At 38.0% G+C, this 144,179-nt stretch overlaps 6 protein-coding genes across 9 annotated transcripts; 4 read left to right on the plus strand and 2 right to left on the minus strand.

The window, feature by feature from the left end:
• Nucleotides 1–841: 841 nt before the first annotated feature.
• On the plus strand, nucleotides 842–34,593 carry gas2l3 (growth arrest-specific 2 like 3). Of its 2 annotated transcripts, none has more exons than XM_028451332.1 (9): nucleotides 842–988; nucleotides 17,653–17,708; nucleotides 23,643–23,829; nucleotides 25,935–26,053; nucleotides 26,715–26,856; nucleotides 28,778–28,841; nucleotides 29,012–29,153; nucleotides 31,667–31,771; nucleotides 32,531–34,593. In XM_028451332.1, exons 2-9 carry the CDS (start codon nucleotides 17,685–17,687, stop codon nucleotides 33,842–33,844), a joined length of 2,097 nt encoding a protein of 698 aa, XP_028307133.1. In that variant the 5' UTR covers nucleotides 842–988; nucleotides 17,653–17,684; the 3' UTR covers nucleotides 33,845–34,593. The 2 variants fall into 2 exon arrangements, with proteins under 2 accessions (XP_028307133.1, XP_028307132.1); XM_028451331.1 differs by lacking the exon at nucleotides 842–988 and adding an exon at nucleotides 14,269–14,471.
• A 1,002-nt stretch (nucleotides 34,594–35,595) lies between these two features.
• tm7sf3 (transmembrane 7 superfamily member 3) lies at nucleotides 35,596–58,732 on the minus strand. The gene is made up of 12 exons (XM_028451361.1): nucleotides 58,515–58,732; nucleotides 52,527–52,681; nucleotides 45,311–45,461; nucleotides 45,054–45,174; nucleotides 41,860–42,031; nucleotides 41,606–41,783; nucleotides 41,433–41,519; nucleotides 39,683–39,763; nucleotides 39,463–39,612; nucleotides 39,244–39,344; nucleotides 36,399–36,561; nucleotides 35,596–36,311 (listed from the first exon to the last, which is right to left on the minus strand). The coding sequence occupies exons 1-12, from the start codon at nucleotides 58,576–58,578 to the stop codon at nucleotides 36,058–36,060; spliced, it is 1,677 nt and encodes a 558-aa protein (XP_028307162.1). The 5' UTR covers nucleotides 58,579–58,732; the 3' UTR covers nucleotides 35,596–36,057.
• Nucleotides 58,733–59,645: 913 nt separating this feature from the next.
• fgfr1op2 (FGFR1 oncogene partner 2) lies at nucleotides 59,646–64,912 on the minus strand. The gene is made up of 6 exons (XM_028451358.1): nucleotides 64,621–64,912; nucleotides 63,056–63,192; nucleotides 62,483–62,600; nucleotides 62,170–62,312; nucleotides 61,863–61,976; nucleotides 59,646–60,134 (listed from the first exon to the last, which is right to left on the minus strand). Exons 1-6 carry the CDS (start codon nucleotides 64,631–64,633, stop codon nucleotides 59,997–59,999), a joined length of 663 nt encoding a protein of 220 aa, XP_028307159.1. The 5' UTR covers nucleotides 64,634–64,912; the 3' UTR covers nucleotides 59,646–59,996.
• A 35-nt stretch (nucleotides 64,913–64,947) lies between these two features.
• Nucleotides 64,948–73,190, plus strand: med21 (mediator complex subunit 21). Its single transcript, XM_028451359.1, has 4 exons — nucleotides 64,948–65,014; nucleotides 66,352–66,466; nucleotides 67,852–67,952; nucleotides 72,544–73,190. Exons 1-4 carry the CDS (start codon nucleotides 64,973–64,975, stop codon nucleotides 72,721–72,723), a joined length of 438 nt encoding a protein of 145 aa, XP_028307160.1. The 5' UTR covers nucleotides 64,948–64,972; the 3' UTR covers nucleotides 72,724–73,190.
• A 5,716-nt stretch (nucleotides 73,191–78,906) lies between these two features.
• Nucleotides 78,907–100,289, plus strand: LOC114465948 (serine/threonine-protein kinase 38-like). 3 transcript variants are annotated; one of them, XM_028451339.1, is made up of 15 exons: nucleotides 78,907–78,995; nucleotides 79,094–79,252; nucleotides 87,902–88,041; nucleotides 89,374–89,425; nucleotides 89,508–89,630; nucleotides 89,744–89,827; nucleotides 89,913–90,036; nucleotides 91,152–91,306; nucleotides 91,413–91,515; nucleotides 91,616–91,677; nucleotides 91,810–91,927; nucleotides 92,062–92,185; nucleotides 96,344–96,439; nucleotides 96,531–96,622; nucleotides 96,768–100,289. In XM_028451339.1, exons 3-15 carry the CDS (start codon nucleotides 87,914–87,916, stop codon nucleotides 96,890–96,892), a joined length of 1,386 nt encoding a protein of 461 aa, XP_028307140.1. In that variant the 5' UTR covers nucleotides 78,907–78,995; nucleotides 79,094–79,252; nucleotides 87,902–87,913; the 3' UTR covers nucleotides 96,893–100,289. The 3 variants fall into 3 exon arrangements, with proteins under 3 accessions (XP_028307140.1, XP_028307141.1, XP_028307139.1); XM_028451340.1 differs by having other exon boundaries at nucleotides 78,911–78,995; nucleotides 79,122–79,252; XM_028451338.1 differs by having other exon boundaries at nucleotides 78,931–79,252.
• Nucleotides 100,290–117,763: 17,474 nt separating this feature from the next.
• On the plus strand, nucleotides 117,764–143,860 carry LOC114465804 (protein cycle-like; the record flags this gene model as incomplete). Its single annotated transcript, XM_028451061.1, has 17 exons — nucleotides 117,764–117,923; nucleotides 125,831–125,924; nucleotides 127,912–127,950; nucleotides 128,041–128,082; nucleotides 129,251–129,436; nucleotides 129,505–129,577; nucleotides 130,868–130,960; nucleotides 133,766–133,883; nucleotides 133,989–134,138; nucleotides 136,016–136,250; nucleotides 136,622–136,728; nucleotides 138,056–138,206; nucleotides 138,302–138,357; nucleotides 138,435–138,531; nucleotides 139,441–139,531; nucleotides 140,428–140,530; nucleotides 140,684–143,860. Coding segments are annotated over 17 exons (1,959 nt in total), but the record flags the coding sequence as incomplete, so codon positions are not given.
• Between the last annotated feature and the right edge of the window lie 319 nt (nucleotides 143,861–144,179).

Consider the following 144,179-nt stretch of genomic DNA (forward strand, 5'->3'; position numbering starts at 1 on the left):
CTGTTTATGGTGAATGAGACGTAAAGAGTTTTTTTTTTGTTTATAAGGATTTCATGTCTTTATTTGGTGAAGGGCCCAACACTTAGCACCAAAATATACGCCATAGCTCTAACAAATTCTGTTTTATAGCAATAAGATTGCACTTTTTTTGTTTGGTTTCCTTTAAATGGCTTTGGTCAGACATATGTAAAAGTGTGTATTGTGTATTTTCTTGTTTTGTGCATGTTTGTTTATCCAGGTCCTGGCTGTATGTTTTTTTTCTGTCTTATACACATGTAAAATGTTAAAACTCATATAAAAGAAAGAAGATATTGTGGATAGTGGATAATTGTGTTGGTAATGGTGTCATGATCGATGTTTTTATTTTAAATGGAAAAAATAAATGGATAATCCCTAAAACTAACTGGCTTAAAATTAGTTGTTTAATGGAGGCAGATTTGTGTCTTCATTATTTAATTAAAAAAAAAAAAAAAAAAACCCTTTTCTGTCAAAAGAAAAATCGCTTTAATAAAAAAAGTGTACCTCAATAAAAAACGAAATATGTATTTTCAATTTAAAACAAAAAATATATATATTTGAGACCCAAATATTTGCATTTGAACAATTTTTTCTTTGATTGAAAACGTTTTTTTTTTTTAAATTTTTGATGAAATGATTTGTTTCAATTGAAAAGTTTTTATTTTTATTTTTTATTTTATTGAATAATAAAGACTATCTACCTTCATATTGGCTGAAAACTAACTTTACACTCAGGTGAGCCTGAGAAGACCCCGCCCCCTTTTTTTCCCCCCTACTCGGCGCTGTGATTGGCTGGTTTGAACAGCGCGTGCCCAGCCGACAGACACAGACACAGACACAGACAGAGCAGAGCAGCATTTACACAGTAAACATGAATGAAGTGACAGTTAACAACATTCTACACACGGACGGAAACTATTACTGACCATTTACCGTGAACTGGAAACGCGTTTCTGTCTCACACTGAACGGTAAGCTCTGTTTTGTGTCGTAGTTTGAGCGTAAAGTAGAAGTTTTACTGGTACACCTCAAAACTGCACGAGGGAGCCTCGTGTAAGATGCTAACGCTGTTTTTAAAGCTAAAATATCATTAAGTATATTGTCACAGTGTTAAAGAGTAACCTCTGTGATTTAATTTAAAGAACAATGATTGCAGATGAATTTTGGTTTGCATCCCTGAAATGTGTAAGTTAGTGTATCACAATCCCTGACTAGTTATATAACATTGGCACTGTAGAGTGAAGCAACAGTCAGGTCCTATAGTAGTCCAGGTTTAGCAGGTGGGAATAAATAGGTAAGAGGATGATCAGTTTAACAGTGTGAATCTAAACTGGGAGACAGTGGTGACTAACAGGATCAAGTGAGTGTTGCACTGGTTTGTGAGGTCATTGAAAAGGGAACAGGGTAGACTGGAGGAGAGTGCAGGTCTGTCTCTCACATCATGTTGCTGTTTTTGGCTCAAAGCTCTCAGCTTTCCTGAACATACAAAGCCATCATTCAGAGAGGTTGTTTTTTTTTTTCACACTAAGTATCAAAAGTATCTGACCAGTTTGTTTTCTCCATCCATAGAGGAAACGTTTGTTCAACAGGTGCCTCCTGTAAAACTACAGGGATTCAAACTACTTAGATGTTTGCCCATGGGTTTATATTTGTCCTTGACCTTGTAAAAACAAGATTTAGTCCTTATGAGTCATTGCATGTCATTTCACAAATGGACCACACAATCGAAAAAAATTTTTCTGAATTTTCTCAAAAAGTAATTATCTGATTAAATACAAATATACAGTGTGCCATTTTAATTAATATGGAACAATTGGTAAACAATATATATAATAGGTGTAATGATTCACTCAACTCCCGATACGATTCGATTCACGATACTGGGTTCACAATACAATTCTCTCACGATTTGTTTGACAAAATGGGACTGTAGACAAATGATGACTGAAAAATATTTCTTTATTTTTTTTTTTAGAAAATACTGTACTCTTTTCCTTTTTTTTTTCATTGTCAAAAGAATCCCTTGATAAACTATTCAAAACAATGCAAATTTAACTAAAAATAAATCTTGAATGAAATGAATAAAGGAATAATACAAATGAAGAAGTTTATTCATTTAAATTCTGGTTCTATAATAAACAATGCAAAACTACATAATAGTTCTTTTTCTTTTTAAAAGTGCAACTGAAAATGTATTTTGTGCCTTAACAATTGGACTTAAAAAAAAAAAAACAAACAAACAAAAAAACAGTCTGCACTGTATTTACATCAGATATTTGTTTGGACCAGCAGAGGGCGCTGGTAACCCAGTGGTCGGTTGGCATGCAGATATTGCAGTGAAGAAGAGAAGCTATGCGCTAGCAGACAGAGCTAATAGAAAAACGTGACCTTTACAGATATTCACATAATATTACAGATATTCTTTCGGTGCTAAAGGGGTAAGGAATCATTTATGAACATGTTGAAGAGTAGAAGGCGGCCAGAAAGAAAGTAGTAGCAGATTCCGTCCGCCGCCTATACTTTTGGACAAGAAGGATAAATATATAGCGCCATCTGCTGTTTAAAAAAAGTACTGCGATTCAATTTTCAGAGCATCGTTGTGAACCGGGATACCTATGAATCGATTTTTAGCTGCCTTACGATTAATCGTTACATCCCTAGTACCGATACAACTTTTTCATTTCCGCTATGATACCGATATTGCGGCGTTGCGTATCGGCCGATAACGATATTGATCCCATATCAGCATGAATCATAAATACTTTTATTACTTTTTAAAACTAAAAAAATTACAATCACTTATTTTGTAGTGTGGAATATTAGAAAAGGCTTGATCAATTGATGTTACTCAAACGGGCAACAATAGCCAGCAACAGTAGGTATGAGAAAAACTGACCCATTTATTATTAACCAATTGAGTTAAAACTATTTTCTTCAAAATATCCTATTTATTATTAGTGTTTTTGCACATTTTCACTGAAAAAAAGGAACACTGCCATCATAATATAAAGTGCAACAAGTTTCTTTTCGCTGAAACTACTGTGTAGAAGTCTCAAATTAATTATTAATTAAATAACAGATTTTTTTTTTTAAATACATTTTTAAAAAAATAGATTTTTAAATGTTTTTTTTTAAAATCGGCACCCCAAAAATCGCGATATATCATGAATTTTTTTTTTTTTCATACCCTTACTGCCAAAACAAATTGGTCCACAACTGGTAGGGAGACAAAGTTATTAAAACGCTTTAACAGTAGGAGTGATTATATCTGTAAAAAGTCCCAATGCTGTTGTTACTCTATATCAGCACTCATGGAATGACTCTTGTCCAATAAAATGACTTGGTCTGAACTAACTGTTGTGTAATATTCCTTATTATGAAATGTATGTAACAACCTAAAGTAAGTCTGTCAGTCTGTGGACCACTAGCAGCTGAGGTCACTGACCACAAGGTCAAAACTACATGAGAGAGAAGGTTCAAGGTCCGAGCAAATTACCAAACATTTGTTATTAACCCCTGCTACAAGTTAGTCAGTTAAAACATATTTGTGAAATAATAATAGGATTATTTAAATGAGTGAAAAAAGAGTCTCTACTTCTATTTTTTTTTTCTTCTTTTAGCCGAAATCTTCTTTAAAATACCTTTTGTAATCACTTACATTTTTTAATGGAGTATTAAATTAGGGAGTATCTAATTATACAAAAAATCAATTAATCATTAGAAATAACTGTTAGATGGGCTGGAAAACTGGAGCAGGAGGGCCAGAAGTGTCCTATGTTAAACAGTTTAAAACTGGAGAAGTGTTGTTTTTATGCTCAGCCAACAGTTTGCAGTGTTCTTAATGCTGTTTAAGAAAATACCTGTGCTTTTGTATTTTCCCTGTACACACAAAGAATGAGATTTGATTGTTTCAAAAAGTTCTAAATCAGCAGTGCATTTCCCCAGAACTAGGGCTGCACGATATTGGAAAAAAATGACTTTGTGATTATTTTTTTTTAACCCTGCAAAATATGTCAATATAAAAAAATACAGGAATTTCCACCAAATCATTTAAATTGTACTTTACGTTGTGCTGCACTGCTGTCATATTATGGGACAAATAACCTGCACGGATGATGGTCTGTACACAGTTCCTGACTACGGGTGCAACGATTAGTTCATTAATCGCTTCAATAATCGATGATGAATTGACTATTAAAATAGTTGTTAGTTGCAGCCCTACTCTCGGGCCCTGTAAAATCCACGTTAACGGAATCGCGGACGGAATCACGGAATCTACCAATGACAACAGTTAAACACAGAAATGGACAAAATCAACATGAAGCACCGCGAGGCAAGGATAGTTTTTTTTATGGGAAAATGTTCCGGGGAGCGCTTATTAGGTGCACTGCTCTCCACCCTCCTGTCCTGGCTGCATTAAGCACTGCCTAAAACATTTCAAACAAACACTGTCTAAAATTGCCAAAAAAAAACTGCGCAAATATTCACTGACGCCTAAATACAGAGCCACCAGTGCCCTTTTAACTTTGCTGTGCTTGTGAAACTCTCTCTTCTCATGTAGCGCAGAAGTGCTTTGTGAAAACATAATCAGCTTTAATCATCTTCACCTGCTGAGAGCATTTGAACAACATCTCATCAGAGCTACAGAAGATCTGTGGATAAAGTTGTTCCCGATACCAGGGATTGTAGAGTCTGAAACATCATCGTTAAATGATAATTTCTGATACTGTAAAATGTGGTGAAGTAACTGATGTATCCTTGTATCCATTTATTTTTGTGTAATCATTAGGGTCTGGAATGATGTCATCAGGATTATTTAAATTAGGTTTATCAAAACTTAAACAATAAACCTGCTCAGATTCAGCAAACCATTGATCCCTGAGGGGAAACTGGGTGACTGACCTTAATGCTGTTCTTATACATTTTTACATGACATAAATAATTAAAAGTCAGAATAATCCACGTCGCTTCAACTTCAATTTACCTTTTAATTGTATCTTTATTTTGTTTCCTCACTGGAGTTAAAAAACTAATTTATTCTGAAACGATGATGAATATTTCTAGGAAAAAAAAAAAAAAGGAATTTAAAAAAATTAAAGTGAAAAACTAAAATAAAATTTCCAAATAAAACGGAATTTGGAAAAAAAATTAAATGGATTTTATAGGGCACTACTACTCCTGACAGCTGTTTTCACTGGACAGATGTGTGCAGTGTTTGTGCAAAAATTTTACAGGATCCTGCAATGTCACTATTGTGTACATATAAATTGCAATGGTGATAGAACTTTTTCACTTCCGATATGATACCGATATTGCAGCCTTGCGTTTCGGTCGATACCGATATTGATCCGATACGATATCAGCACAAATCGCGCATACTTTTATTACTTATTTTGTAGTGTGGAACGTTAGAAAAGGCTTGATCAAGTGATGTTACTCAGAGAACAATAGTCATCAACAGTAGGTTACTTTGTTGGAGTGTGGATAGAAGTGCTGGAGCGGAACATTTTATCGGAACACTTCTATCGGGGATTTTAGATGCAGTACGATAAAATGCGAGATTTGTTTTCTGGCTGATATCGGTCCGATATCAATATCGGATCGGGACACCTCTAATATGTTGTTCAGCCTTACCCAGAACAATTTTTTATTTAAAACAAAAAACTGCTCCTGACTTGGATTCAGCTTGAGCTTTGAAGGTGTGCTGGCGTATCTGGCACAGACTTTAAAAGCAGCACTGGTTCTCCCAATAATACGACACATCATGAGCTGGCGTTAGGAGAGCAGAGGTGAGGAATTACAATGCTCAGTGCAGTGGTCTATATCATGCTTTCTCTGTTTTTAGAGTGTAGATTTATAGGTTTTCTACTGAACTACTTACTGTATGTGTACTGTAGAAAATAAAAGTTAAATTTGTTCCAAACATGACTATTATTTTGCCGTTGGGATTTTCTGTGGTCTTCTTTCAGGACAGCAGTCTGACTATAGATCAAACTCCACACACTTTGTCACTGTGCATCAGACAAATCTGTCACTTATTATAGATGAGCGCACACATGAGCACCAACCTTATTTTCAGATATCTTCATAATCACCATCTGCCTGATCTTTGGCATCAGCCCTCACATTATGGGTCTGCCAGAAGAAGTTAAAACACACACACACACACACACACACCATGCGTTCCCCCCAAAGTAAGCTTTATCCTGAATAAATGAGGGGTAATCCAAGATTTCAATATCGACCCCATTGTGTCCACACACGGGACATCCCGGCCCATATGTGTGTATGAACTCATTAAGCCTGCTTTGTCTTGTGTGTGTTGGGTTTTGTTGTGCTGAAGGGTGGATGTGTGCAGTGCACCTTACTAATACATTAGCCCCAGCGTCATGCATTATTTATATGAGGGGTCTCATTTCCTGCTTTGTTCTCCGATGCACTTTTGGGGTGGGCGGAGTCAGCTGCAGCTTTTAAACATTGCAGTGACTTGAGTTAAGCTTCAGTTGTCTACACCTGAGTCATTAAAAATGATCAGAACATTAACAAAAAGAGGCTGTTTGTATTGATTAGTCCATGTCATCACATCTCTGAGTAAAGGTCAGAGCTCGTCTGTGGACTCAGCTGTAGGGCTTCAAAGATGTGTCTGTTTCGCTTACTTTTGTTCTTTACCTCCAGCTATTTCAAAAACATTATTTTCTAAATGGTCACCTTGTCTGACACTTTTGCCTTAAATGTAATAAATACAGGGAGGGAATAACTAAAAAGTCAGGGTTGTCTATTGTGATCGCTGAGCATGTGTTTTTAAATCCTCTCCTGCTCACTAACCTGGATTATTATGCTCCAAATGTGGCTAATGAGGTCGAGCTGGACCACTTCTGTGTCACCTTGTCCTGTAAGCAGCCAGGAAGGTCGACATTGCTGTTGGGTCTACAGAGGCTTATTTGAAGTGACTGTGACAGAGGGTGTATGCAGACATTTGATTATTGGCAGAGATTGGACACACCTTATTTTGCAATTAAAATGATGATTGCATGTTGTGCATTTCCTGTGAAACCAGTTTGGTTTGCATTAGGATCATCGTGTTGATAATGAAAGTGCAAATGGTCAGATTGGCTTTTTACCGCCTCAAAATAAAGACACTCAAACCCCTTATTTCTGCTAAATGCCAATGGCTTGCTAGAAATTAATCAAATGGGTACGCAACCTACCCCAACCTTATGAGAACCATTGTTTATTAAAAAAATGCTAAGGGGAATAAAAGCTTAGAATTGATATATATTTTAAATTGTTTAAAATATTTAAATATTTAAATTATTGTACATACTTTGAAATCTTAGTGCAACCGTCATGCTCACTCAGTGGTGCGTGCATGTATTGCAATGATGTCATTTTTTTTTAGTGTGAGCATTTCAGCAGAAACAGTGGGCATGTTGCCATGCCCACTGTAGCTGAAAGGATGCTGCGCCCTGTACAGTATGTACAGTATACTGCCGCTGATTAACTGGGGCGTCTCAATGCTGATATCACACTTGGATGGGCAGTAATTACAAAAGATATCTGTGAAAATATTGGTTAAACACTGAACTTTGTAGCTGGCTAAGTCTGGTTTTCATTGTTGGGAAGTTTGGTTGTTGTTGAAGACTCAAAGCAGAACAACACGCATGTTTTTCAACTCGTCATTGGTTGGACTAAATTGTAAGTTTTTTTTAAAAATTTTTTTAAGTGGCAAGAATTCCAATTTTTCTGACTGATAGTTTGTAGGGGTGGGAAACTCTGGGTACCTCACGATACGTGATACAAAGCTCACGATAACAATTATCTCACGATATGATGATACTGCGGTTATCAATATATTGGGCAGAAATCAATCTACGATAATCTATGACGTAACAAGAAAAAAAGATGTGAAATCTAGATAGAATAAATCCAATCAGATTTAATTTCATCAAATCAGTGGGTATTATTGTGGTGGGGGCAAATTACTGTGAAATGGCAGCAATCACAAGTAATCTAATCTCTGTGTGGGAATTTAAGACTTCAATACCAAAAAAAAAGAAAGAAAAAAAGACTACAATACCAGTTGAATTAGCCATTCTTCAGTCGACAAAAACAAGATTTTTTTTTGTCTGCGATGACAAAGTTCCGATTGTCACTTTCAAAATTTCCCCATTTTCAGCAACACTTTTTGCTTGGTTGCTGTTTCATCACCTTTCCCTAATCAGGTGTCATTACTGGCTTTTAAACTTCTAGAAATCGTGCCAAAAACTCTTAATGCTTACCTAAGTTAACTATTGTCATTAAAAATATCTATTTCTCTGATGGATTTGCACTAAAATCATGTTATAGTTTGCGTGAGATTTGTTGTTTAGCCTTTTGCTAAAGATGCTACTCATTAGGGCACCAGTTTTATGCTGGAAAATGTGACATTGTCCATAAATATGTTGGTGAGGGTTTAGTCCGTGTCATATATATATATATTACATCATATTTTGCGTGGGATTTGACATTTCTGTACGTCTCTGCACTTTTTTTACGGTGAACAATTGCATGTAAATGCATGTGAGAGTATTTTCCCTGTCAAATTGCTATTTATGCTTAATTTCATTTTTTTTAAAAGCACTATTTTAAAAGACTAAAAGTGATTGCATTATCTGTGAAAATGCTGCTATCTTTAAAGCTTTAGCAAAGTTTCATTGTCTTTTTTTGTTTTTCTTTTGCAAACATGAAAGTCTTTTGATGAATACGTTTTCAATCATTAAGGTTAATGTTATAGAGATAATAAATGGTTTAAATTACAAATTTAAGTAGGATCTGGACTTCACGTGTTAGTGGATAGAAAGAAGCCAGATTGAATCATTATCTCAGAGGTGTCATTGCAAGGACAATATTGTGAGCAGGGGATGGGGTTTATAGCACGCCAATGATCCTGTTTTACTGACCTGAGGTCAGTCTACATGTCCTGCATTGGTCAAGAGGCTAACAAGAGATATTGAAAGACTGACCCTGATTCAGTAATGAGGGGCTTTGTGGACCCTGTGCTGATCCAGTCCTGTGTCGTGAGCTGTGGATTAGCATCAACAAATCAGAAAGGGATTGGCAGGTGGCTGTTACTCATTGAAGCCTTTAAGATGGACTTTACACACTGTCTCACCTGTTTAAGGACAAAGGACTGCTCCAAGGACAAGAAGGATGAAATGATTTTAATCCTTAATGAATTAAGACCAGTCTCTTGCCATAGTAACCACTGGGTCGTGCAGGTGTGTACAGGCCTGTAGTGGAATGAAGGGTTTTGAAGACAAGGGCTTCAGTTTGACATATATTTACTTTTTTATTCTCTTCAACTGAATGAATTTCCTTGTGGACACTGTGCAGATGGGCCCCATTGGTAATGAAAAGGGGAGTCTAAATGAAATGCTCCTCGACAGGGTAATCAAGTCCAGACACAAAGGGCTCAGCAGGAAGCACTTTAATAGAGGAGCAGTTGGTATTCTCTGGGGGTTAGCTGGGCCCAGCAGAACCTCTTTGGACTGCATGAAGGGGAAAGCTGCTGGATCAGCCCATTTCATACTCTGAGCCAAAAACACACATACCACTTCTAAATGTAATAATCAAGCTTGTGGTTTGCCTGATTTAGTATCTTTGTAGGTTTTTTACTGAATTAATCCAGTAGTCAAAAGCTTTAAGGTTTCCAATTTATTATGCTTAAAAAGCCCAGTTTGCAACACAATAACATGGTTTTAATCTAGCCACAAGGTAAAATGGTTAAACAGATAAACCATCAATCTCGAGGGAAAATTGCTCCATTTCTGCAGCTCCACCTGACCATAAACAAGAAAGAAAGAGGACAGAAGAAAAATATTGTATGTAAATACAAATGGTATTGATGCACCCAAAAAATTTCAACCAAAAATGGCCCAAAAGTGCAATTTTGTTTTTTCTCACCGAAACAACCGGCTGAAACGGGATGTTGTTGGAAACGAGCCAACGTATTTTTAATTGATTTATTCTTTGAAGTCATACAATTGCAATGCTTTAGTTTAATGAGGTTCTAAACATTCATTGCCATCCATTCAGTAGTATTAATAATTGGCATTATCATTTCTTTCTGTTTTCGGCCTTGCTTTTCTCATTTTTGGTTTCCAGCAAGAATTTTAATTTTGGTGCATTTTTAATTTACATGCAACAAAAAATACAGAAATACAGCAGAGAAATATGAAATTAGTAACAATAGTTAACTCAATTAACCACATTAAGCATGTTTCGCACAATATGAGAAAGTTTAAAAGCCAAGAAACAGAGAAAACTCTGAAAATCAGAGCGTCTACATTTCTTATCTTTTAGCGTATTTCTGTCTCTGGAATGTTTGTGTTTGCTTTTAAGCAAACCCCATTTCAGCATGCGTGCGTGCGTGCGTGTGTGTGTGGAGACTCTCGGGGAAACAAACTTTGGAACATTTGATGTGAAAAGACCCCAAGTCTAATAAAGGACTATTTGTTTGAACTTCCCCAAATGTAAGTATATCCTGGTAGCTGGTGACCCCTGAACCCACTCGCCCCTTTCTCTCTACTTGTATGTCTTCTCTTTAAGTAGTCTGAACAATGCATCGGTCTCTAAGGCACAGCGTTTGGTATTCTTTGCGTTTTCTGACTTTGGTCCCCCCCCCCCCCCAAAAAAATTGATTCCGTTTGAACAGAAGACGTTGGCTATTTACAGAAAGGAGTTTAATACATTATTATAAAACTTTTCCATGTTATCTCACACACATTATATTTTACGCCAATAATTGCATTTTTGTCTCCCGTCAATTTAATTAGGTGTCTGAAAAAAGTTGTTCACTCTTCTGTGCTCATAACTTGTTTTTTGCTTAACACCTTTAAGTATAAACTTAAGGGCCCTCAGGAACTCCTAAACCTTGCATGGCTGACTTTGCTTTTATTTTCTGACTCATGTTTACTGTTTCTATCCCCAAGACAAACACAATGCCACACAGTGGAAAATCAAAAGGACATCGCCGCCTGAAACGTCTACTTTTAACTCATTACATAATGCGTTTTCATTTTCTATTTTGCACTTCTGCACGGGTGCTCACATGCACGGCCAGAGTGATGCAGTCTGCATGTGTGTGCCACGTGCTCTGTGTGTTGTGGTGACGGAGCATCGTGGAGGTGGACGTGCTCTGCTGTCTGGAATAGGACTGATCCTCTTAAATGATTACTGGCTGGCACTAGAGAGGCGGCCTGTGATGGGAGAATGGAGATAGATGTCTCTACGCCGCAATCAAACAAAACGGACTGTTTAGAGGAGAGCTCAAGGCGGATCATTTTTGTCTGATTGACTCAACAGTCAATTATACACATAATCAGAGTTTCCCTACCATTATATTGGGCGGCTTCCTGTGTGTTTGTCCACACAGAGATTTTGTTCACAATAAATTGGATTATTAAATCTAGGTACAGCTTGGTTTTTCAAGAATTTTAAAGCCACACCAAAGGTTTTCTGCAGACTATAAACACTGGTTTAACCCATACCTGGTCAGGTGGTGTTTTTCACACCCTATCTTTTGGGGATGTAATAAACTGCTCACTGAAGCCACTGTCTGAGCACGGATGATACCTAATTTATTCATCAGAGAGGTTTGTCTGCAACACTATAAGCCATTTTTTAGTTCTAACTACCGGTGTGTTTCTTATTAGTAACCCCATTTACTTATCTAAGATTACGTAACCTGATCCTAACCTCAGCCTGTTATCTGCTTTTTCTGCCCATAAACTAACCCAAACATTAGCCTAATCTATAGAGGTCCTATACAGGAAGCATACTTCTAATCACTGTGACCACTAGTTGTATAGAAGCAGCTTTGTTAGATATTTTTCCTGTCGATGACCGCTGGGGAATGTGCGTGGTTTCGCACATTGCCACAGTGTCAAGCCCCGCTCTTTCCAGAGACCCACTCCCAAGTTCAGCTCCATAATAAAAGATGTTTTGTCTCTGTCCGACTTCTCTACACTCGCCCTTCTCTATGCTTGACATTTTGACTGTGTGTGAGTGCCTTTGGTACCCAGAGGGGGTCACGCGCCCATGCTCTGCTGGGGCCTCGCATGCACACAACTGGAGTGCAGAGCCAAAGATTTGTTCTTTGTCTCCCAAGTTGTCAGGCAAAAAGTTTAACAACAGCATCTGTATCCTAAAAGGAAACCAAGCCCTTTGGAAACTTGAGATTTTTGGAAATCTGTTGTCGATTTCTGATCGTCTTTGGTTGACTTGTGTTTTGCAATCCTTGAACATTCACAGAAAAATTTGTTCTGGACTTTTTCTTTAGTCTTTGCATCTTCAGCCCAACTACTGCAAAGCAACACTCCTATATGCATTCAAAAACAAAAATAAGCGCAAGTAATGAAAAAGAAAACACCATAAAAAGCTAGAAACTACTTGCATTCAGGTGTGAAACAGCAAAGAGGGCAGGTAGGTGTGAATGTTCACTCACTGGAAAAATGTGGGATTAACTCAGAATACGCAGCAGTTCTCTCTAAGCTTTACGAGCTGAAGAACGGACACACTGCTACCATGTGAGCTACGGCGGAAAGCAAGTGAGGAAGTCACTGATAGGGATGTAACGATTAATCGTAAGGCAGTTAAAAATCGATTCATAGGTATCACGGTTCACATCGATGCTCTGAAAATTGAATTGCAGTACTTTTTTTTAAAAGCAGAGGGCGCTATATATTACTCCTTCTCGTCTAAAAGCGTAGGCGGTGGGTGGAATCTGCTACTATTTTCTTTCTAGCTGCCATCTACTCTTAAACATGTTCATAAATGATTCTTTACCCCTTTAGCACCGAAAGAATATCTGTAATATTATGTGAATATCTGTAAAAGTCAGGTTTTTCTATTAGCTCTGTCTGCTAGCATAGCTTCTCTTCTTCACTGCAAGGATATCTGCATGCTAACCGACCACTGGGTTACCAGCACCCTCTGCTGGTCTAAACAAATATCTGACGTAAATACACTGCAGACTGTTTTTTTTTTTTTTTTTTTTTTTCAAAGTCCAATTGTTAAGGCACAAAATACATTTTCAGTTGCACTTTTAAAAAGAAAAGGAACTATTATGTAGTTTTGCATTGTTTACTATAGAACCAGAATTTAAATTAAATGGCTTCTTCATTTGTATTATTCCTTTATTTATTTCATTCAAGTTTTATTTTTAGTTAAATTGCATTGTTTTGAATAGTTTATCAAGGGATTCTTTTGACAATTAAATATAAAAGGAAAATAGTACAGTATTTTCTATTTTTTTTCCCCCTAAAAAATAAAGGAATATTTGTCTACATTCCCATTTTGTAAAATAAATCGTGAGAAAATCGTACCGTGAATCGTATCGTGAATCGAATCGTATCGAGAACCCAGTATTGTGAATCGAATTGTATCGGGAGTTGAGTGAATCGTTACATCCCTAGTCACTGATGTGCTTTACCTTCAACCTCTTTCTTTCTGCTTTTATCTATGAAAAGTTATTGTGCTTCAAAAACAAGCTCTGTACCTGACAGGGTTTTCCTGCCAGTTTAGAGCGGATCAAAAAGTGTGTTATGAACACAAACCAAATCTAGGTGATAGAATTGTCAGCAGTTCTCCGCCTTTGTAAAAGTAGCCTGATAATTACATGCGTGACTAGCAGCTTTTGCTCTGATCCTGGTGATATCGTATGCAGAGGTGTCAGAGTCAGCACGTGTGTTCTGTTTTAATTCAGTCAAAAAAAAAAAACTACACGTTTAATAGCAGCTGTGGAAAACCAACATCTGGACCTCCGATAGTCACATGACTTCTGCTCAGTCCTGTGAGCTGTCCTCCCTGAGGGGGTTTTATTGGATGCACATTTCAGTGGATGGTTTGTGTGATCTTTCTGAACATCTAAACTAGGTGGAAGTTTTCTTTTGACTTTGACTTTTATTGAGGGAAGACTCCTGGTTGGTTGGTGGGGGGAGGGGGCTAGGTCGGACAGAAACATCACTTTCTCCAGATTTTGACCACTTCTTTGATTGTGTCCTGTTTTGGGACCTCCTGAGTTGGGGGCTAGTGTGTGTTTGTGTTTACAGTATGTGTAGAAGAGAGGAGAGTGGCAGGCTAAAAAAAACAATGGAGGCTTTGTGCGAGGATCCCATTGTGACAGGATTGTTGTGTTGGAAGGAGGGGGAGTCGGGGGTGGTCAGAGCTTAGCAAAGCGTAGCCACCTCATTAATCAGGGCTTCTCCTTTTGCACCTCCTCCTCCTCTCACGTCCAGTCACGGTGGCTCCCTCCCTCCCTCCCTCTATGCCTTCCCGTCCCTCTCCCTCGTGGAGTCACAGAAGCAGCGATCGCTCTGGCTGAGCAGCGTGGAGCACTTTTAGTTGCGCGTTGGTGAGGATGTGTTGTGGGATCGACGCCGTTCTTCCTCTGTATCAGTGTTATGTTATTCTCAGGTAAGTCCTGTTGGGTTGTCATCCTCTTTGTCCCATCCTTTGCTTGCTGACGTGCATCTTTTTCGTACTGAGTTATTTTATCATCAGATGAGTCCTCACGGCTGACATGCTATTAATAAAACCCCCAGTGAATCACTTTGTAGAGGATGTTCATGGAGGAAATTTCAGAAGTTTCCTTTTTCTTGCTGTGAGGAAGTTTCTCAGAGTCTACCGTACTGATGAGTACATTTCCAGCTTGTGTCAGGCTCAGGGATGGGATGGGGGGTCGTCTGCTAGTGTAGAGCTATTGCCTCAGCTGGCTTTAGCTAATCACCACCAGTGTGTTTAGGGTGTTCCTCCCTGTGATTGCTTTCCCTTCCCACCCCTTTGCTTCTCTTTGTCAAACACACACCCTCGGGGACAGTTGAGTGTCAGGGTTATCCTTCACATCCTGTGTGGCCGGGGGTGGGAAAGTGGACTAACCGCATCACTTCCTCTTGAGAAAGTTGGAATTGGACGGTTTGATAAAGATCCTGGTTAATTTTTTACCCAGAGGACATCTCACAGTATCTTGAGTGCCTGTTTGCCTTTACTCTTATCTGTTTTTTCAGTCTTTTATTTATGATATTCACGCTCATCATAAGACAGTAAATTAAGAGACTCTTTATTGTCGGCACTGACAGCTGAGGCCTTTGGAAGTGAAAGAAGTCTCCCTATCGGTCACACAGGCTGAATAGGCTTGATGGGATCATCAGAGCCTCAAAGTCACAGAGTGGAACTAGTTAAGCTGGCAGGTCATCCACAGGCTTTTCCCATGTCCCCTCTTTTACCCAGTACAGCACACACACAGCTGTGGTTTAACATAATGAATAAGGGTTGTATATTTTTCCATTATTGATTAACCAGCCCCAAACTAGTCGATTTGTTTCTGAGAAGCCCAATTTATCACCTGAAAAACTTTTTTAAATTAAAAAAAAAAAAAAAACTAAAAGTCACTCTGCGGTGTTTTTAAATGAGGGTTTGGGGTTGGAAACTGACATTTTTCCTTGTCAACTACGCTGATATTTCTTTCCACATTTAGCACCATCCAGGTGAGTAGATAGGAAGTCAGAGAAAAACATAGAAGTGGAAGATATACTCCTATTAATAACTACTAATTAATAGTTTTGACTCCTTAATTATAGAAACAGAGCAGCCATTTAATAATTAGATTTTAAAATGGATCAAATACACTCACATTGTCACTCACTCGCTCTCATACTTTGCAGCAAGCATGCACACACCGACTGTCATTATCTTCTCCATAGATACATATTCTCTGCCCTGCTGAGATCATCCCAAATGATGACACGCTAACATTTGCTAACGTCAGGTGACGCTCACATAGGCTAACGTCCAGGTGCTTTTCAATGAGGTTCTGCTTTGACCTGGTTGAAAGTTTTGTGCTGCACAGTTGGCATTAAACTTTATCTTTTCAAAGCTGAGAATATTTCCAGACGGCACTAGTTTTCTCTCATCCACACAGCTGCTGGCAGGACGGGTTGCGTTAAAATGAGCTGCAGTTTTTGAATTTCCTGAACATTGATCATTGATTGTGGGTGTGGTTTACATATATACTAACTGTATATATACAATATATATATATATATATATATATATGTATTTTATATATTGCACATACAGTACATTTATTTAGAATAAATTTGTTTTATTACAAGGAGCAAGTGGGTCAGAAAATCAAAATCAGAAACAGAAAAGTTTTATTATCAAGTAGATTTTTCACAAAAATGAATATGAACAACATGAATAGTTTTATTACTTGTAACTGAAAAAAAAAAAAAAAAAACGACCAGTGTTATGGCAGACAATGTTGTTACAATTTACACAACAATTTTGTTTTGTTTTTTGTTTTTTTTTTTTGCAGGAATTTTTTATTGTTGGTGATGGTTTAACAGGGGTAGAATAAAGAATGGTTTGTGAGACAGTTTAACATGAATTGTAAGAATTTATCCTTATCAAAGTTTTCATTTTTTTTTAATATAACCATGAGCTCAATGCTCAAGGAAATTAGTCTACGAAAAAATATCCAGAAAATTTCAGATAAAAAAGGAGCAAAACGTTGGCAAAATAAATAACAAATCTGAAATGTATTAATGCTGTACAGCAGTTTAAAGATTTTCTTTATAAATGCATTTGAGATTTGTGTTAATCTTAATATTTCTGAATGTTGAGTGGAAAGTGAAGTGTACAACATGTTACTTTAAAGTTGAAGTTAAATGTCATACTATCTAATTGATAATCAACACCCAGAGCTGTTGCATGTATTTTCCAGTTATAGATAAATAGATGATGCATAAAGATAAAATAGGACTCTAATTATTATTGCTTTTAGTTTTCACTACTAAATGATATTTCAGTGTACATGCTTTTAGTTATGCAGTTACATCTATTAGACATAATATGTAACATAAAGTAGAGCAGGGTGAGACTACTGGAGCTAAATAGCCAAAACAGATCAATGGATAAATTAACTTTTGATGTGACACTAAATTGCTTTTGACTGCCTTGTGCTGGTAAATCATTTGTCCCCTTTTTTTTTTATACAGTTTGTTGGCCTGAGTGATTTCACACATGGTTTTTCCATGATTTTACTGAATGGAAGTAAACTAATCATTAAGTCTATAAAAGGACTTTTGTGCTAAACTGTATTATGTAATGGTCCCTGGTTGATGTGAGAGGCATGTACCGAACATGATCAATATCTAGCTTCTTATTTATGATCAAGAACAAGGAACATTTTGTTTAGATTTGTGCAGCTGTTTAAAACCAGTGTTAATTTTCTCTACTAAAAATTCCAACACCTTTTTTCTTTGTTGAGTGAGCCAATGAAAGGTAATACCTTTGTTAAATCCTAAAGCACCAATACTAGTGAAATGCATTCAAGTAATTTTAGTCAATCCAGTCCGGATTTTTTCAAGTAAGATTATTTCACTTTCACTCACTGAAACTAGACTAAAACTAAGGTTGTTAATTCTAACTAAAACTTCAATAACTTTTCAGGGTAAACACTGTTATACTCTTGCCCAAAGTCATGCCATGGTTCTGTTCAGTACAAGCATATTATCAACTGTAGCCAGAGGGTCTTTTTAATTTAACGAAATTCCTAATGATGCTTTGTCTCATTTGTCCTGTCTTTGTTCAGAATGAAGAAGTGACTCATCAGTGACTTCAGTCATGGCTGTCCAAACAGGCATTCAGGTAAGATAATTGTCTCAATCACATAGATGGACTCCTGTACCTGTTCTAAGTGATATGTACCAAAAACTCAGGCATATCTCTATATTTTTTCTCGATATGCGATATAAATCTTGATATTTGTAACTCAATAAAGTGCTATCAGAAAGACAATCTGGGTTACATTTATTAACAAAAGGCTACTCAATATGGGCCACTTTTGTCTTTTGCTCTTATAGTTGACAGGATGTGTAAGTGAGTTCTGTAGTGTGGCTTGTTTAGGGTTTGGACCAACTGAGTAATCCATCTAACTGTGCTTTTCATCCTATTCTGTTAAGTAACCAAAGCAGCAACTCTTAAAACAAGTATTTTAACACAAAATAAGCTATAAATTTAAATGATATTGATATAAATGATTTAGTATTTTCCTTTATCACCAAAATAGAAATCTCAATATATCTTGAATGTCGATATATCGCCCAGGCCTAATGTATTCCAATCCCCAGTTGTCTGAGTTGCTTTTGGGTTTTACATTATACTGTCCTCTTTAGGCTTGTTAATCAAGGTCCAAACAAGAAGCTCCTCCACATACTGTAGCTAGTTATTGAGATTAGAAGATGACTCCTAGACATCTGTCTCCCAGTTAATAACTGCATCTAGCCCACCTGTGTCCCAGCACACCGTCTTATTTTTGTAGCACGTCTGACGTTCCTGGGAGTTTCTCTACACGTTTTTTTTTTATCAGTGAGAGTGAGTGGAATGTACCACACTTTTTTCCAAAATGTCCCCCTCCTAGCAACCATGTGTCAGACATCCCAAAATCCCAAAACAACAAAAGTATCAAGTTACTGATTCTTCACGCTGCAGCCTTTTCTCTGAGCAGCCGCCTGGGAAAGTCCTGGCTCCTCTTCTCCCATCTTGGTATGTGGATATGTATAATATGTGTCCCTCTGCTAAGGACATAACATGTGGCAGAAAACCTTACAGACACACAATATTTCTAATTGGGATACTTAATATTAATATGAGCTCCATATCATCATCGCATGGCTGCTGGTGATATGGACGTTTAATCCATATCAAAGCTTTGAGATCAACAATCCTAATGATTTGGTTGGTGATCAGATTTCCCATTGATCAGACAGTGCAGCCAAAGCTCAGCTCGGTGCCCCACTGGCCAAGTAGAGCACAGTCATATTCAATAAGTGGCCAGAGTCTGACTGTGCTGTGCACCCATGCTGAAGATACATTGTCCTCATGGACATATAAGCAGCATATGTGTTCATCTGTTAAAGCGCCGCTGCTGCACCGCCATTGTAATATTATATTCTGCAGGTTGTGTTTCATGCCTCAGAATTCATGGGGCGGATCTGCTCCAGGGTTCAAACTAACACACAGCCAGGCTTAAAATAGCCTGGTTTTATACTTGATTGCATGATTCTGACATTTCAAGCTTTATATTAAATATTAATACATACGGATTTCTACTGTAAATATATTAATATCATCTTTTAAAGGAATGATGATTATAACCTTCCATATTTAAATGGATACACATTAACCAATTATATGAATGTGCTTTAGATGATTGGTCTAAATGTAAATATTAACACTGTTACTATTTATGTGATGAATATAAAAACTCCAAAAATATTTCTATCAATAAATCTGTGCTGGTTCAGTTGTGATTTGAAAGGGTTAAAGGCCAACAGGCACAAAACAACAAAACGTGTGAGGTCAGAGTCTAGTGGAAGATAGAAGACAAACTGTTATATCTGATGTTAGGCCTGCACGATTTGGCTTAAAATCACTATCTCAATATTTTTAGACTAAATCACAATATATCTCAATATTTTAATTTCTCATCTCGATCACTGTACGAATGTTAAATTCAACCTTTTGGTGCACAAAATGACACCAATAAGGTGATTATTCAAGGGCTATCTAGATTTTTCATCAATCTCCCACCATTCAGTGTTTTTTTTCCCTCACTTTTTGGCTTTTTCATACTATTAAACAAGGTTTATGTGTTGGTATCCATTAACTAAAGTAACCAAACAAATGTATCACCATTCTCTTTATATCAAATCACCAAATCCAACAGTAATCATGTATAAAAATAAAATAAATACAATATAAAAATGGCTAAAATATTAGCTTATTCAGCTAATTCAATCTGATCTAACACAAAAACTAGCTTCCAAACAAAAAACTCAATGAGCAGCATAAATCCCAGGAGAAACTAAACATTTTGCTATCCACAATCAATAGCGATCTAGTCATTTTATACATCTCACGTGGAACAAGCCACAATATATGGAGTATATTTGATATATTATACCATTGGATGGGACTATGAACCAGTCCTTCTTTTATTGTTGGTATTCACTATTGTTCCAGTGACTCAGTGAGTGTGGCCTCAGACTAAGTTGCTCAGGTTAAGAGCATCAGAACCTGCTCAGCATTATTGGCAACAAACAAGTTTGAGCCAGTTCAAAATCTCAGTATAATTGTTCACTGGATTAAACCTTTGCATTCCTGTTTTTAATGGGAACACAAAGTGATGTAAGGTGAACAAATCAGATTAGCTAAGAATGCTCGTACAGTGAGTGGTTTCCTGCATTATTGAGCTGTAAAAGCCTGAATGAGTATAGTCTAGTGTGGAGTTAGACTGTTCTCTCTGTTCAGTCATGTTTTTCTAATCACTACGATATGTTTTTGCTGAGAACCATATGTTGTTGAGACTGATGATCACCATGGACTCTGTTGCGTAACGATCTCGAGGTTTCAACAATGCGGATCACTGCAGGTTTATGCTCACCAATCACAGGACTTTTGTTGGGGTTCACGTCCCAGCCTCAGCATTAACTTTGATGCTTGCTTTAGGTAATGTCAACATCCCTAATCCTGAGTGATATTATAGAACTTTTATGAAGCTGTGATGTCGTATTGGGTCAGTAGTTGTGCTTACAGCTACTGACATGATACAAACCTCTGGTGAAATATCTAGGCTTGATCATTTTTTCTTTTTCAGTTGTGTAGCTGCAGTGTTCATTTTTATAGCTATTACCATTTATTATGTTAAACAAATAATCAAAGCCCTATTGTCATTTGTCTCATATCATTTTCTTCATCACCACAGCTGTAGAGAGATTCATGTGGTTGATTTTTGTAAGTTCTCTGAAGTTCACTGAACTGTTTAATCTCTGCTGATAATACTGTGGAAACCTCACGTTGTAGTTTCTAACCTATGGTGAGGGTTTAATATAAGACTTTATTAGTATTTCATTTGAAGGCCATGGATTGTTGCCAAATTTAGATGCACCAAATCAGTCAAACCCATTTTTTGTTCGATGTCTGTTTATTGCGTTAAGTCATCAACAGCCTCTGGATATTTCCTGAGTTTTGTCATGACGTTGCACCATCAGTATCTGCTCTGAAACTTCACCCATCTGGCCAAATCCCTGCAGTGTGTATCAGTAGAACAGTCTGTGTGTGCTGCTGCCCAGAAGGTTTCCTGCCTGTAGGCCCAGCGAAAGTAAGGAATCCACGAGCCCAACAATACTCTGCCTTGTTTTCAGCACAATAAGCCTTTCACCGCAGCAACTACAGTGGCCTATTAACGCTCAACAACATGTGATGAACCCAAAGATGAAAGGCTGTTTTTTAAACAGATGTCAGGGGGCTAGACGGGACACTGACAGGAAGAAGTCAGCGGATGGGGTTCATCCAGAAATTGGTTATGTAATCACTGGATGAGCCTCCATGGTGCACATCTGCTGCTAGTTTCTAGATTACCATCCAGCTGCCGGAGAGCAATAAAACACTCAAAGAAAACACCAGAGCCTGTTTGGGGATTAGGTGTGTATTAGGGCTGGGCGATATGGACCAAAATTAATATCTCTAAATTTCTTCTCAAAATAGTGATATACAATATGAATCTCGACATTTTTAACTCAATAAAGAGAATTCTGGGTTAGATTTGCTGACGCAAAATGCCACACAGGCACATTAAAATAAGGGTGATTGTAGAGCATGTAACATCCACCATGAAGAAGTCAATGTGCTTACATTCTAGTTGTAGATATTCTGACGATGCATGGCACAGGCGTTTCCATATTTGGGCTTTAAAATACAATTTAAAATGTAATATAACTACACAAGTTTCAAATGTGTGTTCTGAGGTGAGGAACGGCTGATCAGCTGTTATATTTCAGCCTCGTGTTGGAGAAAGTGAAATATAGAAAAGAAAGGGAAATAGTAGTTTTATTCGGCTTTACACCGATCTGATCAGCTATATCGGATCAGCTGATATTTAGCTTTATTTCACTCACATTTGTGCACAAAGGTGAAAACTTATGAGTCAACGGCAAAAATGTCTCTGGTTGGAGCGAAGGGATGAGCGCCAGACTTCTTCCCCAGTCTACCGGCTTTGTAAGCGGGTACAGCGTCTGCTGTTGGTGTGTGTGTGTGTGTTTGTATGTGTGCACGCTTGTTTTGTTTGTTCTCCCGTTTACTTTCGCTTTCAAACCAGAGACTTCTGTCCGTTTCAGCTGGTGGACACAGGTGCTTCACAGCAGTCATTGAGTATGACACTCCGGTTGAATTTCAACAGCTGCAACGTTTGTTTTTGCCAATCACTAAAAACGGCATACAGCTTATAATCGATCACATGCTCCCTCACTCCACACCATGGTCGAGCGACTAGGGCATTCATTCACAGTTAAAGGGCCACACACCCACACAGGTCCTGCTTGAAAATTCTTCAACTCTTCCACTCCCTCACAGCCACAAGGCTGCTTTTAGGTCCAGAGACATGGTACCGTTTGATTTTCCGTGAATCTGTATAAGGTAGTACCAAAGGAATTTGGTCGGTACCTTAAAAAATCAACGTGAATTCATATGATTGGATCGGTAATCGTTTTTTTAAACTCACTGATCGGTGATCGACCTCAAAATCACCCAAAACATTGCAAAAAATTAGGAATTTTGATCACCCTCTGCATCCAGTGCAGAAAAAACAACAACAAAAAAAAAACATCTAGATTCAGTCTGCATTCTCTGCAGTAACATTAGCTGCAATATAAGAGGTTTTCCTTTTTATTTAAAAATCTAAATTGTCATCAGTCAAAAAGCAGAATAAAGGATTGAGGTGAAATGGGAAAGGGAAGACGTGTGAGACAGTGGAGATGGATAAGAAGAGACATCGGCATTAAAGGCTGAGATCAGCAACTTGCTTTAGGCAGTCAAGCCAAGTCTGAGAATCGTGCATTAGTTACAGCCAACTGGAGCTGCATTCACATTTTTAATTCTTCATCATTCTGCAGCAGAGCAAAACATCTTTTTTTTTTTTCCAGTTTAATGTTTTTTAAATGAAAAGCTTTTGCGGCATTAAGGTAAAGGTAGAGTAAACCTCATCAGTTGCAAGGTCAGTTGCCACAATCTCCATCTATGACGGCGTCCTGCTCTGCATGGACGAGCTGCACAGATTCCTCCTACATTCTCAGTGCAAGGCTAAAGCGCTATCTAGAGTATGATCACGCTTTGGAGCTTTCTGTAGAGGTCAATGCTTTGGAAAAAACCTCCAAACCTATATTCAGCCATCAAGGATAGTGAAAGCACTGCATGAAAACGGCGGTGACCTCCTGTAGTGGATTAAAAACACGCTGAGTCACTAAAGGCAGATTATAAATGAACATTTACAGTTTTGCACTGTTTGATGTAGTGATAGATAAAGAAGATATTCACTAAATTCCTGCTACCAGACAATGAGATGCCAAGATGTCAGTGTTCAGATTAGATGGAAGTGAGCGCTCTCATTATTCCCCTATTTGCTCGGTTATTGTTTCTAATTTGGAGATTACGTGTTTTGCTTTATGTGCCTTTCTACATGTATCTTTCTTTGGTTTAATGTGTCTAGACATACGTTATGTCATCGTCTCCTCCTCCTGCTTCCAGGTGTGGTTTGGTGAGAAGTTTGACGCTCCCTTGCTGAGCCCCCGGAGCCCCCGCAGCCCCCGAACCCAGAGGCACGGCCCTGGACTGGCGGATGTTTTCCAGTATGACCAGTGGCTAGCTGTGCGACACGAGGCCACACTGGTGCCCATGCAGGAAGATCTGGCCATCTGGCTCAGCGGCATGCTGGGTAATTACGGCACTTTATTCATCAACCAAATACCAATGCAAGGTTTCTCAACTGCTGGGTGGGGGACCATAAATGAGTGTGTTTTTGGTGGTTCAGACATTTGCATGGGCTTTATGATGATTCCTATCCCTAATTATTACTATTAAGGTCCTGTTAGATTACAGTTAGTTTCAGGGTTAGGGTCAATTGCATTTTTCAGTTACAATTATGTTTTCAATTACCCATGTTCAATTACAATTCCAGTGATCAGCAATTTTTTTTAATTACAATTAAATTACAATTATTTTTTATTTTTTGAAAGTCAATTACAATTACATTCTCAATTACTAAAGTTCTATTACAATGAATCACAATTACTGAGCCTGAAATAAATACCCTATTAAAAGGTTAACCTTCCTCTTGTGTTAGCTTTCTGTTAGCAACTCTTATCCTAACGGATCCTAAATCATCTGAAAAATACACTAAAAACATATGTATTATCTAATTTTTTTCCTATCTATTGGTTACCTTGTTAGGCTTCCTAATCAATGAAAATATAGGAATTCATATTTTTGGTGTGGGCGTCTGAGCCTTTTTTGTGTAAGTATACCAACAGATTTAAATTTTTTAAATGATCAAATGTAGGAAAGCTTGATATGAAACACTTTTTAATAATTAACTACATATGTTTAGAACTGTACATAGAACTGTGACACGGTTCCCCATTTTTGCGTAAATTATAATTGACAATTTTTATAGAATTATCACAGAAATTACAATTACGAAGTCAATTATCTGAACTCAGTTACAATTTAACTACAATCACTACTGCAAATTATTTTAAATTACAGTTACAATAATTAATGATCAATTACACTATTACAATTATAATTGAGCCCAAACTTGGTTATTTTTATTTAGTTGACATGAATATAAAACATTTTCCTGCATTAAACCAGGTACACACACATAAAGGTAATCAGGCTGTTTTTGTCCCGATCGATTTTCCTGCTTCCGTCCAAGGATGGCAAATGCAGATGAATCTGTCTCCAACTGCTCAGCCTGTTGCATGTCACTGGTTCTCCTTGAGGCGCCATCACACAAATGACCTGGATGTCCCATGTGATTGGATTTAGATGGAGATATTCCCCCACTGCTCATAGCCAATCCACAGAAACGGCAGTGGAACAAAATCCCTTATTTCCTCCGTCCCCTCCATTGTACTGCCACCTATTGTGTCTCAGGTACAATGGAGCCATGAGGAAAGCTAAGCTGACTGGAAACCACATCTGTTGTGAACTGCTGGATCCTTTATTTAAAGCAGACATTGAGTTTTGCTGATGAGGAATGTGTGCAGGTAGTGAGCACTCAGTGTGAGTTATTGGAGCAGTGATTGAGAGTTTTCCACATAAAGAGAGATGGACTGCTCTAAAGCTGCACAAACATGTGGCGTGCACACGATCAGGTGTCCAGCCTCAGGGGCTGCAATTGTTGGGGAGAAAATAAACTTTTGAGATGTAAGCTTTGTCACTTAATGTCATGGACTCCATGAGTTATGACTCAATGGCTTTAAAAAAAAATTAAATTGAAGTAACATAAAAACCCAATATTTTATACAGCAAAAATGATTAAGATTTCATAATTTGGTAGAATACAACATTTTAAAAACCATGTACAAAGCTCATAAAATAAAAAAAAAGAGAGAAAGTAACTTGCGAGGAATAGAAATAGTAAAAAAAACCCAACTTGAGAACATTGACAACAGAAAGCTGCATTTCAGTTCAGGGGGTCAGACAAGGAACAATCTAAATGATGACATCAAATGATCATGATCACTTAATATGTTGAAAAATATGGTGAAATGTGTTAAGTTAAAGAAATGAGACAGAAGTGTAACTGTATTGTGGTTTCAAAGTTGTGACAATGACTGTGTTGCAGTTTGCTTTTGTTTAATGTAATTAATTTTAATGAAAGGGGCAGATGTTATATATTTTATTTTTTCTGCTCCTTTTCATTTATCTTTTCTTCTTTTTTTCAATGTGGAGGAGAAATAAATTAGCTTTAATGTCTTGAAACAAAGAAACAAGTAATAAATATTTGTGTTTTCTTTCTATCTATGATTCCAGGAGTGGAGGTGAGGGCGGAGTTCTTCATGGAGGAGCTGAACAACGGCGTAAAGCTGTGCCAGCTGATCGGCGTGCTGCAGACCAAGATCACAGAGAGCTGCCCCGTAGCACTCAGTAAGGTGAGTCCAACAGCAGCCAGGCAAGGAAGACAAGGTCACAGGTCACATTTAGAGGTCAGAAGAAAGGAACATTGACGTGTCAAACTCAAAGTACACAATGACATCGGAAAGGAAATAGGAGCACATGTTTGTTGAGATTGCAGTGATTACCTTAAAGGATTTGTAAACACAGTGATTAAGTACATAGGGAACATGTACTTTGCACTCATGGATCATTTGCACTCATGGATCATCAAAAAAAGAAAACACTGACTACACATGAGAATAAATCCTACACAAAAAAGGACTGTTCAGAACAACCTAAGAATATTTGACCAGAGAGACATGTAAACCCATGTAAATTTTCGATGTACAAAACGGGACGGGACCTAGATAAGCAAACTGCTTCTCTCGTCTCCTTTTTCGGCATGTACAAAAAAAAAAATGTAAAAAAAAAGTGAATGTAACCATGTCGGAAATAAACTGAATAAATAAATAAATAAAAATAAAATTTCTTCAGCGTCTTGTGATGTTTGTAGACTGTGTAGATGTGGTGTCCTCCTGGCCATGGATCTGATATGAGAGTGTCTGAGCTTTGACCACATGATGTTGCACATTTCCCCCGATGTTTTATTATTGCAGCTGTGCCCTCTGACGTCCTAAACTCTCTCTTTTTCTGCAGCTGTTTCCCACACGGAGAGTTGCTTGCAAGCACAACGCTTCTCCAGGTTCCTTCTTCGCTCGGGACAACACCGCCAACTTCTTAGCTTGGTGCCGCCATATTGGCGTGGAGGAAACCTATCTGTTTGAGTCTGAAGGCCTCGGTGAGTAGCTGAGAGCACCGATCAGAATGAGCTTCAATCACGTGATCAAACTGTACATCATATGTGTCAAACTGAAGGCCCGGGGGCCAAATCTGGCCTTTTAGACTAAACCTTGCATTATTGTGTAAAATACCAACTAATTGTGTTGTACATTTTTCAGCCCCTCCGAACAAACAAATTCAAGCAAATTTCACAATATTTGCAGGATTTACAGTTTTCCCGTGGTTATGTCACATGATGGCAGCAATTTTTAATCTCAAACTGTTGAAAGAAATCTCATGTTTTCTAAAATCATGCAAAATATTTACAAAATATCCCCAAATTTAAAAAAAAAAAATGAGGATTTTTAGATAGAATTTGAGATTATTAAGGATATTGTTGTTGCCTAACATATTTTACATATCATTTATACTAGTGCAAACTAGGGCACAGTAATGTTGACATTGCTCATTTTTTCACCTGTAATCTGTGGCCCACTTTAGATGCAACTGGTCTGTATTTGACCCCTGAACTATGAGTTTGACACCCCTGCTCCACATTTACTACAACGTAGGAGTAAAAATAACAATAGCTCTAAACAAGGCTAGTCAAACTTCTCTTCTGTCCTGTTGTTTGTGGATGTTTTCAATTGCTGTGGATTGTGTGCACGTGCACACACAACTTTTAACACAACCATATTAACTGTTAAAACCAGCCCTACTATCTACCTCATCCAGCCTCATCGTTAGGTGAAGATGAACTGAGTGTATTTGGGTTGTAAGCTGCAGTTAAAACAGCATCTGTGGACTGACTGTGTTGTTTAAGCCTCATCTTAACGCTGTAATAGGATCTGTGGTGGAGGACAATCACAATAAGTACCGTGCTCTCTATGGGGGTACAACTCATTACACGTAATGGATAAAGGAGCAGGTTGGGGTTCAGCTGGAGAAACAAAGCACTAGAGATTATAGGAAGTGTTTATATTTCTGCCGATCGTCCTCCAGCTGTGTTCTCCTCTTCTTCTGCATGAATGAACCATCAACACCTCAGGGCGTCATCAACTTTCAGCTAATGTGCTCTGTCATGTTTTGGGTTTTCTACACGTCTGATAACTAACCGCTCACTATGTTTAGGAAGCAGCAGCTGCTTCTTGTGATTATTGGATGTAACCTGTCATTGTTTTCACCAGATTTGGGGTCAATTCTAATTGTAATCACATAATTGATCATTAATTACGATTATGGCATAATTATAACTGTAATTGTAATTGAAAAAATCTGTTGCTGTTGTCATCATAATTGAATTGTAATTGAGTTCATATAATGCAGTTTGTAATTGGTATGGAATTTCTATAAAACAAACGTCATTTTCATATAAACTTTTCCCACTATCTGTCACTTCTCTTGAGTATAATTTTATCATATATATATATATATATATATATATATATGTATATATATACACATATATATATATACACATATATAAAAATCTAGGGGTATACTGACACAAAAAAGGCTCAGACACCCACATCAAAAATATTAATATCAATATTATCATGGACAAGGAAGCCAAACAAGGTCACCAAGGGATGAAAAACAAATTAATTGATAAATAATATTTTTACTGTATTTTACAGCTGATTTAAGACATGGGCCACACTGATCCGTTATCATTAGAGATGCTAACAGAAAGCTAACACAAGAGGAAGGTCACATTTTATGGGCTTATTTATTAAAGGCTCAGTAATTGATTACTAAAGTAATTAATTACTAAACTTTAGTAATTGAGAACACAATTGTTAATGATTTCAGGGGAAAAATAAGATTTTGTATTTGGAAAAAAATGCTTGTCAATGTAATTGTAATTGAGCATGGATAATTGAATACGTAATTGTAATTGAAAAATGTAATTGATCCAAACCCTGGTTTTTACCCCTCAGTGCTGCACAAGGAGCCTCGGCAGGTGTGTCTCTGTCTGCTGGAGATCGGACGCATCGTCTCCAAGTGAGTTCCTTAGCAACTGTCTGTCTGTCTGTCTGTCTGTCTGTCTGTCTGTCTGTCTGTCTGTCTGTCTGTCTGTCTGTCTGTCTGTCTGTCTGTCTGTCTGTCTGTCTGTCTGTCTGTCTGTCTGTCTGTCAGGTTGGCCCATGTGAACAGAACCTCTCCTCACACAGGTACGGCGTGGAGCCTCCGGTGCTGGTGAAGCTGGAGAAGGAGATCGAGCTGGAGGAGACTCTGCTGCTGACGGAGGAGCCTCCGCCCGCCGTCAAAACCTTCAGCGTGTGCTGCCAGCACGGCGGCCTCTACCAGCCCGGGGTGAGTGTGTGTGTGCAAAATAAGGATGCACCGATCTCCCTGATTTTGGAAGATCGGCGATCGGCCGATCCTTGCATAGTAAACCAATCTTTTCCACCACTGCAAAGGTCCCAAAGTCTGTTTTAAAGTCAGCCACTGTCCCATTCTGCTGTGAGAGGACAGGCCCGCCTACCAGGTCATGGACCTGCGCATGCGTCTGCTACATGGCTTAACAACAACAGTCACCCGCTGCACGGTTAGCCTAGCAAGTCCATGGTTCAGTAATATTACACACAAAAAGAGAGCAAACGATGGCAATTTGTCATTTGTGTAACGCGGAAATAAGTCTTGATAGAGTTGCAAACAAAACGCTACCTCATTCACCATTTAAGAAAACACCACACCACTGAGTATGCAGCATTTGAAGCTAGTTATCAAGCTAATGCTAAAGCTAGCGGAGCAAGGAGCCCATGGCCCGCTGCCACTAATGTAACAGTGATAGCAGTAAGTCTGAGAACTACTAACCTGTGCCTGTACCCGCTGAAACACAACTAGGAGGAAAATGATGGAGTTTCATGGCGTTGGATGTCGAGAAAAAACTGCTGCTAATGTAGCTACCAGTGACTGCAATAAGTCTGAGAACAGCTAACCTGTGCCATGTTCATTCTGTCATTACTCGTTGACTTTTGAAAATGCTTTATTTTTTATCTAGAATGTTTGACTTTTAGGAGCTTTTATCCTGTACGCTGTTGTAATTTTTTTCAGATTGAATTTGGCATTTGTTTCTTTTTGCACTACAAGGAACCCTAAAACTCAGGACATTTATTTATATTTGAGTTAACTGCCTCGTGTGCAGTGAAAACAACAAATTTGTATTGTTTCATGGATATTGTTCAACATTTTATAATAAAATATGATTGGAATATTTAAGGTGTATGCTGTCACTTATTAGAAAAATTGGGATCGGCAGGTCAGGCTTTTAAAAATTCAGTGCTCGGCCAGAAAATTGCAATCGGTAAGACGAACCCCTAGTGCAAACACAAACCGCACCCCAGGTGTCCGGTCGCTGAAACACATGTCGTCCACTCTTCACTTCCATCATCAAGTGAATGTTTGAGTCTCTGCCTCCCCTCCGGCGCCGAACCACTACAGATCACGTTAGCGGCAAATAAGGTGAAACATGTGCGACCCAGTTGAAGCCAAACCAAGATGGCGGCAGGCGGTGGCTTCTGCCGCTTCAGTGGCGCCCCACAGGGAACATGACACATCACAGCTAACCATGTGATGCTCCGCTAACATCTCCCATCACACGTGAGGCCTGCTGCAGATTGTGCTATCATACTTGCTCCGTGCACACATAAAGGGCGTTTGTGCGCGCGTGTGTGTGTGTGTGTGTGTGTGCGCCTCAGGTCCCTGTTAGTTGGGTTTATTACTGCGGTGTGTTGGGAAAAATAAATCCCTGCTGCTCTTGATCGTTTTATTACCAGAGGAGTCAGCTGGGCTAAAAATAACTGAAGTCATCGGAGCAGAAGGAAGTTCCAACGACTGCGTAGCAGTGGATTTATCCCCAAATCTGTTTGCTGCTCCTCTTCATAAAGGCCAACCCTGTCAGTGTGCACTGGTTTGGACCTTCATCGTTTTGTCACCGTGTGTGTAAACGAGCCTCGCTCTCTGCCAGGAGCATCACTGAGCTTTGATTGATGAACCAAACTGACTATGGACAAAATGAACATCCAATATGAAGTGATAAGACGTTAGAATGAAGGAAATCAACTGAAAAAGTGAAACTTTACGTAACTTTCCCACCTCATGACTTATTTATTCATAGTTACTGTTGTAAAACTGTTTGCTTATGAATGTTTTACTTCAAACAAAACAATAAGACTCCTAATAATCAACACCTCTTTTTGCTGTTAGTACAGGGTTCCTGCAGATCCTTAAAAAGTCTTAAAGAGCAATAAATTCATGAATCTAAAAATAAGGCCTTAATTGTTATTAAAATGTCTTAAATCAATGTTTCAAAAGCCTTACATTTTAACACATAATAGGTAAGATTTGTGCAATCACGACAGTGGAACCAACGACAAAACAGTGATGTTGTTGCAGCGGGACTACAAAAGTGCCTGTCTAATGAAGATTTTTCTTAATAGTTTTTATTTTTAATATTTTTGTTGTTTTATAGATTTCTGGCTATTTTTGTCGTCATCTTGTGTGTTTTTGGAGTGATTTTGATCATTTTATTCTGTTTTTTTGTGTGTTAACTTTGGAGGCCACCAGTTGCACGTCTACGCTAGAAAGTGGGGAAAAACATGCCCTAACCCTATGTCATTGATGTGGCATTTCCCCCAATTATGTTTACTGTGAAGTCGGTCTTCATTTTAATTTCAAATGGCAATAAGAAAAAGTCTTGAGTTTAGTTTGACTGAAGCTGTTGGAACCCTGTAGTATTTTATATTGTAAGTTATGTATATTATTGAGATGATAAATAGTGATATTAAAACATCACAAAATGTGTTTCTTCTCCTGTTCTGTAGGAGCACGGTGTGGACGACCCCCCCTGTAACTGCTCCAACAGAGTCTCCATTGAGTACCTTTCTGAGGGTCGCTACAGGCTGGGAGATAAGACCATCTTCATCCGGGTGAGTGACGCACGCGTACACACACACACACACACACACACACGCTGCTCGCCATGTGTGAAAACGCTCTCCCTGCAGCTCGTGATGAAGCGTTCTAAGATCATTAGCTGTAGAGTAACGGCTTACATCAGACCATTACATCATAATCACGCCCTCAGTGGTCAGTGCCAAGTCTGAGGCCACGCCCACTCATCTGCATCCCTGCTGCTATGTCTAACCTCACGATGAACAATTACATCCTGTTGTTAATGGGCCACTGTTGGCTTTAACGGGATAATTACATTAGGGTCAGCCATGTGAGCAGTTTACCTTTAAACACATAATAGGACCACACAGGTGAAAGTGATTACACTAAGTTTGATGTGTAAACTAAAGCAACACTAATGTTTTATTAAATATGATTTTACATTTTTTTTAAACGCTTATGAAACACTGGTTAAACTTCACTGACTAGATATAAAGATATAGTTTATTGTCATTCATACATACACACCATAGGGGCATACAGAACAGTTTCCACTCAATGCTCAACGTAAGGCTTTATTAATAAAAGCATAAAAACACACAATAACACATTATAAAAACACACATTTAAACAGTGATAAAGTGCTGACACAAGATTAGTATGAGTTATTGTACTGGGTTTGTAATAAAGAGAGCTGTTCCACCATCTAGTGGTGTGAACTGGTATTACAGACCTTTCTAACAGTTCCCTGTGTGTGTACTGACAGTAACTGTGTGACTGTGTGTTTCTATCAGATGCTCCATGGTAAACATGTGATGGTGCGTGTGGGCGGGGGCTGGGACACTCTACGAGGCTTTCTGATGAAGTACGACCCTCTGCGTGTGCTGCAGTTCACCACCTTAGAGCAGAAGATCCTGGCCTTCCAGAAAGGCCCCCCTGCCCTCGGGGGTCACCACGGCAGCTGCTCCGCACCCCCGCCCCCTGAAATGGACCCCCTCGCCGCTGTCGACGACCTGGTTTCCTCTTCCTCCTCTGCCTCGTCGTCCTCCTCTTCCTCGTGCGCTCCAGCGTGTAAACCTACGTCTCTGTTTACTATGGGTCAGACGTGTCGCTCCTACAACCCCTCCCCCACCTCCACCCCCACGCTGTCCAGGAAGGGTTCGGTGTCTGTGCCCAGGAAGAACCTTGTGAGGACGCCCTCCTCCTTGAAGAAGCCCACCCAGTTGCCGCTGCCCGTGGCCCCCAAAGGCAGCTCCTCCCTGCCCTGCTCTCCTATGGGGGGCCTGTCCAACCCGTCTCCTGGCTCAGCCTATCAGCACAGAGCTTTGACACCATCATCTATTCCTCTACATCAAAGCTCCACCTCCAAACTCAAGATTAAACCATCACCACGTGGCCCCGCCTCCCAACCCAGAAGTCCCGTATGTCCAGAGCCTTCCTCCAAATGCCACAAACCCTCCAGTCCCCTAACGTCACCCCCCCCTGCCTCGGCGCTGCCTCGCCCAGTCACCGCTCCACCTCGGGGTCCGGGCCCTAAAGACGGCCGGCCCCCGACGGGCCCCAGCCAGCGCTCACGCCTCGCACAGCGTCGACCAGGCTCTCCTGCCTCACGCCTGCGTGTGGAGGCATCCAGGAGAGCCAGGGCGAGCCCCCGAGGAGCTGTGACTCCTCCTCCTCCTCGAGCAGTTGCTCCTCCCCCCACGCCTCCACCACCCAGCTCACATACCGCCTCCCCAGCCCTCACCAAACCAGCCACACTCCTTCCAAAGAGCAAAGAGCCTTCATCCAAACCAAAGGTAGCGGTTGCTAACAAGGCCGCTTCCACTGCAGCCCCCGGGCGGGTCCTCGGGGGCCACACGGCAACAGCACCTCTGTCTACCAGCAGAGCCAATCAGAAAGCACCGATCACATCGCACAGAGCTGTACAGAAACTGACAGTTCCTACTGTTAAAGCTGAGACGACCACAGCTCAGGCCTCTTTGAGGAGCCGAACAAACACCAAAACTATTAAAACAGAAGCTGCTGCTGCCACCAGGAAGCTCCCAGCATGCAACACTGCACAGGACCCTTATTTTGAAATGACCAACAAAAGGAAACAGAAGACATAAAGCTCAAACCAAACGCTGGTCTTTGCTAACAGCACTTCAAACATCTCATCACTGATCTCATAAAACTCTACTTGGTTCTCCTCAATGTTAAATCTGGTTATTTAATAGCTTCTTTTTTTCCTTTTAATCCCAAAGGGTCTCAGATGTGTGTGTGTGTGTGTGCGTGCGTGTCTGATTAACACTACACAACTTGCACAATGTTTACATTTACACTTTGTCTCAATACAAACTGATGATTTTTAACGAGTGTGAAATATAATTGATTTTTTTTTAACCAGATCAGATTTGAACTCTTCAAGAACAGGAAATACTAAAGCTCTGACCTGTGATCTCTAGTGAGAACAGACTTTCCACTAGAGGGAGACGCTGAGGTGAAACTGCTTATGGTTATAAGTTGAGTGGTGAAGGTTCATGTGCCTTTAGTCAGAGCTTTCAGAATGTATTTGGTGGCAGAAGGTTTTATGTGTTATTTGTAGCTGATGTGTGTAAAGCTGAGTAACTCAAACTACTGATCAATAACACTCATTTTAGAGCTAAATGTTTAGAAAGGGTTTTAATATGGTTTTGTGCGTGGTAACATCTAGTTTTCTATGTGATTGTGTGTGTGTATAGAGTATATTATTAATGTTTATTTTCTTGTTGGGCACTTTACAGAGATCTGTGTATTAATATTTGAATGTTGATGGTGTCTCGTTTCTGCTATCTTTTGTCTTTTGGATCAATAAATGGATTAATAGTTTTAACAATGATTTGGTATTTGTGGTTTTTTTGTGTTCAACATTAAAATAATAAATGTGAAATCTTTAAGTCTGGAGCAGCAAAAATATGAAGCTTTTTTTACAGGTTTATTTTTTAGTTTCTGAATATTTTAAATTGAAAAATCTTTAAGAATAAAAGTGAATCCAGAAATTAAAAAGGACAAATGCGATTACTATGAATGAAGCAGTTTTTTCCTAAAAACAGTGTTTTGAATGTGGATGAAGTTTTAAAAAACAAACTATTTCCTTTAGTTGTATGAGGAAGAACACTGACTTTTGTCCCACTGCAGACACACATTGCACTAAAGGCTCCTTCTTTCCAAATACAATGTGTTAAAAGTCCAACAAAGATGTAATTATCAATGCTGCTGCTGAAACACTGTTCATTAACGATGATTTAAAGCAAAATGTGTAATAATTCAAAAGTACAATAAGTCAAATATTTAATATCAGCATTTAAACATGTAAACCTATGAAATAATGTATCAAACAGTCATGGAGTTTTTCCAGAAATAAAACCATTTCTCCCAGAAATAGTTTCAATTACAAATGCTTTTGGTATACACATTGATTTCCTTTATATACATTGAAAAAAAACACTAAAAAGCCCACATTTATATCATTTTACACAAGATTTAAAATAAAATTGACCAGACAAAAGTGTTGGCATGCTTTTAAAACTGTGTAAATCATTTTATTTCAAGCATGTGACACTCATTTAAACTCACCTGTGGCAAGTAACAGGTGCTGGTAATGTAGAAATCACACCTGAAACCAGTTACAATGAATGTATACAATTTTAACTCAACCTTTGTGTTGTGTCCATGTGCTTTCTGTTGCTTCAATGCATATCAAGGAAATACACACGTGTATATCAAAAACATTTCTAACTGTTTCTGGGAGAAATGGTGATTTCTGCGGAGCAAATACTTACATCCATGACTGTATATATTTACACGTTAACTTATGTGAACAAAAGCAACAGACAAGCAGCACAGGTAGAAAACTTTATTAAATACCAAAATATTTCCTTTACAAATTAAACTGACTCTTTTTAATCCCGCCCACACATTATGTAAAGCAGATTATTTAAGGGCGACAGTAGCAGATACAAACAACAGTGATCCAAGGTGGACCATCAGTCTGTGAAACACTTGGTGGCATCAATAAAAGCTGGAGGAGACAGTGTTGTGATGACGATCCATGAATCCAAGGAATGCTTTCCTGTTCCTGAAACATTGAGGACGATGTTTGATGCTGGTTTAAAATATGCTGCCAGGATAGTGCAGGTCCTCACTTTGTACACAGTGGTTTTTAAACTTCACAATAAGCAGAAGTGACACTGGAGACTGTGAGGTGAACTGGTTTCTAACCAGTTGAAGTGGCGTAATCCTTAAAAAGGTGTCAGAATTCCAGTGTGTACTGGGACCAGAGTCTCCCCCTCCCAGCACAGTGTCACAGGAGCAGAGGCGTGTGCTCTCCGGCCGGCTCCATGCGTCGGGTCAGCTGCTGCACCCGGGCCAATAGGCGACTGGGGAGCGAGGGGAAGTGGTGACTCGGGTCCAGGATGTTGGTCTTGCGGCGCTCGCGCTCCTGCAGCCACATGAGGTACGGACTGGGAGGGAAGAAGGGACGCGAGCGCTCCCGGTACAGCTGCAGGATGACGCCGCACACTGCCAGTACCAGCCACACCGTTAGCAGCGCGTAGTCTGGAACAGAAGAAGAAAAAGAAAGAGGAGGTGATGGGTGATGTGTGGCCTGGGAGGGTGCTGATGTTGAGACTTAGTTGTTCTCACCGATGCTTTGGAAAGGAACCTGAGTGAAGGCGGTGCTGAAGCGGCTGTTGAGCAAGCGTTTGAGGATGTTGAGGGTGATGTAGGACAGGCTGGTGTAGACGTAAGCATTCACACACAGAACAACAGCGTAGGCTCCCACTATCCCACAGGTGGTGATGTTTCCCTGAGGACGCACAGTTGGAAAAAAAGGAGTTTTAGTGCAATGTGCGTCTGCACCATAAAACTAAAAATATATATTAAAGGGTACCTGCAGTGAAAATGTATATAGCAAAAAATGTGTTTAATGTGTTACAAGTAACCCAAATAGTGCACCTTTTTATGAAAAAAACACATTAAAAGGACTTTTTAGAACATTTTTATGCCGTTGGCATTAACGCTGGAGAGGATTTTTTCAATTGTTGTTATAGCAACCATTGGCTTTACACTCAATCATTGTCCAGAAACTGTGGACCAACGGAACACTGTTGCCTAGCAACAGCTAACAGGAATCAACGACCGCGCTTCATATCCTGTGCAATCAATCAAACGTATTTATACAGCACTTTTCATATATACTATATAACATCAAGTGCACGAGACAGACAGCACCACTGTAGCCACGACCCATCACAGCCCCTAGTGCAGAGGGCTCCCTCCAATAAAACACTGGGATAGTAATCCTAAAATATAAACCTAGAACCATAAAAACAACATAAAAGATAACGATCCTAAAACTATAAAAGCAGAAAAGATAACAACCTAAAATGAATGAATAATTAGTTAAAAGCTCATTTGAAAAGGTACATTATGAGCCTGTTCTTGAAAACATGAACGTTCTCCATGGCCCTGAGGTTCTCCGGCAGACTGTTCCACAGACGGGGGTCGTAAAACTGGAGTGACGCCTCACCGTGTGTGCGTGTCCTGACTTGGGAGATTATTAAAAGAACAGCACCTCAGGGCCCGGGAAAGGCTCATACGGTAAAAGCAGTTCTGAACGATAAGAAGGCCCAAGACCATTAAGACGTTTAAAAACCAATAAGAGAACCTTCAAATAGATCCTGAAACAAACGAGGAGCCAATGGAGTGATTTTAAAATGGGTGTAATATGCTCCCACCTCCTGGTCTTTGTCAGGACACGTGCTGCTGAATTCTGTAATAATTGTTTTTGGGAAGACCAGAAAGCAGGGCATTACAGTAGTCAATTCAACTAGTGATAAAAGCATGCATTAGCGTATCCGTGTTGTCCTGAGAGAGAATGGGGCGGACTCTGGCTATCTTCAAATGATAAAAACCTAATTTTGTTACATTTTTAATGTGAGGGATAAAAGTGAGCTCAGTCTAAAATAAAGCCCAGGTTTTGAACGTGTATAGAGGGAATCAAAGGAGCTGTTTGAAGTTTAGGTAAAAGTTTCTCTCTCTGGGCCTTGATTGAGTTCGAGAAAGATTTCTGTCATCCAGGATTTGATATTTAAAGTCCAGTTAAAAAGAGCCTTCATTAGACTGGTGTCATCAGGTGACACAGAGGTATACAGCTGTGTATCGTCAGCATAAGTGGAGACGTTCACTCCGTCACCATGAGGGAGCAGATACAAATGAAATAAAACAGGGCCTAAAATTGATCCCTGAGGCACACCACATGTTATTTTATGGACCTTAGAGGAGAACATATCCAAACTTACCATGAAAGTTATGTCTGTGAGAAAAACCATGCAAAATGGCGACTCTCCATAGTTGATGCCCTAAGGTATGAAATTGTTTTAAAAAGTCTGTTTAATGTGTTTTTTTTTTAATAAAAAGGTGCACATATGTGGTTCATTGGTAATATATTAAACTAATATTTTGTTATATACAATTTCACTACAGGTACCCTTAAAAAGAAATGTGTCCACACCTGAATGAAGGAAATATTATAAAAAAACAGTTTTATTTATAAAAATCACATTTGTCCATTTTAACCTCTTTGGAGTACTTTTGGGTTCATGAAGGTTAAGAAACTTGGCAAATATGTCGTCAAAATGACCACTTGGGGGGCACCAGACCAATGTGAAAACTAGGGTTAATGCTGCAGTTTACATTTATTGGTTTAGTTTTATTCTTAAAGATTTTTTTAATTTAAAATGTTCAGAAAATAGAAAATAAACCCATTAAAAGAACTTCATCTTTCTACTGTGACGACTCCAGGCTTAGTGATTTTATGTTTATTCTTTTAGTAACACACAGATACACACACACACGCACTTTACACTAGTTCTTCATTTTAATTATGAAACAAGCCTTCACTGACTTCCAATATTTATCCTTCATTGGCATCATTCATTAAAACATGGAGGTCCAAATACTCTGTGTCACTGATTCTCAACATGTGGGTCGGGCCTGAAAAGTGAATCCCTCTTTCAGTTGTTCCATTTTGGAGTAAGTTTACTAACACAGGACAGTCTATTCACGCTTAGAACAGCAGGTGGAAAAGATTCAGGCCTAGTTTAATAAATTATCCAATAACAATAATAATAAGATAAATTAATTTTATTGTTCACATTTTCCTCTGCATCTCTTTGGTTTCATCTCTGATATTAGTTTAGTTTAGTAAATATTTGATATAAACCACTGCTTGTGTATTCATCTAAATGCACATTTAAATTTAAACATTCAACTCTTGGAATTATCACCATTTTGTTTAAAAACATAATAATTTGCTTGATTTTAACATATTTTAAATTTAGATTTCCTGACAGGTAGCAGTGGGTCACAAAGCATTGATCAGCCATGGGTGGGATTGATTAGTGTCCCGTTTCCAAAAATCGATCAATGCTGATGAAATCCATGTTAAAGAAACACAACAACAAAGCTCCAGCACACATTGTGTTACCTCCTTGGGCCAGCGCACAAAGAAGAGAGGAACCACGATCATCACACAGCAGAACGTTACCCAGAAGACCACGTCTGAGTTCCTGAACATGTCCAGGTCCCCTGAAGAGAGAAACACGCACACGCACGCACGCACGCACGCACGCACGCACGCACGCACGCACGCACGCACGCACGCACGCACGCACGCACGCACGCACGCACGCACGCACGCACGCACGCACGGTGAAGAGGACGATGGAGGCGACGAGGAAGCCGAGCATCAGACCAATCACGATCACACAGGCCATCACCGAGCCAAAACGCCACCAGCTCATCACCAGCATGACTCCGCCCACCACTCCTATCACGGCTGATGCAGTCAGGCGGACTGAGCACAGAGCAGGAGTCAGACCACTTTGTGTTTATACTGGATGTGTTTGACAGGGAGAGGAACTTACTGTTATAATCCAGGTCTGTGGTCCGCGTGATGAGGACAAAGAAGAAAAAGGCTGTGAAGCTGAAGCCCATACAGAACAGTTCTGTAGCACAGGGAGGAGACAACAGCTCAGTGACAGATCACAGTCATTATGATCAGTTCATTAACACAGGAAGACGGCATAGTTACCTGGTGTAATTACCAAGGTTACCCAGAGTTACCAAGGTTACCCAGAGTTACCAAGGTTACCCAGAGCTACCTGGTGTTATCCATAGTTACCTGGTGTCATTACCAAGGTTACCCATAGTTACCAAGGTTACCCATAGTTACCTGGTGTTACCCATAGTTACCTGGTGTAACACAGAGTTACTTGGTGTTACCCATAGTTACCTGGTGTTACACAGAGTTACTTGGTGTTACCCATAGTTACCTGGTGTTACCCATAGGTACCTGGTGTTACCCAGAGTTACCTGGTGTTACCCAGAGTTACCTGGTGTTACCCAGAGTTACCAAGGTTACCTATAGTTACCTGGTGTTACCCAGAGTTACCAAGGTTACCCATAGTTACCAAGGTTACCCATAGTTACCAAGGTTACCCATAGTTACCTGGTGTTACCCATAGTTACCAAGGTAACCCAGAGTTACCTGGTGTTACCCAGAGTTACCAAGGTTACCTATAGTTACCTGGTGTTACCCAGAGTTACCAAGGTTACCCATAGTTACCAAGGTTACCCATAGTTACCAAGGTTACCCATAGTTACCTGGTGTTACCCATAGTTACCAAGGTAACCCAGAGTTACCTGGTGTTACCCAGAGTTACCCATAGTTACCAAGGTTACCCAGAGTTACCTGGTGTTACCGATAGTTACCCACACACTTCAGTCTAAAAAAATGTATTTACAATTTAGTGAGGTGTGTATGTGTCGATTTTTCGCTGGTCTTTATTTTTCTTGCATTTTCAGCTTCCAATATCTCAGGAACTACATCACATTTGGTATAGTAAACCAGCTTCACCTACTCTCTCAGAATATACACAATTATCAGCTATACATTCTATCTGGAGGACATGCCAGCCCCTCAAAATTTGAAAAAAGTTTACCAGGGTTTCAGGCTGGAACATGTTTGGGTCTTCAGTAAACAACTTAGCATATGCCTCAGCTCTCTGTAATGTTATCAGCTTTGAGCTATGTACATAGACCGTTCAAATCTAATGATTAGTCAGATATATGCATTGGCTCTTGGGTGTCAGTCTCTTGAAATCCAAAAAAATACTTTTTTACTATTTTCATTGACTCATAACTGCATGTGGGAATGTAAGAAAGAAAATCTGATTTCTGTTTTAAATCAGAATAAGGACGACTCTTTCTTGGGTTATAAAACACGTTTTATTTAGGCAACTTCATTTTTTTATTTTGGATCCAATTTTTGCTGCTATTTCACCACTCGCCGAGATTAGAAATCCTTTACATGAGGCCATAGTAGCTTGCCTCTGTGTCTCATAATCATTGTTATTGTCATTCGTTTTCCACTAAATTATTAAGGAACAATTGAGACCGAAGTGGAATGGAATGATCCAGAGTTTAAAAAGATAGAAACAATGGCTTTAAAAAGTTTGAGTTTTAATGACTCAGTGGCTGTCAAAAAATGTTCTTGACTCCACAGATATTTAGGTTTAGACTTATTCTTTACAATATTACAGTACATATCAAACATCCCACCAACAGTTGTAGTGTAAAAGCAAAAAATGAAAACAGTGTGAGGTCTTGACTCACCTGATTTAAAGAATCGATGGCCAAAGAAGCAAATAAACAGACCAGCCATCCCAGTGACAGTGAAGAAGATCTTGGTCACAATCTTTCCTGAAACCAACACAACACTGTGAGTCAGCAGAAACAAGGATCCACTACATACAAACCATGACCATGCACACTCAGGTTCTCCTCACCCAGTGTCTGACAGCTGTCCAGACTGGAGACAAAGCTACAGGCGTAGGTGTGAACGGGCACGTAGGAGGCAGAGGTGTTCAACATTGGGTCTCTGACTATGACTGAGTAGATGACTCCCTGTCCTGGGATGGATTTAAACACAGCTCTGCTCATATCTGATGACTGTAGGGTGAGGACCTACAGGAGGACGGAGACACACAGGAAGGATAAGAAAAGCCTCACCCAGTGTCTCCATCATTCTCAGCTCACCTACCCGTCTACCGTTCTCCATCATGCCCCGCGTGTCTGCCACTGCCTGCAAGGCTGAGAACAGGCTGCGTTCTGATAGGTCGCTCTCAGGCAGGAAGTACTGGTAGACGTCATACTGCAGACGCCAGCGTGTGTTCACGTCAGTGGATTGGTCACAGACTGGAGGGTCTGTGCCTCTGACAGAGAGAGAGAACCCACTGTGAGAACACATCCTGGTTTACTTCAGCATCCACTTAGATTGTGTTTCTAAATACACAACCATTGTGTTCACTCTGAAGGTAAACACACAGCAGTGGCTCATGGAAACAATACGATCCACCACAGACTAATTACACTAACGCATAGATACACAACTAAAGAAACAGAGGCTTTGTGAGTGTCTGTGGTCGTTTTATGTATTTTTGTTGTAATTTTGTGTGTATTGGTGGTCATTGCGTGTGTTCTCTTTCCGTTTTATGCATTTTGTTAATTCTTTGTCTTTTTTTTTCGTTTTGTGTATTTCTATTGTGTTTTTTCATTTTATGTCATTTTGTGTATTTTTTATTTTGTTTTGTGTGTTTGGAATAATTTTGTGTATTTTTGTTAGTATTTTTAATATTTTTCTGGAATTCTTGTGTACGTTTGTAGTCGTGTGTTTTTGTTGCTTTTTTAGTGTTTTCGTTCTTTTTTGGTGTAATTTGTTTTGTTGCTTTTGTGTATTTTTCTGTAATAATGGTAATTTTTGGAGTCATTTTGTGTGTTCCGTTTCCATTTTATGCATTTTGTTAATTCTTTATTGTCTTTTTTTTTTCATTTTTGTTCTCGTTTTGTGTATTTCTATTGTGGTTTTTTATTTTATGTCATTTGTGTATTTGTTTTGTGTGTGTTTGTAAAATCTTTATACATTTTTGTTGGTATTTTTCATATTTTTCTGTTATTTTTGTGTAAGTTTGTAGTTGTGTGTGTGTGTTTTTTCTTTTAGTGTATTTTTGTTTTTCTTGTGTATTTTTCTGTAATACTGGTTGTTTTTGGAGTCATTTAGTGTGTTCTGTTTCAGTTTTATGCATTTTGTTAATTCTTCTTTGTCTTTTTTTATTTTTGATGTCATTTTGTGTATTTTTATTTTTGTTTTGTGTGTGTTTGGAATAATTTTGTGTATTTTGGTTGGTATTTTTAATGTTTTTGTGTAGTCGTGTGTTTTTGTTGATTTTTTTTTTATTGTTTATGTTCTTTTTTGGTGTATTTTTGGTTTGCTTTTGTGTATTGTTCTGTAATATTGGTTGTTTTTAGAGTCATTTTGGGATTTTCCTTTGGACGCTGCACTAAATTAGACTAAGGGGCGCACGCAGCCCATGTCTGCACTAAGAAAAAGAAGGGGACATGTTTGTTGGTTTGTGTGGATGGATTCTCTGCTGTTGTCCTTTAGTACAACATAACTGAGAACAAACACACTACACTAGCATGTGCTTGGAAGTAAGAAAAGAGGTAATCAGGTGGTCCCAGTCCTCACAAACCCTGACTGCTATCAGTTTATGTGAATCAGCTGAGCTGGAGTCAGGCAGACCTCCACAACATAAAAGGCTTCCAGAAGACTCGGATGAGGAAATTAAGGTTTAGGATCAGAAGCTATTAAGTAAACTCACATGATGACATTAGGAAGGTTTTCATGTCAAACAGGAGCACTTAAGTTCCAACACATTACGTAAGCTCAACTGACAGGCAGTCAACGGTAGTTGTGAGGTCATGGTTTAAAAAGCTGAAATCTACATTTGTTCTACTATACGTTTTTTTTTCTGTCTTCATTCTAAGAGTCCATGAAAAAGCAATCAAAGGCATTCATGGGCAGCGAGCAAATTCAAAAAACAAAAAACTGCCTCGAGACAGTGGAGATTAAAATCAAACGCACACACAGACTTTCACTGCGACGGAAATCAGATCAAAAAAAATCCAGGTCAGAAATAAGGAAGTGACTGTGAGGTAATATGGAGGTTTTATGACAACGACATTAACCAACTCATGTACACACTTTTTATTTTACCTCGTCTGCACATGTTGTCGAAGATCAACACCGTGTTGTGCAATCTTTTCAGAACAGCCATGCATGTTTTATTACTGTAATTAAATAAATCATATTATTTTATTGCATAAGGGTTAAGAAAAACTTTACCAAAGGGTGAAAATAAAAAGTGAGGGCAGTGGTACACCTTGGTGAGGAGGAAAGGAACAGGGAAGATGAAGTCAGGGTAGGACAAGGGAAGGGGTGGGGAACAGTTGAGAATGTTAAGAGCAATGTGATTTCACAATACTTCAATAGATTATGTGCTGTTTAGTTTAACATTACATTTAGGAGATGGTAACATTTATATTTATGAGTTGTTTTGTGTATTTTTGTTGTTGCTGTACATTCTTTTGATTCTTTTGTGTGTTTTTCTGTTATTTTGTGTGATCTTGTGTGAGTTTGTAGTTAATTTTTTGTTGTTGTTTTGTGTATTTTTCTCTCATTTACATTTTTTTTTTTTTTTAATTTAAAAATATTTTTAAAAAATTCTCCTATTCTATCTAAAAGGATAAATATTTCTGTTATTATCTTTACAAATGTATGTGGACAGTGACTTTTCAGTCTGTTTGTAACCTCACATGTGACTCTTCTTTTTGTTGGTTCTGTAGATAAAAAATATTCAAAAAACATTCTTTTTAAAAAAAAAAAAAGTACACAAAATCTTGATGCAAGGCATCCACATGTTGAGGTTAAAAAAATAAAAAAATAATTTTGCATCCAACAATGAGGAACAAAAACATGTTTGATTAGGAAGAAAACAAAAATCTAATAGAGAGATTAATATTTGTGTGTATCCATTTAACTGGTGATCATTAGAAGTTTTACATGAAGAAAAATAGATGTCTACAGTTTAAAAGTCAGATGCCCATTCCTCCCCTTTCTCTCCATCTGTGATGATAATCAGCAGCACAACCGTGGCTCCATGAAGAGCAACTCATGATCAGTTAATTTTGTTGTTGTTGATGCAGAACAAAGAATTGGTCATTTCATTTTGAAGTCCATAAGTTACCATAGAAACTGACTCATTGTTGAATTTCTTTTTTCTTTTTTTTTCCTGACAATGTTGACGCAGGATTCCTTTCATCCAAAGCTTCTGCTTTATGGACTTAAAATGTCAAACAGAATGCGTACACAGAGCTAACAGCAGTGTAAGGTTCTACCTCTGGTATCCTAGGTTAGCAGGTGCAAAACTAATGGTGGTCTCGTAGAGGTTATAGTGGATGTAGATGTTTGGGTCGGTGTCCAGGCTGAACTCGGTGTTACACGCTCCAGGGACCGGATCTGAAAAAACAAAACAAACAAACTTCCTATTATTCAGTGGTTAGATTGGTTACTGTGACGACCTGACAGCAGCAGCAGCAGATTTAGCTTCCTATCTAAGCTAAGGATGGACTCCCCGACACAGTTCAGGGGTTACCTGAGCTGGAGTAAGGCAGGATGAGCCCGGTCCCCATCACAGTGTCCCCATCAGGAGCAGACAGGTACAACGCCACAGACGTTTGGCCGGGTAGGAGAGCAGAGAGGAGCCCAGAGTCCACAGCAGTCACAGACGCACCCAGAGCTGGTACCTGACACACACACAGGGTCATTCGGTACCCTAGGCAAGAGTGGACCTTTTTTAAGGTCAGTATGAATGAGGTCAGGGGCGTCATTTATAAAAGTGTGCCTAGCTAAGCACACTTCAGCTGGCGTACGCTAAAAACCAGGAAGTGCGTACGAATCTTTTTTTTTACGATTTATAATCGAGGGAGCACGTACGTCCCACGCCTGTTTCTGTTTATAAATCACAATCAACTCGAAGATTGGCACACGTGAAGAAACACCTTGCTCCGCCCATTTGGTGCCCATAAAAGGTCCGGTGAACGCCCTGAATGAATATTCACTAATACAAATTTCACGGTGGAACGAAAGGGAAAACAAGCAAATAAAACCAATTTTACAATTGCTCAATGTGAGGTGGAGGTATTAATTGTTGAGGTGGACAGATGCAGGAGAGCGTAATGTGGTGACACAGTGAACATTACAAATGATAGAAAGGCAGATTGCGGCCAAAATGTTGATCGGTTGGAGCGGACCGTCTGAGAGCCGGACTTCTTCCCCCGTTTACCGGCTCTGAAGGCGAGGGCAGCGTCTGCTGTTAGTGTGTGTTTGTATGTGTGCGTGTTTGTTTTGTTTATTAAGCCGGAACATATTAAAAGAGCAGGGGGATGTCCTCCCATTTACTTCTGCTTTCGCACCGGACCCTTCTGTTCATTTTAGGGCAGTCGTGGACACAGAAGCGCGCGTGTGTGCGCCCCACCCCCGATGTGCACCTATGAATATGGACTATAAGAAACCGCAGGTTCAGTCAAGAAACACGTGTTTGTTCCTAATGCTAATGCTAATGCTGACGGAGGCTTCATGTAGTTCCAGTGTGTTCTGCCTCCACAGCTTCATTTCCAACTCTCTTGTAGTTGAATCTATCCTCAGCATCGGGGTTAACGCCCTTGTTTACAGCAGTCATTGAGTATGACATGGGACTCTGATTTATTTCAACAGCTGCAACGTTTATTTTGACAATCAATCAAACACGGCATACAGCTTCTAATCGATCTGCTCCGGTCTCACACGCTCCCTCACTCTGCACATTGGTCGAGCGAGCAGCGCATTCATTCGCAGGTAAAGGGCCACGCGCGCGCACGCACACACACACACACACTGACAACAAATGTTATGTTCAGGTCCTGCATGGAAATTCTTCAACTCTTCCACCCCCTCACAGTCACTAGGATGTGTTTAGGTCCCGAAACATGCTACCGTTTGATTTTCCGTGAATCTGTATCAGGTAGTACCAAAGGAATTTGGTCGGTACCTAAAAAAACACCTGAATTCATATGATGTAAACGATGATCGTTTTTTTTAAACTCACTGATTGGCCCAAAAATCCTGATTGTGTAAAGCCTACATCTATCCATTATCCATTATAAGTTCAGTGAATCATCACACGAGGCATTTTGAATCGCTCACAGACAGACAATGTGTTGACATCATCCATCCATCAAAGCAGCAGTGAAACTTGACGACATTTGGCCTTAAAATAGGTCAGGGGAGGATAAGAGCAGAGAGCTGAACATTCTACTTGTCAGTCTGACCAAATGTTTTCTAGTACACAAAGCCTGCTGCGTGTTCTCTCACACACATGTTAGCAGTGCTAGCAAGCGCTATAGGGCCCTGTACTATGAAGCTGGATAAGTATATCCTGGATTTCTCTCCGTTAGCGGGCTGCACCTAACCAAACATTCTCCCTCACAGAGCAGCTGTGCTATGAAGCATGTTATCAACACGTTCACTTTAGCCAGCCGATTTGAGCCTGGCTATGTGCGCGCTCACATGAAAGTGGTGGGGATTGCAGGGTCAGACCAATCACAAACACGGAGAAATCATTCTTTAAAAATATGACGAGTTATGTAATACAGTCAGAGAATTGATGACTGTTAATGCTTAAATTAGTGAGAATATACAATAATAATTCATGGGAGAATAAATGGACACTGATAATTTTCACGTTAATAATAATAATAATAATATTTTATACAGGACCTTACCTTAGAGGACTGAGGCTCTATGCCTCACCACAGAATACATGAATGAATGTTTCCTATAGTATATCATCGGTAAATGACAGGATTGTATCGATGCCTAAATATTGTCTCTCTCTCCTGTCAGATCAGATCCACACAGCAGCGTGTTCACAGAATGATCCACCTATTCTTGGGCAGGTCGTTTTTCTAAGAGAACTGATTGGTCAAGAGGCGGGGCTTTAGTACTCACTCGGATTTAATCCACATCTTAATCTACTCCTGACCAGGTCAGCCGTTCAGCCCAAGTTACCATGGTGATTGACCTCAGTAAGAACTTAGTTAATCAGCATCGTAGTACAGGACACACTAAATAAATCCCAGAAGTTAGCGCAATAAGAGGAAATCCAGCTTTGTAGTACAGGACCAATCCATTTATTTTATTTATTTAATTAAGATATTCCTCATTTTATGTTTTAAAAACAGAACAGTGATAGTAGTCTTGGAAACATGAATGTTTTCCATACTTGTATAGGAACCCTGTTAACAATCACCGCTGATAAGACATTATAAAATGGCTTGTTTTACATTAAACTACTATAAATAGGGAGTACTCACACAAGCTAATCTGTGCTGTGGCCAACTGCTGCACATGGAGCAGAACTTTCTCTCTACAAACATGTCGGTTGTGTCAACAATTCTTGTTTTTTTTCCCCATTATAAAAAAAAAACAACAATCTAAAATAAGCAACATTTGTCAGTGAACCAAGACACCGCCACCACTCCCCCTGAGACTTGTTTCTCTCTCTCGTTCACCCCGTCTGCCCCTCATGACCATCTGATCAGCTGACTGCCTCCTCTCTCAGAGGGTCAGCCGACCTCGCTCACAAGGCTGCATTCATTAATCAGATGTAGGACCTGCTGCCTGCTTAAAGTGTGAAACACGTCTGGAAATCTGCCATTTAGTTTGCTGCTTTTACCATTTCATGCCTCCACACCACCAACACAAGCCTTCGCTTCATTCACATCATTCAAGCAGAGAGAGCAATTACAGACTGATGCCATCACTGGCCTTTCATCTGGTTCCTTTTAACTCACACTATTAGCTCAACACATGTCTGCATCAGCTGTTTATAGTATGATGTCAGAACACACCAGTAGCGGTGTGCATTGCCATGAATCTGACGATACGGTTCATGATTTGCATGTCACAAAACGATACATCCCAACATTAAACAATACGATATACAACAAGATATAAATAATTACAAATTTCACCTTTACAAGTAGAAAAATAGTATGAAATACAATGTTTTTTTTTTTTTTTTACTTGGAAAAACAAGTAAATGGTAGCTAACTGTAATTCAAGTACCAATATCAAAACAAAAAGGTTCATCAAACTGTCAAATTACATTTTTCAAAAAAGTGTAACTTTTGCGTCTACAACAGATTGTGATTCTGTTAAGTTCTTAAATTATTTAGAAAAAAAGAAAAAGTAACCACATACATCTATCAAAGCACCCAGTAAGTTTTATGAAAATAAAATGTAATCATCTTCCAAGCTAAAATGCTTTGAGGAGTGAAGTAGTTTAACAAGGTCTGATGTGGTTCACTGACACCTAGTGACAGGGCGTTTATTAGGGATGTCCCGACACAACTTTTTCACTTCCGATGCAATACCGATATCAGCACAAATCATACATACTTTTATGACTTATTCTGTAGTGTGGAAAATTAGAAAAGGCTTGATCAAGTGATGTCACTCAAACATAGAACAATAGTCAACGATTCAAGTTCACCAGTTATTTTCTACTGTCAGTATACGGTGGGAAGAACTGAGGGCGGGAACAAAAACAACAAAAACATATCGGAGCGCTTAAATCGGAAATTTTAGATGCAGTCCGATAAAATTCTGGCTGATATTGGATCAGATAGGGACACCCCTAGCGTTTATATGCTATGCAAACGTTAGTGCAATTAAATTGTTTTTTTTGTGTGTTTTTTTTCGTTAAAAAACATTATTTAAAATATCAATTTGGAAATTGTTTGGATCGATGCAGTGAAATATCGCGAAATATGGCAGAATAATTTTTTTCTTACACCCTTCGTTTCCAGCATCCTCACTTGGACTCAAAGTACACTAACGCCATTGTTTCAACTTTTAACGCAATGACTAACACAAAATTAAAACATTATTTTGTTTTTGAGCTCCAGAAAGCCAAGAATAAACACTAACAAATATTAGGGGTGCACCAATACCGATTTTTTTTTCAAAACTAACGTCATACACCTCGAATGTTCCAATTTTATTTTATTGTAAAACATTCAACAATACCTGTGAAAGCTGATGTCCGGAGTTTCTGAGAAACATCTCGATGTCCCGCCCTAAACAGCTCCACTTCCTGCCCCTGGCTCCGCAATCTACCAGAAGCCACGCCTCTACTTTTCTGCACGCGCATCGCGGAACATAACAAGGTCACATCGGGTCACATTGATATATGTCTATGGGTCAGGTCAGAGCCAAAATCAGATTTACCTGTTTGCTGTTGTGACGCGCGGCCTTGTTTTCGTGCACAGTTCCACATTCACTTTGATTGACAGACTCAAAAACAGGAAGTCGAAGCCTATTGGCTGGGCGCACTCAGGACTTATATACATTAATGTATATGAATGACCACCAGCAGCAGACCATAGTAAAAGACTAGTTAGGTATTTTTTCGCATTTAAAAAGAATGATACATAAACAGATGTATTTATTTAGAAACTCCAGGTATCAGCTTTAAACAATACAAACGTGTCGTTTTAACTGCACATGAGGTAGTGTTATCTCAAATATAAATTAAAAGTTCATACTAAATTACCACTTTAGTCTTTCATGTATCATATTTTAAAAACTAAATAAACGTGTCCAACAGGTTACACTGCAGACCTGTCTGGAGCTCTTTGACTAAAATAAAGTGCTTAAAGTATTTAGTTTAACAAATAAAGAAAATCACAGGGTTTGGAGTAGGTGATAGAATAATAATCTACGGGACAAACTAACAAAACATCTTAAACTACCAATAACGTGTCCAAATATTGCCGTTTACTAATGCAGGATGTTGTCTAAGGTGCTACAAGCAAAGTAATAAATCCAACACCAGACTTACGTATCTTTTTTACTTCTCTCTAAAAACCACAACCATCCAGCCCAGTATAAACATTAAAGCTTAAAGGAATCGTCCCTACTTTGTCTTCCATCCACAAACATTTATGCTGAAGACTTTCTTCACACGGTTGTAACACCAAAGTTTTTATCAGCAACGCCCAGATATTTGTCCAACACATTGGATTTAACCCCAACAACATCCTCTGAAAACATAAAGAAGAAGGTGAAAGACGACACGCTTCATGAGGACAGAGACAATAGCTTTCTTACATTCATGCTGGAGAACAAATGGCCATATATCACAGCTAGTTCTGGCCACACTGTGTGAAAGAGCTTTGTTTGTTTGGCAGGAGCTGTTATGTAACGGTCAGAAACATCCGGTCAGTAGTGGTTTGCATCGCTTCTGCAAATGTCAGTGTAATGGTTGAACGGGTGATCATTGTTTTCTGATTGTAACACTGATCATAACAATATAGGTTAAAGTTGCCTTTTTTTAAACTGTACCCGTATTTCATCCAAAATAAACTAATAGGAGTCACATGTCTGGTGTTTTTTTAGGGATTGAAAGAGTCAAAACAAAGCAGGACAAAAATGAAGTGAAGTTAATCTCTGTCTTCTCTGTCTGGCAAAAAACAAACAAACAAAGTAAAAACACTTAACTTTTCTGCTTGGATGCCATATGTATTGTTCTACAACTCCAAATCCCACAATGCAATGCACAAAACTGTCTCAAAGTACAAGTCACATGACCATTTGTCAATAACAAACTTTGGAGCAACAATTTCTCCGTTCCGCTTTTGTTTGCGTGCGATTTATGAGAAGAACTTTTGGATGATATACAGGTACAGTTTTTAGTTAGGCAGCTTTAAATAGAAATCAATAGATAAATGCTTTCTTTAAATGTTCTTAATCTTTTGTCTAAATAATTTTGATACAGATATGAACAAATGTACATAACACCAAAGGAGCAGCATTATCTAAGAACAAAAGGAAAAGAAAGTGAAAGGCCAAAAATGAAACATGACCTCATTTGTTTTCTTTAGGGTGTGAAAAAAAAATTGATTTCACAACATATAGCAATTTGGGCGCAGATTTTAATAAATAAATAAATTTAAAATAATAACAATTTTAAATCGATTTTTTAAAATTAAAAACGATTAACAAAAAAAGTATTTTTTTTTTAATATTTAATAAATATTTTTGTGTATTTGTGCAATATTTCAGTGGTTACAAAGCTTTCAATGTGTTGCAATGGTTATTTGATGCACTTGATTTTATGATGGCAGTGTGTAACACCTGCAATATTTATGTATGCACAGACATTTTAATTTCATATAATCTGTTCAGATCAAATCATTTTTTCTTATTTTTGTGCTTTATCAGTAACTCAGGGTGATTTATCCTTAATGTTCTCACTTACAGTTGTTACAATGCCGTCAATATGTTGTCATGGTTACTTTGAGACTTCTACACTGTAGTTTCAGTGAAAAGGAACTCGTTGCACTTTATTTTATGATGGCAGTGTGTAACACTGTACTTTCTTTTTTCAGTGAAAAAGTGCAAAAACACAAATAATAAATAGGACGTTTTGAAGCAAATAGTTTTGACTCAATTTGTCCTCTGAATGATCAATATCTTACAGCAACTTGGTTTTTCATCTCTACGTTTAATTTTGATATTAACTTGGTTGAATATCACGATATCGTGATAATATCCTACTGTGACCCAAGTATCGCGATACGTATCCTATTGCAACATCCTTGCCAATACTCACCCCTACTATTTATACACATTACTAGATCTTGACCAGCAAAAATGACAGCGCAGACATCACCAGACCATCAGTCAGGTGGACTTTAAGGCTTCTGAAAGCCTCATACCTGTGTGGTTTCCCATCTATAAATCTATAGAACTCAGACCATTCTCACCTGTGTGTAGGACAGGGTGGCGTTGCTGTGCTGGGTGTGGAACTGGAGAGTGATGAAGGCCACCTCCACAGGGATGCTGGACACCACGACTTGAACCGTCTCGTTCTGGGACACGTTGACATTCTGGAACGTCCCTGGAAGGAAAATCACTCTATCTGGGGTAAAAAAAAAATAAAATAAAATTGGCACAAGTTAGATCCATGTTTCACACAGGCCACATGACGGCTACATGGGGAAATGGTTGTTATGTGCTTCCTATAATCCACCACAATGAAAAGAAAAGTCACTGCTTGTTTTCAAACTCATATTTACACCCTATGAATCCACAAAAAGTCTCAATGTTACACAAAGACTACAATTATATATATATATATATATATATATATATATATATATATATATATATATATATATATATTTGCATTTAACACTTTTGATTGAAGTTATTTTTTTATTTAAAGGTCCAGTCTGCAACTCTTATAAAAGTGACTTTTTGTCATATTTGCTAAAGCTGTCACTATGTAAGGACAGTTTTACATCAAACTAGTAGTTTGTGTGAAAAAAACAGGCTCATTGAGCCCCGCCCCCCTGCTGCTCCAGCAGCCTTTGGCAGATTGCCAGAATGCACCGCGACCGAGCAAAAAGAACCATGTCGGAAATAAACTGAATAAATAAATAAATAAATAAATAAATCAGAGCCAGGATTGTGTTTGATGGGCTGTCTGACAGCTGTTGCTCACAGGCCCCGCCCCTTTCCAGGGCTGTAGTGCCGTCTTTTTTACAGTGTATGGTCTGAAGGAGTAGTACATGGAATTAACGACTTTTCTGCTTGAAAGGTAATTACTGCTGCTCGATTTACATTAAGTATGATTTGTAATTGTTACACTAGAACTCTGTAGTGCATGTGTTGTTTGCGTGTGCGCAGCAGCCTCTGTGTGGGCTGCTGTAAGTGAAACTGTGTTGTGGCTGCTGCTGATAGATAGGTGTGTGCACATAGAGAGAGAGAAGCGCTGCAGAAATATGCTTTTAACAGAGCATGTTATATTACTGCGATGTTGCTGTCGGACTAACGTTTTTTTTGACTGAATAATAAAGACACAAATGTACTACCAATAATATGGTCCAAAATACATAAAAGGTTACTTCAATCAAAAAAAAGTGTTCAAATGCAAATATTTGGGTCTCACATACACACATATATATATATATATACTTTTTCTTTGATTGAAAATATTTATTTTTGATTGAAAAAGGTTTTTTTTGATTGAATAATAAAGACACAAATCTACCTCTATGTAACGACAGTTGTAATTCTAGCTCTAGAGTGTGGGTACGAGCTTTAAAGGAGGACAACCACAGCTAGCGAGGCCTGTTCCAGTGAAATACTGACTTCCTGACAGCCCTGAATGTCACACAGTGAAAGCAGTAAGACATACATCAGACGTCAGACATAAAAACACAGAGGACTCCCAATGGAACACTCCAAATCTACTCTCCTATTTGTTAAGTAATGTGTCGTCTTCACTTCTTTTAATAATTCAGACATAGAAGTCCTCATTTAAACCCTTGATAATAAAGTTTAACCAAACAGTCAACCTCAAGCAGCTCAATAACAATGTCACCTGAAACCATTTAATGGACCAGATTGCATTAGTGATTAATAGTATCACCTCATTAGAAGACTCTACATCAACATCCAGCCAGCATGTATTGTATTTACGCTTTTATTATCCCCCGCTACAAAGTGTGGAAGGGGGATAAAGGTTTGAGCTCCGTCCGTCCGTCCGAGTTAAAGGGGACAGCTTTTCTCAGAAACTGATAACCAGATTTGGTGTGTAGCTTGGAGTTTGAAAATGAGAAGCCCGCAATTATTTTTTCCGGAGTTATTGCCCTTGTTTTGTTTTTGGACTCTGAGGTATCTTCAAAGTGGACAGCTTTTCTTAAACACCGTTTAACATAGGATAACCAAATTCGGTGTGTGGCTTCAGGGTATTAATACCTTGATGGAGTTCGAAAATGAGAAGTGAGCAAATATTTTTTCCGGAGTTATTGCCATTGTGCTGTTTTTTTTTTTACTCTGTTCGAGGTATCTTCAAAGGGGACAGCTATACTCAGAAACCATTTAAGATAGGATAACCAAATTTGGTGCGTGGCTTCAGGGTATCAACACCTTGATAGAGTTTGAAAATGAGAAGCGCGCAATTATTTTTTCCGGAGTTATTGCCCTTGATCCATTTTTTGGACTCTGTTTGAGGTATCTTCAAAGGGGACAGTTTTTCTTAGATAGTTAGTAATTTTATATTTTAATGTGATAATATTTTCTTATGTATACATCTAAGTTAAATTGAGGACATTTAGGAAAAGGTTGTGAGTTATAATGACAACTGATCTGGCGGGGGATGTTGATGACTATGTTTTCTTGTTGAATCTGTAACAATCCACTGAGTGCAACGAGCACACTGTACACCTGAACATTCACAGTAATCAAATAGATTAAGTACTTTACATTAAAAGCTATAGAAAAAGTTCTACTAACTTAGTTACGTATGTCAAGTTGGTGTAACATGTTCTTCCTTTTTGAGTTACTTGAACTAATCTTTTTTCGAGTAAATGGAACTATATTTATTTATAAGTATGCATAACTTAAAAACGCAACTTAATAGAATTAAGTGATTACATGCTAAGAATGATAAAGTCCTGTTATTTATATTGTTTCAGATATGGATTATTTAAAAATAAACTTACTCACTTTAATTTAACTGTTATCAAAAAGTACAAGTAGCCAGTCATCATATTAAGTTCTGGAAAATATTGACTTTTAAGGCAATCGATTGCTTTGGTAACTTATTCGCGTTAACAGTGCAGTATTATCTTAAACAGTTTGAAAAACAAACCGTCTACTTAAGTTATTACATCTAACATTTGAAGACATGAGAAACTAAAGTATGCACAGATAACCTGAAATACACCTGGAAACATCCCCCTAGCTGATGGTGACAGTGACAGCTCAACATGCATCCTGTGTATTGACTCATGTGGTCTCTGTGAGGCTGAACGTTGCTCACCGCTAATCTGCGACACATCTGTAAAAGCATCTCTCACACAACACTTTCCATGCAGCTGCAGGTAACGTTTGCCACTGCGTGCATGCTGCTAGTCAAACTAATAAGAACAATATTAGCAGAGATACACTGCTGTGGTTATCTGGGTTTCTGTTGTGAGAAAATGTGAGGTATGAAGTGATTACTACTGACGCAGGTGGCACGCGCTCAGGATTATTTCCACTGGTTTCAGGTCAGACTCCAGCAAACACTGACCTGCTGCCTTGCTTTTAAAAACATTCGATATGAAAGAAGAATGAAATACTGAATATTTGATATGATTTTTTCTTGTAAACTAATGAAATAGGGTTATTTCAGCAGCTCTCAGGTTCTTTTTCACTTCCTAAACACCAGTTTTTCTGCTTGCAGCACATTTTCAGTTTCCCAACCTGCCCAGTAGTACTCTTTAGGCACTATTTCACTTATATATAACCAAATCCACCCATTGCGTCCACAGTCTCTGAACTCTATAAGGTCCCTTTGGAATGAGGATCTGGGGATGGAGATACCAGACCAGCTTTGAACAAAGACACTAAACAGAGTACATACATCTTTAATTTGTGCAAGGCTGATGCATTGTACCTATTATACCAAAGAAGCAAGATTAGCTAAAATGTATAAGAATGTGTCCCAATTATGTGATTGATGTCAGCAGTCACCTGCTAACTTGATTCAGTGTTTTTGGTTCTGTCCTTCTCTCTGTAAATACTGGACAGATGTTTTTGATACTCTGTCGATGGTTATGAGGAGGCCAATGAATGTAGTTTGTGCTCTGTTTAGTGTCACTCCACAAGCCCCAAAGGGATGTTATAGCATTTACAACTGTGGCTAGACGGTTCATACTGATCATCTAGAAATGGAGTGGTGGACCTCCCTCTCACACTCACTGGATAAGAGACGTTCGATATTTCATTAAACTGGAAAAGATCAGGCTTTCAACCATTGGCTTATCTAATAAATGTTGGAATATCTGGAGTTCTTTTCTTCAACATGTCCAAAGGATTAAGTTCCCTCAGAGTGACCTAAACCAGGGGTTCTCAACTGGTCTAACCCTGGGACTAGGGGTGGGAACCTCTGGGTACCTCACAATACGATACGCAATACAAAGCTCACGTTAACGATTATCTCACAATATGTCGATACAGCGATTATTGATATATTGGTCAGAAATTAATCTAAGATAATCTATGATATAACAAAAAAAAAAAGATGAAGTGAAAAAAATACAATTTTTATTTTAACATCCTTAGGGACTCCTCACACCCCAGTCACCATTTTTTCAAACATCTGCCCTTAGGTAGGCGTTTCAGAGCCATGAAGACAAAAACAAACAGACTAAACCCCAACAAACCCTGAATCTGCTGCTTTAATGTCCCTCTTGTCTTGTAAATACCCATATACTACTTTACAGTTTTTTTTAAAGATTATTATGTCCTGCACTATTCTATTTATTATTGCAGTTTTACATACTTTGATTAGATGTTATTTGCATTAATCACCTTTTCTCTTTCTGCTGTTTGCACTGTTTCTTCTACGAGCGCTGCTTCTTTTTTTTTTGTGCTTCTGAAAGAGGAACAATGACAATAAAGAAAGATTCTGATTCAATCATGAGAACAGTTCATGATTATTCAAAATGCTCATGTTATCTACAGTTCTGAGAAGAAAAAAAAACAGTGTCAGAAGAGACCAGAGGTTTTTTCGGTACCACAGCATTACTTTAATAAAAAGGTCTTGACAAAATGTGAAGTTCCAGCTCAAATGTGCTGTCAACACTAATTGTGGAGTAGGAGTGTGACGATATCGCGATACGACAATATATCACAATATTTTTTTCCGCACGATCGATTATCGATATGCTCGCGCTAAGTATCTATTTTTTTTTTTTTTTTAAACACCTTTTCTGTTTTTTCACTAAAATGTGCAGGTACGTCTTCACCAAAATATTTTCACTGTTTGTTGAAGGAACCAATATTTTGTTTACTGGAATATTGCACTATAATGGTGTCACTGGTAAGAAAGACCCTATTTTTTGTTTACAGAAAGCATTATTGGAGATACTTATTAATTTACATTGGTATGTTGACACTTATTTACAGAAATGTTGCAGTAAAATAGTGTCACTGTTCATAGGACACTTTTTAATTTATTGTCTTTCAGAAACATAAATAAAAAAAATGTTTTCCACTTAATCTTTTTCTTTTCTTGTTATGTCATAGATTATCTTAGATTGATTTCTGACCAATATATCGATAATCGCAGTATCGTCATAACATGAGATAATCGTTATCGTGAGCTTTGTATCGCGTATCGTATCGCGAGGTACCCAGAGGTTCCCGTCCCTATTGTAGAGTGTTTTTCACATCACACTTTATACTTTAAGAATAAAAAATCCTGCATTATGCCAACCAGCATTTAACAAAGTGTGACATAGACATAGTAGCTCCATTATTATACAGTAACTCCTAGCACTTTGTGATACAGAGGGAGTTTTACTTTGTATTCATGTGTGCTCAAAAATAGCCTAATATTAGCCATAATAATCACAGAAAACGATTTTTGGACCAAAATAGACTAAAGATTTAGCCTAGTGTGCATATTTGACAGTGTTTTCAGGTGATGAGATCATTTTAAAGACATTTCTGCATGTGTTTTTATGAAGTTTAATGACACCAAAGACAGTTTCTGTGCGCTCGAGGAGGCAGCTTTAATTAAATCAAATCACTTCTCGCGCACTTTTTACACAATGCAAAAAAGAAAAGAAAGAACAAAAAAAAAAAAGAAAAAAAAAAGCATTTCATGTATATTAGTTCCACCAGTTTAAAGACTTGAACCACTGTTTCTGAGATAGAAAAATGGCCTTTAATCCAACTGTTGCTCGGTGACTTACTTTCCTCCTGAGCCTGAAGTCCACACAGGCAGTGAAACAGCAGCAGTGACAGTAGCGGAGACATTTCCTCTGTTATTTCAGCACAAAGCTCCTCTGTTTTATCTTGAGCTCCTTCATTGTTTAACCAGCACTAGTTGAACCACTCACTGCACCAAACGACATGTCTGAGAGGAGGAAGGATTCTCCTCCTCCTGTTGTTTCTGTTTCTCACTGTAAGTCCAACCTCTCATCCACGAGAATTACAACTATCGCGATATCTTCCAAGTGATCATCAAAATGTACGCACTGTCTAAAGAAGTCTTTATAATGTTGTTAAATTATTCATATATATATATATATATATATATATATATATATATATTGTTTAATTAAACCAGCTTTATGTTTCTGTTTTTCCACAATGTCAAAATGTACCATGTTGATGTCTTGATATTTTAAGTGTTTTTGTATTGGTTTTTTTGCACCTGTAAACATATTTTAGACACATCACAGCCACAGGAAAAAAAAGAAAAGAAAAAAAGAAATTATTCCACAAAATTTCCCCCACATTAAATGCAAAATTGGTCACAAAATCAAAGAAATTTAGGTGATGATCCTCACTGCAGGAATTGATATCTGTCACTTATTTATATCATTTACACACATTCTTCTTTCTATAAACAGATGATGTATTTTCATGATTTATTTCATAGCCCTTTAACAATTAAGATGACATTTTGTGTTGAAAAGAAAACTTTGTTTTAAAGTGCTCCACTTCTCTAACTCAGAGTAGTATGCAATATGTATCATGTTCTCGTTCTTTACAGCCTCTTGGCAATATTTACCTATAAATTAAAAATGTTTTTGGACACACAAGTTAATGCTAACTGTGTTTTGCTGCCATCTATAGTTTGATTCTGTGTATTGCCTTTGTGTAAAACTGCAAATCACTGTCAACAATTCAGCAATTACAGTTAAGTTTACTCACCAAGAACACGTTATGTTCTGTAATATTAACAATTAACCAAGACTGGATTTGCTTTAGTTAAACTAAATACAATAAAACTCTTTATTTCCAATGACAAGTTTGTGCTCAGTGAACTGAGTGGGACGTTGTGCTACTCGTGAAAGCCACAAAACCAGAACCAGAAATTTTGAAACTTCCCATTTCCACATTTATTCAATCTTCAGCCCTTCTTTTACTCACTCACATGTAAAAATCAGGCACCATGGGTTCATTCACGCTGGTAGAACAAGCAAACATAACAAAAGGACGACAAACGCTATTAAAAAGTGAGAGAGAGACGCAGGAAAACAGTGGTTGGGGTACGACTGATCTGACAGGGCACACATCTGGAGCTGGATGTCATGTGACTCTGATCCAGAAGAGTTGGTGAGGTAAGAGGTGACTGTACATGCTGAGCTCTACAGAGGCAGCACTGAGGAACCGTACAGAGGTAGAGGAGGGGGGAGGAGGAGGGGCAGGGGGGGTCACGGTTTATTTTAACTCTTTCGTAAGCTGACGTCTGCGCTGGTGAGCAGTGGTGACAGCGACGTGTTCTCTGACGACTCCTCCTGCTTTAAAATGAGGAATGCTTCTCGACTGATTCCCAGCAGCTCTCTGAGGCCACAGTTCTCTGACTGGAACACACACACACACACACACACACACACACAGGGATTTACAGCCATGCATGAGCAAAGAACAAAACCAACATACAACATATTCAAACAATAATCAACCACTGCTTCCTTATCAAACTACCGTACTCAACAGAAACAGCAGGGTTCTCCCCAGCGCTGTTGAGAGTAGGGGCCCCTACGCTGTGTTTCCACCAGCAGAGGGGGATTCTCTGTTGTTTTTTCCTTTTTTAATCGGTACCATCGTAATAATTGTTGCACACTTGGACACAAAAGGGACTTCCAGGCGTGTCCGCTTTGTTTAAACTCTCTTTTTAATCTGCATAACCGAGAAACACATATAAGTCAGCCGCACCGTCTATTTAAGCGATTCGCAATTGGTGGGTTACGGTCACGGACCTGTACTGGGTGGGTCACGGACAGCTGGTCAAAAATAAATAAATACTTAATGTCTCATGTTGGACTTGTCTTATTTTGAAAGAAACTTTTCTTTTGACAGGCATGCTGTGAAATGCATGTTGCACAGGAAAATATACAGTTACGTTTTTAAAAAGATTATATATGTGTGTTTCAAACAGCTATTTTTGAAAAACTAAATTTGGTTGGTTGAATTCTAAAAAAAAAAAGTGGTCGCAATTTAATGACAGTGGCAAAATGTGGGTCCCAGGGTGACACCACTTGAGAACCCCTGGTCTATGCAATTTGCTTGGTAACCATAATCACAGTCCAATATAAACAGTGGAGCTTCAACCAGTCGTAGCATGTAGCATCACATGAAGCTGCTCGTCATGTTTATAATTTGTTCACAAATGGTTTTTATCCTACCTCACAGGACTTTTATGGTAAGGTTGGATATGTTCTCCTCTTGGGAGGTCCATGAAATAACATGTGGTGTGCCTCAGGGATCAATTTTAGGCCCCGTTTAGTTTAATTTACATATGCTCCCTTTTGGTGATGTCAACAGGAGGCACGGAGTAAACTTCCACACTTATGCTGATGATACACAGCTGTATATCTCTGTGTCTCCTGATGACACCAGTCCAATGGAGGCTCTTTTTAACTGTATTTTAGATATCAAATCCTGGATGGCAGAACACTTTCTCCAGCTCAATCAGGACAACTCTGCACAAGGAGTTGTGATGGATCATGGATATGGTAGTGCTGGTGAAGGAGTCCTGTCTCTCTGCTGCACTGGGGGCCCTGTGGCCGCGGTCTAAGATCAACTCATGGTGCAGATGGCCCCTTGTGATGCTGTCCCCCCTCCAAGATCCTCTGTACCAGCCAGGTATAATGTGCCATTGTCCTCATGTTAATTCTATGTGTCTGTGTGTGTGGATTTGTGTGAAGTTGTTGGGGTTTCCTGTGGATTGTTTGCGTGGGGTATTTTTTACTGTATGTAAGGTTTTATTGATGCAAAGCACTTTGAATTATATTGTATATATGAAAAGCGCTCTATAAATAAAGTTTGATTGATTGATAAACAAGGATTAAAACAAATTTAGCTTTACTTCACAAAATGTGGCCATCAGAGTTAGAAATTTTGCGTGGGGGGTGCCCCTACGCTGCAAAACATTCCTGGTGAGAACCCTGAAAAATGAGTTAAACCTAATCTATAAAATAGATTATAAAATAGATCAGTTTTAGATCATTTTTACATCACTCTCTCATTCAAATACCTCAGTGAGGTCTAAAAGGATTGGAGAGGATGATTTTAATGTTTCCTTTTACCTCAAGTTGTTTGATCCTCTCCTCATCCTCACATATTTGTCCCTCATCCACCTCAATGGCTTTCCTCATCACAGAAGCCATTTCATTGATCTTGTCAATGTGCACTTGCATCTCCTACAAGACAAAAAAAAAAAAAAAGAGAATAAGAAGATGGATAAATATGAGTCCAAAACAGTTTGACAAGAGAAATACAACTTCATTTTTTTCTCCTTTAAGTCATAAGTCTTAACTGGCCAAACCACAGCAACTATTATGCAACCTCTGACCCAAATTAAATCAAAATTGAGGTGTGTGTGGGCTCTCTAACCGTGGTGTGTTGCTCTTTGAGCTGGGTGACGATGGTAGGGTCGTCCTTCTTACTGGCCATTAGAAGCCTAAACACCTGCTCCCTGTATTTGGTCATAATGAGCTCTAGTGCAGACTGGTGTTCCTCCAACGACGACCGTAGCTCTGCAGAAAGAAAGAAATGCTTTACATTGTTAAATTATCAGCATTGAGTCTAACAACCTAATTTTAAATATTAACGTTTCTAGAAACACTTTCTATGAAATACTGTAACTAAATGAGTCCATATGTTCTGGGTTAGGTTTCTCCAATAAAGTGTTTTATTGCACAGTGACCTTTGTTTTCCTGCTGCAGCTCTCTGATCTGACGGTTCTCCTGTTGAATCCCTAAGACCAGACTGGAACGAGGTCGATGTCGTGCCACCTGGTTTAATGCATCGATCTCCTCTTGATACTATTAACCAGAAAAAAAACACACCACAACAACAATGAAACAATTTGAAAAGTGTGACCAATAATCACGTCAAAGCCATATTTATGTAGGGCGATCATGATCATGAAACACACTGAATTGTTTTATTGTCTTTTCTTAATTTAAAGCATGGCCCCAACATGGCATGGAAATCCCTTACATGCATGTTTTGGGACAATATCACACATTTACATGCTATTTTTCTTTGAAAAACGAGTGACTGAACGCCTAGAACAGGAAAAAATAAATAAATAAATCAGCTTTCTCTCATTCTTCTCTGATTTTCCTGAGTGATTTCAATGTGCGTTTGAAAAATCTTTTACTTTTTACAACTACATTTTTTAATTCTTCTTGTGTAATCAAGCGTCTGAAAAGTGTGTCATTTTTTCTATGTCTCCTTGGGAACATTTGCGTCAATAAAAAAAGTGTAACGTTACCTGTTTCATGGCCTCCACTCGCTTGTTGAGAGACGTTGTCTGCTCTATTAACATTTCGGCTGCATTGTCATGGTTACGCAGTCTTTCCACTAGTGATTTGGCATCTGACAGGACCTTCTCTAGGGTACAATTCATACCTGGGGAGATGGATATTGGTATTAAAAACTTTGGCATATGGGAAAACAACAATGCACAGTGAGCTTAAAGAAGATTTTTGGTTACACCAAAAATAAAACAATGCAACAGTTGCTTATTACTTAAAGCTGCAGGAGACAATATTTTTATAATCAGATAAAAAAGACATAGTGTAGGCCTCAGTGATCAATAAATAGCAGATCATTTGCTCGAAAAAAAAAAAGATGTAAGAGGTTGAATTTGCTGCGACGACATTTGTTCTGAACTTCACTATAAACAGTCCATTTATTGACATGTAAAACCCCTTTTATGCATCTGTTTAAGAGACTCCACATCCCGTAATGCAATAAGCGAAACTTTTGAGACAATGTCAATAAGAGTCTGTTTAAAGTTCTAATTTCAAGCAGAATTTCACATCTTTTTTCCCCCAGCAAATATTAATCAATCTATACACGTCGTATACTATGTCTTTATTTGATAAAACATTATAGTCTCCAGCAGCTTTAAATTATTCTATATTGTAATATGACAACAGTAAATATTTTTTTTACACTGTTTGAAAGTTCTTTTCGGTGACTACCTAGTAAATAATACCGATCTCAATCAATCTTAATCCTTGTGCCAATATTAACTGATATATAAAATACCAACACGTGCCTTAACTGTCTCTATCAATGCACACACACACGGTCAAAAGCTGCAAATACAATACAAACCTTTGCATAATAGTCTCTCACAACAATAACAATCATAAATGATAAAGGTTTTACACTTATAACCAACTTTAACTTCCATTTCATGTAATACAATTTTTTTTAAAAAAATAATTTACAATACAAAACAAGGATAATAAGTAACACTAAGTTGAAACTACTTTAAAACATTCATTGATTGCTATAATACTGTCAATAAAATTAAATAAGGTAAATATATATACATATATTTATTTAATGATAGAATAAGCCTAGCATAGTTTGAACTGAACTTTGGATTTTTTTTTTTAATTCATTTTTAATCAGGCAATAAACAGGAAAAGCTAACAACATGACATCAAACTCTTCTTTATTATCTGATATAAAGTTGAAATGCATGACTTGGCAAAAATCTAATAATTCCCTGGTGACACTAGTGACAGCTGATGAGTCAGCTTTCTGTCTCACGCTTGAAGTAGCTCGTCTTGGAAAAGTCAATTTTGACGAACAAAAATAAATACTTGTACAAATTAAAACGTTTTAAACACAGTGGTCGAGTTCACTGAAACGTTTCATGCGGATTACATAATATTAATTCCCTTAAAAAAGCGATTAAAAAGAGAAAATCTGTGGCAATCACTTCCATCCATGGTTTTCATGTTATGATAAAGTCACACCACTGATTCTTAGATGAACAACAAACAATTATCAACCATAAATGAAGATTTTTACTCATACCTGGAGAAGTCATCGAGTAAGATGATATTTAAGTCCGTTACTTCCTGTTGATGTATGGCAGCTAACATTAGCTACAGGCTACAACACATAGCTAAATGAGCCCCGACCACTAAGAATATAAATAAGACTCTGATAAACTTCTCCCGTAAATTAAAAAAAAAGTAGTCCACAATAGGAAGATATTAACACCAACACTTTGCTGGTAGGTTGTACTGTCCGTAGATGAATGTAAACATTATCTGACGGATTAGTTCAACCAGAATGTAAAATCCAGCTTCTAAAGTCTCGTATAATTCTGCGATACTTTAGCCTCTCGCGAGACTGTGCGGGATTTGGTTGCGTTACAGAAGCTATGGCGGATCGGCTAACGCAACTTCAAGACGCTGTGAACTCGGTACGGCACATGTTAATATTTAATTGCACAATCTATCATAAAATGTAGACGATAATACGTTGACGTGTTGTTGATAATTACAGTATATGTTTAGTGTAGCAGAAAATGAGCTTTCAGTGAAATTCTTGTTTGACAACACCATCACCTACCTACTAGCTAAACTAGCTAAACCAGCTAAAAAACAGCAGACTGAAGTTTGAACCAACAATGTTCACTTCGTAGAAGGATAATAGTTTATTCGGAATGTCCAGACTCCTAGAAAAGGTATTCATTTTCCTCTAGAGGGATTTGATAAGACTTTAAAATCCCCCAAAGAGATTTGTTGTGAAAATAATCCCAGTTTTTCCTTTAGCCCTGGCTCCAGTTTGTGATCATTAGTCCATCGTGCCTTTAAATTAAAATAGTAGGGTTCCTCTGCATTCAAACTCTACGTATTACTATTAAATGATTAGCTCAATTTAGCGAATATTAATGTTGGATGCCAATTGTCCGCTTACATTAGGAATTGACTTTAGTCATCCTCTTAAACTAGCAAGGCTAAAAGTACAGACATGAGTTTGTAAAAATAAAACAACAAACCCATGTCTCTGGCAGGCTGGTAAAGGAGTTTACAGTAATTCACACATTGTCATCTTACCCATTTCAATTACAAGGAAAAGTTTCCTACATAGGTGTATAAAGTAAGGCCGAATGGTTTTGGAAAATAATTTAATTGCGATTTTGTTTCCCCCTGAATATTCCAAATGCCATTTAATATGCAACTTTTTATTTTTTCCAAGGTCGTCGTGTTGTGTATTTTTCAACAAACACAAGCTATAAATCATACGGAAAGTATGAATAGACCTCCAATCTATGCATACGCAGCACCCCTCATTGGCCAGTTTAGGTGACGTGATAGGTGCACCACGTGACTTAAAGTTCTGTCAGTTTTATTTTAGCTCATATTTATTTTAAGCTACCCCGCTAACCCTTCTATTTTAGCCCTAACTCTATCTCTAACCCTGGAAATACCCTAAAATGTTTATTCATTTATTTTTTTGTATATGTATTTTTAAAGGTGAAATTTGTCGTGTTAAATATGTTTCGAATCTACCGCAGCGGAAGGCAGAATCCTTAAGTCAAGTGCCTTAGACCACTCGGCCATCCTGGCCGGGTGAAATGTCATGATCAGGCTTATCGTTTCAAGCCCATTCACACATCCATTCATTGTTTTTATTATTTTTTTCCCCTTGTTACAGAAAGATGCATGATTTGCCAATCATTATTTTAACAATTGTCCCAGAATTAAATCCTCTACTGAGTATTTACTTTGCATTTGTTTCTACTCTTATTATTAGCTTGCAGATCAGTTTTGTAACGCCATCGGCGTCCTGCAGCAATGTGCACCTCCGGCATCTTTTAGCAACATCCAGACGGCCATCAACAAGGATCAGCCAGCAAACCCCACGGAAGGTTGGTTTGATCTGAATCCTGAAGTGGTTTTTCTGTCAATAATATCTGTCTGCTGCAGCCTGTCTCCAAGAATATCCATGTTGTTATTTTTTAGATTAGATCCTGGTGTTTACAGTTGAGTCAGCTGCTTTGCTTTTGTACTGATAATGGTTTATGTTCTTGTCTTGTGTCGGACGCCTGCATCTCCCAAACTGTTTAGTAAAGCTGTGTTTTTTACTGTTTACGTTTTTTATCCTTTTTTTATTTTGAAGAACTGCAGTTTAAGATTAAAAAAAGTTTGCTGTTTTACAGTATCTTATAATAATAATAATAATAATAATAAGGTGATGTAACCATCTTGGGCCTATACTACAAAGCTTGATTACCTCTTATCGCGCTAACTTCTGGGATTAAATCAGTGTGTGCTGTCCTACGAAGCTGGCTAACGTCTTACAGGGCTAAATCACCATGGTAACTTAGGCTGAACGACTAACCTGGTCGGGACCAAGTTTTGTTCTGGCTAGGATCTGAGCGAGTACTAAAGCCCCGCCTCTGACCTGTTCAATCAAAGGAACTGTAAATACATCTCTGTGTGGATCTGATGTGACAGCTGGAGAGAAAGAGAGAGGGAGAATACTTAACCTTTCATTTACCCAATGACATCCTATAGGAAAGATATAGATTTTTATCTGATGGACTGACCTACATCAGTCAGCTGATAAAGCCTGCATGTGTCAGCTGCTTTCAGACCAATACATTTATTAACTCATTCATTAATTTATGTATTCTGGGGTAATGCAAAAAGCCTCAGTCCTGTAAAATAATATCAAATATAAATACATTCCACCTTATAATGTAGGCTGAGCTGTATGAACACAGCATCAGAGCCACGGACAAGGTAAAAGAGAAAGTTAAACTTATCAGAGAGCGTTTATTCTCTGTTTATAATCTCACTAATTTAAGCATTAACACTCATGAATTCCTGCATTAATTACGTCCTGCTTTTACTGCAGCAACAGTGTTGCTTTTGCTCTGAATTATGGATTTTAATTCTATATATTTTTAAAGAATTATTCCTCAGCTGTGACGTAAGTTGCTCTACACAGTTTCTCTGTGATTGTGATTGTGATTGGTCTGACGCTGTAATCTCCTCCTCTGTCACTAGAGCGTGCACGTAGCCAGGCTGAAATCACCTCGCTTAACTTAGCAAGTTGATATCTGGATTTGTAGGACAGTTTCTGTCTGACGGACAATGTTTGGTTATGTGAAGTCTGCTAACGGAGATAAATCCAGGATATAATTATCTAGCTTGGTTGTATAGGCCCCTTGTGTTTAGCAACTCATAGTTGTGAAAGCACTCTTCCTTTAATATTCACTGCTGATTGTCTTTCACCGTCTCTTCCCAGAGTATGCTCAGCTGTTTGCAGCTCTCATAGCCAGAACAGCGAAGGATGTGGAGGTGCTGATCGACTCTCTGCCCAGTGAGGAATCCACAGCAGCTCTGCAGGTTGGGACAGGGCTCACAAACACTGTTCACATGTTGAAAAGGGATACACACACACACACTGCCAAAGTCTCTGCCTTCACTTCCATCCAGCAGATAGAGCCAGCTGAATATGTCGCTGCAGTGCTCAACCAATGGAACTGACAGGGAAACCAGTCTTTTATGTTTTTAGAAAACATGCATTTAAAGAGCTTTGATAGGTGTTATTAGTTGTTTTTATACGACGCATGCCTTCTTTCTTGATAAGTGATACATCTACATTTTTAATGGGAGTGCACAAACAGTAGATGGAGCTTAAAATGAGATGTAAATGAGTACTGCCAGGTAAGGGTGGAAGAAAAAAATCAATTCGGCTAAATATCGTAATATTTCACCAGGTAAATATTATATTGATTAACAGAATCTGTTGTAGACGCTAAAGTTTAACCTTTTTGAAAAATGTAATTTGACAGTTTATGTACCACTTGTTTTTGATATTGGTACTTAAATTACAGCTACTTACCATTTACTTGTTCTCGCAAGTTTAAAAAAATGAAATCAATTGTATTTCATACCATTTTGTACCAGTAAAGGTGAAATTTGTAATTAATATTGCGATGTGTATCGTATTGGGAAATATCAGGATATATTGTATTGTGACATGCAAATGGTGAATCGTATCGTTAGATTCATGACAATGCACACCCCTAGTGTCAGGTATGGAATCAAGCTGGAAGCAGAAGTAGATTCTACAACCCCTGGCAATAAATATGGAGAATGTTCATTCATTTGTTTGATTTTGTAGGAAAAAAAATTAGATCATAGACATGCCACAAAACTGAAGTCATTTAAAATGGCAACTTTGTTGCTTTAAGAAATGCGTTAAGAAATCAAGAAGAAAAAAATGGTGGTAGTCAATAACAATTGCTTTCTTAGATCAATCAGAGGGAAAAAAATTATCGAATCACTCAATTCTGAAGAAAAAATATGGAAACATGAAAAACAAACAGACAAAGAAACACTACAACGCACCACTAGTACTTTGTTGCACCACCTCTGGCTTTTATAACAGCTTGCAGTCTCTGAGGCATGGACTTAATGAGTGACAAACAGTATTCTTCATCAATCCAGCTCCAACTTTCTCTGATTGCTGTTGCCAGATCAGCTTTGCAGGATGGAGCCTTGTCATGGACCATTTTTTTCAATTTCCACCACAGATTTTCAATTGGATTGAGATCTGGACTATTTGCAGGCCATGACATTGACTCTATGTGCCTTTTTTCAAGGAAAGTTTTCACAGTTTTTGCTTTAAGATAAATTATCATCTTGATAAATTATGTCATCATCAGCAAACATTCTTTCAATTGAGGGAATAAGAAAAATGTCCAAAATGTTAACACAAACTTGTGCATTTAGGGGTCTATTCTCCCGTCTGGACTTTAGCGCTTTTTTTGCGCGCCTGCAATTACGCAATTCTCTCCGACGCGTATTCTCCGGTCCAGGCTGCTGACACGCCCATCGCGCGTAAGGTAGACCAAAAGCGCGTATGTGTGAATGAAGGCGGGCTGAAAGAAAGGAGGCGGTGATGTCATTTTTTTTGGGCTGTTTAGAAATCACGGAACATGGAGTTTTCCCAACGCTCGTAAATGTCATTGAAATCTGTGAAAATGATTAAGTTCACTTTTAATTTGAAATGCCTTCATTGATGAACAATGCAACAGGTTGATTTGATCAAATTTTTGATCAGATTATTGCAGTGTGACTGAGTCACAGTTAAAATATCATCGTCATCATTGCTGTAAAGCGTGACCGAGTTAGATTGGCTGGAGATATGAGGCAATAACCCGGCCGCAGAGCGTTCTGCTTTAATACAGAGGGATGTTTGCCGGGAAACAGAACTATTGACTTCCATAATACACAGTTTTAAATATAAAATGTTTAAAGTGACCTGAGCTGAGCCTCATTAATATATGTGAGGGAGCACTTTGTGGTCCATCCTCATCCACATATGACAGCTTGTTTCACTCTGTAGTGGATCAAACTGTGACTTTACGTTGGACATAGTATGAAAATAGTTGAATCACTGTGACCAACGTGGACAGAAGTCTGCGTCTGTCAGAGTTTTAATTAATCGCACAGCAGCAGCTGAGTGATCACAGCTGCTGCTGCGCAACGCACTAGTCCATGTGGCTTCAAATGTAACTAAGTCCATATTTCTTGTGCAATATAATATTTCACCTAATGGGGGCGCTGCACTTATTTTAGGGTTAGAAGCGAGTAAGAGGAAAAGGACTTACGCACATGGGAGAATAGAGCCCTAATTGAAGATGTAATGACTGCCATTTCCCCATGCAGTCCCATATCATCAATGACTGGACATTTACATGTTTTCTTCAGGCAGTCATCTTCATAAATCTCATTGGAACAGCACCAAACAAAAGTTCCAGCATCATCATTTTGCCCAGTGCAGATTCGCGATTCATCACTGAATATGACTTTCATCCACAGTCCATGATTGCTTTTCCTTAGCCCATTGTAACCTTGTTCTTTTCTGTTTAGGTGTTAATGATGGCTTTTGTTTAGCTTTTTCTTACAGTTAGGTCACAGACATATACTCCAGTTTTTTGTTTTGCTGTGCATTTTCTGTTTTCAAGACATATTGCTTTAAGTTTTCTGTCTTGATGCTTTGATGTCTTCCTTGGTCTACCAGTATGCTTGCCTTTTACAACCTTCCCATGTTGTTTGTACTTGGTCCAGATTTTAGACACAGCTGACTGTGAACAACCAACATATTTTGCAACATTCAGTGATCATTTACCTGCTTTAAGAAGTTTGATAATCCTCTCCTTTGTTTCAAATGACATCTGTCGTGTTGGAGCCATGATTCATGTTAATCTGCTTTGTGCAACAGCTCTCCAAGGTGTGAGCACTCTTTGTTTATTGCAGAATAATGATCTGATTTAATATGATGCAGGTGTTAGTTTTGGAAATGGAAATTTACAGGGTGATTCCATAATTTTTCCTAAGAACTGGGTGATTTTATAAGTTTTCCCTCTGCTTGATCTAAGAAAGCAATTATTATTGACCACCACATTGTTTCTTTTAGTTTTTCTTAAAGCCAGAACGTTTCCATTTTAAATGACTTTAGTTTTGTGGTATGTCTGTGATCTACTTATTTTCTACAAAATGACACAACTGAATGAACATCATCCAACACTGGTGATTCCATTATTTTTGCCAGGGGTTGCAGTACCTTCATTAAGGAGCCTCTTGGATGAGAAGTGAAGCATCTGGAAAAGTCTGGTTGACTTAACTAGTCTCCTAGAATCGTGACCATCTCTATGACTGAGAACCGTCACAGTCATTATTAGGCCCATTTATATAGTTAAATGTCATAACTAGGGGTGTTGCGATGTTGCGTCACGCGATTCTCGGATCGATTCTAAATGCATCCATATCATTTTTAATTAAGAAAAATTTTATATATATATATATATATATTTTTTTTTTTTTTAACCTTTATTTAACCAGGAAAGTTTTTTCCATTGTAGGAGACATTGTAACTGCACAAAGAAGTGTACTGAAACCTGGGCATGTTGACCAGCCTGTGTTTTTAAAATATTATCAGAAATTACTAACTTTCTGCATGTATTTGTTGTTCTAGGCCAGTGTTTCTCAAACTTTTTCAGACCAAGGACCACTTAACCAATAAAAGGAAAATCTGGGACCACCTAATTCTGTTAGATAGACAGATGATAGGTAGGTTGGTAGGTCGATTGTTTGGTCGGTCGGTCAGTCAGTCGGTAGGTAGATTAGTAGGTAGATAGACAGATAGATCAATAGATCTGAATCAAATGCATCAGGATAAAGCAGTTTTGCTTTTATGTAAGAGTTTCTATTTATTTGTATTTTATTGAGCCATCAATCCATCTTCAGTTGAGTGCACCTATCATTTTGACAGCTTAGCTACAAGGCAATGTTGCAAAATAGCCATAAACTAAAATGATCAAACTACCTACTGACACAATTTGAATTTAGATAGAATTTACAGTTAGTTTTGGAGTCGAGTGCGAACAGTTTAAGAAACACCTTTAGTCTAAAAATGATTAGTTTTAAAAATATAAAAATATATTTGCCCACCTAACTACTGGACCACTCAGGGTCTCTCAAGGACCACCAGTGGTCTGCGGACCACTCTTTGAGAAAGGCTGTTCTAGGCATATACCTCAGTGAAGTTGCACTAAAGTCAAAGTTGGTTTAAAAGCCACACGCAGATTGTATGTTTTTTTTATTTTAAGTTGTTGGCGCATGGCATGTTAAAGCCAATGTTTTGAGTGTAAAATATGCCAGTAAAATGTAATTAATACATAATGTTCTCATGAAGGTGTACACATTTACAGATTAGTTGTTTCTTAAATCATACATATTTAAAAGAAATCATAATAATCGCCTTAATATCAGGATATGTGGAATTGTATCATGACCTTTGTATTGGGATACGAATCGTATCGCCAGATGCCAGGCAATACACAACCCTAGTCATTACAGAAGGACCTGTTTTGACCTTATTATGAGAGACACTTGTAGCTGAAGCTGACATCTGATGTGTCCTCAGGCGGCCAGTCTGCGGCAGCTGGAGGAAGAGAACCACGAAGCAGCGGCTCGTCTGGAGGAAGTGGTTTACCGTGGCGACATGCTGCTGGAAAAGATCCAGAGCGCATTGGCTGACATCGCCCAGTCTCAGCTCCGCACCCGCAACGGGGCATCAAGCCAACCATCACCGGGAGAGTCCTGACCCAGAGGACTCATGGCGCACTTCTGGACAATTCATAGTGATTCACACGTTGGCTTTTTCAGCTCTTTTAACTCATCTAAACTCCCTAAAACTCCCAGCTGCAGCTCAGTGTTTTCATCAAGTCTTTAAAACACATGAAGACACTTTCTCTGTGAGCGCTGCATTAAAACAAAAAAAGATTCATCACCAATCGACCAAGTATTCCATAGGTCTTCACTAAAGCGTTCTTTTATTTGGAGGCCTTTTGCCTGATACCGACACTTTAAATGAATATCTTCCTCATTGTTGTAACCGTCTGGATTGGAAAGTTAGTTTTGTGTGTGCTTCGTGCTTGTCCAGTTTTTGTTGTTGCATTTTTTGTCAGTATTTATGAAAGAAACAGTTTATTTTCCTGTCCTCTTTGATCACAGTGCTCAGGCCACTGAGAAGATGCATCATTGTTTTTTAAATAAACTTTTGACAAACTCTTTAGTTTTTATATCTAATTTGTGTTCAATGTCCCAGAGTTTCTGGCCAAAAATCTGTTCATTGAAAGTTTTTATTTCTCAGCCTTATTGATAACATGGGTGGGGCTGCATGTAGACTAGGGCTGGGCGATATGGACCAAAATTCATATCTCAATGTTTTTTTCTCAAAATGATGATATATGATATAAATCTTGATGATTTTAATTTAAATAAAGTCTGACCAGAAAGACAATTCATGGTTAAATTTGCTGATGCAAAATGCCACACAGGCTAAAATAACATTATGGTGCTTTAAGATTGGTCAAAAAAAAACAAACTTCTGCGTGTATCACAAACATAGGAAACTAACTGCCCCAAAAGTCTTCTGATCGAGAGGTTGGGGGTTCGATCCCAGTACCTGACTATGTGTCGAAGTGTCCTTGGGCAAGACACTGAACCCTAAGTTGCTCCCAGTGGTCGACTAGTGCCTTGCATGGCAGTCCTGTCCCACTGGTGTGTGAATGTGAGAGTGATTGGGTGAATGAGCTGATATGTAAAGCGCTTTGAGACTGCTTCAGTGTGGTGATAAAGCGCTATATAAAATCAAGTCCATTTACCATTCTCTTGTAAGGGACAGCACGTGTGAGTGAGTTCTATACTGTGGCTTGTTTAGTGGAAGGTCTGGGTTTCATGTTGTTCTGAGAAGAAGCAAATCCTAAAATGAGTATTTTAATACAAAATGAAAAGGCGATATTGTAATTTTCTGTATCGCCAAAATAGAAAACTCAATTTATCTTGAATCTCGATATATTTCCCTGCCCTAATGTTGACTGATATCTGTAAAGCTTTGCTCAAAGAAGTGATACAGCCTGGAAAATCTCTAAACTATCGCATTCTTGTGTGTCAGAAACACTAAAAAATGCCAGTGTTTATCCCTGACGCCGTGATTCAAAGACACTGAGTTTTCAGTGAATGAGGGCTGGAATGGGCCGACCTTTTAACAGGTGACGTTACAACAATCAAACACTGGGTTTCTGTAGTAAATGAATGCAGGAATGAAGCTTACAATGTCTAGAACACAAGCCGTCTGTTCATGTGGTTGGTCTTCAGCTGGAGTGAATATGTAGAAGCTCCTACAGACCAGCGTGTCTGGGTGAACAACAAACAGCCATACTGAAGCATCCTAGTGTGAGAAGGATTTTAATCCCAACACTAGAATATCAACCAGATGTTGACAACTTTTGATCCAATCTGTGAGTTACTGGATACAGTAGTGCAAAATGAAAATAGAGAAAAGAAATATAACTAGAGGACCCACACACAGCCTCTAAATAAAAGAAAATATTATTCAATTATATTTGAAAAACAAACATTGAACCTGAAATGAAACTAAACGTTAAAATATTTTTTTAACATTCAGTTAAAGGAGAAACCAAAGTGCAACTAGTGCTAAATGATGCTGCACCACCAGAGGGAAAAGTTCCCTTTACACTAAGTTATGTTCTTTTATTTTGTACGTTAATACACAATAACAATCTGAGCATCTTTGGTCCAAAGATTTTGGAGCACGATGTAATACAAAACCATTCAGTTAGCTCAGCATTTTCCAAAACAATCGCTTAAATTCTTTCTTTATGCACAAATATGAAGTTTAGAGTAGAGATGCCCAGATACAACTTTTTCACTTCCGATACAATACCGATATTGCAGCCTTAAGTATTGGCCGACACCGACATCAATCCGATACGATATCAGCACAAATCATACACATGTGAAATAACATTCCACACTACTTATTTTGTAGTGTGGAATGTTAGAGAAACTGACACATTTATTATTAACCAATTGGTTACATACATTTTAATTAACTACCGAATGAATATATTATAATACATATACAGTATCAGAGATTTTAGATGCAGTCCGATAAAATCCGATATTCAGAATCAGAATTCCTTTATTAATCCCAGGGAGAAATTGCTTATGTTACAGCCACAGAAAAAAAAAAAAAAAATCACAAATAGAAGAATAAAAACGTTAACAAAGACAAAAGAAAGAATAAACAATAAATAAGTGTATAATTAAGTAAAAGACTAAAAAATAGAGATCAGATACACACACACATTACAGTAGTAGAAAATAAAGTAGGATAGATAATAATAATAATAATAATAATAATATATTGGAAATATTGGTTTTCTGGCTGATATCGGACCAATATCCAGTATCATTATCGTATCGGGACACCCCTAGTTTAGAGTACAGATACTGAAAAGTAATGTGTTGAAACATGGTTTTAGACTCGTTTGATGACTATTACTAACAGATGAGTTCAATAAGCAACAATTTATTCATCAAACTCATCATAAATAAGATAATTATTCAAAACGATCTGTTATCCTGATTACCTTATCAAAGAAAATAAGCCAATTATTCCTGTTGTTAAACACTTCACCTTTAAAGAGTGACTAAAGCCCAAAGCTAATGTGTTTTTTTTGCTGAAAACAAGTGTATTTTGGCATGAAATAGTGTTTATTATCCTTAAGCCAACCTGTTTTTTTTTTTCTGATTCTCATCACATGTGACTGTCTGCCTAATATATCCCACCCTTCTCTCAAACGTCCTAATGTTATGGCAGATGATGGATATTCAGCAGTTTTCTCATGCTTTATAATCTCAAAGGTGTTCAGGCCAGAGTTTAGAGTATTTCTAGGTGCAGTGTGTGTCACAGCTGAGTGGACCTCAGTGATGTGATGTGAGGCAGATAAAAACAGCCTTGTCTTTGGCTGGACACCACACCCTAACCTTCGCAGGGTCCACCCAGGCATGATGGCGTGCACGCTGACATCATGGCACCAGTAGCTCAACCTGTCCTAAAAAGGAGATTCATGACGGGAACCTTTACCTTCCTCTGAGCAGCTTTCTGGTCAATGTTTTAACTTTTATGTGTCTGCTCTGTGTGGACTACCAGGGGTGTCAAACTCATTTTAGTTCAGGGGCCAAATATGGAGCAGTTTGATCTCAAGAGGGCCACAGATTTTAGGTGGGAAAATAAGTAATTTCAACATTATTGTCCCCTATAGTTTACACTTCTACGTATACATGAAATACTATAAATGTAAGAAACTGACAATATCCAAGCAATAAGTTATATATATATATCAGTCCCAACCAGATTTTCACTTTGAATTTCCTACATTTTGTGACCAATTTCTATTTAATTAAGGGAAATGTTATGTCATAATTTGAGAAAAATTGAAGGATTTTGTAAGAATTTTGAATTTTTCAATAAAAAAAAGACTGCAATCATTTGATATAAGCACTGGGAAAACTGTGAGCCTCGTATTTTGACTTTCTCCTGTGGGCCGAATTGGATGCTCCAAATGCCCGGATTTGGCCCCCGGGCCATGAGTTTGACACAGGTGCTTTAGATAAAGTGGAACAAATTAAGCCCCACTGATGAGGGGAAAATCTATCATTCTCTTCAGTTCAGAAAGCCAAATCTACAATAGTTAACCCCCCTATTAACCTCAGATATTACGAACACATTTTGTGTTTTCATATATTTGCCTCCAGGGATTAATTTTCAGAAAATTATTGACCAGGTTTTTTTGTATCAGGCACTTTGTTTATTTGTTAAATATATAAATAACCCCTGGATAATAAAACCTTCACCTGTTCTGTAGCGCCACCATCAGGCCAAACTTTTAAATTAGAATTAATTTATCTTGAATAGTTTTTATCCAAATCTTTTCAAATGTATTGACTAGAGATGTCCCAATCCGATATTGATATCGGATATTGGTTCGATATCAGCCTGAAAATGAATATCAGATATTGGATTCAAATTTACAAATTCACAATCTGTAATTTTTTTCCCCCATTCAATTTTTTATTTATTTTATTCAATTCTAGAATACTGTAGATATTATGTTGAAAGTTCAAATATGTGTAACCAATTGGTTAATAATAAATGGGTCCGTTTTTCTCATCCCTACTGTTGCTGACTATTGTTCTCTGTTTGAGTGACATCACTTGATCAAGACTTTTCCAGCATTCCACACTACAAAATAAGTCATTATTATTTTTTAACAAAGGAAAGAAAAAAAAAAGTATGTATGATTCATGCTGATGTCAGATCAATATCGGTATCGGCCGATACGCAAGGCTGCAATATCAGTATCGTATCGGAAATGAAAAAGTTGTATCGGGACATCCCTCGTATTGACAACATTAATGAACCCTATTGGTTGTGGTGATGATGTCATTTATGTAAGGTCACACACAGACAGACACGTTTTACACAGCGAAAACAACATGGGGTCAAATGAACCCCAGAGGAACACCAACGTGTGTAATATGTGTTCAGCACATTGAACAAATATCATCATGATAATTTCATGCTTCATCAATTGTACCCATCAAATTAGGGAAAAGTCATGAAATGTGAAGCGGAAGAAAAACTACGGCTATGTTTTTTAATGATAAACATTGAATGGGGTCAAATTGACCCTAAGATAATAGAAGGGTTAAATGACACGTTATGTTTTAAATCTTGCTATAAAATGTTTGCTTTGCTAACGTCAGTGATTGAACAAATAAACTTTCACCATAGTTTATGGTGCTGATCTGTTTTATGGCCTTAGAGACAGTTATCCATTGTCCGTTGTGTCTAAACTGTTTATTGGGTTTGTGAGACTGTGATGACACAATGTTCTGTTAACTTATAAAATGAGCATTCCCTCTGCTTGTTGATTAATCACATAACAGGTTTATTGGTTTGACGTAAAATAAACTAAATAAATAAATAGTATAAAATTAAAAATACCACTAGTATTTGTATCAATAAATGTATGAGAGAAACAGTGTTTATTATTATTTATTATTTTTATGTCACATATTTCTGGTGACCCCAGATACTTTTTTCCTCTAAAGTTAGATTTTTTATCATGTTTGTTATACTGCATTACAATTACAGAGTAGTAAGAAATTAACACAAATTAACAAGGTGTGCCAGCTCAGATATATTCATCCTGCATTTTATTTTAAATAGATTTATATTTTTGTCGCATTTTTTGAGATTGTGAGTGGTGTTTTAATTTGAAAAATAAAAAATATCTAAGTTGTTTGAGCTTTCTTCCTCTTCCTCTTCCTGCACTGCACTGTATATCTATTTCTGTAATATTATGTATTGCTGTTTTTTGTCTGAAAAATACAAAAATAACAATAAATACGATACTTAAAATTGTAAAAATAGAATTTTAACCAGTCGATCGTTTATATTTTATTTTATTGATACTGAACATTTCAGACGATCCCATTTTATTTGCAGGCGACCCCACACAGGATCACGACCCGAAGGTTAAAAAACCCTGGTCTAGTATATTACATATTTACTTAGTTAGGGTACAATATATTCTCTATTAAGGGAATAGAACACGTGTTAGTGGCCCTAACTAGACGATATCATATTAGATTTTTGACACTGTCCACTTAGTAAGAACAATAAAGTCACACAGCGGCCCTAACTCGGCTCTTGCTGGCTTTGGTTGTACCGCGGGTCGTGCTTTAACACCACTAGTGTGACTGTGAACCACAAATAACCAACAAAAGCCGTGTCCTTCCTCTCATTGGACTACACAGCTGTCAATCAAACACCTCCCAGCATGTAATTGGCTGGCAACAAACAAAGGGCCCTTTTTTCTTATTTCTGATTGGTTCATTTTAACGTCACTCAGACGCACTGCCGTTGCGACAGGAGGACGTCTGATGAGCCCGACGGTCACAGGAAGAGCTTATTTCATGTTTTGCAGCGATAAAGACGAGGTGAAATACCGGAGCTTTGAGGCTAGAATAACAAATAAAGATATTAAATTATTTTAAAAGTGTTAAGGACAGACTGTGGGCCTCTTTACCTAACGCAGGTGATGGTTTGGCGGTGATATTTTCCAGGGAGGCAGAGCCAGCATCTGGAGCCTTCAGCTGCCTGGGTATCTGACCACATACACGGCGTCATTTCTTCTTCTTCTGCTGGTGGTGGACTGGCCGTGAGCCAACACTTTACTCTGGAGCAGGACACGGAGGTAGGATAAACCACTTAGACTCGGAACCACTGCTTTTGTCATTGTCTGATGTACATCTAGTTCTGTGATGATGGGGACTCTGGTACTGCACTGAATCAAACAGCCTCATCTATTATCAAAATATATAGATTTAGACAACCTTTTAATACACACAGTTGCTTTGCTACACTTTACCATAACCCTTGGTAACCATTCTGATTCTGATTTATTTTTTATTTTTTTATTTATTTATTTGTGATGTCTTTAGTATTTGGTTTCAGGAGACGAAATAGTGTTTCTCATTCACAACCACAATAAAATAGATTCACAAATATATATATATATATATATATATATATATATATATATATATATATATATATATATATATATATATACAGTATATATAAATATATGGCAAATATAAGTAACACTAAACAAGGTGAAGGCAGGAGTTGGGACTATCTGCACCTATTCAGCGTCCTATTGTATTGTTTATATCTGATATATATGTCTATTGTTGTTGTTGTTGTTTTAATCGATCTGAAATGGAATGACATCCGTAATATCTAACATTTTCCACCCATTGGATATTAAATAGTGTTGCTGCCTCAGTTGTTCATGCACCTCACTCCCCTTTCTCCTTTTTTTTCCCTAACCCTAACCCCTACCTTAACCCTAACCCTTACCGAAGGGATATCCTGAGCCCGTGCTATTTTTAATAACCCTAACCTAACCCTAACCCTACCCTAACCCTAACCCTAACCCTTACCCTAACCCTAACCCTACCCTAACCCTAACCCTTACCCTAACCGCTACCACCTCCACTTCCTGGCTAAATTTGAGGTTTGTCGCATTGAAAAATAGGTTTAGGTGACTTAAATTTCAGAAAAGTTTTGCTCATTGGGAATCCTTTTGAAGAATGGTAATACGGTGCCAAAAGCTGGTTCTTTAAGAAGTGTCATTATTTCATTATTATTGTGATTTCCTGTGTTTATTCACTAGACAAGTACGTCAGATTTGCTTTTTTGTTTGTCGTCTAACTTTTCCATGATTATGACATCATTCCACCAGACATTACATTACATTTTGGTCGTATTGGGGCGTTTTCCAGACACCACAAAATCAACATTTACTGTTGTTTTGGTGCAACCTTCAATCCGTGAAAACACAAGAAACATCACTTTGTTGCAGTGTTTTTTGGGTCACACTGGCTTCAGTAGTGGATGAGAAACACAGACACAGTTTAAACAATGTAAGCTATCGTCCCCACAACTTTAAGATAAAGAAATGCATTTTATTTTGTGACTTATAGGATGAACGTGACAGTAACATGAGAAAACACACGCTCAGGGAAAATATAAACTTTGCTCTGTACACAAAACTGATAAAACTTGAAAAAAAGAGTGCGTGTGTGTGTGTGTGGGTGCATGTGTTCATGCACCTCACTCCCCTTTCTGGCATCATGACTGAGCTCTTTCATTCAGGATGGAAAGTCTTTTCTGTCCACTCACTTTACACCGCCTAAAGGGTGGAGAGAGGAATTTAGCAGCAATCCACCTTTTAGAGAAAAGACTTACTGTTTGAGTTTACGACCTGAAGGTGTTTTTATTACTGCCTAAAACCTAAAAACAGTTGCCTCATTCTTTTAAATAATTTCTGTTATTGCTCAAGATCTTTCTTTCAGTGTGCCAGTAGGGATATTGCTGTTTTGTAAAATTGCTTCTTATTCTCGGTTCATAGCTACTTGTATCTTCTACATATAAACTTAGATTTAGCCCTTGTTTCCTGTAAAATGAGTAACTTTTTACAAAAACATGTACGGCACGGGAATAGCATTTTATGACTTCAGTCATAGCATAAAACATTTTTTCTATTTAAAATGTACAGTGTGGGTCAATCAGTGAAAATTGAGTTGTTTTTTAATACTTTTGACAATAATTATTGTAGAAGTTGTATAAATTATTTACAATTTTAGGTAGGGCTGGGCAATTTTGCCTTAAAAGAAATTTAAAGAAAAATTTGAGTTTCGATTATTATTTTTTAATGCGCTTAAAAATGATTGCAGACATCAGATATATTGTCAACTTTATTGCTGTGATTGTCCTCAAGAGTTAAAATGCATAGAACAATCCCAAAATAAAAAGTAAATGGTTCTCTGTCATTCAACAATTTCAAGTTTTAACTCAGGTTTAAGCAAAAGTGCAACAGCAACTTCACAGTGGCTTAAATTTGAAAACTACATATTTTATAACATTACAAATAAAAAATAATTCTCTTAGCATCTCAGCATAGTGCAAATAAAAAATGAAATCTGCCTGTGGCACACCTTCTCCTTGCGTTTGAATGCATTGGTGTGCATTTGGTCTGCAACTACCTACAAAAACAGAATAGGGTGTGATTGAATGAAGTCTTTCGGAGGGTTTTCTTGGTAGTTTTCAGGTAAAAAAAAACTTAACTTGATTTTGACATACAAACATTGCATTCTTTTTTTTAATTTGCAAAAATTGTTGACAAAAACTATGATGGAAATTGTTGGTGTTACATAAGCATGTGGTAAAGCACCACAAGCTTGTGTTTTCAGTGAGTATTTAAAAGATAGTGTGTGCGTGTGCGTATTGTTTTTTAATGGCCAGTTCCTTTAGTGATAATGAGGCACTCTATGAATTTCAGGACCAAGTGCTTGACCTCATGCAGACGTTAGCTGCTATGGTCTGTTTTGGGCTGCATGCTTAAGCTTCTAAATACTTAACAGCTTTTTATACTGCCGTCCATATAAGTGCCTGAGTAGTGCACAGTTGTTTGTTGTAGTCACAACGGGGCAGATCTGGTTATCTGCATCCAAAGTGAAAGCTGAACTGTACGTCAACTGTCACTTTTGAACTGCTGCCAGGTGAAGTTGATAACATTGATTGGCCTACTTGTCTTTAAAGCAATGTAGGAAAAGACAAACTGCAAGTGAGCGTTCTGTTAAAGGGAGGGAACAAAAGCTCACCATCTCACCATTTTTCATGTTGACTATTCAGGGGAATGTTTCTCAAAAGGGGGCACGTGCATCCCTAGGGGTACGTCATGGCACTACAGGGGGTACTTGAGAGAGAGAGAGAGAGAAAAACCTTGGGGTCAGGACACCGTGTGGTGTAGCCTGGAGTTTAAATGGGGAAATTTCTGAGAAATTAAAAAAGGTTTTTGAAATTAATTCTATTTTTAAAATGAAAACTAGAGGTGTCCCGATCTAATATCAGCCAGAAAATGAATATCGGATTTTATCGGACTGCATCTGAAATCACCAATATAAGCTCACTGATAAAATTTGGACGCAATATCGGTATCATATTGGAACTGAAAAAGTTGTATTGGGACGTCCATATTGAAAACACACATTCTTAAACAACTGTTGTCCTCTACTTTCACTTTGTGAAATATAAATCTAGCTCAACTAAAATGCAGTAAAAAAAAAAAAAAAGCAAAACAAAACATTTTGAGTTAAAAAATTATCAAAAACTAATTCTAGAAAAAAATGTCTTTGGTGTTGCCAGACATTCTTGATATCAAAATGGGGTCACTATCCAAAAAAGGTTGGGAACCACTGCACTAAATAGTGTTTCTCACCACTTATTTACAAAATGAGATTATTTCAAATGTCTGTTATCACTCATTCATCCTATAATCATTATGATCTACATTATAGTTGTTTTTATATAGTTTTCTATAAGCTTCCAAATACTTCCAAAATCCTTCTAATGATGATCCATTTTTTGGTAATGGTACTTTAACCGTACCTTTGTCATATCTGCACCGTATATTTTACCCCTCCTATGTGTCTTCATTGTCTAACACCAGTTGTATCCCAGCATCTTCCTATTACACACATTTTTACCTCCACCAAGGAGGTCATATTTTCACTATCGTGGGTCGTCCAATACCCAAAGTGTTGGCGGTTCAAATCTCCCTCTATCCCAATCGTTGTTGGTGTGTTCTTAGGCAAGGGCATTTTACCTACATTGCCTCATATGAATGGGTATGAAATGTGTGTGGACGTTGTTGGTGGTCAGAGCTTAGCTTACCTCCACTGGTATGAGCCTATAGAGCTACACAGTATTAACATTATTGTCATTACAAAGACTTTCTCAAAGATGTAAAAAGACTTAGGCAAATGGAGTTTCACCTGACACCTGTCTACAACGTCTGACGAACGAGTTAGACAGCATTTGTCGGGAGTTTGGTTTTTCTCCTGCATGTACTGTATGCTCTGACAAGACAAGTGGTCCGGAGTTTCTGATAAACGTCTCGATGTCCCGCCCTAAACAGCCTCACTTCCTCCCCTGCCTCTGCAATCTACCAGAGGCCACGCCTCTACCTTTCTGCATGCGCATCGCAGAACATAACAAGGTTGCATCGGGTTGCATTGATGTAGGTCTATGGGACAGGTAAGATCCAAAATATTTACCTGTTTGCTGTTGCGACGCGCGGCCTTGTTTCCGCATTCACTTTGATTGACAGTCTCAAAAACACGTAGTCGCAGCCTATTGGCTGGGTGCAATCGGCAATCGTTTCCATTTGTATAGGGGTCTATAGGACAAAGGAGGGACTTGTATACATGACCATCGGCAGTAGACCATAGTAAAAGACTAGTTAGGTATTTTTTTGCATTTAAAAACAAAATCATACATAAATATAGATTTCTCAGAAACTCTGGATATCAGCTCTAATGGACTTGTGAGCATAGACTTGATAGTTGTGTGCATGTAAATTGATACACAACTTGTCTTAGTGAGTTTTTGTTGCTCACATATGGAAACCAGAATGCTTTATGAGAAGAAACCACTTTGGGTAATTTATGCTCATACAGTAGGTAGTATTCCAATCTGTGGAATGTGTCTGATCCACAAAGGCCCCACCTTGTAACTCATGGGACTGATTCTAACCATGTTTCTACTAGGGTCTCGGTTCTATAGCTAACCATTACAGATCTGATGGCGTCCACGCCTCACAGAATCTGACATGGCCTGACTTAGATGAGGTTTTACCATCCAAGACAGAATCTGCCATGTACATCCAGAAGATCGATAGGCTTTTGAGATGCATTCTATATTTGGAATTAATTGACTCCTTTATGTACTGGTTATGACAGTGATTAAGCTAAAGCCAAAGACTGATGTCTATCTCTACAGTGCTACCAGTGTTCCAGTGTCCATTATCCAAACTTCTTAAACATGTACCAGTAGTTTCTGTGAAATAGTAATGATAGCTAACCCATCAACTTGTGCACTCTGCTAAGGTGTATTCACAGGTAAGAGGGCAGCATTAGTAGCTGGAACACAGTTTCAAAGAGAGGATATAGGAAGTGGAAACCAGCAACATTTGAGAGCTTCTACAGAAGCATTTGTTGCCTTAGTTTCAGCTTTGTTGTTTTCTCAATATTTGTGTTTTTCTGGGTGTTTCCCTCTGAGCTTCCTCTATATAATCCTAGGCAAAAAAAAAAAAAAAGCAAAAATCTGATGGAGCTCCCATTGTCCTTTCTGCTACTGTACTGTACTTTTCCTCTTGGGCGTCAGGAAGCGGCTGGTTGTTGTAGAACTGGTTGGGCTAAAAAGGGAAAGGGTCTGATGTCTAGACAAAACATGCGCCCTATCTCTGAACTGCAGGGCTGCTTTTTTTTTATCTCTCTGAGTTAATCAAAGGCTTTCATACCTCTCCGATGGCTCAAGTGTTCTAATGAAAAACACATGCACGCTCTGTTTTTGTCCCATTATGTAATGTGTCAACACTGAGCCTGTCAGGGCTTTAATAGTTGAAGCGACGCCTCTTTGTGTGTGTGTTTTTTTCTCCATCACTGTTGGTTTCTGCCTTTTTACAGTGTATTTCCTCTTCCCTATTTTCTTTGTTGTTTTACTCAGATTAACACTGCATATTTGAAGTGTCACTACTATATGGTCATGTAAACAAAAAAAAAAAATCCCTTCATTACCCCTCAAACCCCCACAACCGGATTACCTCACTGGACTGTAAAAAAGACAATATATCAAAAACGTAATTTTTTAAATACTACTTACCTTATGTAAATATTGCTGCTGTTTTCATCCTGTTTTTTATCCTGCACTACGAGGCAATCCAACAAAATGTTGTTCTTATCTGTATTGTAACGCTCAAGTTTGAATGACAATAATGAAAGTGTAAGTCTCTATGTATAGGGGGAAAACCTACACATTTAAACAAGTGGAGTTCCCTTTGTAGCTGATAGTAGTTCACTTCTGATGTGATTTATTCTTCCAGCACATTATTTACGACTCACAGTTACTGTTCAAACACACCTCCAGGATCTGTTCAATTAGTTCCTGTAATGTGACCTTGCTTATTGTGAAGCCACTTGGCGCAGGATTCCACGTCCCTAGCTGATCTGAGGTCACAAGAATGTTTCAATATCAAGGATCTGACGTGGCCGCTTCAGTTTTAGTCTTCCATTCAGGGAAGTGCACGCACAATAACAGCCTGTTCATTCTTACCATGTTAGGAGTCAAAATTAAGATATTTTTACAGATCGTCAGTGTGTGAGTGTACATTGTGGACACACATCTTTAGCTGAGGGACAGTTAGTAGTTGAAACAATCTTGTTTACACGTGGGCTAGAAGTATTTTAAGGGTACGCAGGCAGAACAAGAGGGATTTAGTAAAGTTAGGATTTAGTTTCTCCATAATAACATTTTAAAAAGTGTAATTTGGGACCACCTTTATCAGCATACTGTCTACTGTGATGAAAGCAGATTAGGGACGATGACATTTTATTATTTGGATTATTATGATGTAGGGGCATGTTTCAGTAAGCCCATTGTCTTCAGATATGAGAAATACAGATATTGATCAGGGAATAATGAATGATTGAAAAAAGAAAAAAGGATTGTGACAAATTATTAACTTCAGTGAAGATGATCCTGATGATGTAATTTCACAAAAATGTGACACTATCTCAGACCAGGAAGTAGCAATCCTGACCTTATAAAGGCTACACATTTGGACCAATCAGTGAAAGTGATGTGGTGACTCCAGGAAGAGGATTTTATGACTGGAATAACAGTGAGGCAATTGTAATCATTATGAGTTCAAATGTGTATTTTCACATGTTGTTTATCAAATTGTGAAATACATGGGGAGGTGCACACACTTCTTTGCAAGACCTCAAAGTACACACAGTGTTGATTCTGTGAAATCAGTTTTTTAAAGATGCTTTACTTCCCCTTTTTCTCCTGAGCACTGATCACTCCTGCAGAATACGACTGCATCTACAGGCATAAAACAGATCAATGGTTGGATTAAACTCCGCTAAATTCAGAATCTTGACCCCTGATCTGAAATTGTTCTCAGGAGGCTGTTTTTTTGTTTTTCAACACAAATGCAGGAATATAATATAAGAAGAACTTCCCCCAACTGGAGGCCTGTTGAATTCCATTCCTGACACAAGGAAAATATGCATCGAGAACTGTAACCAGATCAAAAAATGATAACAATTAAATATAAAAATGTAGTTTTATGTTTATGTCCGGGGCGCACGGTGGATTAGTGGTTAGCACGTCCGCCCCACAGCAAGAAGGTCCTCGGTTCAAGCCCTGGGGTGGACTTGGGTCCTTTCTGTGTGGAGTTTGCATGTTCTCCCTGTGCTGCGTGGGTTTCCTCCGGGTCCTCCAGCTTCCTCCCACAATCCAAAAACATGACTGTAAGGTTGATTGGAGTCTCTAAATTGCCCATAGGAGTGAATGAGAGTGAATGGTTGTCTGTGTCTGTGTTGCCCTGTGATGGACTGGCGCCCTGTCCAGGGTGTACCCCCGCCCAGCGCCCTATGAGAGCCGGAGATTGGCACCGGCAGACCCCCGCGACCCTGTTAAACGGGAATAAGCGGGTATGAAAATGGATGGATGGATGTTTATGTCCTTCACACTATTATACTAAGGGTGCGATGATACACTGAGTTTGTGATACAATACTACGGACGATAATGGGTTCACGATACTTATGTATTTTTCGAAAAGGAAAAAAAGACAAGGAAAATTGCAGTTGGAAGAATAACCTTATGCTTTTATTTTTACTTTAACTGTCGACATACTAATACATCGTCTGGGTATGACTTTTTTCAACTCAATGGGAAGATAAAAACACACAAACACACACCTCGCGATACCACTCTCGTATCCTTGACGATGCATCATGTAACGTTTTGATATCACAATATCTTGTTTCATATGTGCTGTGTAGTATACTGTTATATAAAATTATTATATGTATAACACAATAATAATAATATATAATATAAAACATAATTTGAGAAGTATTATAATATTATTTCAAACATCGGTGAACACCACGTCTTTAGAATTGTTTAGGAATATATAAATCTTACACTATAATCATGTAAATAATGTAAAAAAAAAAGTATTGCATATTGGTTTATATCACTAAATGGTTCTTTGTTATGATGGATTTGATAGTTGTTCTGATTATTTAAATGGGCAGGAGCTGGTTGCTATGCATTGTTAGTCCTGAGTAAAATGGCAGTCGAGGTGTAGCAGTTGTTAAGGGAGTCATGTCCATGCCACAGTCTGTAGAAAGGCCTGTTTTTCTACAGGGTTCACATTTGTAAGTGTGATCATTCCTCGCTTTCTTTACATCATCATACAGGATAGTACGGCCATGACGGGAGGGACTGCAGCCGCCCTTCCCATGAGCAACCACACCCGAGAAAGGGTGACCGTGGCCAAGCTGACGTTGGAAAACTTCTACAGCACGCTGCTAACCCAGCATGAGGAGCGCGAGATGAGGTAAAACTGAGACACACACCTGGTATTCCTTTGTTTTAAAATGAAATTTGAACTCCTCAACCTTTATCTCAGTTAATCCCTTCATGTAAACGTTGCTGTAATTCGAAGCATCAGGTGTCACTCCCTGCGTTGAAACATGTATCAAAGCCACAGTGTTTGTACCCAGGTGTAAACATGACACAGGACTCTTACAAGAGTCATTACAGTATTTGACTTCTTACATTACCTGACATGTGATCCCTGGTCCAGGTAACACAGTTCATTGGCCCCGATCAAAGGGTTGTATCTTTGTTTACACCACGCCACAAACTGTGATGGCTGGCTCCACATCTTTAACCATATGATTTCATCTCTGATTTCCTCTTTTCATCAAACTCACTTTACAGTAGTTCAGGGGCCAAATACGTAGCAGTTTGATCTCCAGTGGGCTACAGATTTTATGTGGGAAAACGAGTAATGAACTTTATTGTGCACTAGTTTACACCTCTATGTATACATAAAATACTAAATATGTCAGAAACCAGTAATATCCAAGCAATAAGTGACATAGCCTCAACAGAATCTTCATTTTTAATTTCTTTGTGACATATTTCTATTTGATTAAGGGAAATATTATGTAATAATTTCAGGACGATTGAAGAGTTTTTTCAACAATTTAAGATATAGAAATTACTGCAATCATACTGCGATATAAGCACAGAGAAAGCTGTGAGCACCATGGATCTCCCAATCCAACAATCCAACTTTTTCATTTCCGATATGATATCGATATTGCAGCGTTGCATATCGGCCGATACCGATATTGATCCGATATCGGCATGAATCATACATACTTTTTTTCTCTCTCTCTCTCTCTCTCTCTCTCTCTCTCTCTCTCTCTCTCTCTCTTACTTTTCTTTAATAAAAAAATATAATAGTTTATTTTGTAGTGTGGAATGTTAGAAAAGACTTGATCAAGTGACGTTACTCAAACAGAGAACAATAGTCAACAACAGTAGGTATGAGAAAAACTGACCCATTTATTATTTACCAATTGGTTACATACATTTTAACCTTCAACATAATATCTACAGTATTCTACAATTGAATAAAATAAATAAAAATTGAATTGAAAAAAAAAATCAGAGAATCTGGAAATTTGAATCCGATATCAGTTTTCAGGCTGATATCGGACTGATATCGATATCGGATTGGCACACCCCTAGTGATCACCTGCAAAAAATATCGTCAAGTTTCATTTACACAATGAGTCATGTTTTCTCTGTCATTTTTACTTTTTTTGCATTTGATGAGTTATGTCCTCAGGATCTCATTGACATGTTTGGTCAACAGGCAGAAGAAGCTGGAGAAGGCTATGGAAGATGAAGGTTTACCAGATGAAGAGGTACAGTTACATGTGTTTGTTTTCCTTAAGCTCTTTGGTCCAAGGTTAACAACACTATTCTTTTTGTGTGTGTGATTTGTAGAAGGTAATGAGGCGCTCCCAACATGCGCGTAAAGAAACAGAGTTTTTACGGCTGAAGAGGACGAGGCTTGGTTTGGACGACTTTGAGTCCCTTAAAGTCATTGGGCGAGGGGCTTTTGGAGAGGTATTCCCAAATCAGCCTTTTTTTTCTTTTAAGTTTAAACCTGACCAGATGAATATCCAATCTATTTTTGGAGTGCATTTTTTATTCTGAAATTGACTGGTGGTCTTCTATAGGTGCGTTTGGTTCAGAAAAAAGACACGGGACACATTTACGCCATGAAGATTCTCAGAAAAGCAGACATGCTGGAGAAGGAGCAGGTAAAGACACGCACGCACACACACACACACACACTAACTAACTAAAGTGCTGTAGTGTCATGTAAAGGTATGAGTTCTTCTACAGGTCGCCCACATCCGTGCAGAGCGGGACATTCTGGTGGAGGCTGATGGGGCCTGGGTTGTTAAGATGTTTTACAGCTTCCAGGACAAAAGGAACCTGTACCTCATCATGGAGTTCCTGCCTGGAGGTTTGTACTCACACAGTAAATGAAACCAAACGATGTCAAACATATAAATGCAGATGGAATAAAACAACAAGGCATGAGGCTGATGTCAAATTACAGACACTTGATTGAAATAAATTTGAAGGTGAGTCATAGTGCTGCATGCTTATTGGCCATCTGCTGTAAAAACAGAAGAATCATTCATTGTAGACAATCAGAAAACAAAGGTCTTTTTGGGAGGGGCGGGGTTAAAAAGTGAAAAGGGCTTTTACATAAATTTGTGTTGGCTTTACACTCTATATTGGATGGTCATGGGAGCCACATCAAAATCTTTTTATGTTTGAAGTGCACAAACCTCTGCACGTTTTCTACTAGTCTTTGTAGTTGAACGACTCTACCTTGGAGGACAATAGTAATTGTAAACCCTAGAAAGAATCATGGCTATTATTGTTATTATTGTAATTAACAATAGACAAGGCCAATTTATTTGTATAGCATATTTCATACACCAGGCAATTCAATATGCTGTACAGAGAAAGCTCTCAGGAGTCAGTGGAGTTTTTGGATAACAATAAGTTATTATTTTATATTTTATTAATAATAGATGCATTAGTAATAATACATAATATTTTTTTCATATAACAATTATATAATTTATGTATTAATATTCTGATTATTATTACCGAATGTATTATTTATCAATAAAAAGTAATAGGTAATTAATAATAATAATAATATTAATAAATTATTATGATTATTAGAATTATTAAATTATTATAACATTATTATTATCAATAGTGTTATACATATTTTTTCATTATTAATATATTATACATTACATTATATATATTTATTTATTTTTAATCAAAACAGTCACTGACATGTTTGTTATCATGTATATTTACTGCTGTAGACCAGTCCAGTATATGGGATTCTTTTTTTTCTCAACTGGGAATAACAAATTAATATTTGGTAAAATGAAAGAAATATATTTTACTGACTTTCACATTTAGGGTGCTTACTCCCTTCGAGTAGTTTGTTATTATTTTATGAAACCCAAATTAAACCACTCTGGATGCTTTTCTACCAGAAAAGCATCCAGAGTGGTTTTAATAATCCGGTTGTTTCCCTCCATGCAGGTGACATGATGACACTGCTGATGAAAAAGGACACTCTGTCTGAGGAAGCCACACAGTTCTACATAGCAGAGACGGTTCTGGCCATCGACTCCATCCACCAGCTGGGTTTCATCCACAGAGACATCAAACCAGACAACCTGTTGCTGGACTCCAGGGTGAGAACACACACACACACTGCTTCAAGCATCAATGAATACACAGAGAAACAACAGTTTATCATTTTTTGACTGTCAAATTTACTACCGTCATCATTGCACACAGGGACATGTGAAACTGTCAGATTTTGGCTTGTGTACGGGACTGAAGAAGGCTCATCGCACCGAGTTTTACAGGAATTTGACGCACAACCCTCCAAGTGATTTCTGTGAGTCTGAAAGTTCAGACATAAACAAACCAAATAGGAATAAATGTGAAAATCTACAAGGTGTTACATCTCAACTCACACCCTTATTTCCTTCATTCAGCCTTTCAAAATATGAACTCAAAGAGGAAAGCAGAAACCTGGAAGAAGAACCGGAGACAACTGGTACGACCCAAACCCCTCCCTGAAGATTAAGTGCTTCATGTGTGTCCGTCTCATGTCCACGCAGGGCTGGCCTTACTTTTGTTGACTGTGTGTGTGTGTGTGTGTGTGTGTGTGTGTGTGTGTGACCCTTAGGCATATTCTACCGTGGGGACTCCAGACTATATCGCCCCTGAGGTCTTCATGCAGACCGGATACAACAAGCTGTGTGACTGGTGGTCTCTGGGTGTGATCATGTATGAAATGCTCATTGGTAAGAAAGGATTAAACTGCAAAGGTGCTGAAGGGAGGGAGCGTTGAAAAGTTATGTAGAATAATTCTGGATGAAGTGACTATAATGTGGATGTTGAGCAGTCTCAGAGTCTTTATCAAGGCTTTGTTTTTCAGGTTATCCACCGTTCTGCTCGGAGACGCCCCAGGAGACGTACAGAAAAGTGATGAACTGGAAGGAAACCCTCGTCTTCCCTCCTGAAGTCCCCATCTCAGAGAGGGCCAAAGACTTGATATTAAGGTCAGCACCCAGTCAAACACAATGTTTTTGGACAGATCATGTGCACGAACACGCAATGATCATATAAAGCTTTCCATTTTTATTGAGCCATTGGAAAAAGTTGCTTTTATTCTGAAAGCATGACAGGTTTCATCCTAGTCAAGTCATCAGCTCAAACACACTGTCACATACAGAATCAGACGATTGGTTTCCAAGCTCCAAAAACTGGAAAACACACAGAGTGGGAGAAGGTTGGATTTTTAAGTCATCCTTCCTTAACTCACCCATTGACGTATTATTACATCATTTCAAATCCAAACGGTCAGTGCCATTGACGTAATATTACGTCAATTGCGTTTTTTCATGGAAGTTGCTAGGATACACTGTGATGGAGTTCTACTGTGAATATAAGGCTTCTCTGTTGATGTAGTGACCAACTGGTGCCCTGAAGGTGGCAGCAGCGCACCTTTGGATGATAGATTAGCCACTGATGCTACTGTTACGGTGAAATTTACGGTTACCTCGTCTTTGACTTGAAAACACACTCTGTGGTGATAAATGATGAGGACCAGACAGGAGAGATGATGAAGTAATAAAAAATGATTTAATCTAAACTAAATAAAAAGGTACAAAGCGGGATAGACAAAGCAGTGGTCTCCCTTGGCCAAGGGAGAGACGCGAAGAAGAAGGACCCAAAAGTTCCTTTCACACACATTTATACCCCACTGTCCCACCTCCCCCCTTCCACCGACAACAAAGAAGAGACCGGGGGGGACACCTTCGATGTCGGGGTGAAAGTTAGATGTGTGTGTGTGTGTGTGTGTGTGTGCGTGTGTGCTGTGGATGAGTGAGCGTGTGCGTGTGTGCCGTTGATGAGTGTGTGTGTGTGTGTGCGTGTGCGTGTGCGTGTGCGTGTGCGTGTGCGTGTGCGTGTGTGTTTGTGGATGAGTGAGTGTGTGTGTTGTGGATGAGTGAGTGTGTGTGGATGTGTATGTGTTTATGATGTGTGTGTGTGTGTGTGTATGTGATGTCTGGGGAGGGTTTGGACGTGCTCTGGCCTTCAAGATTAAACTGGGGGCAACTGACATTCCTTTAGAGAAGCTGTATCATGGGAGTATACATAATTAATCAATTTTGCCACCACACAACCATTAGCTAAAGAGGAAGAAGCAGGGACGAGGGAGATTATGGTGCTATGAAGTGATATTCTGAAGTATCCAGCAGCTCACAGCACCACATACTAACACGGAACATGTGTGGACCTGAGTGGATTATTGATTATGTTGCGATCTTGAGGTAAAACCATCAACTAACCGGGCCAAACGGGTCATCTCTGGGTGTCGGGAGGAAGAGGAAGTTATGTCTTTGTGATTAATGGGGGGAGCAGATACAAAATACAGTAAGCAAAACATTCAACTGTGAGCCAGATGGTTAAAAATTAATGATTTTGCCATCAAAAACATTGTCTCAGTGTTTTTGTTTTTGTTTTTGTTTTTTTTAGAAGGAAACCAATGTTATAGTTTTCAATAAAGCTTTTTGCTCTGAAACTGGTGAGTTGTGTAAAACTTGCTCTATTCAAAGGCTGATTATGGAAGAACTAAACAAGCTAGAAACATAAACAAGTTTCTGATGAAAGTAGAGACTTTAATTTTTCAGAATCTGGGTGTCAGATTTCAGATTGTCATAGTACAAAATATTCTGTGGGTCTTTAAAAATCAGTCAAAATGCTCTAAAACGGCTGGCACTGAGGGGGGTAGAAACTCTGAAAATGGCTGGCACTGAATGAGTTAAAAGCTACAATTTGTTACATTTGTTAGAAATGGGTACATCCCTGTTTGCCTTTATTTATTTACTTTTTATGAAGTAGTTGTCAAGTTCAACATCAGAATGCCTACATGTATTTACTGTATGTTTTTTTTATTGCGCTTCATTTCTGTTCGCCCATTTCACCTCTAAGGTGTCATGTCCTTTAAGCATCCATCCATCTACTGTTCCCTTCATCCCTGAGACAGGAACCTGTTTCAGCTGACTACTTTATTCTTGCGTAAGCATGAGGTTGTTTTTACATTTTCAGTCTCTCAGAAGGTCATAAATAATACATTCAGTTGGCAACAGAACCTCAGAAAACACTTGTATGTTATTGTTTTATTCCAGGTATCTTTTTGCCCCTAACATTGTTGTGGAATTGTTGCCATGCGTTGATTGAGGTGTAACAACTTCATTTCTGTTCCCACAAAATCCAAACCTGACACTAATACTGATGCCATTTATTAGCTCAAAATTGCACATGACACCACAAGTCATGTTGATGGTAAATGCAAGAACACATCCTGAATAGTGCATCCATGAAATATTCTACAATATTATGTTCATCTCAACGTTAAAGTTTGGATTATACTGTTGCTTTTTTTTTGCACATTTTCAGTCTGCTTTTCATAGCGTGACCATATATGGGTTGTGATGACGCAGCAAAAAGGACCATGCAAGGCTTCCTTCAGCTTCACTTCAGCCTCAAAGCTCACAATGACGACTCCTACTGAGTTAGATTACATCATCATTATTATCATTACACAAACTACTCTCAGTGATGCCTCCATTCTGTGTAGCAGCTCATTGTTAGAAGACTTCTGTGAACGGAGTTTCCTTATTTATGGAGCCGAGCACAGACAGCAGGGCTGCTTCCTCATCATATTGTGTTCATGGTAGAGTGCTGGTCTAACCCTAACTCGACACAGTTTATATATTTTTTTTTCCTCATACTATTGATATGTTTTCGTCATTACAGCAACTGTAGGAACTAGTCAACAGATGAGCACATTATGCAAGGTGAACGAGTGTATGAGATGTGCACACGCTCTGCTTGTGTTAGTATTATGTATCCGTAGGGCTGGGCGAAATTGAAGAAAAATTTGAGTATCGATTTGATTTTGAATTTTTTTTTTTTCAATGCACTTAAAAATTACTGCAGACATCAGACATATTGTCAAAAGTGCAACGTTATTGCTGTGATTGTCCTCAAGAGTTAAAATGCATAGAAAAATCCCAAAATAAACAGTAAATGAGGCTCTGTCATTCAACAATTTCAAGCTTTAACTCAGGTTTAAGCAAAAGTGCAACAGCGCCTTCACAGTGGCTTAAATTTTCTGATTAAGAAATCAGATAACTACATATTTTATAACGTATAACTATACAATTTCTCTTAGCATCTCACCATAGTGCGAATAAAAAAACAAACATGGCACACATAGCCTACTCAAAGGTAAACAAATGTAAACAAAGAGGGAGCTGGCTCACATCGCACTACGGTAACCCACAAGGACGGAACGCAAAAAAGTTCGAAATAACTGTGGTGGGAAGGAAAAAAAAAATATATATATATATATATATATATATATATATTTTTTTTTTTAACTTGAGTTTGCTAAATAAAAATAGTTTTTATCTACAACTTTGATAAACCGGTGAAATCTATTTTGTGCCCAGCTCTATGTATCAGTCTGAAAATCTAACAGACGTGTGTCATCACTACAAAAATATAAAATATAAAAGGTGCAAGTTGTCAAACAGCAGCTATGCGGAGTATGTATGTTGCCAGGTTTGAAGGATTTAAGCAGCTGTGTTGTTCTCTCAGGAGTTGGGAGTTTGGAACTTCTTCATAAATCAAACTTTCGTGTGCTTCGGACGTATCGCTCACGAGTTGAGGTCACAGTGAGGCTGCTGAGATTTCAGCAGCAGTACTCAGAGAAAGTGAAAAATATAACGTTAAAAATTACGGACAAACTGACACTTTTGTTACCGGATATCAGCATGATTATTTTTCACAGAATAAACATTAGACATCAGTTCATATTTAAACAGTTGATTGGTTAACAGTTAAAAACATTAGATGTCAAAACTGGTGTCAAGTTTCTTTTAAAGCTGCTGGTGACAAAAGTTTTTAATCAGAGAAAGACAGTGTAGGTGTCATAGAACAATAAATAGAAGATATGCAGGAGGTTTAAATTGCTGTTGGACAAATGAACTTTGATTTATTGATTGATGAGGCCTACGCTATCTTTTGATCTGATAAAAAATAAAATAAAATTCATCTCCAGCAGCTTTAAATTAGAGAGGTTTTCTTAGAGCTGTCATTATTGTCTTTGTGAGTTGGTTTTAATGGCATACTGCTAAATTCCTCAGGTATTGCACGGACGCTGAAAACAGGGTTGGAGCTGTGACGGTGGAGGAGATCAAGAGTCACCAGTTCTTTGAGTCAGTGGACTGGGAGCACATCAGGTACATTATAGAGGAGGGGAAACAGGAATGTCCCTACAGTAAAAAAAAAAACCAGGTACCATGTTTTACACTTCTAATCCGTCCCTGACAGAGAGCGACCAGCAGCCATCTCCATCGAAATCAAGAGCATCGACGATACTTCCAACTTTGACGACTTCCCAGAATCAGACATCCTGCAGCCAGGTTTGTCAATCCTAATCAAGATTTACAACGTAAACATTGATATGATTTAATGAACAGACGTTTATACTCTTTGTATTGTATTTAAAATGTGTTTTGTCCTCCCCCCATGTGGCGGTTTAAATAACTTATGTCTTTTCATATTCAGCGAATTCGACAGAGCCAGACTTCAAGTCGAAGGACTGGGTGTTCCTCAACTACACGTACAAACGCTTCGAGGGTCTGACCCAGCGAGGCACCATCCCTACCTACATGAAAGCAGGGAAGGCTTGACTCGCCCCCTCAGGGGCATGTAGAGCACAAACTAATCGTTCCGGACACAGGGTCGGGCCTGGAGCCCTGCTGGTGCTGAAGGCTGTCCATGTCTAAGAGTCAGCCAGAGTCTAAAAATCCCACACATCACAAAGTCACCGAGCGCTACCGTAGTACCTCACATCACATGTTGTTCTATGGCCACAGCTCTCAGGCCATGCCCACAAAGCCACATAGTGAATTGGTAAAAGTGCAAGTTCAGCAGATTTCTGTTCCAGAGGAGGAAAGTCCTGTTACTGCCTAGAGAGGAAAATCATAGCCAATATCTTTGTGTTCTGCCCAAAGTTCCTGTTCCTCACCACCATCTATAATAGAACGGATGTGGTTTGGATATTCTTCTGCTTCAACACACTTGATTGGTAAAGAGTGGCTTGTTAATTAGTAGGACGTGGGCGGAGCTCAGCGATGACACAATTTTTAAATTCCTGTGCATTGGAGCAGGAAAATGAGCACAGACACCTCTGTGTTATAGGCTCTGACAAACTACTGGTCTGTAAAGGCTGTAAATATTAGCATTTATCCTAGGTTTAAAACCTTTGTGTGTGTGTGTGTGTGTGTGTGTACGAGATGCTGTTGTGTAAATATTGAACAATATGAAGGCAATCATCTTCTCTAAAGCCAGTCTGAGACAAAGGTTTGTTCTTAAGAGAGGCGACATCTCCTCTTGTTTGGTACTAAATAAGTTTTTTTTTTTTTTTAAAGAAACACAAAAAATCCTCTTAAATCTTTCACACTGCACAACGAGCGCAATATGACCTGTAGTCGGAACAAACTTAAGTGTGTAAAACACGTGTCAAACTCAAGGCCCGGGGGCCAAATCCGGCTCTTCAGAGCATCCACTTCGGCCCACAGCAGCAAGCAAAAAAAGTCAGAGGAACGATGAATTATTGCGTAAATTACCAACTAGTTCATTTTGTAGATAACACCAAATTACCGGTAATTCACAAATTCAAGGAAATACCACATTATTACCAGTTCTCACATTTTCCCCATGCTTATATTACACGATGAAAATAATTTTTAATCTCAAATGGTTAAAATATCCCTCAATTTTCCCCAAATTTTCTTCAATATATTCCACAAAATTTCCCCAAATTACATTAAAATCGGTCACAAAATCAAATAACATGAAAGTGAAGGTCCTGCAGCGTGTTATATCCGTCACTTATTGCTTCGATATTATCAGTGCCGTACATGTATTTATACGTTGAAGTACAAACTAGAGTACAATAAGGATTAAATTACTAATTTCCCGTCTCTAATCTGCAGCCCACTTAAGATAAACTGCTATGTATGTATTTGGCTCCTGAACTAATATGAGTTTGTAAAAGTCCAAATAATTAATGTTGTGATATTAAAGACTGAAGGCAGATCAAATATGTTCAGTAAAAAGGAAAAAAAAAACGTTTATAGCTCATAGTTTATAGAACCTACATTGTGCTGGATTGTTCTAGCTAGGAAAGCTTAAAAAAGTAATGAACATGTTAGAATGTTAGAACTACATTAGCACGTAACATTATGCCTATTGCAGTGCTGTATAAACTTAAAGTATGATGCGTTTCAGGTAGTACACTACATTTTTCTGAATCATTGACTTGGTCCACGTAAAGGATCAATCTAGGACTGTAGATCTGTTGTTAGTAGAACAGTCTGACGTGAGTCCCAAACACTGAAATCCTGCTGGAACCTTCTCCTTCTGACACTGTGAAGTCCTTCACTGTCTGTGCCACTGCTTTACTCCCACGTGTGGCCAGGCAAACATTTCATGCAGTCCTTGACCTCAGAGGGTCACGGTTCTTCGCCCTCACACAGCCAACAAACGGCCTTGTTCAGAACACGCTCGTGTGTGTGTGCGTGTGTGTGTGTGTGTCATGATGATGACATGTTAGCGGAGGTTAAACCAAAGCTTTTGGAGGAATTGGTAAAACTATTGGATTGGAAATTGGCAGCAGGAGGAACAGAGTAGTGTTGAGTAGTTGTTTGCACGTCCCCCTCAGAGCGAGAAGGTTCTGGGGTGGACACTTGGGTCCTTTCTGTGGGGAGTTTGCATGTTCTCTCCATGCTCCGTAGGTTTTCTCCGGGTATTCCTCCCGTAATCCATAAACATGACTCTTAGGTTGATTGGAGTCTCTAGATTGCAGGTAATAGTGAGTAGTGAAAGTGTTTGGCTGCGTCCGTATAATCCCTCCTATCTCCTTTCCTATCCACTGCTCCTTCACCCGCGGAAGTGTTTAAGTGGTGGCCATGATAAAGAGCGTCCAGTTCTTTTTAAGCTAAGGAAAAGAGGCTCAATGCATCACTATGGCAGATGTCTCTAACCTTCGCGGCCCTCAGAATATAACGTCACCTAGTTGAAGTGCGTCTGATTGTCAAAACAAACATGGAGGCCTTTTCCTAACTCTTCTCATAACACCTTTCCTTAACTCTGTGACGTCATCCAGGGGGGTTAAGGAAAAGTGGATAGGAAAGGAGATAGGAGAGACTATTCGGACAAGCCTTTGTGTGTGTTGCTCTGCGGTGAAGTGGCGCCCTCTCCAGGGTGTAACCCCACCTAACACCCATTAAGAGCTAGAGAAAGGCACCAGAAGACCCCCGCGACCCTGAAAACAGGAACAAGTGGGTCAGAAAATGAATGGATGGATGGATGGAAGTTATACTGTGATGTCCAAAGTTACATTTCTAATATTTAAAAAAAAGTGTTTTTACTTCATTCTTATGTGATTTTTTGTCTTTGTGTTAGACATGGAATATAATAATTCATTTGATGTCATTTTTCTTCTGGTTTGTTTATGGTTTTCCCCGTAATACGACTTGAGTCCGCAAGACATTCAATTTCGTTCCTATTCGTGTGTTTCTATAAAACGCCACAATATGAACTTGTGATTTGTGAAAACACAACAAATGTCACCATGGCAGTGTTTTTGGAGGCATGTGAGCAACAGTATTGGATGAGAACAAGTTTTTGAATGAAAAAATGTTGTTTAATGTAAAATGGACAGTTTTGGAGAGTTATTGAAACCCTGACCTGATCAGATCTACAGATTCAATCATTGGAGGAACAGTTCTAGGTTGTTATTGCAGTTTAAATAGGGTTTATGGTTGCGATGGAAATATATTAACTTATTTACTCTGGTTCTGGTGGACTGGGACCAAAATTCAACCCTGGTATGTTCTGTCCAGACCAGCCCACATTACTCCTACATTATCAGCGACACCATGTAGAAGCTGTTATTAAGTTAGTAATGATTAACATGTTGCTCTTTATGTTTTCATTTTCATTATTATTTCCCCAGAAAACCTTAAAAGGGGGAACTTTTTAACCCCTTTTTACCTACCGATTTTTCCTTTGTCCCATTTTTGCCCCTTTTCAAAAAAGTTTGGACACTTTTTTCAGACTTTAGCTTTACTTTTTGCCAATAAAAACACCTTTTCCCCCATTTTTTTGTCCATTTACTTTTCATCCAAATAAGCTAGTTTTTGCCCAATAAATGCTAGGGATGTCCCGATACAACTTTTTCACTTTCGATACGATACCGATATTGCACCCTTGAGTATTGGCCGATATCGATATCAGCACGAATCATACATACTTTTATTACTTATTTTGTAGTGTGGAATGTTAGAAAAAACTCAGAGAACAATAGTCAGCAACAGTAGGGATTAGAAAAACTGACCTATTTATTATTAACCTGTTGGCTACATACATTTTAACATTCAACATAATATCTACAGTATTCTACAATTGTATAAATACAATCTATATTGGAGATTTTAGATGCAGTCCGATAAAATCCGATATTTGTTTTCTGGCTGATATCGGACCGATATCAATATTGAATTGGGACACCCCTAATAGATACCACTTGTTTCCTTTTTACACTACATTTAGCCTCTTTTTGTTCCACATTATTGCCATTTTCACTATTGTTTGCCACATTATGCTCATTAAAGCTACCCTTTGCCATTACATACCACCTAGTTTCTCTTTATTTGCCCATTTTTTGGCCGATTTTAGTCATTTTACACTCTTTTCTTGCCATGTTTTTGCCACTTTTGGTCACTTATGACCATGTCTGCCTCTACTCGCTTGTAAAAGAAACCCCTAAATCTTCGCGGATCCCCGGTGTGCCAGATGGCCAGTCCACCTCTGCTCTGATTGCATTAATATGCTTTCCTGTTAGAAGTTGGTTTGTTTACGCCACAGTTTGAGTTGCACTGTTGACGTCACTTCAGGCTGACAGTTTACTCCAAATGCATTCCTGGAGGGCTGCAGGTTTTAAGGCTTCCCTGTCTTTAACACAGTTCATAGTGCAGCTCTGCAGCAGGTCTGATAAGCCACTCTAAACAATCAGCTGTGATGAAGGAGGACATCAAACATGCAGACGTCCACCTGTTGGCAGTCTTTATTTCTGAAGTGATGAGTTTAAGTGTAGTGGGAAAGGTTACTAACTTAGAAATAGATAAAGTTCTCATGATCAACAACTTGCCACCAACACTCGGCGTCTGGACTCAAAGCTACCAAAGAACTCTGAGCGTCACACACGGTGACCTGGACACTTTTTAGATGTAGCCGACATTTACTGCACTTACCTTCAAACTACCTGGTGTCAACTGCACCTTTTTCAGAACTTTAAACTCAGCATTGGGATATTTTAGTTATTTTCAGTCATAATATTTGTTATATTTCCAAAAATGCAAATGTTGGATATATGTACATGTTAATGGAGGCGAGTTCAACTGAAGTCATGTCAGAAATCTCATGTTGGTGCAGAGCTGAAGATGGAGAAATGTACTATTTAGTTCAGTGATCATTTATTGGCCTAGTCTTTTGGAATATCTGCGTAACTAGATCACACACACGACTGAATTACACAAAGGAATTTTGATGTATTGATATTCTATTTTGAGATTTATTTTAATCTATTTTTATTTTATCTTTTTAAATTTTAGCTCTTGTTAAGTTGGACGATTTGTTCTTTTTATCTGAAATTTAAAAGATACACTTTTTTTTTTTTCTTTTTCAGTTTCCAGGCTAACTAAATGGCCACGTCACCAGATTTTTAAAGCAAAATTTTAATTGTATAATTTGAGTTTTTTTTCTTTTCTTTTTTCTCTCCATTTCAATAATTTTTCTGAAGCTAGGAGGCAAAATTTATCATTTCTTCTTTTTTTCCCCAAATATTAGCTCACTTTAAGGTGGATAATTTGTTCTTTTTACCTGAAATTTAAATGGTACATCTTTTTTTTCCAGTTTCCAGAATGATTAAAAGACCACGTCACCAGATTTTTAAACTACAATTTTAATTTTGTAATTTCTTCTTTCTTTTTTTTTTTATTCCCGATTTCAATAATTTTTCCTGAAGCTATGGATAAAATTGATCATTTTTTTCTTCTTTTTATTTATTTTTATTTTTTACCCCCACTTGTTGCATCCTTGTGCTCAATCGTACGAATGTAAAACTAATGAACTCCAACATTGACTTTTGTGGTTAAAATACAGGGTAAACAATGTGTTTGGGATCCGTACAATTCTCTCTCTATTGTTGTACATATAGGTATACTGTACACATAAACTTGAAGTTCATTACTGTGTCACTTTAAAAGGAAGTTAAACTACAAGGTAAAGGAAGAAGTTCAGAAAGTGTTTCACTTTGTTTGAAGCTCGACAATTCATTAGTGAAGGACCAAACCTGCTCGTTCTCTCAGCCTGTTACAGATCACTGCCAGGCAACGTTTCACCAAGAATGATCAACGATGTACGGGAGGCCGGATGTAAAAACTCTCTTTTTCATAGCCAACATATTTTCAATATTTAATTCATTTTCCTCACATTTAGCTTATTTTTATTTCATTTTAGACAGAAAACTCTTTTATATCCTTGTTAAAATGTATACACATGAAAAATAAATCTAAATGTAACTGTTAAATGTTAAATTTATATCTAAATGTTAAATCGGTCGTCAAGTGTAAAGCTAGATGTCAAATGGATGGGTGGTGGGGCCTTGTGATTGACATGCGCTGACCTGCCCACTTTGTATAATTTCCAAACATTTAGCTTTACAATTGGCGACAGATTTCCCATTTAGAGATAAATTTAATATTTAGATTTACATTTAACATTTAGAGTTAGATTTAACATTTAAATTTTGGTTTAACATTTAGATTTACATTTAACATTTTGACTCAGAATTAACATTTAGATTTACATTTAACATTTAAATTTAGGTTTAACATTTAGATGTACATTTAACATTTAGACTTAGATTTAAGATTTACATTTAACATTTAGACTTAGATTTAACATTTAAATTTAGGTTTAACATTTAGATTTACATTTAACATTTTGACTCAGAATTAACATTTAGATTTACATTTAACATTTAGATGTACATTTGACATTTAGACTTAGATTTAACATTTAGACTTGGATTTAACATTTAGATTTATTTTTAACAATGATATAGAACATGCTGTTTTACATGAATTTGTCTCAAATGAAAGAAAAATGAGCTAAATGTGAGTAAATTGAACTAAATGTTCAAAATATAACAGCTATGAAACAGTGACTGAGGTTTTACATTCAGCACCCCATAATGATGCACTAAGACAACAGGGAAATGTGTGTGTATGTAATGTTTATTAACAAACCAACAGGAAAAATCAAGCCTCTAGTAAAAGAAACCCTTGAGGTGTCAGTAATTATAGGTTCACATTACGACTCCTCTAAGGACACTTCTATGTGTTTGTGAAGGTTTTCATGCACAGGTGAAGACTGAGATATTTTGCGTAGAGATGTGTACGTATTGCTGACACATGAAAGTAAACTGTTTAGATTGAAAGGAGAAATAACCATTAATATATACATTCATGCTGTTGAGTTTATATGTCAATAAAAGGCTTAGAATATTAAATAATTCCACATTTCACTTTGTCATTTTTAGGTTTGAACAGTAAAAACAAGCTGTCCCTGCACTATTCAAATTATTGGATACATTGCAATAGCAAACTTACTTAAACTTTAATTATTTTATACAATGCTTTATTGTATAAACATTAAAAATGACTTAGACACTCCAAGATGTCTGATGAACCACAATGAATGTAATAGAAATGTGTTTATCTTGAAGACACCATACAATAATAATACAACCCATGCATTTTTGTAGTTAACTGTTTCCTTCAGTGTAAAATGCCTTAGTATGAATATCAAAATATATAAAAGCATATGTTTCTTGTAAAATTAGTCCTAATTATGAGTTCTTCAATTCACTAATTATGACTTTATCTCCTTTCTCATAATTGTGACTTTCTATCCTATAATTATGACTTTCTATCTCACAATTGTGACTTTCTATTTCATAAATATTGCTTTTTATCTCTTAATTATGACTTTCTTTCTCCTTTTTCATAATTATGACTTTCTTTCTCAAAATGTACTTTCTCCTTTTTCATAATTATGACTTTCTATTTGATAATTTTGACTTTTTATCTTATAAACATTACTTTCTCTCTTAATTATGACCGTCTCTCTTATAATTATGACTTTCTTTCTCATAATGATGACTTTGTAACTCAATAACGACCTTCTTTTTAATAATTATTACTTTTTTCTCCTAATTATGATTTTCTATCTTATAATTTTGACTTTCTCATAATTATGACTTTTTCTCTCCTAATGATTTTCTATCTCATAATTAATACTTTCTATTTCATAATTATGACCTTTTTTCTCATAATTATGACTTTACTAATTCATTATGACTTTCTATTTCATAATTATGCCTTTCTTTATCATAATTATGACTTTATTAACTCATCATTATGACTTTCTCTGTCATAATTAAGCCTTTCTCATAATTATGACTTTATTAACTCATCATTATGATGTTCTATTTCATAATTATGCCTTTCTTTCTCATAATTATGACTTCATTCTCATCATTATGACTTTCTATTTCATAATTAAGCCTTTCTCATAATTATGACTTTATTAACTCATCATTATGACATTCTATTTCATAATTATGCCTTTCTTTCTCATAATTATGACTTAACTAACTCATCATTATGACGTTCTATTTCATAATTATGCCTTTCTTTCTCATAATTATGACTTCATTCTCATCATTATGACTTTCTATTTCATAATTAAGCCTTTCTCATAATTATGACTTTATTAACTCATCATTATGACATTCTATTTCATAATTATGCCTTTCTTTCTCATAATTATGACTTAACTAACTCATAAATATGACTTGCAGTGGTGTTGTGTACATATATATATGTACTGGCTGAAACCATAGTATGGTGACACTAGCTCTAATTATGAAAAGATGAGAATAAAGTCTCTAAAATGTGGACGCTTCCTAAAATAAACAGCAGTGTCTCCCTATCACCACTAGAGGCCTCTGTTGACCAACATTACCGTTTTTGCTCTACCACAAACTTATGAATGGACCCTAGGCTTTTCCAGACTACGATAGATAGAGTGGAAATGATCCCACTATTAGGAGAAAACACAGGAAAACCTTTATAAAAACTAATGAGATATGTGACAGACTGATGACAGCAGTCATCCTGAAGGACCTTCTACAGTCACAAGCCTTTTTCTGTTCACATGACACAGCTTTGAGTTTCAAAGCAAACTGAAGTCACATACTGTAATTAAAGTAGACATGACAACTGAAACGTGCTAAAAAAAAAATAATAAAAATGCAGGTACATGGTGAGAGACCATAGATAATGGCTGTGTTTTGTTAAGAGAGAAGGTCAAGTTCTGTGAGAATTCATCTTAGCTGGAAACATAACATTATTAAAAAAGATATGGTCACATTTTATTTTGAAGTTTTATAAATAAGGCTGACATTACACTGTCATTTTTATTACATGACACCTGTCATTAGAATGAATACGGTATCATGAAGGCTGTCATCAAGTGTCATTCGTTAAATTATGACACCTTTGAAGCCATGTTGGCATTTTTTTGGGTTAGGGTTACAAACAACACTTTATGACAGCTTTCATGACACCTTAATTGCATACAACTTCAAATTAAGTGTTACCAAAGGTATTTTGTAAAAACTTCTTAGTTACAGATTTCAAGTTTTTTTTTAAGATAAGATCAGCAGGGGATAGATCATTTTTTTTTTTAATTGTCAAATCAAACCAAATCAACTTCATTTGTCACATACACAGTACAATGTGCAGTGAAATGCATTGTGTGTCACTACTCCGGGTACTTGTCCCATATGTACAGGTACATACATGAAATTTGTTCTCTACATTTAACCAATCCCTGAGGAGCAAAGGGCTGCCATGCTGTAGCGCCCAGGGAGCAATTATTCACGTCTTCTGTGGCGCCGGACGTGTGTGCTGCACGAAACATTCCGCAGATTTTGCAGGATCAAAAATGTCACCATTCGCTTCATATGCACGTTTGAAGCAAAGCCCTGTCCACCAGCGACACATCCAACTGGGTGAGTTTCACTGCCTGCTGAAGCGAGGAGCTGCGCTCCTTTTTCTCCTCTCATAAACATAAATTACCAGTGAAAATAGCCGGGGTGATTAGCGGCTAATGCTATCCTAGCTCAGTGCTACAGAGATAACTTTTACCTGCTACTACCACCTCCTCGCTGATTCTCCTCCATGCCAAATCCTTCCTAGTCCGGTCCCGGTTATAAAGGCCATGTCATACAGCTCCAGGTGGTCACACACAGCTTCTACTCCATGGTTGAATGGGTGAACAGACCGGTGTCCATGTTGACGGCCTGACGTCATCGTTAACAAAGACTCTGATTGGCTTTCGTCATGCGAAACAGTCGCAGGAGTTCAATATTTTCAACTCTTGCGAATTTGCAAATATGACGGAAAATTGGGAGGGCGTCAATGCTCTTGAAGCACGGATTGGACCGCACCGCCGCACAGGGAAGATTTCGACTTTGGGCCGCGTCTATCCAATGACTTTGTACGTAATCTGGTTGCACAAACATTTTGTAAAGCATCCGGTGTGAACGCAGCATTAGGTTTAAGGGACTTGCTCAACACCCCACAGTGATGGTCCAGGTGAGATTCTAACTGGTGACCCTCCAATTACAAGCCAAGATTATTTAGAGACAATCAGTTATGTGCCGTGAGCACTAGGGTTGGGTAGGCAGGGCGTTGCAAATCGAGACCACCAATATCAACACCAATGACAATTCCATATGTTTCTGCTGGCAAGTGTTAATTCAATTCATTTCAATTCAACTTTATTTGTATAGCACAATTTACAACAAAGTCATCTCAATGCGCTTATCAAAATATAAAATAATAATAATAAAGAAAAAACCCAACAAGATCCACGTTAACAAGTATTTAGCCATCTAACAAAATCAACATTGTAAAACACCATTAAAAAAACATGAACAATTATTTAATATAGCCTCCATACTCTCCCAACAAAATATATCTCATGACATGGCAACACATCCATTGTTTGTGTTGGAAACACAGAAACATGGAGAAAATGACAACAACAACAACTCTGAACAGCCTCAGTGAGACGCATCCACAAAGCCAATCCTTCATTTTGTACCATTCACTGTAGAAAATATGAACAATTTTCTGACCTTTCCACTTGCCACGTCCAAAGGCAGTGTAGAGAGCTGCTTTTGGACGTAAATGGTTTTCATCTTGGGGAACTGACTGCGCATGCGCAAACACATAAAAACACGCTATGGGAATAGAAGCAGAGCAGCAAAGTGCTTTTGGGAGAGGGTGTGGCCTCCTCCTGCCTTACAGTGGAGTGAGACTGTGCAGCGTCTCTGCCGTACCAGGAAATTGCTATGAAACACACAAAATGCTGACACTTTCAAACTTATAGGTATTGTAGGCTATCGGAAATGGAAAAATAAACAATTTATAATTATATTATAATTAAAACAAATAATCAAAATATTAATTTGCCCTTGGGTAGGCACTGCCTACCTGGCCTACCCTGACTGCACGTCACAGGAGACATTACACCCACACAAAATCATTAATCAATGAAAAAGTGTCAATAATAGATTTTTTGTTTAAGACAGACTGGTGAAGTTCATCGGAGGAATTGTGTTGATCAACAGACACAGACAGAGGAGTAGGAATTAAAAACCCAGGAGTACAGAATTTTGGAGGTGATTGTTTTTGGTAACTGGGAAAAGAGGACTGCTGTCAGCAAGTACCTTGAGTCTCCATCTTTAAAAGCTAAAGACCAAGTCTGAAACCTTCAGAGTTCTGATTGACTCAGATCTTACATTCAGCAGTCAGATCAAATCAATCACAAAAACAGCTTCTACCACCTAAAGAACATCTCCAGAGTGAAAGGTTTAATGGCTCAGAAAGATCCAGAGAAACTGGTCCATGCTTTTATCTCCAGCAGACTGGACTATTGTAATGGTCTTCATCAAACAGCTACAGCTGGTTCAGAACGCTACAGCTCGAGTCTTAACCAAAACAAAGAGGTCAGAACACATTACTCCAGTTTTAAAGTCTTTACACTGGCTCCCAGTCAGCCTCAGAATAGACTTTAAAGTTCTGCTGCTGGTGTATAAATCTGTGAATGGGTTTGGTCCAGAATACATCAGTGAGATGTTAGTCAGGTATGAACCCAGCAGGTCTCTGATTTATGGACACAGGTTAACTAGTGGAGCCCAGAGCTCACAGTAAACATGGTGATGCTGCTTTTAGTTGTTATGCTGCAAAGAAGTGGAACAAACTGAATACAATGTTAATATTTTTAAAACCAAGTTAAAAGCTATTTTTTCCTCTAATGCTTATGACTGAGAGGGATAATTTTAATAATTTTATTGATAATTTCACTCTCTGTTTATTGTTGATTCTTGAACTCTGATTCTTGTTTCCTGAACGTTGCACCTTTATCATGTAAATCACATTGAAATGCTATACAAATACCTTGCCTTGCTTCTAGGTCTAGGAAGTGTGTTGACACTTCCTATTTATAACGGTAATGTTTTCTGTAACTTTACAACTGTTCACCTGCAAGTAGAAAATTCTCCTCGTCAAAGATTTTCTGAGGATGCCAGGACTGTGGGTTCAGAATGAAGAACAACAAAAGAGGAACATGTGGTTGATTGTGAGAATGAGTAAGGAGGCAGAAGGAGTAACAGTTGGCTTCCAAAAATAGGGTTGCCATCCAACGACATTTTAAAGGCCTGTCTGTCCACCAGCGCAGCGTGTTGCCAGACACTTATTTGTCCTCTTCCTGGGATAATCCAATTCTTTCTAATTGAATTTAATTGTATACAATATGAATGAGGGCAGTGGTTGCCAATTGGTTAAGGTAGCAGGCTTGTAACCGCAGAACCACAGGTTCAAATCCACTGTGGGGCTATCCTAGCGCTATGGGATGTTGACCAAGTCCCACCCTAATCACCGTGGCTGCCCCCTCCTCCTCTGGAATGAGCTGTATGTATACACTTTTGCATATATGACAATAAAGGTGATCTATCCCTTGTTTATCCTAAAAAAATAAATCAGTACAAGTAACTAAACAGCTTCTGTTGCGTTGCAAGATTGGGTTTAGAGTCTCCGAAGGAAGCATTTTGGTGGGGTTTTTTTGGATAGATTATGGGTGGAATTGCCAACGCTATCTGGCAACACTTCCAGACAACTTCATAGATTAACTGCTAAATCAGCCTCAGTTTTGATAGCTTTAGTAGCACATGCTACACACCTTAGTTAGATGTTACTAGCAGCTACTAGTTAAGATGTTAATGTTAAGGGTTATCTGACTGAAAATAGCTGATTGTTTAGAAGTAAATTTGTGCATAAAAGAACAGTTTTGTAAGTGTATTCACTATTGAAATACTATTTTGGAAAAGTGATATTTTAAACAAAGGAAAATATATTATTACCTAGAAATATTGTACATGAGGCAGCTGAGCTACGCTAAAACTGAAAAATATTTAAAAACCTTCTTTCAGTGATAAAAAGCATATATTTGTTAATTTAGTTTTCATTCTTCATATTCTGAAGCTTTAAAGAACAGATATGTTCTGCTGCTTCTTTTTGTTTTCAGTTTAAATAAAAGTGAAATGTCCCATTATCCTTGCATCGGTTCTGTTCCTCCTGTGAGATGGAGCACCAAGAAACAACCCTATATGCATCTCTGATGACCAGACCCAAAAAAGGCATGTGCACCCCTGAATATTATTCAATTTCTATCCTGCCTTTTTTCGGTGTAATGGAAATGACCATCCTTAAGCACAAGCTTCTGGATGACATCCAGGCATTTGGCTTATATTTTATGACAAATTGTTTTCATCAGGTCCTCTTTTCTTAAATACAACTTCAAAAATATTTGTGCTTTGAATGAGATTTCTCCCTCTGAGTTAGGGCTTGAACTACCAGCTAAATGAATGTCTTCAGACTCCATCCAGTTCAAGGCTTCTCTGCAGACTAAACTTCAGAAGAACATACAGACTAGCCTTCTGATGTTACCAGTGATGACTGAACAGTCAGAAGAAGACAGAGAGTAAGGAGATGATGGAAGAAACAGGAAGTGAAGAAGGGAAGAAGAGGACAGAATGTTGAGCTGCCATAGATGAAAAACAGCTGACATTCTAAGCAGCCTGACATACCAACAATCCAGCACAACCAAGAAACAGATTTTCAGTTCTGTCTTTAGGGTAGAATTTGTGAAGAAAAATGCTAATGGAATGAGAATAAGCCCACACACATACGGTATCTCCCCATTGCCTTGAACTGGCTGTGTGATGCATCATGTACTGCAATTTAAGGTCCGAATTTCCTGAGCAGTCGACCGGACATGACGTCAAGTGACGCTGAATGTGAATCCTTGAGTGTTTGGTTCCGCGGAGGCAGTAAAACAGTCAAGTGAATGGCGAGTAAATTAATAACCGTGTCACATCATCAGCTGCACTGCTATGAAGCGTTAACGCATGCTCCCACACCGGCTTGGCCGATGGCTGCAACAAATTGGAAAACAGTTCAAGGCATTTGCCGTTCAGGCTCAGGTTCACTTCCAAGTCATAAAAATCTCACTGGCACGCATCATCTTGAGGAAGAAATGATAACGGACAACCCCCCCACCAAGTCAAGGTCCTGGTGCTAAAGAAGGAGGAGATGATTGGAACAGTAAGTCTATTGACCACAAAAGAACTAGCCAAGGGCTTAAGCAAGGTTTTTGACGTTTACCGGTAGGACACCATGAACAGGACCAATAATGAGCTTGAAGTTTAAGGCTCAAACACACTCGGACGCAAAACGGACTTCTCTATAGTCCTTGTACTCCTGGGACGTGTTTTAAAGGTATCGGTACTTTTGTAGCTAGTCAGTCAGCCAGTCTCTCTTCTAAGCTCCTCTTCATCACTTCTGCTCTATTTCACCAGGTGGTGAAATGCGGGTCGGTGTTACATTTAATGCGGGTCGATACAATGCCGAGCAAGTATGTGGACAACTTGGCGCGGTAGTAAAATCTGAGCTTTGCAATGAATGTACGCTCAGGTATGTTTGAGCCTTTAGATCACCGTCAAGGCAAGGCAAAGCAAATTTATTTGTGTAACACATTTCATACACACGGTAAAGAAATAAAACTCAAATAAAATTAAAGTCCTTCAATAAATTAAGTTCAATCATGAGCAAGCATTTCAAAACCAGAACCAAAGATTAAGGAACACTGATCAAGACTATAGATCTACCAGCATTCAGCCTACCCTGACTTCTTAGACCTTTGCTTGTTCACACAGTAGCAACAACATAAACAACAGTGAAATCTTTTGAAGGGAAGATCCAACCATGAACTCTACTCTCAGAAGAGCTGAAGAACTCTGAAGTCTTACAACACATGGATCTAATGACTGCAGGGTGCCAACAGCAGGGATTGATTTTGAATTGTAACCAGAGTTATGAATTATCTATACTTACCCATCTGAGAGTTTCTGTTTATGCTGCAAGATGTTAATGTGAATTATAGAGACACACCTGCATTTTTATGAAATTAAACACTTGTCACAGTGAAGCAAGATGGTAAACCTATTCACTAATTGCTCACCACAAACAACATCCACTTTGTCAAACATGTCGACCGACACGTGTGTGCATTTAAAGTGCTTTTTTTGCATATGCAGCTTCTAAATCACCTCTCATTCTTACCAATAATGGCTACATATAATAGTCTTTCATTTGGGCTGTCTTTGTACTTTGGGTTAAGGAGCCCTTTAAATGGAACATTTTAAAAGTAGATTGCAAGCAGAAAGTCTCCCACAGGAACTTTTAATACAGTCCTCATGAACTACTTTAGCTTCAGTAGTTTTATACATTTTGTCAACTAATTACTTTTGTCACACTGAGACTACTAAAAAGATTAGCCAATTTGGTGACACTTTACTTGAAGTTTTGTACATAAGGCTGACATTACGCTGCCATTAGCATGAATAAGGTGTCATGAAGGCTGTCATTAAGTGTTGTTCACTAAATTATGACACTATTGCTAAATTATGACACAGTTGGAGCTATGTTGGCATTTTTGGGTTAGGTGGAGAAATCTAGTGGGGTTAGGTGGAGAGATCTAGTGGGGTTAGGTGGTAGGGTTACAGGTTATGGTTAGGGTTAGGTTAGGGTTATGGGTTAGGGTTAGGGTTAAGGTTAAGGTTAAGGTTAAGGTTAAGGTTAAGGTTGTGGGTTATGAGTTAGGGTTAAGGTTAGTGTTATGGGTTAGGATTAAGGTTAGGATTACGGTTACAGTTATGGTTACGAGTTAGGGTTAGGGTTAAGGTTAAGGTTATAGGTTAGGATTAAGGTGAGGGTTACGGTTTAGGGTTATGGTTAAGATTAGGGTTAGGGTTACGGGTTTGGGTTAAGGTTAGGTTACGGGTTTGGGTTAAGGTTAGGGTTACCTAACCTCACCTGGGTTTAAGTCCCTCCGGAGCCGAAAAAAATACCTTTTCAATGAAGACAATATAGTGTATAAAATTACATACAGTTAAAATGATATTGATCTTAATATTTCTACGTTACATAGGCAGTATATCAGCCAGGTGTTTCTGCTCATGGGACAATGATTGATTTATGCCGATGGTGTGTTATTGTATGACGTTTTTATATGAAGGATGTGAATGACACAGGTGTTTCTGCCCCTCCCCACATGTTATTGTCACGTTTCCTCATTCATTCCTCAGCCACACATTCACTGCTTACCCACTGACATAAGCCCACAATTTCCTCTTTTAGCTGAAGCCTAGTTGTGTTAACCGGGTTTTTCTAAATCCCTTCAATTGAATAAGGGCACTGGGTTTGTGATTTACATGTGGAAACAAGGTTACAAGGAGGATACCCAAGCCTTCTGATGCATGTGGTGTATTGGTGGATGGTGTTATTTCACAATCATAGAAAAAACATCGGGGTGACATTTTGCAGGTTTAGCTGATTAGATTAGATGCATGGTTCGGTGTTTTTACTTGACTTTCAGTGGTAGTATTTCATACAAATCAAGGTAAAAAACCTGTAAACTGTCACAATGTCACAAATATTTTTTCCCAAATTAATGCATTGTTAAAAATTCACGAGCTGGAAATGCACACATTTTTGTGAAAAATAGCCATTGGGACAGTGTTTCTGTGAACCAAAGAAAGAAAACATTAAGAGGTTAAATCAAACATTGTTATAAACAAGTGTTCATGTATGGAAATAACTACTTTTCATAGAAATACGTTACATTTTTTCAACATATGGGAAAAATAAGTTTTTTGGCGCAATATTTTAAATGTGAACAAAGAGCTAGCAACACATTTTTTTCAAATTACATTTAGTATATAACTTAAACAAAACATTGTTATAAACAAGTATTTTTTTATATATATAGAATTAACTACTTTTCAAAGAAATACTAAAAAAATAAAATAAAAAAAACCCACAAAAATATATTTTGGGTACAGAATATTAAGTGTAAACAAATGGATAGCACGCTAGTTTTACTAAATTAGCTTACCAAAATAAAATGTCATGACCAATGGTTTTAAGCCATTTTTGTACCACATCATAATGTTTTACATTAGGAAAATAAAAAAATTACTAAATGACACATTTCATCTTAATACACAACATATGACATATGAAAGCAGCTGATACAAAGAAAGGACTGTTTCATTGATTCACATGTTAGAAAAATAAAAAAAAAGGATTTCTAACGCAATTTAAATAAAATAGGCCACAGTAGATAGAATTCAACTGCCTGTATCACCAGGGTCGGGGTCAATTATAACTGTAATTGATAATTAATTGCAATTATGGCATAATTATAATTGAAATTTTAAAAATATGTTGCTGTCGTAATCGTAACTAAATTGTAATTGAGTTTAGGTAATTGACTTTGTGATTGTAATTGCCATGAAAATTCTATAAAAAATGGTCAATTATATTTAAACGCAAAACTGGGGAACCATGTTACAGTTCTATGTACAGTTCTACACATATGTAGTTAACAATTATTAAACTATGTTACATATCAAGCTTTCACACATTTTACTATTTAAAAAAATAAAATGAAATCAAGGGAGGTATACTATGGAAGCCCGTTTCCGCCACTAAAAAAAAAAAAATCACCAAGGAAAGTCATAATTATGAGATAAAAAGTCATAATTATGAGTTAGTAAAGTCATAATTGTGAGATAGAAAGTCATAATTATGAGCTACTTAAACACATTTACAGCAGCTTGTTCATGTGGTGAGCTGACGCTGAGAGATGGCTGATTAGACTACCGTAGAATACTTTAGACAAGGGCTTTACAAATTATGAAATACTTTTTTTGGTTGCAAATTCACATAGAAATATGCTGAGTAAACCCAACCTTGAAAAGATACTAAGCAAAAAGAGGCTCTGGCGTTGAAAGGATAAAACTGATGTGGCTGAAGTAGAGCATGGTTTATTGAACAACACATGGAGATTTCTGGTCAGTGCCATGGGTACAGATGGATGTACCAAAAATGTTTCGATCTCATAATTATGACTTTACTAACTCATAATTATGACTTTCGTTCTCATAAGTATGACTTTCTAACTCATAATTATGACTTTTAGTGGCGGAAACGGGCTTCCATAGTATACTGACACACACACACACACAAAAAACTAAAACTCAGATGCCCCCCCCCCCCCTAAAAAAACAAAACAAAAAAAACCCCTATATTTTCATTGATTAGGAAGCCTAACAAGGTAATCAATACGTAGGAAATGTCATAGATATTTGTTTTTAGTGTATTTTACAGCTTTTGGACCCGTTATCACAAGAGATGCTAACAAAAGGCTAACACAAGAGGAAGGTTCACTTTTATTAGGTTATTTATTTCACGCTCAGTGATTGTGATGAATTGTAATTGAAATTTGGTCATTGACCATGTAATTGTAATTAACTTTCTGAGGATAAAAAAAATAACTGTAATTGGAAAAAAATGCTGGTCACTGTAATCGTAATTTAATTGTAATTGAACGTGGGTAATTGACACCGCAATTGTACCTGAAAAAAATGTCAGTTGACATATCTAAAGTTACAGGATGTCATTTCTCCCAACATGTCAACATCTTTCACCATACTGTGTCAAACCGACCTAAATGCTTCGCCTAAAATGTAACATTTGACGATGACACTAAATCCAACTTGGATGGTGTGATGATGATGATGATGATGATGATGATGATGATGATGATGATGATGATGATGAGTGGGAAAGAGGCTTGTGCAGCAGTGAGTAAATAAAACAACATGAAGCATTAACCCAGTTCCAACCCTTCTATGAACACTGGTAAATGTAATGTTTATTTCAATAGAATAAATAATGATGCCCAATGCATTCATATGAGCAGCTTTATTACGAGCTGCAAATAAAAGCAGATGTTGTATGATTTTTAAACGGATAATTGCTCTGACATCTTTGACTTCATCAGCGTGTTTTGTGGATCATTTTTGAAACCGTTTGAAAACGTGAGCGCTGGACTTTCTCCGCTGACAGTCAGGCTTTCAATGGGTTAATGAGCCACGTGACCGCTAAGTTATATAATATATAGGTCAACACGCTTTCCTCTGGCACGTGCAGACTCTCGTTCTTACATAAAGTCTCGTGCAAAGGTCTCAAATTACACTATGTAGGTGAAAACCGAAGATCGTCAATGGATGGAGAGATGTGTTACTGGAGTTGTGTTTTTCTTCACCTTTGTTTCAAACGTGAGGAGGTTGTCACAGTTGTAGACGCTTTAAAGTTGAATTAAGGATTTTATTGAAGAGCCTACATTCGTAACTTTCTTTATGTTAAATATTATGTTAAATGTTATTTGCATTTGCACAAGTTTCCAAATAAAACCTGCTGCTCTATAAACTTGTGAAAGTACAAGCACGAGGAACAACTGGATGCTGCACATATTTTACCATGTAGACAACAGAAATATGAACTTATTCATTGATTATTATTATTATTATATAATATTATATTCATATATAACCCTAACCCCATATATTATGTTATGTTATGTTATATATATTGTTATTAATAATAATATAATTATAATTATTACTATTATGATTTTTATTTTCATTATAGTTTTGTTTTTCATGTATTTATTACCATTGTATTAGACAGTGTTTTTCAAATGGGGGTACGTGTACTCCTAGGGGTACGCGATGGCACTACAAGGGGTCCTTGAGTTAGAGAGATGGGAAATTAACAAATAAAGTGTAATTCTTGGTCTTTCCCCAGGTGTGAGATTACCAGAAATTATTAAAAAAAAAACTATAGAAATAAATGTATTCAGGAGCCACTAAATCAGTCTTTTTCAACCTTGGGGTCGGGACCCCATGTTGGAGGCCTGAAATTTCTGAAAAATTAAAATAGATTTTTGAATTTTTAACTATTATTCTTTTTAAATTAAAACAACACAACATTTTTACTCATTATCACTCGTTCATTCCATCAATATATTCTATGGTTGTTTTTAAATAGTTGTCTATGCAAAATGCTGTAGTCGGACACAGGAATATAAGGTGCTCTTTACTTCATTTCCCCACTTTTGGATTAACAAATGTCTATCTGATGTTATTATATTTTAGAATTTTGTACTGTTCTCTTATTTTCACTAATTAACATAATATGTTTACCCTTTCTTTTTTATGTTATGGTCACGCGCTGAAAGAGAGAGAGAGAGAGAGAGAGAGAGAGAGAGAGAGAGAGAGAGAGAGAGAGAGAGATGTATAAACCAAGTGGGAGTGAGACATCTTGTTCACTTTCAGCTGTTGGAGGAAAATCAGTGGAGTTGGAAAGTCTGATCAGTGACGTGCACGATTTATTTTCAGGTCATCTTGTTATTAAACATCGTGCGTTTCAGTTCTGGAAGGAAGTGTTATTTCATCACTTTTTTTTTTTTTTTTTTTTTGGCTAACATTATTTTACTAGCGCTGACAGGAAGTGTTGACAGAAAATGTGCAAAACAGAGAATTAAAGGTGATATTCGTTGCTCTTGAAGAAATCAGTACTATTTATATTATTATTATTATTATTATTATTATTATTATTATTACTGTTTTGGCTTTGTATGAATCTACTCCGAGCTGAATGAATTAAAGCCACAGAACCATTTAACACAGGCATGAATTACCTATAAAGACATGCGTGATACGTCAACTTATGGCCGTGGGTGTTTTGCTCACTATCCCTCACGTTCCTCTCTCCACCCACTCCCTCCTCGTCTCCCTTTGTAAAACACACAAGCGGAGAAGGAGGGTGTGTGTGTGTGTGTGTGTGGGGGGGGGGATGAAGTCAATTATACAACAGACCGGCTCTTAACGTCTCCCTCCTCTCCCTGGTCTTACTACTACAGCTGGTGGCTCCACATGCTCGGCGGAGCTGCCTCTCCTTCACCGGGAACACCGGCTCCAGTCAGCAGGCATGTCGGCAGGCATGTCGGCTGCGGGCTCTGAGTGGACGGCGGAGCGGCCAGCAGCAGGTAACCCCTCACTCTCATGACCACCATTATACTGTTTGTTTGACTTTTTAAAAGTATTTACGCAACTACGTGTATTACTTTTTCACCAGAAGAAGAAGTAGAAAAAACAAAACAAAAACACCGTAGAAAAGTTGTTGACTCATTTTATTCCTCACCGTATCACCGTATTTATTTATTTTTTGTGTTATAAAGGAAAAAAATAGTACGTACTGAAACGATTAAGTGTGTATTTACTTTTAAAGTTTATATAAACAATTTATTGACGTGCACACTCTGTTTGCCCACGCGCTACACACAAACCTCTAACCGGCAACCGGTAAAGAGCAGCGCGCGTGCCTGTGTTCGGTTCATTCAATCATTCTTGCATTGCGTGCTCGTGCTCGAGGCCCGACAGTACCTGCGAGGTTTGGGAAAGGAATGCCCGCGAACACACGCGGAATAACGTCACTGTAGTCATGACAACCGGTATACGAACGTTGCAAATTATAATTATTTTCTTAATTATTTTATTGTAATTTTTTTTCTATTTTTTTTCTCTATTTATATATATATATATATATTTAAAAAAAAAAATGTATTTTAATTTTTAATTTTTTTTATTTATTTTCATTATTTATTTATTTTATTTTATATATATTTTTTATTGAACGTTATTAATAGTATGCTTTTTTCCTTCATATTTACTTCAGTGGGTTGTGCCGACGTCATTTCCGCCTCTGTCTAGCCTTCACCCGGAACTCACGTGCGGCTGCGAGAGGCCGTTCCCCAGTGCACTGTGTTCGCACGCTCCGTTGAAAAGTGGGTCAGTAGATCAGTGAAGCAGCAGCGCGTGCATCGACCAGCAGGGGGCGCCACGCCCACCCTGCAGCTCCTCATAGGAACACAGGCAGGCACGTGAGGAATGTGAACTCTGCCCGAAACACTTTCTGTTTAAATGTTTATATTTTTTAAACCAAATAATGCGAGTCTAAATCAATAAGACCCTGAAGTCTTTTAATGGAACACACACTCCTGGTTAAAGGAAGCAGCAGCAGCAGGCTTTAAATCACATGGATAAACAATCATGTGATTTTAATTTAAACTGTTTAAATGCTATAATTAACTGCACAAATAAGCCTTTTCACACGCTGGAACTGCGCATGCGCGACCTGGGTGGGGTTTTAGGTCGAGAGGTATAAAAATGTGAACAAGCTCGTTCACTATGTTGATATTTCCAACCTAGCAGTGTTTGGCATTTTATTCCAGCGATCTTTAGTGTTTTAATAGTGTTTATATTATTAATATTACACATATTCAGACTGCTCATGTCACTTACGGCCGATCCGAGGACTTATAAAAACCGATGAGAGGGCAGTCCCCCTCTCTTCCACACAGGTGTCCCCAGGTTGACAAAAACACCAACTACCTGGGTCTCCAGTAGGCGGAGTTAGGACTCAACTTGGGGAATGATGCACATATCTTTAAAAACCAATGAGAGAAGCCGTATCAAAGTGACAGAGCACCTCTGCTTCCTACTTCTGTATTTTCTCTATGTACCTTTATTGTTGGTAGTTTTTTTAATTTTAATTTTTTGACTTTTGTAGTTGTTTTAACAACTGTAAAGCATCTTGGACTTTTTGAAAAGTGCTTATAATTAAAATGTATCATTATTAGTGATGGTAAAGTGAGATTTCCTCGTGTGAAAGGGACAGTATGAGTTCTCACTATGAAAAGGTAAATTTACGAGGTCCACCGTTCACTAACCAGGTCCATGATTATTTTTATTAAGCTATTATTTTACAAATCTGAAGGGAGTGAACAAGATGGACAGGGCTATAAGTGAAACAGCACTGTTAACTGATTGATCACTGTTTAAAAAGTCAGGAAAAACCTCAATTTTTAGCTCGTGTGCAGCATTAGCTTTAGCAGCTAACTCTGCATTTCTCTTGGAGACCGATACCACGTTTCCGCAATTTTTTTCTCCAAATAATCAAATCAAATCTAAATCTCTGCCAGACTCACTGTTTACACCGTCAGCTATGGCGAGTTCATCCCTCTTGACCTTTGACCTCATGTGTGGGAACTGAACCAGAGCGAGAGTGAAAAGGCTTATTGCAACATCGCTTAAAGTTATTAAAACACATATTACTTAATGTAAAATTTCATTCAAATTACTTGAGAATAAATTGATTTATCAGGTCTTTATCTGCTTAAATAACACATTTAGGTGGATTAAAACCATTTCGTCCCATCTTTTTTTCCTAAAAATTAAAGCATAGTTTAATAATATTAGCCATAGTGTTATCATTCTAATGGTTAACTATTCTAGCACATATATGATGTATTCGCTGTTAAAAACTCAACAACTTAAAATATGAATCGCCTGGTTATTTAGGATATTAATTAGGACTCACAGACTACTAAAATAAAGCAGCTTAAAGGCGAAATGTTAATGATCCGGTGGAATAGGTTTGAAAGTTGTTCTGATACAGAAACATGTAAGAAATAAGTTGTGTTATTCTTCCATCCTTATTAATTTTACAATAGAATTAGATATTGGTGACAAATAGGATACTATTGAAGTGAATTTTCATGCATAACATTGAGGTTTTCATCCCAGTTTAAGTGGGATAATTAAATGTATTATTCACACAGTGTAATAGGGTATTTGTATAATACCATAATATTCTTTTATATTTGTATGTGTATTTGCACTTGTTCTCTAATCCTGATTATTCATATTTAATCCTTATTCTTGTATAAATCTGATCATTATCATGGTCTCTTTGTTTACCTTTTACTCTTTTAGTTTTACTTTTGTTATAATTTCTATAATGTGTAACCACTGGAACAAAAGTAATTTCTGTCTGGGATTATTAATGTATTTCTGATTATAGTTAATCCAGAAATAATTGACCTGTAGTATTTCTTATTTTCTAATCCATACCATGAACCTAATGCTTTCTGTTGTACAGTATGTGCCCTTGAGTGTGTATTGACGCTTAATAAACATCTCATGCTACAGAACACGATTAGATCCTAAACACTTGAGTTGTTCTTTCTGATTTTGGGCTTGTTGGCATTGCAGCTCAGCAAACCAGAAATAACTTCCAACTGTGAACTGGAAATGCTGGTTTTTAAGTCCTGTCTTCATTGTTTGTCATTTTCTTGGTTCCATTCATCTTGTGACTGTAACGTCTATTCCCATAGTTCTGTGCTTCCTTTGAAGCCTTTCTGCGCTAAGTGTTTCTTCCTATTCTGTCTTTGTTTTGAGTCTCTGTTGCTAAGTAACAGCCTGGTGTGTTTTAATATCTCTTTAGTGTTGATCTGTGTGATTGCACGGTGACGGTTCATATTTTTCTGATGCCTCATTGTGTTCAGACGTCCCACGCCTCACACATTAGTGGATCATCTCTTTGTAGTCATTGGCTCTTTTTCTCACATATGTTTGGCTTTGATGTTTTGTCTTGGTCTGTGCTTCTGTTTCCCTTTGTTGTTGATGATGACCTATTTCTGCATTTACGTTTGCCAAAATGAGTGTGTTTTTAAACTAGTTTTATTTCTATATATTTGTTTGTCCTGATTTATATATGAAGTATTTCCATTGTTATTGTGTGTTTTCATTTTAACCATTTTCTACTAGTAAATATACACTACTAGTGTGTATATTTATGCCTGAAATTGTACTCTACTTAATTTGAACTTGTGGGACTTTTATATTTATTGCGTGCATTTTTTTACCCTCGGCCAACTTCGGCCGAAGAAGGGTATTGTCATCAGTTCGCCGTCCGTCTGTCTGTCTGTGTGTGTGTGTAGCGTGGTGTAGGTCTTTTAATGCAATACCCACCAACCATTCTCACACCAAAACATTGGTAATAATGGGGGGATTCCAGGTAATGGAAAAAAAATTACGGTTGGACAATTTTTGGTGAAAAAACAGCGTTTTTGAGGTTTTTGAAAAACACTTTTGTCATGGGCTGATTTTAAAGAAGGTAAAGAGGTGGACCATTGATGCCTTGGTGTAAGGTGACATTCACTCAGGGCTTTAGATTAGTGGTAACATTTTTCCGATCTGATCATTTTTGGCGAAAAAATGGCATTTAAAAAAAAAAAAGTCTTATTTTTGGACTGTGATGTTTTATGTAGGTGTAAATCTGAATTCATGACCCAGCAACAACTCATGCAACAAAACATTGGTACTAATATGGGGATTCTAGGTAATGAAGAACATTTTCCAGTTGGACAATTTTTGGTGAAAAAACAGCATTTTTGGAACAAAACTTTGTCATGGACTGATTTTAAAGAAGGAAAGTAGGTGGACCAGGATTTTTCAAATGTCAGGCTGAGGGTTTTCAAGTTTTAGTGCTTGTAAGTAATTTTGTGTCAATTTAAAGGTTTATTTGACTTTTGTGTGTTGAGTTGTGTCTTTATCTAGTTGTAGTTTGTCTCTCTTTTGAATAATTTTCTGACTGATTGCCTGTGCTTCTATTAAAGCCGCAGAGTTTCTGTTATTCGCCCACATTGGAGCTGTACGTGTTGGACTAATATCTGCAGAGACCATGACCTCACTGGTGTCTCAATAAATAAATCGAGTTTTTGCGCTCACGATGCCGCATTCGAAAAACTACATTAGTGAATTTTTTTATCTTCAGAAACTCTGGGTCACTAAGGATTATTTTCTCACCTACATAAAGCCTTTATTCTTTAAAAATAACCAGGTTACAAGCTTTTAAAATCTTCATATTAAAAATGAAAAGTTTCCTGATGAAACTGAAAAGCTGAAAAAAAACGTGTTTGTTTTCTGACTAAAATATCATGCACTGCACACTTTGCCTTTTGGTTTTCCGGAAATATTGAATTTTTGCTCATTTAAGTTCGACCGTTTAGAAAGTATGACTTTTTTATTTATTTTAATTATGTTTTGAAAAACATCTACAATAAACAGCTGACATAAAAAAAATGTATTTACATGTATTTACATCAAAATTACATTATAAAAGTGCAGACTGGTTATACAACGTCCCAAAGAACTGTTAACTTGCTTTTTATTTTTAAAAAAAGAATCTATATCCATATAAACACACATACATGTATATTTATACAACACAAGTATTCTCTCTCTCTCTCTCAAAAAAAAAAAAACATCACTCAGGTCAGGCAGCAAGTAATGAAAATAAAATAAAATAAACACACACAGACACAACACCCTGGGATTTTCAGATGCAGAAAGTGTGATTTTTAATTATTTATACGTGTGTTTGATCTTTAAAGTGTAGTTAACATACTTCTCCAGGAGGATGTGGGACAGTATGGCTTTTCTCAACATGTTCCATAATGTTTTCCGTTTACATCAATGTCGCAATTGAGAGTTTGAGACATCTGACTAGGAAGTAGGTCACTGTTAAAGCATTATATAAAGCTTTGGTAAGACGATGGCCCAAAACCCATTTGCCCTCACGTGCCTGTGTTCAACCCACAAATAACCAGAGCAGAGATGAAGGTTTGGCGCCACCTAGCGGCCACTTTTATCCACTGCACCCAGAGTTGTCCTGGAAACAGATGAAGAATGTGTGTGTTTCTGCTGTCCAGCTCAGAGGAAGGCTTTTTCGGGGTCATCCTCCAGCATTCTTGACTGACATCACATCTTTTCACACCTATTCTCACTGCTTTGTTCAAGTCAAGCCTCCCCGATCGCACATAATTCCAATTTTTGAAAACCAATGTGACAATCGTTCCATGTTGACAATTCCTGTTATTTTTTAAACAACAATTTATACACATTTTATGAAAAGAAAAGAAATCCAGGCCATTATTTTCTAAGTGACCTACAGGTTTTTAAGTGTTTGCATGGGTTTCCTGTAGGGTCAGTTACGATGATATCTGTGTAATTGACAATTAAATAATTGTAATTGTAACTCTTGCTGTTGTAATCATAATTGAATTCAGATAATTAATGACTTAATTGTAATTGACATGGAACCTCTATAAAAAAATGTCAATTACAATTTCATTAAATGCAAACCTGGGGAACCATGTTACAGTTCTATGGCTTACACACATGTAGTTTACTGTACAGTTGACCTTTTATATATGTATAGTTGTATTTATATTATGCTTAATAAATGTGGCTTGTATAATATATGTTGTTTGTATAACTGGAGCGGTAACTAAAATAATTTCCCCCTGGGATTATTAAAGTATTTATGATTCTGATACTGATGAATAATTAAATATATATTTCATATTAAGTTTACCTGTCAGTTTTCTTTAGAATCTTTTTACCCTTTAAAAATAATTTAATCAAGACGTATACTGACAGAAAAAAGGTCTCAGACGCCCACACCAAAAATATTAATGCCAATATTTTAATTGATTAGGAAGCATAACAAGGTAACCAAGTGATTAAAAACAAATTGAATGATAGATAATATTTTTTTATGTACTTTACAACTTTACACCAGAAAGCTAACACAAGAGGAAGGTTACGTTTGATGGGGTTATTTATTTCAGACTCAGTCATTGTGATTAATTGGAATTGAACTTTAGTAATTGAGAACACAATTGTAGTTGACTTTCAGAGAGAAATGATAATTGTAATTTGAACTGTAATTGAAAAAAATATGCTGGTCAACGTAATCATAATTGAGTTGTTTAGGGCTGGGTGATATTGCCTAAAAAAAAAAAATTCAGATTTTCGATTTTTTTGTTTTTAATGTACTTAAAAATAAATGCAGACATCAAACATATTGTCAAAAGTGCAACTTTATTGCTATGATTGTCCTCAAGAGTTAAAATGCATTGAACAATCCCAAAATAAACAGTAAATGAGGCTCTGTTATTCAACAATTTCAAGCTTTAACTCAGGTTTAAGCAAAAGTGCAACAGCGCCTTCACAGTAGCTTCAATTTTCTGATTAAGAAATCCGATACTACATATTTTATAACATTACAATTAAAAAATAATAATAAACTCTTCCCCTAGCATCTCAGCATAATGTGAATAAAACATTAAACATGCCTGTTGCACACATATAGCCTACTCAAAGGGTAAACACATGTAAACAAAGACGGGACTGCGGTAACCCACAAGGACGGAACGCGAAAAAGTCCAAAAAAACTGTGGTGGGAAAAAAGAAAAGAAAAACTTTTTAAAAAAAACTCAAATTTGCAAAATAAAAATACTTTTTATCTAGAAATTCGAGAAATCGATTTAATCATTTTTTTTTTTGCCCAGCCTTAGTTGTAATTGAACTTGGTGTTATTGTAAATAAAAACTGTAATTGACCCCAACCCTGCCTATGGGTGATCCAGTTTCCCTATCATCACTGAATACATGGTTATGAGCGAATTAGTTGTTTACTTTATGACTGGTTATTCATTTCATTGTAAGTTTCTGCCTCACAACAAAAGGTCAATGGTTATTTTTACAGCTGGGAAACAGGACATGATGTTTATTTTATTTTCAGACAATTTTATTTATTTAATGTAAAACTCTTGCACTGATTAGACTAGGGCTTTTCAACCTTGTGGTCGTCTTGAAATAAAATGGGGTCACCTGAAATGTCTAGTAATAACAACATATTTAAAAATTAAATGAAATGTTTATGTTTTTAGTTATTTTAAATGTTATTTATTTGTTATTTTGCTCAGTTAAAATACTTATTTCAAGGATTCAAGGATTTTTATTTGAATTACGTGACAAAATGAATAAATAGAGTAAAAAAAAATAATAGTATAAAAGCATAAAAATAAAAATGGAGAAAAAAACATGAATGTAAATAGAATATATACAAAAAAATACAAATATCATCTTTCATCAACATTTTCTGCCCTGCAGTTTTCATTCATGTATTCAACTGTGCAGTTATTGTTTCGCTCAATGCCGCTTCAGTCACCACGAGCGTGTGTGTGTGTGTGTGTGTGTGTCAGACCCCGTGGAGGAGGAGGAAAGGCCAGGCCAGGCTGGCTCATCGCTGCCAGCTGTCGAGCTGCCAAGAAAACGAAAAGGAGACTTGGAGACGAGGTCAGTCATTATCCGTGTACCCTTCGTTCTTTGGTTATTCTGTTTTAAAAACCAAATCAAAATAACAAATAAACAGTGTGGTTATTTTGTTCTACTGATTCAAAACCAAAACAGTGTCACGGCAAATTTACGGATGTCCTCATTTTAAACAGTGATTTGATGATTTGTGCTCTGTGTTGAATGATGAGGTCTAGACGAAAGCGTGATGATTTTATAAAAAAGGATGTAATTGAAAGTACAAAAAGGTCTTCCATCCTGCGCAAGCTAATGGAAGAAAAGCAAAGAGCAGTATATTAACAGTGCTAGAATACCCCACGCCCCTCGGAAGAGACTTGGAGAATGAGGAAGACTATGGAAGATGTGGATGTAATGGGAGGAAGGCAGGCACCACTGTTTATCTTTAGTGTGGCCTTGACAGGGCGGCTGGATGTGTTTGTGACTTTGTGTGTGAGTTTGTAATCTTTCCCTTTCCCAGAGGAGAAGAAAGAAAAACACATAGAAAAATCACATCTTGTTATATATATCATATATTAATAATGAATATGATATATTAATTTTGCCATATGAACAGAAATACAAAAAAACCAAAAACCAGATAAGCAGCATGTTTCTTTTTTTTTTTTAACTCGTTCTGTTTGTGAGATATTTTGATATTTACGGGGAAATTAGAGCGAGAACTGAAGTCTGCTGCACCTGGTCTCCTTCCCCTGGTCCTGAACCAGGTCTCCTCACACAGTAGGACTGCTTAGGATTTATTTCATCAGTTTTCTGGTCCTGCTCCTGTTTTCATTCAATGTGTGGATGTTTTAGCTCATGAAATGCTGCTCACGTTTATGTTTTGTTTAGCGGTGTTACGGTCCAAATAGCATCCAAATAAACTGGTGACTGACTATCAAACGTGAGGCTGGTGTGAGGAACAATAGATGTTAGAACTTCTACCATTTGACACTTTTGCAAAAACAATTACATCTTTTTTGAGGGCAGTAAAAATGGAACACATATGGAAGTTGATCACAGGAAACGAGGAGCACCAGTAGATGTTTTATGTAAGATTCATTTTTTGGTTTTGGTTTTGATTTATTTTTGATTTATTTATGTATTAATAGTGTTTCAATTCACCAGTTCACCAGTAATGTGACTTAATAATAATAATAATGGCTTGGATTTATATAGCGCTTTCTTCGAGGAGACTCAAAGCGCGTTACAGAAACCATTATTCATTCACTCACACAGTCACAGTAAGCTACAATGTAGCCACAGCTGCCCTGTGGCAGACTGACAGAGGCGGGGTTGCCATTTCGTGCCTACGGCCCCTCTGACCACCACCACCAACATACATGCACAATTCATACTCACTCATACAAGGCCTTGCCCAAGGACACAACGACAATGACCCGGTTAGAGCGGGATTTGATCCCCCAACCCTTCGGTCACTGGACAACCCACTCTACTACTGAGCCACAGTCGACTTACGTGTTGCTCCTTTTTCACCCGTGAACAAAAGTCTGCCCAGTCACCAGTTTGTCTGGATACTATTTGAACCGTAACACTGTTTGGTAAAGTTGGCAGATATTCACAGATTCAGACTTCCAGCATCAAGAACTCTTTAACAAAACGTCATCGACGCACAAATAACACCTCTGCCATCAGTGTGAGGTGAACAACATGACACAAGATCACTTTTTATCAAACGCAGCAAACGTCCGTCTGTGGGTCGCTCTGTGTGGTGAGATTAAAATATGAAGCTCTCGTCGAAGTTTCCCCGTAAATATCCAAACATCACACAAACAGAACCAGATTTAATTTTAAACAGAAAAACGATGCTGATTTCTGTTTTGGTTTTAAATCAGGAAAACAAAATAACCGCACTTTTTTATTTGTTATTTTGATTTTGTTTTAAAAACGCAATAACCAAAGAATGAAGGGTACACGGATTAGTCAGACACCCACAATGTGTGTGTGCGTGTGTGTGTGTTCACTTTTACAGTCAGAACAGCGACTTCCCAATGGACGATGAGCTCAACAGGTATGTTTGGTTTTTTTTTTTTCTGCATTTACAAACAACTCTTCAGGTAGAACCCTAGAAACAACTTGGAAATGGAATCTCTTTTTTCAGATCAGAAGGAGAAGAACAGCAAATCAAAGTAAAATGCTTCAGGTAATTTCTATTCTTGGTCAAATGACTCTGCCATCTGCTTCCTAATAATCATTTACACTGGATTGGTTTCATTTAGCTGCTTTTTATTGATCACGGGCACTTTTGAAACTCTAAATTAGCTGCATTATTAGCAATTGCATGTAGAGCAGGGGTGTCAAACTCATTTTAGGTCAGGGGCCAAATACGAACCAGTTTGACATTAAGGGGCCGCATATTTTAGGTGGGAAAAGAGCAACTCAACATTAATGTTCCTTGGTTTGCACTTCCACGTATAAAATATATATAAATATAGTATGTGATTTCATCAGTTCCTGCAGGATCTTCACTTTAATTTCCCTGATTTTGGAATTTGGGGAAATTTTGTGGAATAAATTTAGGAAAATTTGCCAGATTTTGGAGAAATTAAGAGTTCTTTCAACAGTTTGAGATTAAAAATGATTGTCGTCATACGATATAAGAACTAAAAAACTGAGCTCTGCAAATATTGTGGATTTAAATGATTTTTTGTATCTGAAGGGGCTGAGACAGGGGTGGACTGGGACAAAAATGTAGCCCTGGGATTTTATTATTATTTTTCATTATTATTCCCCCAGAAAACTTTAAAAGGGGGAAACTTTTTAACCCCGTTGTACCTACGGTATATCCTTTGGCCATTTTGCTACTTCCTTTGTCCCATTTTTGCCCCTTTTGACACTTTTCATATAAATAATAAATCAATCAATACAACTTGTTTCCTCTTTTCATTCTACATTTTTGCCCTTTTTCACTATTGTTTGCCACATTGTTTGCAATATTTTGCTCATTAAAGCTACCTTGGTTCCTCTTTATTTGCCTATTTTTTGGCCACTCGTGACCTGCTTTTGGCTCATTTTAGCCACTTTTTACGTTTCTCTTTGCCACTTTTGGATCATTTTTGGCCACCTGTTACCATGTCTGCCTCCACTCGCTCATCAAAATAAAAAATGTGGCGGACCGGACTGGCCCACTTCGGGTCGATGGCCCACTAGAATGATGCCCTGTATGCCAGTCCACCCCTGGGATGAGATTTCTACAGCTGAATTAGTTTATAATTTACAAAATGTTTCATTTTTTTCTATCATTTGGCCCCCGGGCCTTGAGTTTGACACATGTGATGTAGAGGCTTTGTATATAACTCACTGTTGCACAGGAAGCCTCACCGGGACATTGAAAGGCAACGTAGAGAGAAAATGAACAGCCTCATAGATGAGCTGTCTGCCATGATCCCCGCCTGTCAACCCATGGCTCGGAAACTTGACAAACTCACTGTGCTGCGGAAGGCCGTGCAGCACCTAAAAGCCCTCAAAGGTTACCAGGTGACCCACAAAGGCATTATGTTTTTTATAATTAGTTTTTAGTTTAATCCTAATAGTGCAACATCTGTTTATTTTCCAGCTGGACGAGCAGCGGCTTTTCAGAGAGCAGCCGTAAGCCTTCCATCCTGCCACACGATGACCTCAGACACCTTCTGCTCAGGGTACAACACTTAGTTTGTTTCATACCCTACAACCTAGGTTCCCAAAGTGGGGTGTGGGTACCCCCAGGGGTTCACAAATTGTCATACAGCAGTTTACCTCATTTTAGTTCAGGGGTCAAATATGGAGCGGTTTGATCTCAAGTGGGCCACATATTTATGGGGGAAATGAATGCGGTAATTTCAACATTATTGTGCCCTTGTTTGCGCTTCTACGTATACATAAAATACAAAATATTAAAAATGTCTGCCATGATGCGATTTAAGCACAGGGAAAAACGTGAGCCCCCTGCAAATAGTTTCATTTACACAATGATTCATGTGTTCTCTGACATTTTTACTTTCTCCTGCGGGCCGAATTTAACGCTCTGAAGGGCCGCATTTTGGCCCCCGGGCCTTGAGCTTGACACGTGTCATAAGGGGAAAGTGAAAACAATTTAAAAACAGTATGACAACATTGTTCAACTACTATAAAAAATAGACCAGCAGTCGGCATGTTTTGTCACAAATTACACTTTGGCCTTTGTAAGACTGCCCTCTAGTGGTCAAAAAAGCAAAAAAAATATGGGCGCTAGTGTGGAAATGGATTTTCAGCTTTGACAAACACGAAAACAAAATACAGGAATAGCAATTGCAATTAAATACATTAATTTATATTAATTGCAAAATTGTGACCATCACCAACCCTCCTTAAGGAAGGGTAAGCCAAGCTTTATTAAAGGGGAGGATATAATATAAAAAGAGAAGGGAGGGCATTGTTACACCTACAGTAGGTGGGGGGAAGGCAACAGGGAAGAGGGAGTCAGGGTAGGAAAACAGGTAAGGGGTGGAGACCAACATTCTCTCAACCTCAACCTCCTTATTAAAGTTGTAGTGAGTTGTATTTCACAGTTTCAGGCTGACGAATATGTTATATTACTGATATTTGTTCAATCAACAAATGTCTGGTCGAAAATAAAATAGATTGTTTCCCACTCAAAATGCCAGTAAGCTAATTTATTAAGTGATGATGTTTTCTTGTGTGCTAACAGATTATTTATTCTTTTAAATCATTATATATTATTCCTCAACTGGATAGGTAAAATTCAAAAACAACGTTCACTGTAGGGCTACACTGTATATGACATTACATTATTGTGTGTTTTTTTTTAGGTGTGCAGGAGTAGGGGGTACATGGTTTCAGGTTAAATGGGGTAAAGGGGTACGGGGACTGTGAAAGGTTTGTGAATCACTGCCTTAGAACATTCCTCTCTGTCTGTGCGGTGACGTGGATCATCATTGTCTCTCCATCAGGCTGCAGAGGGTTTCCTCTTAGTTGTCAGTTGTGACCGTGCGAAAATTCTGTTCATCTCAGAGTCCGTCTCCAAGATCCTCAACACCAGTCAGGTGATACGTCACACACACACACACACACACACACACACACACACACACACACACACACACATGCGTGCGTGTGCAGTGTTACAGCTTGAAATTGTCAACCTGAACGTTTAACGCACACTAAATATCAATTTTGTGCATTACAATTGTTGTATATCATAGAATATATTTACTTACATTTTTAGTCATGTGCATAACATGTTAGTAGAATAATAAGGCCACAATATTGATAATTCCATTAATGCAGTTTTTTGTCAACGGGTGGAAAAGATGTTGGATGAGCATGTACAGTGTCTGAAATAGGCTTATGTTGGAAATAGATTCATCAATGTTTCCTCGTACCCCTGGTTGGGAACCACTGCGCTAGAAGACGAGGCAGATGTAAAATGACATGCTCTACCTAAATAAAAAAGGTGGTATGTTAGTGGTTTCTTTACATGAAATGGTGAACTGGCTCCAGCTGAACCTCCAAATACTGTCACACGTCACTTTTAGTTTGTACTCACATTTGATTGGCTACAAAAACAATGGTGCATTCCAGTGAACTGTTTTTACTGCACGTTCCTATGATTGTAGTTCAAACCATGACAATCCAAATCCTCACGTGGATCAGTGCATGTGACCCCAATGCCAACTCACCCTGAATAGGAACCAGAAGGTCAGAAAATGGTTAAATGAGCACTGCTAACTAGTGGCCTTTTATGGAACTGACAGTAAAGGTTTCTTGCATTTCCACGTCCATATTTCCAATCAAAATATCAAATGTGCACTAGACCAAACGTTTCAATGCGAATTTGCGCATCTAAGATATGTAGATGGATGATAGTGAACGATGGGAGTTGGCTCCTGATTGCTGACTAATCGGTTTTAGTTTTTCAGCCACAGTGATTGGTCAGTGACTCAATATGTGAAGTATGGGCTCCATTTTTATAGCACACTCTTTGACGTAAAGTATACAAATAAAGAAATAAATACTAAATATATGAATACATCAAATGAAACTTGATCTACTTTGTGTTTTATTTTAAATAGTGTATTTTGTACAGATAATTTAGTAATGATTAATGTGAGGTACAAAATACATAAATCTGAGGAGCTTAAGTTGGAATCTGCTTTTAATAAGGAGCTAAAAGTCCCATCACTAATGTATTAGAAATCACTAAATACAGGCTGAACCAGTGAGAAACAAACATGCCTGTACATCCCTATGTTCTACTGTTATGGAAATACAGTTTAAACAGGAGAGTGATGATGATGATGATGATGATGATGATGACGACAACATTCCATAGGGTAACAGAATGCTCAGTGCTTTAAAGTAGTAACTGATTTAAGTGCTTCAAAAGATGCTTTTGACGTTTTTATGTAGTAGTTCATTTACTTTTCAGTCATTTCATTACAAACCTTCATATTTTCTGAAGCTTTAAAGAGCAAACATTTAGTTGTGTCGTTTCTTTTCCATTGAAATTAAAGCTCGTGTCATGTTATCTATGCATCCCTCTGTTCTGTTCCCCCTGATAGGTGGATATTGAATTCATGGATTTAAAAAAAAAAAAAAAGTGAGCACCAAGTAACAACCCTAGGTGCTCTCATGAGTTCTGGACAACCCAGTCTCACTCCCAACATGTCACATATCAACTTTCTGGAATGACCCTTGGCCCCAAGGGTACCCCTTTGGTGTCATTATGTGACACTAAGACTCAGTTAGCTTTTCAAAATAAGACCTCTAACCCTAAACCTAACCTAACCTTAACCCTAATCATAAGTTCTGGGTACATTTCTCACTCAAAATGTCATAAAAACAATTGTTTCCACCATAGGTACCCTCCCGAACGTCGATATGTGACGAGTAGGAAGTGAGAATGTGTTGTTCTGGACCACAATAGTTATGTTTACCCCAGTCTGTAGTGGACGTTATTGATTGTTGTTTGCACATGTTATTGAAAATGAAAGCAAGACATTCCAGCAGTTTACTCCCACGTAAACAGGGTCTCAACCACAGGGCTGTTGACTAAAAGGTTTCCTGGTAGCTGGCCAATCAGAGGATTTGGTTTTGAGGAAGGGGAGGGGCCCTGGTGACACTAAATCATTAAGAATAAAACTCCAACATTACCGTATTAGAATTGTATCAGAAATGTGTCAAGAAACGTCTTGAAACGTCTTGATTCAATGATTAAATCACATTACAATGAATTACAATGTCATTACATGTCAATTAAGTGTAAAAACCTCTGCACATAATCACGCTTGACCATGTTGACAGTAGTTCCTTTTTTTTTTTTTTTTTTTTTTTTTACATTTGAATCCCTTAGCACTCTCTTTAGGTAATGCTTGTTGCACTACACTTTAACATAAAAATGAAAAATAGGATTTATTAGCATGTTTTAAAATAGCCAAATAAGCATTTTCTGCTCTAGGTTAATTTGACAAAATAAAAGCAAGATGTTTCATATGATGAGGCAATGTTAAGTCATTCCTTTCAAATAAATCTAAGCAAAATTTGCGATTTTCTTTTTCTAATCATGACTTTGTAATCATCTGCATCCACACGCGCTGTTTGTTTTTAGTTTTGTGGTGAGAGAGGGAAGAGGATTATGTGGCATGCAGGAGGAAAGCCTCCTGTCACAGATAACCCCACGTCTGGAAAAGCAACAGCATGTGTTAAATGGAAGGCTTACCGCCATGACTGGGTTCCCAGTGTGATGATTGGTTACAGTCACACTCACTGCATGCAGAGGCATTGGCTTCCAAATACAATAAGGCCCAAATAGAGCTGAAAACAGAGACTTCTGCTGCTTGCATTCACAGTTGGAGTTGACCGGGCAGAGCTTGTTCGACTTCATTCACCACAAAGACATCAACAAAGTCAAAGAACAGCTTTCATCTTCTGAGATGTATCCTCCCCAGAGGCTCATTGATGCAGCGAGTGAGTGTGATAATAAAGCAAAAAGCCCCACGCTCAAATAGAAAGAAAACACATCTATTGCCCCTCTCTCTGTTTGTGCGTGTGTGTGTGTGTGCGTGTGTGTAGCTGGGGTTCAGCTGCTGGTGGACAATCCCGTCAGTCCGTCACACATGTCAACTGGAGCTCGGCGTTCCTTTTTCTGTCGCATGAAACACAGCCGGATGGCAGGGAAGCACGAGGACAAGCTCTCACTGCCCAGCACTTTCAAAAAGAAAGGTAAGTCCACCTTCTATCCTAAACATATCATTTGCTCAAAAAAAATGTAAAAGGTCAAAATAATTGCAGCTTAAAAGTTTGTCTTGATCTCACTGTTTATTATCCCCCGTCACAAAGTGCGGACGGACGACGTAGGTTTGAGCTCCGATAGGATAACCAAATTTGGTGTGTGGCTTCAGGGTATCAATACCTTGATGGAGTTGGAAAATGAGAAGCGCGCAATTATTTTTTCCGGAGTTATTGTCCTTGTGCCGTTTTTTTTACTCCGTTCGAGGTATCTTGAAAGGGGACAGCTTTTCTAGGATAACCAAATTTGGTGTGTGGCTTCAGGGTATCAATACCTTGATGGAGTTCGAAAATGAGAAGTGCGCAATAATTTTTCCGGAGTTATTGCACTTGTTCCGTTTTTTTTACTCTGTTCGAGGTATCTTCAAAGGGGACAGCTTTTCTTAGAAACTGTTTAAGATAGTTAGTAATTTTATATTGTGATGTGGTAATATTTTCTTATGTATCTGAGGAAAGGGATACTTTCTAAGTTCTTAGATTTAGGACATTTAGGAAAAGGTTGTGAGTTATAATGAGAACCAATCTGGTGGGGAATTTGACGACAATGTCTTTTTGTTGACATTGTCAGAAAAGATTTGGGCATTGCATTGTGGGATGTGGAGTCCCATTGACTAATGCATAGAAGGGTATTTACTTCATTATTACTGTGGAGATTCTAAATTGACTGTAGGAGAAAGTCTTCAGTGAAGTGGTGCAGGGGTTAAAGGTTTCTTCATACAGCACCCGTCTGTCATCTGATAGTTTTACTCCTCAAGCACATGCCAGGCTTTCTAGCATGAATCAACAACCAATGCTAATCGGTTAACAAGCATTTAACCGCGGCGTCAGATCTGTCAGAAATGTCTCATAGTCACTGTGTCCTCTGAACTCTTTCTGCTTCCCTGTTTACAGCTCATTATCAGCAACTTTCAGAATTAGCCTGAAACCAAAGGTACGAGTTGAATAAATAAGATGAATAAGATAAGATAATCCTTTATTAATCTTGCAATGGATAAATTTAGTGTTACAGCAGCAAAGCATGATAGCAGGAGAAAACTCACTCGGTGCAAAATTTGATTAGATAAAACATTTTAAAAAATCAAATAAATAATATGCATCAAAAATAGTTGAAAAGAGCCATTAACATCAACATGTAAGTCTGTATACACTGTGTGAACACTATCATGCACACAGTGCATATAAGGATGGACATGTTATTGCACAAGTGGCACCATAAATTATTAATGCAATGCAAATCAAATCAAAAATAAAAATACACATAAGGTCAGGTGGCGATGACATTTTATGACATTATTATTGCACAAGAGGTTGGAGTGAGTTTTCCGGTTTGCGATCTGCTGGGAGCAGATTTGGTTAAACAGATGTTAGGGTGGATGTATAAAGTGTATTCCACCTTTTCTCAGCAAGACTTTTATTAATTTGACATTTTTAGAACTAAAATTATGATTTTTCTGAGTATATACTGTATGGAATAGTAAACATTTTAAGGTCTTTGATGGTTCTCGGTCAACCAGGTCATGTTAATTCACACTATCTACGACACACCAGATTGTATCTTTATCGTGAGCCCATTATAGTATAGTATTGTGAACTCAGTGCTTCGTCCCACCCCTACTAAAGGATACTTAATGTCTGATGACTCAGGCAGATTGTTGTTGAGTTGTCTGAAGAGTGAAGAGATGTGCATCGATTAGAATAATTGCACAGTGTATCCCAGCCTTAAGATACCAGAATAATTCCATTCAAAACACATAGTAATGAAATCCCGTGTCGTGTTCAACCTCGAAACGTGTGTTTGTCTCCCCCCACAGACACGTACAGGTACTGCACTCTGCACTGCACAGGATACATGCGTAGTTGGCCCAGCAGCCAGCTGGAGTCTGAAGCAGACTCTGAAAAAGATGCTTCGAGCCTTACCTGCCTGGTGATGGTGTGTCGCCCCCATGCACATGTTTCCAACCAGCTTTCCAAAGACCTCAACGTTAAGCCCATCAAATTCATCACCCGCTGTGCCATCGACGGCAAGTTCACTTTTGTAGATCAACAGTGAGTTTCCGGTTTCCTTTTGCCTTCTTTCTTTTTCATATTTCGATCGTGGTTCAAAAATGTGTTTTCCATAATGGGTCCACTGAGAAAGGAATGGCAGAGGCATGTGGCGCTCTGACAGTGAAAGCATTTACAGTTTTGTCACTAGAGATAATCCTTTGTGTCTTTGCCATTGTTTCTCAGAAGGAGCCGTGCATCTTGATGGCATCCTTTCATTTGTTGGGAAGTAATTTCACATCACAGAGTGTATCAGTTATTGTCCCAACATTAGCAGGTCATTTGTGCTGTATTTACATTCAGCCAAAGACAGACAGACACATGGTAAAAGGCGGAGTATCTAAACGCTCTGTCCTTCCTCTTTTTTCCCCCAGAGCCACAACTGTCATTGGTTTTCTGCCACAGGAAGTCCTCGGCACCTCATGTTATGAGTATTTCCACCAAGACGACCTGAGGCACCTGGCAGAGAAACACAGGCAAGGTGATGGAGAAAGAACAAAGCTGCAGCTGCATTTACCTCCATGATCAAAAGATGACATTTATGTGTTGTTCTGGTTCAATTCAATATATACAGTATATATATGTACATATTATGCATACCTGTCAAGTTTTGGATTTGAAAATAAGGGACATTTTCTCGATAAATCGCCCAGCCCTAATTCCTAAATTATAAAACAGCCTAAATAAAAACATAAATGTGTATATGAAGCACATGTGGTTATTTAATATACTTTCAGTTTATTTAAAAGTCAAAGCATTGAATATTTACTGTTAATTTCACATTGCTTGTCTTTAAGTTAAAGATTAACATTTTATTTTCATTAGATATTTTCTTTTAATTTCTCATGCTCACTCATGTGGTTCTCTGGTATTCACTAATGACTTATTAGACACGTTTGTTACAGACTTTACATTCTTTAACACTTTTTGAAAGCAGTGTATATTTATGGAGCTTTTGATTAGCTGTTCATGGTGACTTACGTCGTTCCTTCCGCTGTGGTAGGCGTTAAAATATAGTTAAAATATCTAATGTGTTGTTTCCGGGTTTTTTGCCGCACTAATCTCGCGAGAACTGCCACCAAGCCAGTGACGGCGTTCAGTTTAGTAAGACATCTTTTAATTATTATTACATTAAAATACAGGATATTTACGGGGAAAATACTAATACGGGACGATGGCGGGAAAGACGGGTAAAATACGGGAGTTTCCTGGCCAAAACGGGATACTTGACAGGTATGATTATGCTTAACCTCTTCTAGAATACAAATGCAACATGGAAAATTTCAAAACTCTGGAGTCCTTTAAAATCCATGCAAGTTATGGCTCATTTACACCAAACCTGCCAAAAACATCAGGTTTATATACTCAATATATGGTGGACGCACATCCCGCACCTCCTGTGCGGCGCGTTTTGAAGCTTTTCACGCGGCTGACGCTGCGCGTTTGGAGATTTCAAGCTTTTGATGCCGTGCCTCCAACGCGGCCATCGCTAGAGTTGGGATTGTTGAACTGAACTGCATCGAAAGTAAGAAATCTTATCTAACGCAGGCAGCCCTGCATTCAAGTTATCTTTAAGGTATTTAGAAAAACCAAAATGAATGCACAACCTAAAACACAAAGGTTGAACAACATAGTGCCTTGATAGTGACTTGACGATGTGAAAAGTTGAACAGAAAAAAGCAACTGATCTCACGTTTACCATTCAGTTAATTTTCTCTGCTATTTTCAAATATTCAATGACGTGCATCTGATTGATTATTTTACTAGTCAGCTCTTTGTGATGGTGTACGTGTCTGATGTTTCTACAGTTCTTCAGAGCAAAGAGAAGGTTGAGACTCGGTGCTACAGGTTCAAAACCAAACACGGACCCTACATTTCACTCCAAAGCCAGTGGTTTAGTTTCAGAAACCCATGGACCAAAGAAGTCGAGTTTATTGTGTGTGCAAACAGGGTCATCCAGTGAGTACTTATATTTATTAATACTATTTGTGAAAACTGAAGCTGCCAAATTGTGTTTTCACCATCTAAACACACATGCATACTTTGATCAACAGGGGTCCTACTTATACGAAGGACGAGGAGGAGGCCAGCAGCTCTAAATCCCTTTCTGGTGACAAACACATTTTGTGTCTTAACTGTGAACTGATGTGAGCATTTGTATGATTTTGATTTCATCTTCTCTGACAGACGACTCAAAGCAAATCCCTGCGATCCCTGGCCTCGCCACTATGATCTTTGCTGGCAGCATAGGGACACAGATTGCAAACGAGCTGATGGATCACAGGTGTGCACTCTGACCTCTGCTGCTTTACAAGGAAATGAGACTTAATAATAAAGATTGTTTGAGGGATAAGAATACTTCAAGATTATAGTATCTTTAAATTAAGGACTGTCTAACCCAGAGTTTTTTTAATGAATGTGTTGGAATATTGCATATGTGCATTATAATCCCTTTATGCCTGGTGTTGAATGTTATTCATTTGATATAAAACAAAGAACTGTTCAAATGACTGGAGGATAGCCAGTTATGTAAGCCAGCACTAGGGCTGGGCGATATGGAACAAAACTTACATCTCAATATTTATTCTCAAAATGACCATATATACGATATAAATCTCAATATTTTTTTAATCAATAAAGTCTTATGAGAAAGACAATTCTGGGTTAGATTTGCCACACAGACACATTTATTAACAAACAGTTGATCAATATGTGCCACTTTTGGCTTTTTCTCCTCAAAGGGGCAGCACGTGTGAGTGAGTTCTGTAGTGGGACATGTTTAGGGGAAGGTCAGAAATCCAAACTGTGCTTTTTCATGTTGTTCTGAGACGTAAAGAAAGCAGCAACTCCTAAAATGAGTATTCTAATACAAATTAAGATATAAAATAAAAATATAATGATGTAGGCAATATTCTAATTTTCTATATCGCAAAAATAGAAATCTCAATATATCTTGAATCTCGATATATTGCCCAGGGCCTGCACCTATCTTGACCAATCAGATGACTGAAAACTAGATTCAGGAAAAAGCTCTGCCTCTCCAGCAGGAAGTTGTGCCGTTGATCTCACCGACCTTTTCCTGTTCGTCTCACCAAGATCAGCTGTCGGCACAACAATGCTGTAGCAATAAAAGCAGGTGGAAAGATGTGTACTTATAAGAATTCAAACATTCAATGTTTTGCCTGTTCTTCAGGGTCAATTCCTCTCCCTCAAGTGGAGCTTCCAGTCCTTTTGGCTTCGCCCAGGAGAAAAATCTGCTGGTTTCCCCTCCAACCAGCAAGAGTGTAAGTGATGCTTTTAGGTATGTTGGTGCATCTTTAAGGCACGCATGGAGTTACATTATTTCCCAACTTTCTCATTGATTTAAATACTTTAATTATATATATTGTCATATTATTGTTACAGTGGTCTATGTTGTATTGGTTTCCTGTAACTGTAGCCCAAATGCTGTGATACCATTCATTTAAAGTGTAATTCAACTATTTTCTGCTGAAAACAAATGTATTTGGATGAAGTAGAACTGTTGATTGACTAAAATTGCAAAAGTATTTTACCTGGTTATTACAATTACATTTTGCTATTGGCTGAGATCGAGGCCAATGACATTTTGGTGGCTTCTTACATCACAAAGTACCACTGTTGGCCCCACCCCTCCTATAACAACTAGCACTTGTCCACTGACTGACTGGGGCTGCTGTCAGGAGTAGTATTCAGCTGCAGCCCTGGAGCGGAAGCCCCTGATGGGACAACAAGCCTCTGGCTGGGCAGAAGTCCTCTTTGTGACGTATAATACCAGTAACCCTATTCACTGTTCTGGAAACTTTGCTATACTTACCTAACTTTTTAACTAACCCTAACCGCTACCGCCTCCACTTCCTGGCTAAATTTGAGGTTTGTCGCATTGTCAGAGGCACTTCCGTCCAGCCAGAGGCTTGTTGTCCTGTCAGGGGCTTCCGCTCCGGGACTGCTGCTGGATACTATTGGCTGTCAGAGAGTGTTCTGGGCGTGTCTAAACTGCTCCAGGAGCCCCACCCATAATGAAGGCATTTTTGGGGTTTAGTTACTGTTTAAATGTAAGGACAGTGTGTGTGGCAGCAGCTTGTGTTCCTAGTTCTATTTTAAGCAGTGAGGGAGATTAAAAAAGCCTGTGCTACAGTTTAATACTACTGGTATTTGGCAGGAATCCAGCCAAGAGGAATCAGCAGGCACTTCATCACAGATCCATTCTCAGTCCGACTTCAGGACGGCAGTCGGTGCCACCAGTGCAGCTACTGGGATTTCAGGTACTCTTGGCACAGTCCCTTTCTTCTGCTGAGTCTCTGATGAATACAAATCCTATAAATTGATCTTTTTTATGAAGTTGTAAAGCTGAGTTTCAAAAATGCATGCTTTGCTGAAGAGAAATGATCAACGTTGTGTGTCTGTGTGTAACTCAGGTGATTCCTCCCAGTTGGAGTTGGACAGTATGGTGGTCCCTGGTCTGAGCAGCTTTAGCAACGACGAGTCAGCCATGGCGGTCATTATGAGCCTGTTGGAGAACGATGTCAACATGGGTACACATGGGTCTGAGGGCTTGGAGGATTTACACTGGCCTTTTTAGAGAGTATTTCTCTCTCTTGTTTCACTTCTTGCCAATTGCTGAGAACTTTGCCATTCACAGATATTTTATCTTGGTGATGACAGCCTGGCCTTGCACAAATGAACCCACTAGACCCGGCGCAAAAGCCGAACGTCGCGACTACGATGGCCGAGTAGAAGTTTGGGTTCATAGGAGACTTTGACGGTGGTTACCTTTGAGTGTTTGCTGGAAGGAAAGTGAGGTTAAGGTCCCCCTGGAGACTTAAGTGACTAAGTGTCTACTTTAGTGACATGTCAGTGCCCTCAAAGGGACCAAAGAGATTGACCTCAGTGACCATGGTCTGGGGGAGGATCAGAGCCCTGCCAGGCTAAAGCTGCTAAAGACACTCCTCCATGGACCATTGGGTCCTCAGTGGGCACTGACAGAACAGGTCAGGATGAGGAGGAATCCCAACCCAGAGGACAGAGGTTTGTGTCATATTAGTGTTGAAGAAGGTTAACAGGCGTAACCACTACAAAAATCTCCCTCTACTCGATCAGCTGTTGGGACTTTCATTCCCTGTTAGATATTTAAACCAGCAAAGCAGCACACACCAGCAGGGTGAGTTCAAACATGTCCCAGTTTCAATACACTGTAGTGCTGGAGTTAAAGGTATAAAGGAGGATTTTCCCGAAGTTTATAAAAGAAACGCCCTCTCCACTTTTTGAAAAAATGCACATGCGCAACACTCTACATGCTCTCAAGCGGGAACGCCTACTAAACGTGTGAGAGAGAGAGCGTGCACGAGCCCGGTGCGTGACTTGTGCCAGGGCTCGCATCGCTAATCATAGCTTACATTAGGATAAACTTCTCTGCTAATAACTACGAGGTGGATTATTGTCAAATCAGAATCAAACACATACCAGTTAGTGATTCTTCCTCTTTTAAACACTTGGAAGTGCGCATGCACAGCAAGCGAAAACTAGCTAGGGACCAGCACGTACGACGGCCTTACTGTACGTAAACCTATCACCAGAATGATTGACAGTTAGGACGACCAAGAGTCTTGATGATTCACCTGCAATTTGAAGCCAAAATAACATCCTCCACAATACCGTTAAGATCTTGAAATGTAAGATACAAGCCTCATCCTGGATTAAATGACTTGATATGAACTTTGTAAATTCTCCTTCACACCGACACTGTCAGCAGCACTTTAGTTGGAGAACCAGAACCGCTTTCATTAACAAAAGTCTAATAATTACCATGGAAACCTAAGGTCTCTCTCCACTAGTGTTATCTACGTGCAAAGGTCTTTTTTAAACTATGAACTCCTGAATTCCACAATTCTTACAGTTGTGTAGCATTTGTCCACTTTCTCTTAACTTAACAATATGGTCCCTGACTGTGCACGTGGTGCACCTGATGGTGTGGACGCAGACTTAGATGTTGCCAAACGAATGCACTTCATCAGGAATTAATCCTGATGAATTAATCTGATGTAATTTATCAAACCTATTCTTGGGGCTGCTACTTTCTTATTATGAGTGGATTTAAAATGATCTAAAACCAGGCTTTATTATGATAGACAGACAGGTACAGTGATTGCAACCATAATGTGGACACTGGTTAATAAAAGTAACTCCAATAAAACAAACAAATAATCAAAGTAAAGTATGTAATTTATTTTAAAAACATATGAAGGAAGATGTGGTTTCTAGACAATATTTTAATCTTAATATTTTCACACTTAAAAAACAAAGTCAACTAGGGTTACAAAGGAATGCAAAACATTTGGTCAATATCCACAGGGAATTTTCAAAATTCTACATTTTTCATGGGAAATATTTATTGGTGTTAACCGGAAAAGAGGAGTCATGTTAAATAACTGTCGTATCCGAACGTAAATATTAGCATCCTTGTAAAAATATTGCAATCAAAAAAACTGAAGATTTTAACCAGGGTTGCAAAAGTCTGGAAAAGTTGGAAACTTTACATGGGAATTAAAGGTCATTTTCAGAATTGAAGGTTGGCCCTTAACAGGAATGTTAAATATAGTTTGTAAAATGTATTTTATAACATCATCTGAAGCATCAGTTATTTGAAATCACATTACAATAAATTATTTTCATGACAACTTTATATGTGTGAGTATTCCCAAAATTCCTGATCTTAAATTTCATGGAAATATACCAGAAATCTTCCGCCCCTTTGCAACCCTAATCTCAGAATTGGCTGGATTAACACATTAAAATCTATTTAGGATCACAATCAATATATATCTATATATATATCATTATTCTGCAACATTCTCTTCAGCATGTCGCTTCAATGAACTGACTGTTGTTATTAAACCTTTACTTGAGTAGTCCTTGGAAAAGTAGTTACTGTACATTTATAATGGTGAGAACACATTTATTGGGACGATGTTTTATGTTGAATTTTATTTAAACAAATGTAATGAAAAAAAGCCATTGTGCTAACTAAAAAGCGTTGGCAATTTAAGAATGAAAAGGAAGAGCGTTGACATATCATACTGTACTAATAGATGACAATATTAGTGTTGTCTTCTTTAAATACTTTAGCGTTTTCTCTGTGTTTGCATCAGCAGGTAGATGGTTTGTGAATGTTCACCACAGCAGCCTCTGTAAAAAAAACAGCAGCAGTCAGTTGGAACTCATCATCAGTAATGAAAGGTAGATTTGAAGAATCCTCACCAACATTGTCCATGATCTCATTTTTCCACCTCAGGTAACATGTTTAGGAATAGGAACGTCAGACATTGAGTGAAGCAGCCTGTGGACTGGGCTGCAGCGTGGGTTCTGTTTACCCGTTGAACGTCTATGATGGACTTGCCTTGAACAGATAATGTTTTCTAACAATGTTACGTGATGAGTTGCTTTGAGCGTGTGGACATTTTAACTGGACACTGAGGCAAACTCAACATGGCCAATGAATGTCAAAGTGTATGTGATTGTTGGTGTAACTGCTGTAACTAAGAATGGAGGCGAAGGGCAGTAAAATGTGTTTTTAGAAAAAAAAAAAATTCCTTGCATTTTGTATCTTTTAGCTAAAACACCTTAAAGCTGCTGGGGATGATGATCATTTTTTTAAACCAGTGATTCTCAAACCTTTTTCAAACCCCTTTCTCTTATTTCTGAATTCAAGTACTCTACCCCCTTTGTGCGACTACAACATTTTGCTTAGAAAACTATTTAAAACCAACTTAGCATAATGATGGAATGAATTAGTGATAGCACAATGTTTAAATAATCAAATTTTGTAAATAAGTGGAAAGAAACAGTACTTAATGCAGTGGTTCACAACCTTTTTTGGGTCGTGACTCCAATTTCTGGCAACCCTAAAGACATTTT

Source organism: Gouania willdenowi, chromosome 6, assembly GCF_900634775.1.
Source record: "Gouania willdenowi chromosome 6, fGouWil2.1, whole genome shotgun sequence".
Taxonomy (NCBI): Eukaryota; Metazoa; Chordata; class Actinopteri; order Blenniiformes; family Gobiesocidae; genus Gouania; species Gouania willdenowi.

What these genes read in the sequence shown, in the direction of transcription:
- LOC114465948 (XM_028451339.1), top strand. Translation starts at nt 87,914, where the DNA reads ATGACGGGAGGGACTGCAGCCGCCCTTCCCATGAGCAACCACACCCGA. An exon ending in CATGAGGAGCGCGAGATGAG is followed by an intron (nt 88,042 to 89,373) that starts GTAAAACTGAGA and finishes TTTGGTCAACAG; the next exon opens with GCAGAAGAAGCTGGAGAAGG. An exon ending in GTGGACTGGGAGCACATCAG is followed by an intron (nt 96,440 to 96,530) that starts GTACATTATAGA and finishes CGTCCCTGACAG; the next exon opens with AGAGCGACCAGCAGCCATCT.
- med21 (XM_028451359.1), top strand. Translation starts at nt 64,973, where the DNA reads ATGGCGGATCGGCTAACGCAACTTCAAGACGCTGTGAACTCG. An exon ending in TTCAAGACGCTGTGAACTCG is followed by an intron (nt 65,015 to 66,351) that starts GTACGGCACATG and finishes TCTTATTATTAG; the next exon opens with CTTGCAGATCAGTTTTGTAA. An exon ending in AATCCACAGCAGCTCTGCAG is followed by an intron (nt 67,953 to 72,543) that starts GTTGGGACAGGG and finishes ATGTGTCCTCAG; the next exon opens with GCGGCCAGTCTGCGGCAGCT.
- fgfr1op2 (XM_028451358.1), bottom strand. An exon ending in GCTGCAGCAGGAAAACAAAG is followed by an intron (nt 62,313 to 62,482) that starts GTCACTGTGCAA and finishes TTCTTTCTGCAG; the next exon opens with AGCTACGGTCGTCGTTGGAG. An exon ending in TCAAAGAGCAACACACCACG is followed by an intron (nt 61,977 to 62,169) that starts GTTAGAGAGCCC and finishes TTTGTCTTGTAG; the next exon opens with GAGATGCAAGTGCACATTGA.
- tm7sf3 (XM_028451361.1), bottom strand. Translation starts at nt 58,578, where the DNA reads ATGTCTCCGCTACTGTCACTGCTGCTGTTTCACTGCCTGTGTGGACTT. An exon ending in CCACCCTGTCCTACACACAG is followed by an intron (nt 45,462 to 52,526) that starts GTGAGAATGGTC and finishes TGTGTGTGTCAG; the next exon opens with GTACCAGCTCTGGGTGCGTC. An exon ending in TTGTGCGCTGGCCCAAGGAG is followed by an intron (nt 36,562 to 39,243) that starts GTAACACAATGT and finishes GTGCGTCCTCAG; the next exon opens with GGAAACATCACCACCTGTGG.
- gas2l3 (XM_028451332.1), top strand. Translation starts at nt 17,685, where the DNA reads ATGGCTGTCCAAACAGGCATTCAG. An exon ending in CTGTCCAAACAGGCATTCAG is followed by an intron (nt 17,709 to 23,642) that starts GTAAGATAATTG and finishes TCCTGCTTCCAG; the next exon opens with GTGTGGTTTGGTGAGAAGTT. An exon ending in ATCGGACGCATCGTCTCCAA is followed by an intron (nt 28,842 to 29,011) that starts GTGAGTTCCTTA and finishes CTCCTCACACAG; the next exon opens with GTACGGCGTGGAGCCTCCGG.